This window comes from Phoenix dactylifera, chromosome 6 (assembly GCF_051530095.1).
Source record: "Phoenix dactylifera cultivar Ajwa chromosome 6, Ajwa_hap1_PhDact_Kaust_v1.1, whole genome shotgun sequence".
In the NCBI taxonomy this organism is placed as follows: Eukaryota; Viridiplantae; Streptophyta; class Magnoliopsida; order Arecales; family Arecaceae; genus Phoenix; species Phoenix dactylifera.
Window position 1 is genome coordinate 2,477,118 of NC_143195.1, and position 143,528 is coordinate 2,620,645.

The 143,528-nt window shown below is 43.1% G+C and overlaps 7 protein-coding genes and 2 pseudogenes across 12 annotated transcripts; 3 read left to right on the plus strand and 6 right to left on the minus strand.

The window, feature by feature from the left end:
• Window positions 1-1,110: 1,110 nt before the first annotated feature.
• Window positions 1,111-7,854, plus strand: LOC120106036 (Ankyrin repeat family protein). 2 transcript variants are annotated; one of them, XM_039118878.3, is made up of 3 exons: window positions 1,111-1,337; window positions 4,769-5,389; window positions 7,118-7,854. In XM_039118878.3, exons 1-2 carry the CDS (start codon window positions 1,183-1,185, stop codon window positions 5,376-5,378), a joined length of 765 nt encoding a protein of 254 aa, XP_038974806.2. In that variant the 5' UTR covers window positions 1,111-1,182; the 3' UTR covers window positions 5,379-5,389; window positions 7,118-7,854. The 2 variants fall into 2 exon arrangements, 1 of the variants encoding a protein (XP_038974806.2); XR_005508268.3 differs by having other exon boundaries at window positions 1,112-1,337; window positions 4,769-5,622.
• An 8,930-nt stretch (window positions 7,855-16,784) lies between these two features.
• Window positions 16,785-18,206, minus strand: LOC103703847 (flavonol sulfotransferase-like pseudogene; annotated as a pseudogene). Its single transcript, XR_015987791.2, has one exon. The product of XR_015987791.2 is annotated as a flavonol sulfotransferase-like pseudogene (transcript).
• A 12,766-nt stretch (window positions 18,207-30,972) lies between these two features.
• LOC120108002 (uncharacterized) lies at window positions 30,973-31,878 on the plus strand. The gene has a single exon (XM_039121529.1). It carries the CDS (start codon window positions 30,973-30,975, stop codon window positions 31,876-31,878), a length of 906 nt encoding a protein of 301 aa, XP_038977457.1.
• Window positions 31,879-44,617: 12,739 nt separating this feature from the next.
• On the minus strand, window positions 44,618-67,672 carry LOC113462167 (flavonol 4'-sulfotransferase-like). Its single transcript, XM_088724189.2, has 4 exons — window positions 67,195-67,672; window positions 58,037-59,042; window positions 51,300-51,315; window positions 44,618-45,067 (listed from the first exon to the last, which is right to left on the minus strand). The coding sequence occupies exons 1-4, from the start codon at window positions 67,594-67,596 to the stop codon at window positions 44,890-44,892; spliced, it is 1,602 nt and encodes a 533-aa protein (XP_088580315.2). The 5' UTR covers window positions 67,597-67,672; the 3' UTR covers window positions 44,618-44,889.
• On the plus strand, window positions 45,331-46,076 carry LOC148703058 (uncharacterized). The gene has a single exon (XM_088724170.2). The coding sequence runs from the start codon at window positions 45,447-45,449 to the stop codon at window positions 46,074-46,076; it is 630 nt and encodes a 209-aa protein (XP_088580296.2). The 5' UTR covers window positions 45,331-45,446.
• Window positions 46,499-48,452, minus strand: LOC148703059 (uncharacterized). The gene is made up of 6 exons (XM_088723128.2): window positions 48,410-48,452; window positions 47,980-48,328; window positions 47,755-47,878; window positions 47,335-47,658; window positions 47,118-47,225; window positions 46,499-47,011 (listed from the first exon to the last, which is right to left on the minus strand). Exons 1-6 carry the CDS (start codon window positions 48,435-48,437, stop codon window positions 46,649-46,651), a joined length of 1,296 nt encoding a protein of 431 aa, XP_088579254.2. The 5' UTR covers window positions 48,438-48,452; the 3' UTR covers window positions 46,499-46,648.
• LOC148703060 (uncharacterized) lies at window positions 48,779-56,367 on the minus strand. Its single transcript, XM_088723129.2, has 3 exons — window positions 49,895-56,367; window positions 49,502-49,813; window positions 48,779-49,416 (listed from the first exon to the last, which is right to left on the minus strand). Exons 1-3 carry the CDS (start codon window positions 50,491-50,493, stop codon window positions 49,305-49,307), a joined length of 1,023 nt encoding a protein of 340 aa, XP_088579255.1. The 5' UTR covers window positions 50,494-56,367; the 3' UTR covers window positions 48,779-49,304.
• A 34,493-nt stretch (window positions 67,673-102,165) lies between the features above and the next one.
• Window positions 102,166-107,704, minus strand: LOC148703061 (uncharacterized). 3 transcript variants are annotated; one of them, XM_088723133.2, is made up of 9 exons: window positions 106,969-107,704; window positions 105,420-105,507; window positions 103,974-104,150; window positions 103,650-103,894; window positions 103,330-103,533; window positions 103,135-103,227; window positions 102,944-103,045; window positions 102,448-102,840; window positions 102,166-102,339 (listed from the first exon to the last, which is right to left on the minus strand). In XM_088723133.2, the coding sequence occupies exons 3-9, from the start codon at window positions 104,140-104,142 to the stop codon at window positions 102,292-102,294; spliced, it is 1,254 nt and encodes a 417-aa protein (XP_088579259.1). In that variant the 5' UTR covers window positions 104,143-104,150; window positions 105,420-105,507; window positions 106,969-107,704; the 3' UTR covers window positions 102,166-102,291. The 3 variants fall into 3 exon arrangements, with proteins under 3 accessions (XP_088579259.1, XP_088579258.1, XP_088579260.1); XM_088723132.2 differs by lacking the exon at window positions 106,969-107,704 and adding an exon at window positions 106,235-106,374; XM_088723134.2 differs by lacking the exon at window positions 105,420-105,507.
• Window positions 107,705-107,854: 150 nt separating this feature from the next.
• LOC103703807 (flavonol 4'-sulfotransferase pseudogene) lies at window positions 107,855-109,137 on the minus strand (annotated as a pseudogene). The gene has a single exon (XR_015987792.1). The product of XR_015987792.1 is annotated as a flavonol 4'-sulfotransferase pseudogene (transcript).
• Between the last annotated feature and the right edge of the window lie 34,391 nt (window positions 109,138-143,528).

Below are 143,528 nucleotides of genomic sequence, written 5' to 3' on the forward strand. Positions count from 1 at the left end.
ATCCAAAGGGAAAATCTAGGTAAGCTTTGAGGCAAGAAATTTAGCATTTTTTTTTTCAGTTAATAACATCATATATAGCAGAACTAATACATATGGTACTATACACGATTTTAGCCATCACCACAACAAAATTTACAAGATTGATAAAGAAGGGCTCGTGCTGCAAAACAAATGAAAATGTTCCAATTTTACACTCAGAAAAAATATTGACCTGGCGGTAAAAACTAAATACTTTTAACATGAATCTCAAAGATATTTATTCATTCTTGGATAAATGATTCAAATTGAATATATAGTAAAATGTGAGAGGCAATAAGTTGAACGAATGAGATTTAAAGGTAAAGAATAATAGACTCGATAGATATTGAATACTTGTACAGGATTAAGGAACCTAAATAACACTTTTCAGCTAGCCATTTTGGGTGAAATCCTGAATTGTTACAAATGGTACCAGAGTGGATCAGGGCCATATAGACTAGGAGACAATGCAGCACATATTCGTGGAGGTCGATTAGAAGCTGATCGTGTTGCTTTTGATTGTATTTGAATGGATTTGGACTCAGCCCGACAAGAACGCTAGGGCTTAAACAAGAGGAGGATGTGAGGACTCATGTGAGTATGTGTTTAGACTCACATTAGCTATGCACTAGATAAATCTTAGATATTTGTAACAGACCAAGGAACCTACTTTTCGACTAGCCGTTTTGGATGAGGTTCTAGATTGTTATAAAATGGTATCAAAGCGGATCCCATTCCAGCCCATATGAACTAGGAGACACTACAACATAGGTTTAGATGGATTTGAATGGATTTAGATTTTTAGTCTGGTGAGAACACTAGAGCTTAAATGGAGAGAGTATGTGAGGACTATGCGAGCGTGTGTTTTAGCTTTCATTTAAGCTTGAATTAATTTGATTTAATTTTGAGCTAATTTCAGCTTGATTTAGGATTGGCTTGTTTGAAATAAAATAATAATAAATAAATTAAGCTTGACCTTAAATTTGGAGGTGGAGATTTAATTAGTAATCAAGTTTGATCAGACCCAAGCTTGGTTGGCTTGGTTACACCGATAGATGTCGGTGCTTCAAAGATTAGCTAAAAGAAGCGTACGCCCAGAATTCGCCTCGCAAGTTCGCGTTCCGGAGCTTGTCCTGAAGTCTCGAACTTGTTGGTGTCGAGGAGATGGGAAACCCTCGGGGGCCCTCGAAGAAGAACCAAGGAGGTGGCGAATCCGATCTCCACGCCGCCGCGAGGTCCGGCGACCTCCGCAATGTCGAATCCATCTGCAACTCCAATCCCCTTGCCATCAATTCCAGAGACCGCCATTCCCGAACGCCGTATCCTTCTTTTCTTGGATCGTTTAATCTTAAAAATATTCTCCATAAGGTCTCATCTCCATGTCTCTAGATTTCAGTGCTGAATGGAATTAGAGTAAACTGCTCCTTGCCCCATGGTAATTTGGTAGACTGCTATCATTCTTTTAGGGTTAGGTTTTATTCATCTTTCGTGTTTTTTTTTCTTTCTTTTTTTGATGTTTTTATCTTGCAGTTGATTTTATGGATTCCTATTGGCAAGAATTATCAAAAAGATACTTTTTTTTTGGAGCAGTGAACAGGAATAGAGATTTATGCTCAAGGCAAAGGCTCTGAACATTTTCCCCCTTTTTAGCTGGTAGGCTAATGTTGGTGAATGTCTATCAATCTAGGGGAATTATGGCATTGTTATCCATGAGGTGGTTTTTAAAATTTTGTTTTTTGGTGGAAATCTGTTTAAAGATCTTTGTTTTAGTAGACATATTAAAAAGATGCATCTTGTTGCCATGATTATTTTTTGGAAATCGAGGCCGGAGATGCTAATGTATTCATTTCAGAAGCTAATTACCGGTGAAAAAATAGCAGTGTACGGTCTACTTATGTATAGTGGATTCCCAGGAGATTTGGTAGAGTCCCATGTGTCTCTGATAGGGAAAGTTATATAGCTCCAGTGGTGTTTTTCTGAGTGGGAATGTTAGGGTAAGATTATGAAGAAGATTATTAGACACAAGGAGTGAATATAATGAGGCGTGTGTGCGGTAAGTTTAGGATTACAGAGTTAGAAATGAGTACACCGAAAAACCTATTAGAAATGAGAAAAGACAAAGTTAAGGAGTTGCACTTATATGAGTTATAGTGATTTAGAGCTGAATAAGATGGATTCACCTTATTTACTGTAGAGAAGAATCACACAAAAGTGATAGTATAATCAAGGAATGGGACAGACACATGACATATTCACCATTAGGTAAAAGCATAGGCCATGGTATTTGTGGGTACAAGTTTGATATTTCAGGGAATTATTTTAAGAAGAAAACATGAACCATTTATGTTCTAGTTGCTTTCGTATGGTTTTCTATAGTGTTTTCTACGCATCATGTTTTTGAGAAATTCAAAATAATCTATTCCAGGACATGTTTCTATGGAATATAATGGGACATCAGAAACTTGTGAGATAAATACCATGAGATCATGCATGGAAAAAAGACTGCAGCAGGTCCTTGCAAGGAGAACTTATTGGATTTATGTGTAAAGGTCAAGAAAGAGGGCCATATCTCAGAAAACTTTGTTGGATATAGGTTTTAAAATTTTCTTGGTTTGAATTAGGATGACAAAGAACTAATGGAGGCAGTCCAAACATATGGCATCAGGCTAATTAGTTACGGAGGAAACCCATGTGCATGTAGGATATGGTTCCTGTAGATATATAAGAAGTAAGAACAATAATTACTAGCTGAGTAGTACAGTATAAAACACTAGAAAAAAATAATTCCTATTTGAGCAACATGACTTCTATAGGTATTGGGAACTGATATTCCCATCTCCAGGAATATAGACAACTAATGGTTTCAGTCATTGTAGTTATCTTCTGACAAATCAGGATAAGGAGTGGGCTATCATAAAAGGATGTGAGAGATAAATCTGTGGTATTTATAAAAAAAAATGAGTGGAAGTTAACCTTCTCATTCTTGATTAACTGGATTAAATTTTATTCTCAAATATAGTATGGCAGTACCCGGGCAGATTCTGCTTTTGTTATCAAATTAATTCTGTTCTATTTTTTTTCTTGGCTTGGAGGAGAGGGAAAATATTCTTAGTAAGAATTGAAGGAAATTGCAAGTTGATATTAGAAATCTTTTCTCAAGTAACATATAAAGCCTGATATAGTAGACTTAAGAGAAGCTAAGCAAGAAAAGGAATGATAAGTTTTGCGAAGTGAGGGGTGTGAAAGATGAAGGAAATATCTTGAACAAAGTTAGTTCCAGAAATTACAATAAACCTTTGCTCTTTCAAAAATTACTTTGCTTTCTTCTGCAATGGCAATATCCATAGATATGCCACAACAATTTTTCTATTTTTTATTATTTTAAAAAGTGAGGGAATGGATAGCAAGTTGCAAAAATCATCTTCTAGATTCTCAGGGGTATATAATGCACACTCTTAATGGTTATGTAGGACATTTTTCTACTGTTATGAGCTGGAAATATTAGCCAGCAGATCGCCCTATAGTCAGCCAATGTCACTTGATTGGTCTGTTTCGTGAGTTTGAAGATTACATATTTGGATGACAAGTCAGTGGGTAGTTAGATGGGCATGTTGCTACAAAAGAATATATTTGTTATCATATTAACTGCGTTCCCTTAAGAAAAAATATGATTATTTTGGAAGATTGTAAATTTGGTTTGAGGGTCAATTAATTGTTAGTTTTATGTCTATTTGTGCTAAAGCATTTTTATGGAGTTATGTACTTTCTATAAAATGGAAGTCTAGTATTGGAACCAATGAATTTAAAGAACAATTCAATCAAATGTGTTTTGGTCATTTTTCCTCTTATATGCATGCTCTACATGTTTTTCCTGAAAAACATTTTGCTCCCAAACCATATTGCACTTATCAGATGATGGTAGGAATGCCTAAATAAGCTAATCAAAAGTAATTTATAAACTAAAGCAAACAAAAGGGTGATGGACTGCTCGATTTTTGTTCTCAGTATTTGTAATTGTATAACCAGAATTGTTGCCTAAGGTTTTGAATAATGTGGTCTTGCGACTGATTGCTGATATCGACAATTTTCTTTTTTTTTTCCTTTATGACTTCAAAGTCTTATTTTTGCATCTAAAGAATATTGAGAATATCTTATGTTTTATGTAAAAGAATATTGAAGACTTTCATTTGGTTGAAGTCATGACTGGTTAAATTGTTTATGATTCAGAATGTAAATGGTTTAATTTGCGGATCATTCAACTGCTATCTCTTCTTTTACAAACACAATACACTTTTTGCTTCTCTTGACAACTTGGAAATGCTTCTTATGATTTAATTATCCTATTCCTGCTAACTCTTGTGAACAACTGATTTTTTAATTTACCTTAAACCAACTTACCAGACCACATAAGGTGGTAGACTATTCATTTACTTTTTGTTTCGGATATTGAAACTCTGTAACTGTAAGTGACTTTTAATGGTTTGAAATGCTTGACTGTTATTTGATTACACAATTTCTGTACTGATACTTATTTTAATTAATGATCTTTCTTTCTTTCTTTTTCTTTCCCCAATTGTTTGGTCCTTTTGTTGATCATTTTGTTTGCAATGCAAACTTGCAATAAATGTAGTTTTTAGGGTATTAAACAAAACTTTTCCTTCTTACATGCTCTCTACATATTATAATGTTTCTCTTCATCTTGGCCATTATCTATAGTATGTTTCCCTGACATTAATGATCTGAAATTGAGACTGCATCTAGCTGCATGGTCTGGGCAGACAGATGTGGTGAGGTTTCTCTGCAAGAACAAGGCTGATGTTGGAGCTGCTGCGATGGATGACACAGCTGCGATCCATTTTGCTTCTCAGAAAGGTCATCTAGAAATAGTTCGTATTCTTTTGGCTTCCGGAGTCTCCGTAAAAGCTGCTAACAGGAAAGGGCTGACTCCTCTGCACTATGCTGCTCAGGGATCCCATCTAGAGCTCATTAAGTATCTAATTAAGAAAGGTGCGAGCCTTACTGCCAAAACAAAATCTGGGCAAACCCCTCTAGATTCTGCACCTACTAAGGAGGTCCGCTCTTTTCTGCTGGAGTGTGAAAAGTCATTAACCAAAGGGGACCAATCGACCACAAGCAAGATGGGTAAAGAATCAGAGTTAGCTCAGTCTGTCAATGAAACCAACACAGGTTCTGATGCTAATGATACAGTTAATGAAGTTGATGATGAAGACAGTGATGCAAGAGAGAAGCGAAAAGCAGAAGAAGCCGATGACGAAAGCTTGCCAAAGCCCAAGAAGGCTAAGGTTTCTCTGGAACACCTCCTAACGGAAGATGATGCACAAGAGGAGGTGGAAGAATGAAACCTGTGAAGGTAGGAGGAACATAACTGGTATCTTCTAGTCTAAAGTGGAGTTAAGAAATGCATTTTTTTTTGGGTTAATCTAGCACCAAAACAGTTGTGAGCAACATTGATGGAAAATTTATGGACAAGATTCGCAACTTTGGAGAGTACTAATCTCGAGATTGAATGCTTGCCACTGTAGAAGCTTCCCCATGATGATTTCTGTGTTTCTAATGGAAGATCTTCGCGGGGATAGGAATGAGGTTAGACATAAAAATGATGTTTTCATAATTCTTGTACTTTGTTTTGAAGAAGAGATCAACATCATTTGTCCTCATAGCAGGGTCTTTTTTTTTTGTCAGAGTTACTATGTATTAATGAGCTGTTGCCTTGGTGTTCTGTTTCTGGTTACAATTTTAGATACTCTTAACTTGTTTGGTCCAGTGGCATGGAAGCAAATCATGCTCTGTTTGAATTTATATAAAGCTTCCCCTTTCTTCTAGTAAGTGCTTCCTGTTGCATTAGCTGATGATGTGTGATGTTCTGTTTGAATTTCTATAAATATTCTTCATGCCTATTATATTTATTGGCCTTTATATTGGCTGAAAAGAATATAAATTTATTGATAAAAATCATCTGAAAATCATGACTTCCTATGCTTCTCATATTTATTTGTTTAGATTATTTATTATTAAATTAATTATACAATTAGTCTAAAGTTCATGTAAAATGAAATCTCACACTTTTGTGATGGCGCACATGCATTTTAACTTTGGACAACTCTATTTGTCAAGCATGAGAATGAGAAAGACATTGAACTTTAGTGTATGGTACATCAAAATATTTACTACTTATCCCCTCACAAGTAACACATCACTTTAATGTGTAGCACAATTATTTAAGACTTACATTGCAACCCAATCTACTATATATAATAAGAAAGTCTTAAAGAGTCAAGAAGTGGGAGCTTGCTCTCGAAGGCCTTAAAAATGTTACATGTGTTACCAACATGGCTTCTTTAACTTTTTTTTTTAACTTTTTTAAACTCCTCAAAGTCTCAATAGCATGATCTGTCCTTTTTGTATCCATCTTTTCTCTTCCCCCTTTAATCATGGCCTCTTCTTTTCCTCCATTTAAGTAGGTCCATCCATCAAATACTCTCTCTATGAACCCACACGCATTTTAGGTGCCAAGTTTTAGTCCTCAAATAATAATTAACCTATCGGCTTGCGCTTTTTTGAAATCAATAGATATTCTTTGCTCTCCTTGCAGATCATTGCTGATATTTGTCATAGAGATTCTTTGCTCTGCAGGCAGATCATTGTCGATATTTGTCATATTAGTACTCTTAGGTGTACTTTACTCGAAGAAAAAAAGAGTACTATTAGATGTACCCCAGTGTGTATCCAGGATGAGCCCCAAACTCGGTTTACTGCCGCATACATGGAGGGGCTTTAATGCCCATTTCATTCTCAGAGGTCCATGATAAACCCTTCCAAGACATGCATTGCTGCATCTGCACCTAGCTGGATTTTAGATTCAGGAGCCTCCCACCATATGACAGCTGATATCTTCATCATGGATCATCCATTATCACTTCATACTCTTGAAATATTGATTGCCAAGGGCTCTACTTTATCTGTTACACACCAGATATCTCATGTTTTATATGTTCCTAAACTTGCCATGAATATTTTTTCTGTCAGCTTGCAGGTCACCACAAACTATTACATTGTCTCTTCATCTTGTTGAGTGCAGGATGTCATACCAGGTGGTTGATTGGCCCAGGTCATAGGCAAGGGGTGAAGGCTTGGCATGCGGCATGAGATCGGATGGAGGAGGTGTCGGAGGTTAGCCATCGGAAGTACTTGCATTCAAGTCTGACACTGTTGGTAGGCTGAGGATGATTTCAGGTATCATGTTGTCTGATGGAAGGCTACTGTTCTTCTTGTCTTTGGACCAAGAGCATGTTTTCACCTCCTTCACTGCAGCAGCCAGACTATGTTCATATTGGTTGTAGGGAATTGATGGCGGCTATGAGGGGAGGAATCTAAATTGGTGACCGATGTTTTCACCTCTGAATATGGATTGGAAATCCAAATAAATTCTGTGATGAGTGGCTAGAACAGAGCAAGTAAAGCGTATGTCACCAGTGCTTGAAACCTTTATATGGTTGAATTAATTATATTGGAGGATCCTACTTCCACTGTACATATAAAAGGACATATGCCCACCAGAAGGAATCTAAATCAATTCCCCCTCCCCAATCTAATAATCAATCAAAAGCAAGAAAGAAAAGCTTCCCTACTAGGAAGTTCCTCAAGGTTTTCCATCAAAAAACAAAAAAAACCTCAAGGTTTTTGTTGCCACAAAATCTAATTTGTAGGTCAATGTGCAAACAGGAAAAATCCTGTTATGCCAATTATCATCATGTAAAGCATTTGATGTATGTTGGCACCATGCATGTAGAAGAAGTGTTCCATTAACTATAACAAGGATGATTTGTGAACATGATCTCAACATGATCAGAACCTGGGGAGGATGCCTGCCATTTAGTACAGGAGCCTGCCAACTGAACCAGTGATAACTGTGACTAGGTAGCATAAAAAGATATCTAGTGTTACAGTTTACAATATTCAGCAGGCTTAACCTGAGCCTGATTCTCCATGGTGAAGTTAAAAATTATAATGATAGTTGTAGCAATGTAGATTGTGAAGTGGATTTCAAGCAACACGCATCGTAGATCAGGTCGACCACCAGCCATCTTTAAGGCCTCAGTTTTGGAATAGCCATGAGCCCCATAATGATGAAAGGAGGGATTGAGAAGACACCAAGAAAGACCGCAACCCATCCAACTATGCTCAATCCTCTATAATTCAGTTAACACCACTGTCAAACCAAACACTGAAAACGTTCTCGGTAGTCCACCTCGAACTTCCGGGATATATAACACACTTCAGATAGTCCAAGAAGAGAAGAAAAGTACAGGCTACCACATGGCAAGGATGGGATCTATCGTTAAGAAATTTCAGGATCTTTTGTAATTGAAAGTTTTTTGTTTTTTCATTTTGCTTAAACAGATGTATATATCATACATTACGGATACGGATACAACCAAAAAAATCGAAAATAATAGATCCCGGAGCGTATCTCCAAAGTAATTGGCCATATAGGAGGCCACCCAATCGGTTGTCCCATTGACCTCTTCATACATATGCTTTGCCTGCAGAGCTATTCCATCGCAAACCATAGCCCGAATGTCCCTAAGTAGCGGATGGTAGTCACCCACCCCATCCACGTTCTGCTGGATCCAGTTGATGAATGCTGTTGAATCGCCCTCGAGCAGTACAACTCTAGCCTGCAGCACCCGCCGAGCATAATTCAAGCCAGCGGGTAATTGGAAGCCTTCAGATTTCTTTAATATTCTTCATAAAATCCTCTACTTCTTTTTAGTGCGATATAAATTATGTTTAGCTAAATCTTCTCAAAGTCATAAGGCCCTTTTTATCAGATTGTTTTCCCTTCTCTACTTACTTTTCATTTCTTCTCTCTTATATTCTCTTATAAAATATCACTGTAACTTTTTAATGCTTTTATAATAAATTCGAGGAAGTTTCTCACTTCCTCGACTTTCCATTCAAAAAGAAAAAAAAAGAAATGGGAAATATCTTTCCCTACAAACATGCAATTTTCTCATGTTATAAGAACCAAATTACTTCATATACAATTATTTAATATAGAAATAGTCATAATAGAGCTCAGGTGCTCTGATTTAGCAGCAGAATAAACGTACTTCAGAATCCAAGATGAGACGATCCACTAGAGTCTCATGACTTAAAATGTGCACACATGGGCCATGCACAATTTAGACCAACCTTTTGCAATAAATCGACACCATTGTAATAAATATGTCAAATAAATTAATTATATCATGCAGCTGAAGATTCATGCTATCATTTCAAACAAGCGAGACAAATATACTTTCCACTGCCTCGTTACTTCACCTACAAGTGCTGATGACAAGCTCTCGAAGGTTACCCTTGCATCCCCATTCCCATTATTTCAACCCCATTGTAAACACACACCCCTTTGCTCACCTAGGAAGCAACCAAGTACCATGTGAAACACTTCTTTTTTTCTTTTTTTTGATGATGAAGAGTGGCTAAAGGGAGCCATCCAGCTTTTATTAATAAAGATAAAAGGATTTACATCTTGGAAGAGAGAACAAGAGATTAGTTAGAGAGATAAAGGGATGAATAATAAGAACTCCAATAAAAATCAAACAATAGGAAGAGTGTAAGAGATATTCTTGATGATTTTGTTCCAAATTCTCATGAAAGCCGATAGCTTTTTTTGATTGCATAGCATAGACCACTCATTGAAATTTTGAAGACCAGCATAAGCAATAGAAAGTGATGGAGGATTGCTTGTTAAGAAAAACCCGAGGGTTTCTCCTCTTTCAAACAGCCCAGATTATTGCCATGAACAACATGAGAATAATAGGCTGAAATTGCTTTGAGAAATTTCTGAGTCTCCATTCCATAAAAAAAATTTTTAAAGGAGGTTTAAGGGTAAAGAACTCCAAGGAGAGTAGCCAAATGGTAGAGAGAAGAGGGCAGAAAGAGAACAAGTGATCCACTAATTCCTGCGTTTGATGACATAAAACCCAATTTGTCAAACACTTCTTCGTGGCTTTGCAGACTTGGATCTCATTGTTTTTCTGAATTAGCTTGTTGATGACCTCTCTTCAATGCGAAGAGTTTGGAGGATCATGCCCCTACAAGAATCCATGACCTCTATTTATCTGCAGCAAAAAGGATGAAGAAATCGCTCAACAAGAATCAATTGGGTTTCAGCAAGCACTTTACTTTATACAATGAGCCATAGAAGCGTCAGCGAGGGTTTATTAGTAGTCCAAGACAGGGTTGGGTGGAGAAAGTTTGGAAGTTTGGGTTGAAGCGTTGACTTGATGGTCTCCTCGGTCTGTCTAAACACCAGTAGATAACGAAAAGAGGGCATATGGTGAGCGGGCGTGGGAGGATGGTGAGCGGGCGTGAGCGGGCGGATGCTTTGAGATCTGTGCTTCGGCGGGGGATCTTTGGGGCATTTGGTCGAACAGTGTGGTAGGGTGTCATGGCCGAGGTTGGGGGAGGTTCGTCGGCGCCGGCGGAGACGACGGAGGCAAGGGAGCAGAACCGCACCCTCCCTAGGAAGGCGGCTAGGAGGCCTTCGTGGGCGGAGGTGGCGAGAGGTGCGCCGAGGCAGCCGGCGTGGACTAGCTATCGGATGTCCGGCCGCGATCTGGAAAAGCTGCAGCAGAGCTTCTCGGAGGTGGTCGACATTGCGGAGGAGGAACTGGAAGAAGCGCGGTCGGAGTGGAGAACCTCCACCGTCCTTGTGAGGAGTGTGGGGAGGACAGTTCCGGCGGAGTGGATGGCAAAGGAGATGCGGCGAGTTCTGAAGCTTAGCTACGACGTCGAATCCTTCTCACTGGCGGATGGTGTAGTCGCTATTCGATTCGCCAGTGGAGAGGATCGAGAGGAGGCGTTGAGGTCTGGCCCGTGGACAGTTGCGGGACAGCTCCTCGCGATGGAGCGGTGGCGCCCGAACTTTTCCGGGGGGGCCGGCGGTGTTGGGCGGGCGGTCGTATGGCTTCGTCTCCCGGGACTTCCGTTGGACTTCTGGAAGAAGAATACGATTTTCAAGGTGGCGGCGAGAGCTGGCAATCCCTTGGGGTTGGATAGCTTCACGGAGGAGCGTCGGAGGTACGGATTTGCGAGGGTGAAGGTCGAAGTGAATGCCCTTGCGCCTCTCGTGCCGGGGACCTGGGTGTTGGGGCGAACGGCAGATGGAGCTTCGAAGTTCTGGCAAAGCTTCGTATACGAAAACCTGCCAGCACCGTGCTCCTTGTGTGGGCGGGTGGGTCATTGGCCGGCGGTGTGTGACTTTGGATCTCCGGTGATGGAGGGTAAGAAGCCGGCGGAGACGGAAGCAGGGCCTGAGAAGGTGAACAAAGGGAAAGCCGCGATGGAGGACTCCAGGCAAGCCGGGGGAGGGGAAGACCGGTCCCGGGTGGAGGGTGCCTTCGGACCGTGGCTAGTGTCTAATCGGATAAGAACGACCTCGTCGGCGGCTAGGAAGAAGGAGAAGCTCGGTCCGGATGCCAGGAAGGGGGTGACGCCTGCGACGCCTGGCCCTGGTCCGAGCAGGACGGAGGAAGGGTCGACCTCCACTCTTTCTCCGATCGATCTGGACGGGTGGCAGAAGCCGACCAAGGTGGCGCGCCGGAGGACGCCCGAAAAGGACGTCTCGGAGGCGGGGGCTAGCTTGCTGGTGGGTGAATCGAGCAGACCCGGTCCGGGTTCTGAGTCGGGGGCTGAGGCGACTCAGTGCGTGGATCGGTCGCTGCCGAATTTGGGCCGGCTTGACGTTCGGCCCAAGTCCAGTGGAGGCCTTCGACCGAGCGGACCGGGTTCGAGTCCGTTGAAGCGGTTCAGGAGCCCGCCCGGTTTTGAACCGGTTGTTGACCGCTCCATGGGGGATTCTTCGTCTCAAGCTGGGCGGAAGGAGGCGGCCCGAGCGAAGGTGCGGCGGCCGGCGGCTGGATTTCGTGGGAGGAGCCGGAGCTCACCTCCGCCGTTAGCTCCGGTGCGAGGTCGACCTCCCTTGGTGTCGGAGCTTTCCACGGGGGTTGAAGGAGTTCAGTGGTGCGAGCCAACCGTGAGCACCGCGAGCACGGGGAAACTGATCCGGTCGTTATCGGCGGAGGTGGGCGTGCCGGAGTCCGGCAGCGCGCTGGTGCTTGATGTCCAACCGGGTGAGAAGCTGGCGGGGCAGGCTGGTGGGGCGGATGGCAGTGGTGGTGACTCAGAGCAGGGGGAGTGGCCGACTGTGACGCCGACGGGTAGTGAGTTGCAGAAGGTTCATCTGGGCCAAATGGCGCATGGGAGCAGTGCTTGTGACCCTGTGATAAAGGAAATTGGTGTCAATGTGATGGGGGAGGATTCTTCAAGTTGTGGTGGGATAAGGCTGAGCATGGCACGGGCACATCGGTGAGTTCGTGCCATATGTCACAAGTGAATAGTGGTGGTCAGCACCTTCAAGTTTTGCTTCAATTAATGGCCTCGGCAAAGGGAATTAGTCCTAGTCCTCATTCTCTTAGAGGTGCTGGTTGTATGGATGTGGATGCAGGGGATAGCAACAGCTCCGGAGGTGTGGGCTGTTCGGGATTGAAGGGTGATTTATGAAGATCTTACTGTGGAACTGTCGTGGCGCGGGGAAACCATCGTTTGCCCCGGCATTTCGCAGGTTAGTGCAACAACACAACCCGGATGTTTGCATTCTTCTTGAGACCCGGTTGCGTGGTGGCAGTGTACAGAAGGCAAGAAGGGCGGTTCCGAGATCATGGGGGTTCTATGCTGTGGACTCTCAAGATTTGTCGGGTGGTATAATAGTTATGTGGAGTTTGGGGAGCTACACTTTGGATTGTTTCAATGTCAGCAATCAAGAGGTGATCATGGTGATTTCGGAGGGTGACAGAAGACCTTGGGTTCTTTCAGCTGTTTATGCTAGCACTGACTACAGAGTCAGGAGGGCCCTGTGGGAGGAGGCCTCTCAGATGATTAGTCATGGCCATCCCTTGTTGATGGCTGGTGATTTCAACTGCATTGTGGACTCTCAGGAGAAGATGGGGGGGAATCCATTTTTCCTCAATAGGAAGATCAAGGAATTTCAGGACTTCATCTCAAGCAATGGTTTGATTGATTTGGGCTTCTCCGGACCTAGGTATACATGGTGCAATAATCAGCAGGGGCGGGCACGTGTTTGGGAGAGATTGGACAGAGCTTGTGCCACAGCTGGGTGGGTTCAGTGCTTTCCAGATTATCATGTCAGACACCTGCCGAGGATTGCGTCGGACCATTGTCCATTGCTGGTGAGTACCGAGGCACTTATTCCAGTATGCTCCCCTTTCAGGTTTGAAAAAATTTGGCTCAGCTATCCTAGGTCTTGGGAGATGGTGAGGGAGGCATGGAGATCCCCGGTTAGGGGTGACGCCATGTATCGGGTGTCCCGCAGGCTAGAGTTGACCAGGAGGAGGTTGAGAAGGTGGAATCGTGAGGAAGTGGGGAATATATTCAGGAGGACAGAGGAGGAGGAGGAGGCCATTTCCATACTACAGGCCCGGGAGGCACAGGGGGGGGGGCTATCTGAGGTGGAGGTGGGGGTCTTGAGATCTCATTTGGCGTTACATGATGGCCTTCTTAGACAGCAGGAGACACTATGGAGACAGAAGTCCAGAGTACAGTGGATAGTAGAGGGGGATCGAAATACAAAATTCTTTCATCAGGCTACGGTGATCAGGAGGAACCAGAACAGGATTAGATCTATCAGGAGTGAGGATGGCCAGATGTCAGATGATCCTGCTATGGTCCGGAGGATTGTGGAGAGTTTTTTCAGAGCGAGGTGGACAGAGTCGACTGGAGAGGGGGGCCGGGGGGAGATGGTGATGCCGGCGACGAGGGTGTCAGAGGAGGAGACTGCAGCTTTGATCAGGCCGGTTTCGGCTGAGGAGATTCGGGAGGCGATTTGGTCCCTTGAGGGGGACAAGGCGCCAGGGCCGGATGGATTTCCACCCTTATTCTTTCGGAGGTACTGGTTGATAGTGGGACAGGATGTGACGGCGGCCATACAGCAGTACTTTACCACAGCGATGATGTCAGCGGACTGGCAGCGTACTTTCATTACCCTCATTCCGAAGCGGCGGGATGCTTCTGAGCCAGGGCACTTTCGCCCGATTAGCCTGTGCACCACTATGTACAAGGCTACGGCAAAGATTCTTGCCATTAGGATGCGGGGTATTCTACCGAGGCTGATTAGTCCGGAGCAGGGAGCTTTTATAGGAGGTCGGAGTATATCCGACAATATCATGATTGCTCAGGAGTTCATGTTTGACTTGGAGAGAGCCCCGATGAGGAGGAGCTTGATGGGAGTCAAGCTGGATATGGAGCGGGCCTATGATAGGATACGGTGGGAGTTTGTTCATCAGTCACTGCAGGGGTTTGGCTTTCCTGAGGGGTGGATTCGGTGGATCATGGGCTGTGTTAGGTCTCCATCCTTTGCCATTCTGGTGAACGGTACGCCCTCTCGCTATTTTGTGTCTGTGGGAGGACTACGACAGGGATGCCCCCTATCTCCCTTATTATTTATTATCTGCGCGGATGCACTATCCAGAGCGTTGCGTCAGTCAGTGGTTACTCAGGAGTTGGGGGCTTATAGGCCTGTGGTGGTGGGCCCATCGATCTCCCACTTGCTTTTTGCGGATGACTGTTTGTTGCTAGCTCGTGCGACATGTCGTGATGCTCGGGTGTTGGGTAGGATTCTACTGGATTATTGTGCCATGTCTGGGCAACGGGTTAACTTCTCGAAATCCGCAGCTTGCTTCAGCCCGTCTACCAGGCAGGAGGTGAGACACTCTATCAGTGAGATATTAGGGGTGGGTGAGCATGGAGGTGTGATGAGATACTTGGGGGTCCCGCTCTCAGGCCGGCGTCTGCGAGGGAGCGACTGCTCTTTCCTGGAGGCCACAGTTAGGCAGAGGCTGGAGGGCTGGCAGATGCACTCACTATCCATGATGGGGAGGGTCACTTTGGCTCGGTCGGTACTCTCTTCGATTCCCATTTATTTGGTTTCACATGCTTTTATTCCAGTGTCAGTTTTGAGGTCCATTGAGCAGCTGGTTAGGAATTTCATCTGGGGGAGGCAGGATGGCAGGGGTGGTATCCATTTGTTGGCCTGGGAGGTGGTGTGCCAGCCCACTAGAGATGGAGGTTTGGGGGTGCAGTCACTATTGGTACGGAGGGAGGCTTTATTGGCTCGTCACGTAGCGAGGTATGTTTTGGAGCCTGATTGTATGTGGTCCTCTCTGCTGAGGGCCAAGTATGGGGCCTTGGTTGCTGATGCGAGAGCTGGCCGTCGCCATTCGGTGGTATGGCGGGAGATGTGCGCCAGAGCACGGAGGGTTCTACCGGAGATCAGATGGGTTATAGGTGATGGTCGCTCCGTTGATGTCCTGGAGGATTGCTGGGTGACTGATGTGCCGATTAGCCGTATGCCGACATTGGTGGACTCGGTGCGTCTTGCGGGTCGGAGGGTCAGCGACTTGTTGGATCCAGACGTGGGCAGTTGGAGGGTGGGGCTTGTTCGAGAGGTGTTTGGGGCGCAGTTGGCTGAGATGATTTTGGGTCTTCCGGTGCCTTCCCAGGGGGAGTCTGACAGGTTGGTATGGGTGCCGACGGGGCGATCACAGGTGCGAGCGAGGGATTTGGTCGCCCTCTTCAGTAGAGAGTCACCTAGACGGATGGAGGGAGGCTGGATCTGGAGGATGCGGATACACCCACGGGTGGCGCTATTCATCTGGAAGGTAGCCTGGGGCTGCCTTCCCACCAGGAGTCAGCTAGTCAGGCGGGGCATGAGGGTTCCTCAGGAGTGCGAGGTGTGTCCGGCCAGTGAGGAGACCATTCAGCACGTGCTTTTGCAGTGCCCTAGGGCTCGAGAGATATGGAGGTCGTCTTCAGCACCTATTCCCCACTTCGTCGGGACGACACAGGATTTCATACAGTTATTGCGGGCTTCGGTTCGGAGTCCTAGGCTGGTGGAGGTGGGCATTACTAGGGCATACCTGGCCTACCATATCTGGTTGGACCGGAATGCTCGTATGTTCGAGGGCAGGAGGTTCTCGGCGAGGATGGTCGCAGAGAGAGCTGTGCTTCAGGCTGGGGAGGTTATCTCTTGCTTTGGCGAGTCTTCACTTGGGATGACTAGGGACATCTGGGGTACCCGCAGTGCTATTTTAGCGCCCAGGTTTGCCATTGTGTCCTGGGTACCCCCACCCCCTGGTTATCTTAAAGTGAATTTTGATGGCAGTGTGATGACGGACAGGAGGTCGGGAGGGGCTGGATTTGTTATACGGGACCATTTTGGGAGTCTGGTCGCAGCAGGAGGCTGGGGCACGACGGGGCTCACGGTCGTTGGGGCAGAGCTGTGGGCTGCCTGGGCGGGTATTTCCTATGCGCGGCGGGTGCTCGGGGCTGGCCGGCTGTATCTTGAGGGGGACTCCTCCGTAGTCATAGACTAGATCCGGGGTGCTGATAGATATGGGGATGGACATCCGCTCATTCGGGAGACCCGCAGACTGGCGATGGAGATGGACGAGTTTATGGCAGTGCACATTTTCCGGGAGGCAAACAGGGCTGCTGACTGGGTTGCCTCCCATGTTGCACGACATTCTGGGGAGATCCATTGGACTTCCACGGTGGAGTTACCGCCACAGCTGTATTATTTACTTTCTTCTGATTTGGCAGGATGTACTCACGTTAGAGCTATATGAATTGCCGTTTTGACCAAAAAAAAAAAAAAAAAAAAAAAAAAAAAAAAAAAAAAAAAAAAAAAAAAAAAAAAAAAAAAAAGGGGCATATCCCTCCCGTTTCATTGAGATAATGAAACATTTACATCGGGATCTAAACTCTCATCTTTAGATCTTATTTCAATCTAGACAAAGTTTCACTGCAGCTGCAAAGATGGTTGCAAGCACCATTTGAACATCTAAAAGCGGAAGAGAACAGCGAAAAGCAGCACAAATTACTGGCCATGAGCTGAGGCATCGTCGCCGGAGGCTGCTTCTACGCCCACACTCTCGAGAGTCAGACCGGACTCGAACAGCTTATGCTGCGTGATGGCGTCCAGCCTTCGAGCCATCTCCGGACTCATATGATTCTTCCAATCTCCCCCACCTCCTTTCCTGAAGAAAGAATCATTCGTCACAACGAAGCCAGGACCTCCTTGGGTTCCCATCTTGTTTGCTTCCAAGCTCTTCAGTTTCTCAAAGCTACAAAGCTCTACAATGTCCTCCACCACCCCTCCCTTCTCTTCCTCTTCGGTGAAGGGGCAGCTCAGGAACTCCGCCAACCTCCTCGCGTTCCCCACCGGCTCATCCATCATCTCCTCATACTTCAAGAACAAGACCCTCTCAGGGCTCCTCAAGCTCGCCCTCCAGTACTCCAAAGCATGGTCCCACATCGGCCCAACGGGGCTGGTCCCCTCACAGAACGCCTCGAAGGCTTCGGCGAACGGAGTAGGCTCCACGGTCTTCGGCCTCGACTTCTCTCTGAAGTGCCACATGGAGACCAGTGTGTCCTTCGGGTCACGGCAGATGTATACGAACCGGCAGCTGGAGCTCGTCATCGAGTCCGGCAACAGTGAGTAAGGCATGTGGATGGCGAGGATTCTCGGGGAGGGCAAGGCTTCCATCTTGGAAATCAGGCCTTCGTGGAAGTATTGCTCCACGTACAAGACACAGTCGTGAGGGTTGAAGCTAAGAAGAGGGTGGTGAGCTAGAGGATACTGGGTTCTGGTCATGGTGGCAAAGGTGAGAGCTTTAAGCCAGGTGGTTCCGGACTTTGGGTAACTCACGACGAAGAGGTCGTCGGGGCGAGCCTTGAAGTTTTTCTGGATGGCCATTACGCTAGGGAGAAAGATCTCAGGGACCCAAAACCCTTGGTATTTTCGGGTGCGGATCGGTCCCCAACCCCCTTTCGGCAGGGTAGAGATGAAGTCGCTGCAGTCTTGAGGAGGTCTGGGGGTTTGATCCTCCTCCTCTTCCTCTTCCTCTTCCTCTTCCTCTTCTTGTGCCTTGCGTGGAAGGAGGCTGCTGGGGAGAGAGGGAAGCATGGCCATGAGGGAATTAAAGAAAGTAACACTACGCTCCTCCCTTGGGTTACTCCTAGGTCCTAGCGAGGATCTGATCGATGAGGTGTTCTTATAGAACACCATACTCCCGGCTGTGGGCTATCATCTATCAATTGTTTTAATTACATGGACGCTGGTGTCAGACGTGGGCTCCGAATGGTTCCACGGAGGTCGACAATTATGCGTTGGAGCACTAAGCTTTTGGTCTGATGCAATATTGGCTGCATGCTCAGCGACCGCTGTCATGCATTATTTGCTATATAAAAATATATATACACCGGCTTTATGAGACCGTCCAAAGGTTTATTTCCTGTTTCCATTATATAAAAGTATTCCACAGTCTACCTACCACCGGACTATGTCGCTATCCCAATGCGGCCATCTAAAGGTTTCCAACAGGACCTCTCTTGCCAACTACCACCTTGGCGGATGCCTTTTACAAACTACTGTAAACTAGATCAGGGACATGCGTGATGAGAGAGAGAGAGAGAGAGAGGGGGAGAGAGAGTAGCTATGAATCTTTTATCAAGTTATGTGAGAACTTGAGCCGGAGTTGGCGGGCATAATAGACGGCTTTCGTTAAAAAAAAAAAAAAAAAAAAGAAAAAGGAGAAAGAAGGCTGATATAGCGCCCAGGCTTATCTTTTGAGTGCCCTCACCTTTTGTTTCAATGACGATCCTTAGTAACTTTTAAACCTATGCTCTGATACTAAAATTACACTATTGCATAAACACCAAATTTGACGCAATCTAAATGGTGCGAAAAAAATAGCGTTGGGGTCTTCAAATGAAACTTGCTCTAACGGCCACTCTCTTTCTCTAACGTGTCACACCTCGAGCTTCGAGCGCAACAGACGCCGCACACATGCACGGTAAACCGTACAGGCATGCAAGGCGTCAAATTATATCAAAACAATGATAAATTCCTAATTTTTTTAAATCAATAATTCATCTCAAAGCAATCTTCCAAAGTTTTAGAATAACAAATGAGAATATAAATCAATTACTCCAACTAGTCTAACTAAAATACCAATAATCGAATAAAATCTTCAGAATCTAGCGCACTCTCCAAGTCCCGTGAGATCACGTATCTGAATATGGAAAACAAAAAAAATATAATAATGGCTATACTAGCCCAGTAAGTAACATAATACCCAGAGTGAGGTCAGAGTATACCAGATATTTAATCAAAACACAAAATAATGACTAAAAAATAAATAACAAATAACATATTTTTCTTCTTAAAACTTATTATCATTTTCATAAAAACTCTAATACCATAATTCCAACATCAATAGGCTATGGGCATGTAACCCAGTGGCATGGATCGCACAAAGTGCCAAAAACCACTATTGTTAACCACCGGTGGCAACAGTGTCCAAAAAGCACTATTCTAATCACCGGTGGCAACAGTGTCCAAAAAGCACTATTCTAATCACCGGTGGCAACAGTGTCCAAAAACTATCATTCTAATCACCGGTGGCAACAGTGTCCAAAAACTACCATTCTAATCACCGGTGGCAACGGTGTCGAACTAGTTTCTCACATATACAAGTCGACAGGGCCAACGAATAATCCCTATTAGCAGGGCTAAAATAAATCATAGCTATACTGAGAATATATACATATAAAAACAGATTTCATCAGGTGCCCAGTCATATTTTACAGATTTAATAGCATATAACATAATTTTCAAATAATATTTAACATGTCTGGCCTATTTTACTAAGTACAAAAATTTAATCCATTAATAGTTAATTCATCAAATAATTTAGAAAACACACTTTGAAGTATCAAGTTACTTACCTTTTTTCGCTTTAAATCCCACTTCAGGCAAATATGTCAGATACACCTATTTAATATCATTAAAATATTATCAATTTTCGCATAATTTTTGAAGCCAAAATTAAATACTATAGTCTCATGCCTATAAATTAATTCAGTTCGAGCAAGAAGGGTTCAACGGGTCAAGGTGAAGATCGAAAGTGGCCAAATCTAGCTGGAGCTGAAGAAATGACCGGTCTACCGCCCGAGTACCAATGTGGTTCGGAGTTTCCAAATTGGGTTAACATGGATCCGAGCTACAAGAAGGACATGGCTTACACTAAGATCCCCAAGCTTGTCTAGAAGGAGAAAAAGGAGAAGAGAGGATCTCAGCTCGAATATGGATTTGATCTGATCTTAGTCTTGGCCTTAGCCCAAATGGTTCGGATCGACCATCAGAAAAAAGGTCTAGATCTAATTAGAGCATGGGCTTGCTTAGAGAGAGAAAGAGATACACGATCTAAGGCTAGTTGAGCTTTTGAGCTTGATCCACTTAGTTAGGTCCAATTAGAGGCTTGGCCTATTCAGTCCGGTTCGACCAAAATCGAAAAAGAGACATCTGGCCTAGGTCGACCTAGATCAATCAATGTATTTGATCCATAATGAATGGAATTGGCCCACAATAGATGAATAGGGCCCAAAAAGAATATGACCAACAAGTGATGAGCAAGGCCCAAAATGAGTGATCATGGCCAAAAATAAACATGGCCCACAATGGACAAACAAGGCCCAAAATGAATACGACCCACAATGGACACAAACTCAACATAGTGAACAGAGCCTGAACTCAGCCCATAAAGGACACGGTTCGATAGGGTAAACATGGTCCAAAAGGTATGCGGCCCACAATAGACACAACCCAACAAGATGAACAAGACCCAAACACAGCCCACAATGGACACGACCCAATAGGGCCCAAACTTGGCCCACAATGGCACATCCCAGCAGGGCCCAAATTTGGCCACAAAGGGCATGGCCTAATAGGGCCTAAGATTGCTGAACTGGGCCAAGTTTGGAACACAATGGGCATAGCCCAACAGGGCCCAAACTCAGCCCACGATGGGGGTTCTTCTTCCCATGAATGAAGAAACAGGGAGTTCATCCCACTAAGAAAACAGGGAGGAAGGAGGAGAGGGAAGAGAGGTTGGAAGGAGAGGAAGGGGTGGCCGACCTGGGTGCCCAACGGCCAGCCGTTGATGGCAGTAGCGGCCGGCGGCGGCTGCTGCGACAGCCGGTGAGAAGAGAAAAAAACTGAGTCCTCGGTTTGGATCCAGAACAGGGAACAGTGGCTCAATTTCGGGTCGGAAGAGGGAAATAGAGACAATGAGACTTACAGACGAGCGACAGAGTGGATAGATCTCAGCCGGAGGTAGCTGGTCCGGTGGCCAAGTGGCGGATCTCGCGGCGGTAGCGACGACAGCTTGAAACGAGTATTGGAACAAAGGAAACCAAACAAATCCAAAAAAAAAGAGACCCGAGGTGGTGCGCGAGGCCACCGAAGGAGGAGAAGGAGGGAGTTGAGGGAGGAGAGGCTCGATGGTGGAGCAATCATAGAGGAGGAGAGATTTAAAGGGGATCCAAACAGCTCACTGCCCCAATTCTCGCAGCGGTTGAGCGAGATCGGCAGCCGTAAAATGGTCACGGGGCGGCCGCAAAATGGCCATGGTTTCTCTATGTCCATCGTGCCCGAAGAAGCCGAAGAGGATCATGATCGCGACCCTCTATTCTGGCTCTTTCAAAAGGGCCTTGGGCTGCAGTTGGCTGGGGCTGCCAGCTTCAGCCCATTATCTCACATTTTTCCCCTCTTATGAAAATTTTATACTTAAAATTTGAAGAATCTAGACCTTTCAAATTTAGAGATGCTCAACCCATTGAGTAACATAAATCTAAGATCTCATTCTCCTCGATCAAAATCAGTGTGATAGATAACTTTGAATCAATTATAAACTATCGTATTAGAACTAAAGAAGTGACTAACTAAAATCTAAGATTGAAATTATCATCTTGATGTAAGTTAACGCTAGATCGGATTGGGATCCATTCACAACAAGATCATTTAAAACTAATTGTATCTGAGATAGAACTTGAAATAAAATGGATTCGATAAACTTATTATGATAGGGTGCTGATCCACAAAAGATACTTACTAACCTTAAGGTTAAATCATTATATGGTTTGGAATGTGATTCACAAAGTGAACATATAAAGAAGGGCTTTAGAAAACAATGGTCTATCTTAAAAAAATGATTGATATCAAATCACAAGAGCAAGTCTGAGAGGGCAAAGTATTGACAGCATGATTCAATATGTCACAAAGTTTTTAACTTAAACTTATAAATCATAAGGTGAGAGCGAAGAATGCATAGTTTATTCAGATACTTAACAAATTAGACTGTATTTAATCAACAATCAACCAACCCTAATCATGATATACTCAAAAATTTTTCTTAGCATATCAATAATAGAAAGATCATTCAGAGAGATAACATAGTCACATCATGATTAACCTGAGAATCAGCAGTATTCGCCTTTCCTTATTAACAAGAGCCTTTTTCATTAAAAAATCTAGTCTTCCATTATAACATATTACAAAGCACAACCAATATTTTTGACCAATTTAAAATGATTCAGTCCACCATACTTTCGCTGCGCAACTCTGATTATTATTCTCCAAAATTTCTTAATGATCCTAGATCATCATCATTTTTTTATAATAATATCCAAGAAAAAAATTTTATCCTTACTTCCCAAACATACTAGATCAAGATTAACCCTCGAGATACTTGCTGTATTTGTAACATTGTATGATCAAGTAATGATATTCTAGATCCAATTTGAACTAAGCCAACTTTAGATTCTCTTGACAATAAACAATTTTCTATTGACTTCACTTTTAAGAATATCAATTCTATGCTCCGATGAATTAAAAGATTTCAATTTAACCTATCCATAAGCATATTCAACCATCTTGAATCTTTTCTTTTATGTTAAACTTATTTGAGCCTCTCATGAAATCCCACTAGCATTTCTCCTATGGTGATACAAAATCCATAATCAATTCATGGCCTTTATTTATAATATTTTTTTTCCAAAAAATCTACTAATCTGGTTCAAAGATTTACAAAAAATTCCACCAAGACAAAATCTCTATTATTTTACGTTAAGATCAATTCCTCAAATAAGTAAAATTTTTTTATTTGTAAGACTGCAAACATTTTAGGATCTTGTAAATCTACTAGTCTTCGAGAATCTTCTAAAAACACCATAAACTCATTAGTTGTTTCATCGTTTGAGTAATAGCCCCTCTATTTTTTTATTTTTTATTTTTTATTTACCTCAAGCACATCCATCTAGAATGACTCTTGAGTCAATGGATACATTCAAAATCCTTATATAGGCTGCTCCACCAAGTTAAAAGACCTTAAATCAACACAAATGAGTAAAACCGACTCCATCATCTCTCCTAGAGTTTTCTTCACTGAAATCTTTAGCATTTATTAAAAATCTTCTATCATAACCATGTTAACCTCCAAAATTTATATTCTTTATGCAAATCTAGATTTCATCAACAACCTCAATAATATTGACAAAAGATCCTAGATCAACTTATAAATCCACACTTTGAATTGAAGTTTCATATACATCACAGTCTCTGATAGAGATGAATAAGATTTATTATTTAGATCCAAAGATAATAATTAAAATTATTAATAATTTCACCAAGATGAATACTTTACAATCTTCAATAAAATCAATTATTCAAGTTTGATATTTATTCTTGAATTCTTTTGAAAGCATAAACTATAAATTTAAAACCAAAGAGATCTATACTAAAACATTCTAAATCCAAAATCTGCTACTGTAGGAACCAACATTTCAATAATCCTAGACTTGAGATGTTAGATTTTGTTTTATTTTTTTTATGCAATAGATAGAAGAACCTAATAACACAATAATATCCATATCAGTCAAAATCAAAAATATTATACTTTCCAACAAAATTTTTTTCTTAATAAGAAAAACTATCAAAACTTTTCCAAATCAAAGAGATTCTATTTTTGACATGCCCAAAAATATTTCAATCTGCTAATATTTTCAGGATTTACTAATTGACTTTCCATCAAAATACCAATCTTAACTGTAAACTAAAAAGATATGAAATTTCAAGTCCCAAGTAGAGCCAAAGAAGAACTCTTGAGTCTCATCCCCAAATATATTTTATTTATATATAACAATTTTATGTTCGATCCACTTACAGATTTTAACCTCGAAGAATCCTTTTTTTTTTTCCTAGTTCAAACATTAGACAACTTCTTATGAGCGAACCTTAACTTGTCACCAAAATAATTATCTTTAAATTAGAAATAATATCTATAGTACTCGATATCAAGTTAAACTTCCAAAATTAACTAATAAATAAATAATTATATTTATGATAACGTTTCATAACTAATAATCTTTCACTTAATTTAGTCAAAATCCAACTAATAATCATAGATGAAATATAAATTGCACCACCAAGAAAACTCCAAAATAGCTTATTCATACTTTGGCTACGTGCATAGTTAGATTGTATTATAATTTCAGCATTTCAAAATTCATATAAGCTAACACAATTTATCACTAACAAAATCAAAAAATATTTGTCTCTTTGCCTAATTTCTACCCATCTCTCAAACTTTCCAACGAATCATAAGGATCCTAAAACTTAGGCTCAAATATGATTATTTCAATTACGATCCATAGTGATCTTAAACCTAAGCTTTGATACCACTAAATTTGTCATGCCCCGAGCCCAGAGCGCGACAGACATTGCACACCTACACGGCGGACCGTACAGACATGCAAGGCTATAGATCATATCAAAATAATGATAAATTTCTGAATTTTCTTTTTTTTAATCAATAACTTATCTTAAAGCAATCTTCCAAAGTTTCAGAATAACAAATGACAACATAAATCAATTACTCTAACTAGTCTAACTAAAATACCAATAATCGAATAAAATCTTCAGAATCTAGCACAGTCACTAAGTCTCGTGAGATCACGTATCTGAATCTGAAAAATAGAAAAAATATGATAATGAGCTATACTAGCCCAGTAAGCAACATAATATCCCAGAATGGGGTCAAAGCGTACCAGATATTTAATCAAAACATAAAATAATGACTGAAAAATAAATCACAAATAACATATTTTTCTTTTCGAAACTTATTATCATTTTTATTAAAATTCTAATACCAAAATCCCAACATCAATAGGCTATGGCCGCGTAAACTAGTGACATGGGTCGCACAAAGTGCCAAAAACTACTATTGTTAACCACCGATGGCAACGGTGTTCAAAAATACTATTCTAATCACCGGTGGCAACTGTGTCCAAAAACTACTATTCTAATTACCGATGGTAACAGTGTCCAAAAACTACTATTCTAATCACCGGTGGCAATGGTGTCGAAATTAGTTTCTCACAGATACAAATCGACAGGACCAACGAATAATCCTCATTGGTGGAGCTAGAACAAATCATAGCCATACTGAGAATGCACACATATAAAAATAATTTTTATAAGTTGCCCAGTCATATTTTACAGATTTAATAGCATACAACATAATTTTCAAATGATATTTAACATGTCTGACCCATTTTACTAAGTACAAAACATATCTCAAAATTTAATCCACTAATATTTAATTTATCAAATAATTTAGAAAGCACACTTTGAAGTATTAAGTTACTTACCTCTTTTCGCTTTAAATCCCACTTCAGGCAAACATATCAGATACACCTGTTTAATATTATTAAAATATTATTAATTTTTACATAATTTTTGAAGTCAAAATTAAATACTACGGTCTTATGCCCTCATATTAGTTCAGTCTAAGCAAGGAGGGTTCAACGGGTCAGAGGTGAAGATCGAAAGTGGCCAAATCTAGCTGGGGCTGAAGAAATAGTCGGTGTCTACTACCCAAGCACTGAGGTGGTTCAGGGTTTCCAAACTGGGTCAACTTGGATCCAAGCTACAAGAAGGACAAGGCTTACACTAGGATCCCTGAGCTTGTCTAGAGAGAGAAAAAGGATGAGAGAGAATCTCAGCTTGGGTCTAGATTTGATCTGATCTTGGTCTTGGGCTTGGTCCGAATGGTTCGGATTAAACGGAGGAAGAGGGGAGAGCGGAGGTGAGCGGGTGTGAGCGGGTGCTCCAAAAGTCGTGTGCCCGGTGTGGCATTTCCCCAAACAGCTGGGAGGGGTGGAGTATGGACACTAGGGGGAAAAAGGCAAGGGGAAGGAGACGGAGGGTTCGGAGACCCCTAAGGGTGCTGGGAAGCGCCATGGCCCGGGGAAGGTTGGGTCCTTGCGGTCCTGATCGGAGGTAGCTAGGGGCTCGGCCCGACCACCCATGTGGACCAACCACGAGATCCCAGCTGAGGAGTTAGAGGAGGTCCAGAGGAGGTTCCCGAAGGTGTTGAAGCTGACGCCGGAGTGGGTGGAGAAGGAGAGGGAGGCCTGGAGCTCCACGACGGTGATTGCGAGGAGCTTGGGAAGGAGAATCCCGACAGAGTGGGCTGCCCGGGAGATGAAAGCAAAAGAAAAGCTGGACTACGAGGTTGAAGCTTTCTCCATGGCCGCCGGGTACTTCGTCCTACGCTTCCGGAATGTGGAGGACAGGGAGGCGATGCTGGTAAGAGGTTCGTGGATAATAGCTGGCCAGTTATTGGCAGTGGAGAGGTGGCAGCCTGATTTCATCCCTGAGAGGAAGGAGGTCAATAGGGTGGTGGTTTGGCTACGCCTCCCGGGGTTGCCACTCGAGTATTGGCGTAAGGAGTCCATCTGGGAGATTGCTACGGAGGCCGGCGTCCCAATCGAAGCAGATGGCTTCACAATGGATCGCTGTCGCATGGGGTATGCGAGGATCAAGTTTGAGGTGGACGCCAGTTTACCTGTGCGGCCGGGGGTGTTCATTAGGAGGAAGGAAGGGAAGCTCTGGCAGACTTTCCTGTATGAGTGTATGCCGCTGGTTTGCTACCAATATGGCCAGCTCGGCCATGGAGGGAACGAGTGCCAGTCCGCTACCCCGGGGTCGCCTACCGGGAGTGGGGGGTCGGGGGCCAAAGCGACCGTGGGGGAGAAGGTTGGCTACGATTCCAGTGGCCAGTCGGAATCAGTAGGGGACGGAAAGTGTGGCTGCCGAGTCAATGGCCCATGGCTAGCCACGCACAGAGTGCCACCGGTGCTGACGAGTGCCGGTGCTGACCCAACACAGGTGCATCAGGCCGTCGAGTCCGAGCCGAGCCCCTCTCACGTGGTGCCGATCTCCCCAGAGTCGCCCGCGGATACTGATGGGTGGCAAAAGCCAACCAAGGTGGCCAGGCGGCGGTTGCCGGAGACGGGGGTGGTCGGCGACTCGGTGGCACTGGATACCGAGGCAACTCAACTTGGTTCGGGGGCCGGTCTAAACTCGGAGTCCACTGGGATTTTGGGTGAGCCGGGCCAGGCGGAGTTGGGGCGGGCCGGGCTGGTTGGGCTAGTGCCAAGCCCGGCAGCCCGAGGTGGGTTGGGCTAGGCAGAGTCGGACCAGGCCTTTGCAACCGGGCTGTCATTGGGCCAGGGCCCAAGCCTGATGAAGCGGGCTAGAAGCCCGGCGAAGTTGACTCGGGCCTCCGAAGCAGGACGAGGTGCGACTGGGTCGACTCTCCCCAGATCGTCCTCATCCACTTCCTTTGATGATTTGACGTCTTGCCGGAGGGGGGAAGGGAGGAGACACTTCCGGAGCGCCTCCCTGCCCCCGGCAAGGGACCCTAATTGACCTCTACCGGCGGGTGATGCTACCGGTGGAGCGCTGGCGGAGAAGGCACCGACGGAGGAAGGCATCCCCGTGCCGAGCGGGATGCGAGTGGCGGAGAAGGCACCACCGCCGCGGATAGCAGCGAGGAGAGGCGGCGGGAAGGCTCCGGCTGACGGACGGGGGCTGGAAGGTGGTGCGGCGGCTGAGGAGACGGATGAGACTCCGATACGATGCTTTGATGTGCGTTCAGCTGGGAGTACCCAAAAAGGAATCGGTTCTTCTCCTATGCCAATAGGGAAGGGGAGGCCTGAGAAGGGGCACACTGTAGCGTCGAAGGGCTCCAACCCAGGGGTGGTGTGGCTGCCATCGCCATCAGGGGCAGTGGTGAGGAGAGGTATGTCAGGTGGCTCGGGATAGGGATCATCTTCATCGATTTTGGAGCATAGGAAGGTGGTGGACTTGCTGAGAGCTGCGATCCAGGGAGATGTTTTGGCATCAATGGAAGGAGGAGAGACTGTTGCACCAGGAGTGGTTGGCCCAGGGCGAGAGGGCTAAAATTCTTCTCACAGGTTTTGAAAGAAGGTACTTGCTTGGAACTGTAGGGGGGCGGCCAAGCCATCCTTCTCATCGACTTTTAAGAGATTAATTCAGATTCATTGCCCGGATATCTGCTTAATTTGCGAAACTTGGGTGACGGGAGATGGGTTACGCCGTGTGCAGCGGCGCTTGGCAGTTGACTGGGAATCTTTTGCAGTTGAGTCTCGAGGCTTATCTGGGGGCATCCTGGTGTTATAGAAGCAGGGGATAGCTTCTGTAGATATCATCTGCAATTGTTCTCAGCAGGTAGTGATGGTAATTTCGAAACCAAATGACCCTCCATGGGTTTTGTGTGGGGTTTATGGGACTCAGAGAGTCCTTTAGGATGAACTGACAAGTCTGTTGGCCCAAGGAGTACCGACTATGGTGGTCGGTGACTTTAATTGCATTTTAAGCCCCAGTGAGAAAAGAGGAGGCAGGGCCTACTCAGATTCTGTGGACAGAAGGAAGTTTTGGGAGGTTTTTGAGAGGAATGGACTGGTGGGAACGGATTTACCTGGTGCAACAATCAGCTTGGGCAGGCTAGAGTGTGGGAGCGGATTGACAGGATAATTGCATCTCCGGACTGGTTCAACGGTTTCCATCCTATCAGGTTAGTCATCTGGCTCGGATTGCATCTGATCATTGTCCTCTTTTGATCTCCACAATGTCGGGGTCCACACATTATAGCTCTTTCCGGTTCAAGAAGCTATGGTTGTCATACTTCCAGTCTTGGGATGTGGTCAGGAAGGCTTGGGGCATGCCTGTATGGGTGATGCTATGCAGAGGGTGTCGCGCAGGCTGGAACTCACCAAGCGGCGTCTTCGTCGATGGAATCGTGAGGTCGTCGGCAATATTTTTCAGAGATTAGAGGAGGTGGAGGCTTTGATATTGGATTTCCAAGGAGAGGAGCTTACGGAGGCGGATATGGTGGATTTACGGCAATCACTAGCTACCCATCATTCATTGCTTCGCCAACAGGAGATCTTTTGGAGACAGAAGTCCAGAGTTCAGGGGGTTAAGGATGGTGACCGGAATACCAGCTTCTTCCATCGATCGACTGTTATTAGGAGGCAGAGGAACATGATTCGCTCTTTGAGGGTTGGGGCAAGTCAACGGGTGGAGGAGGACGTTGCTGTGAGACGGGTGTTATTGGAGTTCTTCAGATCTAGGTGGACGGAGGATGGTGGAACACATGTTACAGGTCATCTCCCCAGGACGTCGGTCAGAATTGAGGAGACAGATAATGCAGCTTTGATTCGGCCAGTGTCAGAGATGGAGGTGCAGGAGGCGGTTTGGAGTCTTGCCGAGGATAAGGCCCCAGGACCGGACGGATTTCCACCCTTTTTCTTTCGAAGGTATTGGTGCATTATTTGGAGGGAAGTGGTGGAGGCAGTGCAGCTTTACTTTAGTCGGGCAGTAATGGCAGATGATTGGAAAGCCACTTTTATAACATTGATACCGAAGCATCTGGATGCTTCGGAACCGAGTCACTATAGACCCATTAGATTATGCACTACTATGGACAAGGTGGTCGCGAAGATCATGATGGGGAGGATGAAAGATATATTGCTGAGGATTATTAGCCAGGAGCAGGGAGCTTTTGTGGGGGGGAGGAGTATCTCTGATAACATTTTGCTAGCTCTAGAGAGGATGGGGGACCTACTGTGCGCCTCGAGGAGGTGATGCTTGATGGCAGTAAAGCTGGACATGGAGCGCGCCTACAACCGGATACGGTGGAATTTTCTTTGGCGAGCGCTAGAGAGCTTCGGGTTCCACCAGATTTGGATTGACTGGATATTGGGATGTGTGCACAGGCCTAGCTTTTCCATTTTGATCAATGGCACGCCATCGCCATTCTTTCGAGCCACTATGGGTCTTCGTCAGGGACGTCCTTTTTTCCCATATCTATTTATCATTTGCTCTGATGTACTCTCACGTGCCTTGCATGTTGCTTGTGGAAACTGGGAGTTGGTAGCCTATAGTCTAGCCCTGGGCGCCTGCCCCATTTCTCACTTACTTTTTGCAGACGACTGCCTCTTGCTCACAGGACGAGAGAGACTGTCCGGGCAGAGAATCAACCTCCAAAAATCAGCCATACACTTCAGTTCGAGCACGGAGCGGAGGACACGATGGGAGGTCCGGGCGATTCTGGGGATGCAGGAGGAGGAGGGGGCCCTGGTTTACCTAGGGGTCCCCCTTACAGGGAGGAGACTGCGGGTGGCGGAGTGCTCCACCTTGTTGGAGAGGGTGCAGAGCAGGCTAGAGGGTTGGAGAGCATCATCACTCTCTATGATGGGCAGATTGACGCTGATCAGGACAATTGTATGTTCTATGCCCATTTATCTGATGGCACATACTGTTATGCCGAAGAGGGTCCTGGAGGAGATTGAGACGCTCATGAGGAGTTTCCTATGGGGCTCTCGTGGGGGGGTCATGAAGTACATCTGGTGGCCTGGAAGAGAGTATGCTTGCCTCTGCGTAAGGGTGGTTTAGGGGTGCAGTCACTCCTGGCGCGGCGCGAGGCCCTTCTGGCACGGCGGGCAGTGCAGGTTGTTCTGGAGCCACATGGATTTTGGAGCCAGATCATGACAGCTAGATATGGTCGAGGCAGAGTTACTGTGCAGGCGGTTGGCAGCCGGAGGGTTTCTTTTATGTGGTGAGAGATCGGGAGGTACTTGCCGATGGCCTTGGCGCATTCCAGATGGTTGATCGGCGACGGATGGAGCATTGATGTGATAGAGGATCCGTGGGTGGATGCACTCCCATTGAGATTATGGCCGACGATGTTTAGTGGTGAGGGGGCAGAGGGGCTTCGAGTTTCTGACCTTCTCAGGCCGAGGACGGCGGAGTGGGATGGTGATAGACTAGGCCAGTTGTTTGGAGAGCATTTGGTAGAGCGGGTTCGGGCGCTCCCCATTCCGGGATCTGCAGGCCCAGATGTCAGGGTTTGGAGCACTACTTGCAGAGCGAGTGTCGGGGTCGGTGATGTGTCTCGAGCTATTCAGCGGATGTCAGCGCCGGGCTTGGACTGTGGCTGGGTGTGGAGGTTTGGGCTACATCAGAGGGTCGCTCTCTTCATCTGGAAGGTGGCCTGGGAGCGTCTGCCGATGTGCTTAGTGTTGAGTAGACGAGGAGTGAGTCTTTCCCCCCTATGCCTGTATTGTGGGATGGATGAGTCGGTGGATCATGTGCTCTTCCAGTGCGACTGGGTGCGGGGTGCTTGGAGTCTAACTGGGATTCCGGAGGATGCTTGGAGCCGGAGGGATTGCTTTTTGGAGGTGGTTTGGCGATGGGCTGGTATCCCTCAGATGCACAGCTTGGCTATTCGGGCGTCCTGTACAGCTTACCAGGTATGGCTGGCTAGGAATGCCCGGATTTTTTGTGAGGGCAGGCCATCACCGCGGTTCGTAATGGAGCGGGCTCGAGCTCAGGCAGCAGAGATCATACATGTAGATCTAGCCCATAGACCTTTGACAGCTCGGGACATCTGGGGGCCCCATACTCATCAAGAATCTTGCATGATAGTAATGCTACTTGGTGGAAAATTATTCAAAGAGCTTACTACCAAAGGAAAAAACTTGGGATGAGGGTGAGGAAAAGCATCAAGAATCTCTCACCGATCTGGAAGGATACTAACAAACATCAAGAAACACTCATCGATCAAGAAACTGCTGTCTTTTAAGCTGGGAAATGGCATGTCAATCTATTTCTAGGAAGACTGCAGATTGGGGCCCTTGAAACTCTCTTACCTATTTGATAACCTCTATGACAGTGCAGCAAGGTAGGACTACACCGTTGCCTCACAATAGTCTTGGAGAACTCTCTGTTGGAGGATTAGATTAAGAGGGCCCCTAAGCAAACAGCAGCTTGATCAATTGCATTTCCTCAATGAAGTTCTCTCTTACGTAAGAGCGTCTAGAGTTGGTGACCCATTCAAGGGGAAGCTCTCTCACTATGGTGGGTTCACGATTAGTTCTTTCTACAACTTTCTCAATAATAGAGGCCTCCTTGTTCCCTTCTTCAAGAGTATTTGGAAGATGGCTCTCTCTGAGAAGGTAAGAATTTTTGCTTGGCTGGCACTTCAAAATCAATTGCAGACAAGCAAAATTCTTGCTAAGAATGGTTGGCAGATTAGTGATGGTTGTGTGCTCTACAGAGGAAGATCTGAAACAATATCATATTTGCTGATCAAATGCCCATTTGCCCGTAGTTTATGAACTGCCATAAAGGTGCAATTGAACCTTAGAGGATGGCCAAACAACATTGCTGATCTTTGGGCCACTTGGAGAAACAAGAAATTTCAGCAACCTTTGAGAAAAGTGGCTAATCAGTTAATTGTTGCTATATGTTGGAAAATCTGGAAGGAGCGAAACGCGCAATTTTTTTTTAAAGAAATCAAGGTCAGTTTAGTGTGTTTAGCAAAAAAATTCTATCAACTTTCTTCAGTTGGAGACTTTTTCTTTTCTTGCAAAGATGTTGGTATCACACCTCAAATTAAGCAGCAATCTTGCATCCTTGTCGCCTCACTTTGTAGCTGGATCTCGTTTTGTAGCAGTACAAGCTGATACAAGCATTGTGTGATAGTGGAGGACTATCTATTTCCATACTTGGGTAGATGGCTGATTCTCTCAGCACTGAAGAACTCTATCGTTACGTCTTGATGTTGATGTTTGAAGGATGATCCCAACTTGTTTTGCTAGATTCTTGGTGGAATATCATGTTTGCCTATTTATTTTAAGATAGCTGCCTGTATTCTGTTCCCCTCTTATAATCCAATCTACTTGTAAATTAACTCTGTGAACTTTCTTACTTCAATAAAAGATGGATGGCTTTGCCTCCCTTTTCATCAAAATAATAATAATAGGATTCTAACACTACAGAAAAAGCTAGATTTCCCGACGCTTTTCTCCCGACGCTAGGAGAAGCATCGGGAAATCTTTGTTCGGCGCCGAACTTTGCCGACGCTACTAAAAAGCGTCGGTAAAGCTACACCTAAGACGACGCTTAAAAGCGTCGCCGAAGGTCTGGACCTAAGACGACGCTTATAAGCGTCGTCGGAGGCCAAATCCCTTCACAATCTCAATTGATGCCCTAGCTACACCCTGCGCCGATCCAATCCCTTAAAATCTCTCCTCTCCTCTCCTCCTCTCAGCGCCGACCTCAATCCCTTAAAATCTCTCCTCTCCTCTCCTCCTCTCATCGTTAGATCTCTTCCCTCTCAGTCCCAGCCGCCATGCCCGACTCCTCCCTCCTCAAGCTCTCCCTCTTCGTCGCTGGCATCCCCGCCGACCCTCCGGCCGCCCGCTCCCCCCGGAGCTTCGCCGACGGCGCCGTCGGCTTCGGCAACTCCGTCAGGAAGAGGGCGTACTTCGGCGATGGCTCCGATGTCGTCACTGGGGCCGTCCACAAGGTTTTCTCGGTTTTATATCGCTTGAATAATTCTTGATCCTTCTCTGGATCTCTGAGCAATCAAAGATCCTATCTGCTCCATGCCCTAATTAGTTTTGGAGGCCCTTCTCCTTGCAGTTTGATGATCTGCACCTGGCACTACTTCGAGATTTCTTGGTTCTTTAGAAAGATCGCTCATCTTCTTGAACAACATTATACATAGGTCAACTCCGCGGTGAAATTGGTAGTCTGAATCAAAATGCCTCCCGGAGAAGATACTGCGAGCCTTGACGTCGACATGGGTGAGGAATTCTGACTTGTTTCGTTCTTTCTTTCCTTCTTTCCTCCCTTTCTTTTCTTTTTTTTGTATAACTATAGGGGTGAAGAGAATCTTCTTTCTTTTGGGTTCCTCAGCTAAAAAGCGATCAGAAGTAATAGATTGGCTCCAGATGCATCGGAGGAAGAATTGAGAGCAAAGCTGTTCGATGGTGCTGTGTTTTGTGCTATTTTGAGGAGACTGGGTCCCGGTCACATAGAGGAGGTTGAATCATTGGCGACTTGAAGCTCCTCTGATATCTGAATCAGATAGAGGATTTCGATCTAATTTTGATGTGGTTTTACGCTGCAGACAAAGAGTGGTGCTCTTCGAGATGCCGCCGTCACTGGGGCCTTCCTCCTTTTGGGTGAGCAACCTGTTCTTGTTCTTCGTTCTAGATTCTTATAATAGTATTTGGAAAGAAGATTCATCTTTCCCATTAACAGGCCTCTTTCCCTTCCCAGCCTTCTTTGAGCAGAGAAACACCTTCGGTTGCTTCAAAAATGCTTTTTTGGTTTGCTCGGCCATGATTGAATCGGGCGGAGGAGGGCCTTTGAGCGCGGGAAGGAGACGCGAGCAGCGGCGGTGGCTGTAGTGGGAGGGATCGAGCTCCGGCAGTGGCGGTGGCTGTAGCGGCGGTGGCCTCTCGAGTAACCCATTTTCTTAGCTTCGACGCCGAGGTTAGGGCAGCCGCTAAGGGATCGAGCTTCGGCTCGTCTTCGTCCTCACCGGCGGCTCATCTTCGTCCTCGTCGGTGGCTCGTCTTCTGAAGCAAATTATTTTTTAAAAAAAAATTGAGGCTTTTAGCGACGCTTTTAAGCGTCGCTAGAAAGCGTCACTAAAAACCAATTTTTTATAACGCTTTCCCAAAGCGTCGGAAAAAACTTTTCCCACTCAGGTATCGCCGACGCTTCGGCGACGCTTTTGTTAGCGTCGGACGGACCTTTACCGACACTTATAAGCGTCGAGAAAGACCTTAAAAAGCGTCACTAATTCCTCTTTTTCTTGTAGTGTAAGAAGCAAATAGGTGGGGTTTTCTGATGAATGATGAATATACTACAATAGTTGATAATGAAAAAAGTTGTTGCAGGCTATAGAAGGCAAATCGTAGGTAATTCTAAGACAAAAAAAATAGAAAAATATCCGACTAATAATTCTATCAAAAATAAAATAAAAATAATTCTACCATTTGATACTATTCTGTTATTTATTATTTTGACCTTTTGTCTGAATTCAAAATTCTAGAATTTAATTATGGGTTTCTTTTATATTGAAATGAACTTTCAAATAGTTTTATAGTATGTGAATTGAATAGTTTTTGTATTATGTTTTTTGATTTATGTCTTCTGCCATTGGATATGGTTAGCTTAAAAATGACTTTCAAGTCATTCACTCTACTTTGAAAAGAGCACTTGACTTGAAATGACCTGTGGAGACCAAAAATTTTTATCAACATGCTGAAAATATTCCGAACATTTAGAAATTTATAAATTAGAAAATAAACTATCATAAATAATGATGTTTAGAAAATATCGGTTCATTGTTTTCATTTATTATTTCAAAAAAATCTTTAATTTCGATGTCAAAATCCCACCTTAGTTCAATGAGCATAAAAGAAATATGTAATAGAAATTTGGATATTAAAACATTTTTATTTGTTATAATTTGTTACATTACCACATTATATTTCAAGAAAAATTAGAAAAAAAGGGAAAACCCGTCTAGCAAAGAATAGGAATACATTTTTATTTGGTTATAACAATTACAAAATACAAAACCTAATGTCATCATTGAGCCACCTTTCATTGATATTATTATGTTCGTCAAAAACTATATAATAGTCCGTATTTCATAAAGTTGAATTTGGATATGATGGTAATGCATAACTATAATATTATTTAGAGTAAATTATAAAGATCTTCTCGAGGTTTATGTTTATTACACTTATGCCCATAGTTTGTAAAACCTACACTTATATCTAGTTAAATTAACAATATTAGTGAATCTATTTACCTCATGTAAAAAGTCAAAATTGCCCTAAGTGATGAGTAAATTACAAAACCTTCTAAGTTTAGAGATAAATTATACTTACATCCAATAGTTTGAAAAACCTACGCTTATCTTTCTAAGATTAATTTTTATCCAACACTTTAATTCATAACTTTACATCATGTTAACCAAATAGTTAACTTAAATCGGACCTAAATTCCATGTCAAAAAAAATTAAAAAATAACCAAACTAGCCTTAAGTGATATAACCTACATCCAAGAAGGAAAATAGCTATGAGGCGCTATAGGTCTGGAGTTTGATTTTTATGAATTATCAGAAAACAACCATGTGTGAAGAAAAAACAATCTACATCTCTCAAACAAATAAATGCCTCTAAAATTTTTTGCTGTAGAAAACTAGCGTCAAGAGTTTTGTCGCTAGTGCTAGCCTATCAATGGTCTAAGCGAGGCCATAGAACCACAACTAATGCACCATTTAAAAAGAAGAGTTCTCGTGCATATACTAATTTAGATTTTTTTAATGACAGACTGTCAGAGCTATCATAATTCCATATGTAGATATAGAAATCCTCATCTACAATAGCAATATTAAAAAATCATGTCTACAGTATTGGTCAAGTAAAACTCAAAATTAACAATTAATATACTGACATTTCCAATCTCTATGACATGGTAGGTGGAAAAGTGAAAACAAAATCTATTCAGAAAGGATGCTTGTTAGTGGATGTTGGTCGGAAAGAATGCTTATCCTCGGACGTCGATGAGAAGAAAGCTTGTTGTCGGCCGCTTGTTTGAAAGGGATGCGCATGATGGAGTGGCGATGCGAGAAAAAAATTCTAGTCGCTCAATCTTGAGGAGAGAAAGACTCTTGAAGCTAGAAGACTTCGAAGGGATCTAGGAGTCAAAAAAATAAAAGAGGAGGCTTATTTTCTTATAGAGGCAATTTTAACTTTTTATAATAGATAAATAATTTTACTAATGTTATTTTTTCAATTTAACTGGGTGTAAGTGTAGGTTTTATAAAATATTAGATGTAAGTGTAATGAATGTAAACCTTAGGAGGATTTTTAATTATATGGTTATTTTGGTCATTTTAAAAAATTTCTAATATAGCATTTGGATCTCATAAAAAGTTAATGGCTTAACTAACATTCTATTACATTAGGAGTTAAATATTTGGATAAAAATAAACCTCAAGGGGATAAGTGTAGGTTTTTCATACCATTGGGTATAAATATAATTTACTCCTATTCTTAGAGAGAGTTTTGTAATTTACTCTATTATTTATAATACAATATATCATAATAAATTATAGTATAATAATATGATATTATGAATATAATATAATATAATGTAATATAAATAATATATGAAAATACATCAGGTGCTTTGATGAAAATTCAACGCCTCGAATTGCTTTTGTTATTCGATGTCCCATTCCTAGCTCCCACAAAAATTCCTAGCTAACGTACAACCCATCCGCATAAAAAGTAATGTAAATGTTAATGGCAAAAAGCTACATATGTCAGTTATTCTTTAACATTTATTTGGATGATATACCGCAATAAAATTCCAAATTAACCAGAGCTATTAATACCCATTAATATGGTATCGATATAGCGAATGGAGGACTATGCATTAGCTAAGCCTCTATTTTAGATAGTTATAATATAAGAGGCTCTTTGTTATTTACAACTTTTCAACTTGTACCACAAACTTGAGGAGGCCTCCTTAATGATGTTGCACATCACCTTATCACCTAAAAACATTTAGATCATAATCAAACCTTCTCAATAAGCTCCTTTCAATATTCTTAATTACTCATTATTGATGCTTTGTGATTTTTTCACAGCACCGCCTTTTGGAGGCCTTCTTGAACTATAATAGCCTTCTCCCATCTCGAAATTTCTCTATCAAGAAGTCATAATCTTAGAATGAGTGGATCAGTCGTGCATGTTTAATTATTCGATGCAAGTGGGTGATGTGACGTAGTGGATTAAAAAATCACATTTATGTTGCTAAGTGGTTTGGAGTGGTGTACCCAGCATACTGGATGTGATAATACATTAGTGACATAATTGTGACTAAAGGTGGGTGAATATATGAAAAAACTAATCAAAAAATATTATTTGAATTTTTTGGCCCATAAAAATATTTTGCATAATTAATGTGGGATTAAATACAGTTCATATAGATCCTCACATATTTTCTCCATTTAAGTCCTAACATCCTTACTAAGGTAAGGATCCAAATTCATTTAAATCTAACTATAAGTACGGAAAATCCAATCTAAACTCGTGTTGCAGTATCCACTAGTCTAGATGTGTTATGGATCGAGTTCACTCTGATACTATTTTATAATAATTCAGGATCATATTAAAAAAAAAGCTAATCGAAAAATATTATTTGGATTCTTTTACTTTGATAAGTACTCAAGGTCTGCCTACTATATAACCGATGTGGGACTAAACATATGCCCACATAGGTTCTCACATTGAAGATAAATTATATTGGATAATTGGTAATGTCAGTTAATAATGCCGTGTAAATTAGTGTTTGGAACTGAGGACCGTGCTGTTTTTCGCCTTCAAATTCGCCGGGGCTGTCCGCCTTCAAAATGTTCATGGCAAGAGAAACACTCCAATTTTTCTTAACAAGCAATCCTCCATCACTTCTATTGCTTATGCTGGCCTTCAAAATTTCAATGAGTGGTCTATATATTCTATGCAATCAAAAAAAGCTATCAGCTTTCGAGAGAATTTGGTACAAAATCAAGAATATCTCTTACTCTCTTCCTATTGCTTGAATCCACTTTATTCATACAATGTTATGCATGGATGCCTTCAAGCTCGTGTTATTTAAATCACATTTCAGCCGATAATAAATCCAATTTATTCATTCAAGGGTCACATTTATCGCAACCCGTTGCATGTTACATTTGAAGTAGAAGCTGTTGAGAAAATGTGCCTCGAAACTCGAAACGACTGCAAATTGAATTCGGCTCAAGTTTGCTTGAAAAATTCTGTGCCAACTGAATGGAGTCGACCCCTAGCATCTAGGAGTCGACTCATGTGAAGCTTGAGTCGACCCCAGGGATGAGAGGGTCGACTCGCATCTGCCACAGTGAAGAAACAGAGAGCAGTTTTTTGGGTTGCTTGCAGGAGTCGACTCCAGTCCTGCAGGAGTCGACTCCAGCTCTGCAGGAGTCGACTCTCTCAGGAAGACAGAGCGTGCCAGTTTCGGTGCTGATACTTGGAGTCGACCCGAGGATGTCCGAGTCGACTCGAACTTATCAGGAGTCAACCCCTGAAAGTGAAGAGTCGACTCCTGATCACGGGATTGATTGAAACGATGGCAAGATGGGTTTTTTGACTTAGGGTTTTCGTAGGGAAGTTTCCTTATGTGTTGAAAATCTATAAATAGGATTTTTTGGTGAACCCTAGGTGAGATGAGAGCGGCTGTAGTGAGTTTCTTTTGGAGTCCTATCTCTCTTGTAAGCCCTAGGTGTGCAATCTCCAACAGGAAGAGAGATCATTGTAACCCTTGCTGAATATATTGAATCTGTGCGTGTGGCCTCCGTGGACGTAACCCGTATTGGGGTGAACCACGTAAAATTGTTGTCTTTGTGATTGTTTGATTTTATTCTCTACTTCTTCTTCTTCTCGATTCGTCTTTCCGCAGTTTGGATCCAGAAAGGGAATAGTACGATAGAAGGGTGAGTGCTTTCATCTCGCAACAACTGGTATCAGAGCAACGTTCCCTGTGTTCCAATGGCTGACGAAGGAAGATTGAGGATAGAGAAATTCAACGGACAGAACTTTGGCGTGTGGAAGATGCAGATGGAAGATTACTTGCTCTCAAAGGATCTGGATCTACCACTGGGCGGAGAAGAAGCGAAGCCGACAGACATGCCGTCGGAGAAGTGGGAGCGTCTTGATAAGAAGGCGCTCGCCGCTATCCGTTTGTCCTTGGCATCGGAGATACTCGCCAATATATCCAAAGTAAAGACTGCAAAAGATTTGATGGACACACTGGCTTCCATGTATGATGAGCCAACAGGAGCGAACAAGGTATTCCTGATTCGACGATTATTCACTTTGAAGATGAGAGACAGTGGGAGTGTTCATTCACATTTGAGTGAATTCAATACCCTATGTGCCCAATTGGAATCTGTGAAGATCACGTTCACTGATGAGGTGAAGGCGTGGGCTCTTCTAGGTCAGATGCCTGAAAGTTGGGAAGGCTTTATCACGGCTGTTAGTAATTCTTCGGAAAAGACTACAGCGAGGTTTGATGAAGTGGTAGCTCTTATTCTGAGTGAAGAGGCTCGAAGGAAAACTCTGGATCCATCAGCAAGTTCATCTGGGAACGCGCTGGCTTTTGAAGAACGTGGAAGGACTTCAAAGAAGGGAGACAGAAATAGGGGTGGATGATCCAAGTCTAGAAACAAGTCTAGACCTCTTGGAAAGTGCTGGAATTGTGGGCAGAAGGGTCACTTGAGAAAAGACTGCAAAGTGTCGAAGAACAATGGTGGTTCTGACACTAAAGCAAGTGCTAATTTAGCCGAAACTGCAAGTGAAGATGATGCCCTGATACTTTCCTGTGATATTCATCCGGAGTCGTGGATAGTCGACTCAGGTGCCTCGTTCCATGCTACTGGGAACAAGGCAATCATCTCAAACTATGTTGCAGGTGATCATGGCAAGGTGTATCTTGGTGATGGAAATAGTTGCAACATCGTAGGAAAGGGAGATGCTCAGATAAAGACATCAAGTGGGATGACTTTAACTCTGAAAGATGTGCGACATGTACCCAAACTGGCTCGAAATCTGATTTCGGTAAGTCAGTTGTCGGATTTGGGGTTTGTGACCACCTTCAATGATGATGCTTGGAAGATCACTAAGGGAGCCTTGGTGATTGCTCGAGGTGTAAGGTCAGGAACACTATACATGACAGCTGATACTGATTCCACCGTCAGTGCTGCAAATCCGACTGTTGATGCAAGGACATGGCATATGAGACTCGGCCACATGAGTCAGAAAGGGATGAAGGTGATGATGTCCAAAAGAAAATTGGGAGACCTAAAATCTATGGATTTGGAATTCTGTGAAGATTGTGTACTGTCAAAACAGAAGAAGGTCAGTTTTTCAAAAGGAGGTAGTACCAAGAAAAATTCTAAGTTGGAACTCGTACATACTGACGTATGGGACCAACTCAAGTGGCTTCTCATGGAGGAGCAAGGTACTATGTCACGTTCATCGACGACGCTACCCGAAAGCTATGGGTCTACTTCTTGAAGCACAAATCCGATGTATTTGAGAAGTTCAAGAGGTGGAAGGCTTTAGTGGAGAATGAGACAGGTCAGAGATTGAAGTGTCTCAAGTCTGACAATGGGGGCGAATACTGCAGTGATGAGTTTGAGGCTTATTGTGCCTCAGCTGGAATTCGAAGACTAAAGACGGTTCCAGGAACGCCACAGCAAAATGGTGTTGCAGAACGCATGAACCGCACCATAAATGAGCGGGCACGATGCATGAGGCTTCATGCAGGGTTGCCGAAGATTTTTTGGGCGGAAGCGGTCAGTACAGCAGTGTATCTGATCAACAGAGGGCCTTCAGTTGTATTGGAGCTTGGACTGCCGGAGGAAGCATGGACTGGGAAAGAGGTGAAACTATCTCACTTGCGTACTTTTGGTTGCATCTCTTACGTGCTCGATACTGCAGACAATCGAACCAAGCTGGATGCAAAGTCAAAGAAGTGCACATTCATTGGGTACGGTGGTGATGATTTTGGATACCGACTCTGGGATGCGACAGATCGGAAAGTCATCAGGAGCAGAAATGTTGTATTCAATGAAGAGGTTCTGTACAAGGACCTGCAGCAACAGACGAGCCAAGGCGTCAAAGCTGTAAAATCGGAATATGCAGAGCTGGATGATGAAACAATGTCTCGAGACGATGAAGAAGTTGCTGAGCCAGTGGGAGAAGCACAGCAAGAAGAAGAACCTCCAGCTGATATCCCGATTGCTTTACGCAAGTGTAAAAGAAATAGAAAAACTCCGTCTAGGTATGCTGACTCCCTACAATACCTGTTGCTTACGGATGGTGGTGAACCAGAAAGCTACAAGGAGGCTTTGCAGGTTGAAGCCAGTGACAAGTGGAAGCTTGCCATGGATGATGAAATGGATTCCCTATCATCCAACAGGACGTAGGACTTGGTTCCACTTCCGAAGGGGAAGAGAGCTTTGCACAACAAGTGGGTATGCAGACTAAAGCTTGAACCAGATGGTTCTGAGAGGTTCAAAGCGAGACTTGTTGTCAAGGGTTTTCAGCAGAAGGAGGGCATTGATTTTGACGAGATCTTTTCTCCAGTTGTGAAGATGTCTACTATCCGGATGGTGTTGAGTATAGTGGCAGCCAAAGACTTACATCTTGAGCAGCTTGACATCAAGACTGCATTTTTACATGGCGACCTTGAAGAGGAAATCTACATGAAGCAGCCAGAAGGATATGTAGTGAAGGGGAAGAAAGATTGGGTGTGCCGACTTCAGAAAAGTTTGTACGGGTTGAAACAAGCACCTCGTCAGTGGTACTTAAAGTTTGATCAGTTTATGCTGAAGAATAAGTTTCAGAGGTGTAATGGTGATCATTGCTGCTACTTTAAGGGATTGAAAAGCTCATATATCATTCTACTTCTGTATGTAGATGATATGTTGGTGGCAAGTGCCAACATGGGAGAGATTGTGAAACTGAAGAAACAATTATCCCAGGAGTTTTCAATGAAGGACTTGGGTGAAGCCAAGAAAGTCCTTGGGATGCGTATCAGCAGGGACAGGAAGCTTAAAACGTTGAAGTTGTCTCAAGCAGAGTACATTGATAAGGTGCTGAAGCGGTTCAATATGGACGGGGCTAAAGCTGTGAGTACTCCGCTGGGCGCACACTTCAAGTTATCTAAGCAGGAGTGTCCGACTACGCAGGATGATCGAGATGAGATGAAGTATGTACCCTACTCATCAGCGGTCGGAAGCCTTATGTATGCCATGGTTTGCACGAGACCGGATATTGCCCATGCAGTGGGAGTGGTGAGCAGATACATGAGCGATCCAGGCCAGGAGCATTGGAGAGCTGTGAAGTGGATATTGCGGTATCTGAAAGGAACCAAAGACTTAGGACTATGCTATGGTGGTCCTGATGTTTGCCTACATGGTTTCGTGGATTCTGACATGGCTGGAGACATTGATGGCAGAAAGAGTACTACTGGGTATGTGTTCACGCTGGGAAGTGCTGCAGTTTCATAGGTTTTGAAACTGCAGAAGATTGTAGCATTGTCTACGACCGAGGCCGAATACGTTGCTCTTACTGAAGCGAGCAAGGAGATGGTTTGGTTACAAGGTTTGATGAAAGAGCTTGGCATGGAGCAAGGCGATGCAAAGTTGTATAGCGACAGCCAGAGTGCTATACATTTGGCAAAGAATGCTGCTTTTTACTCAAGGACCAAACACATTGATATCAGATATCACTTTATTCGATCACTCCTCGAAGAAGATTTTTTCCGGCTAGAGAAGATACATACAATGGACAACCCAGCAGATATGTTGACAAAGGTGGTTATTCTTGAGAAGTTGCACATATGTGCATCTTCTGTTGGTCTTCACAGCTAGAAGTGAAGACAGAGGTTCACACACATAGAGGATGATTTGGAGATCATGTTGCTGATGGGGTTAAGGTTATTTCAGGCTTGTTTCTCGGCAAGTGGGAGATTGTTGAGAAAATGTGCCTCGAAACTCGAAACGACTGCAAATTGAATTCGGCTCAAGTTTGCTTGAAAAATTCTGTGCTAACTGAATGGAGTCGACCCCTAGCATCTAGGAGTCGACTCATATGAAGCTTGAGTCGACCCCAGGGATGAGAGGGTCGACTCGCATCTGCCACAATGAAGAAATAGAGAGCAGTTTTTTGGGTTGCTTGCAGGAGTCGACTCCAGTCCTGCAGGAGTCGACTCCAGCCCTGCAGGAGTCGACTCCAGCCCTGCAGGAGTCGACTCCAGCCCTGCAGGAGTCGACTCCAGCCCTGCAGGAGTCGACTCCAGCTCTGCAGGAAGACAGAGCGTGCCAGTTTCGGTGCTGATACTTGGAGTCGACCCGAGGATGTCCGAGTCGACTCGAACTTATCAGGAGTCGACCCCTGAAAGTGAAGAGTCGACTCCTGATCACGGGATTGATTGAAACGATGGCAAGATGGGTTTTTTGACTTAGGGTTTTCGTAGGGAAGTTTTCTTATGTGTTGAAAACCTATAAATAGGATTTTTTGGTGAACCCTAGGTGAGATGAGAGCGGCTGTAGTGAGTTTCTTTTGGAGTCTTATCTCTCTTGTAAGCCCTAGGTGTGCAATCTCCAACAGGAAGAGAGATCATTGTAACCCTTGCTGAATATATTGAATCTGTGCGTGTGGCCTCCGTGGACGTAACCCGTATTGGGGTGAACCACGTAAAATTGTTGTCTTTGTGATTGTTTGATTTTATTCTCTACTTCTTCTTCTTCTCGATTCGTCTTTCTGCAGTTTGGATCCAGAAAGGGAATAGTACGATAGAAGGGTGAGTGCTTTCATCTCGCAACAGAAGCGTCAGCGAGGGTTTATCAGTAGTCCAAGACAGGGTTGGGTGGAGAAAGTTTGGAAGTTCGGGTTGAAGCATTGACTTGATGGTCTGCTCAGTCTGTCTAAACACCAGTAGATAATGAAAACAATGAAACATTTACATCGGGATCTAAACTCTCATCTTTGGATCTTATTTCAATCTAGACAAAGTTTCACTGCAGCTGCGAAGATGGTTGCAACCACCATTTGAACATCTAAAAGCGGAAGAGAACAGCAAAAAGCAGTACAAATTACTGGCCATGAGCTGAGGCATCGTCGCCGGAGGATGCTTCTACGCCCACACTCCCGAGAGTCAGACCGGACTCGAACAGCTTATGCTGCGTGATGGCGTCCAGCCTTCGAGCCATCTCCGGACTCATATGATTCTTCCAATCTCCCGCACCTCCTTTCCTGAAGAAAGAATCATTCGTTATAACGAAGCCAGTGTTGGTTACTAAACTTAGTTTTTAATATTTAGTAACTTATGGTTTTATTTCAATAATTGCATATTAGTATGGTGAGGAGTTACATGTCTTTTGGTTTTTTGGTCATGTCGGAGTTACATGGAGTTATAAGAAATTTATTTAGAGAGAGTTATTTGAGATTTATTTGGGGTTATGAATGGTGTAATGACTAATTCAATTAGGGAGGTTAAAAGACCATCTAAAATCCCTATAAATATCCATGTACTCTAATTGTGTTTGGATGTGAGTTAAATAAAAGTTATTTTTCTTCCAAACTTTCTTCTTGAGTGTTCTTCCTCATATTTTTTTATCTAACAAAGTGGTATCAGAGCTAGATTGATCCAATGGCCAACAATACGATGGCATTCTCGGTTCCTCAACTCACCAAAGACAACTACGAAAATTGGTGCATCAAAATGAAGGCACTTCTTGGCTCGCAAGATGCATGGGAGATGGTTGAAAAAGGCTATGTGGAGCCTGAAGATGAGGCGACTTTGACGGAGAATCAAAGGCAATCGCTAAGGGAGTCAAGGAAGAAGGACAAGAAAGCTCTTTTCTTGATTTATCAAGGATTAGATGAAGCCACCTTTGAGATTGTTGGAGCTGCTACAACATCAAGACAAGCTTGGGAATTTCTTCAAAAAGCATACAAGGGTATTGATAAGGTAAAGAAGATTCGTCTTCAAAGCCTTAGAAGTGATTTTGAGTCTTTACAAATGAAAGATTCAGAATCTATTGCTGATTATTTTACAAGAGTCACTACCAGAAAACACGCGTATAGTGACGGAGATTCCCGTCACTATACCGTGTTTCCGGTTACTAATATGGAATTGGTGACCGGAGCTCCCGTCACTGATTTGGTTACAAAAACACGCGTCACTAAATTATCAGTGACGGCGGAGATTCCCGTCACTAACTCCCGTGACAGAATCGCCGTCACTAAGCCGTTACAAATTCAAGAATTAAAAATTTAAGAAATTATGTATTTTCCGTCACTATCTAGTTGCGGAGTTAGTGACGAAGGTAACTTGGTCACTGATTTTGTCACAGAATGCGGTCACAAGTTTGGTCACTGATCTGTCACAACCTTTAGTGACAGATTTAGTCGTCACAGACATGGTCACACATTTTGTCACTACATTTGTCATTAATCCCGTCACTGACCTAGTGATAAGTTTACCGTCACTAATTGGTTACAAACGCGCTGAGCAAAATCAATTTTTATTAACCAAAATCCTGTCACTAAGTTTATGACTGCTCGTCACAATACTTGGTAAACAATTTAGTAACCAAAATTTGGTCACCGATCACAATCTAATAACCTGGTACATTTGGTACATTGATTGGCTCATAATAATAATAATAATAATATCATTAATAGCAAAGGCATTCAACATTACGCAAAAGTCATTTTAAATGTCATTCAAAATTGGCATCAACATGTCCTGAATCCATCAAAATCAAAGTCTAAAAATATGTCATAAAGATCAACAGAGATTTCATTCCTCCTAAGAATGCAAGGACCTATCATCTAAGGCAAAAACAATCATAATGAAGCATGATCAGTAGAACCAGAATCACCATTACACCCCCGATCTGCATGCCTTGTTCCAAAGCCAATCTCTTCTCTCATCTTTTGAAGAACCTCCTCTTGCCATTTTTTCTTTTCCTGCTCAAGAATACGTAGAAGGTCTTCATGAGTGTACAGCTCTGGAGCTTGACTTGTAGAGGTGGAAGAGGATGATGATTGCCCAATAATTCTAGTGAGATCCTCTAGGGGACTAAAGCCATAGACATGGCCATGAGTTGGGACACCAGTTGCCTCAAACCACAAGTCATAATCACGTGGAGGAGCATCTGAGGTGGAGGCATCACCATATTTTTTGGAGTATTCAGCTGAATACTTTGCCTGCCAGTTGATTTAAAAGAAGAGAAAAACATTATGGTGGATCAAACAAGAGATAAACATGAGCAAGCTCAATAATATTTATGAATCATAAAAAAATTATACTTACCATGACAGCTTCACTTCTCTTATCTACATATCCTCCCATGCCTTGCTTTGTCTTATGCGTCCGATTAAAAGATTCAACTATTGTTGGCTCCCTACCTAACTTTAATTTCTACAAAAGAGAAAAGAAAAAAATCATTAACATATAATGGGCTAATTTAAGATGATTGAACAATAATATAAAAATTATTATAGAAATCTAATTGAATAAAGATATGTACCAGTCGTTCGTCATGATTGACAAATGCGATTGATCCTCCACAGTGTTTAGAGATGCTACCATTCTTCATGGTGTTTCTATTATTTTTGTTGGCTTCTGATTTCTTCTTCCATTTTGGGGAGATCCAAATATCAATTAGCTTATTCCAATTTTCTCTAGAGATCCAATTAGGGGGTTTATCACGGGCTTTATTTAAATCTCCTTTTGCTTCCAAAAGCTTTTGGCTTCTGACCCTCCCTAATGAGGTTGTCAACCGTCGCTGACAATGCTTGTCCCAAACTTGATGCACATGATGCAATTGTCCTGGAAGAATTATGTGTATCTCCTAACAAAAAAAAGGTCGCAAGTAATCAGACTTATTAATTGGCATGTGTAACAAGGGCAAAAGTTAATGATAAGAAATATAACTTAATTACATCACCTCAAATTTGTTCCACATTCCAACTTTAGCATGTGTAGGGACCTCCCTCCATGACAACCACGGACCATTGAAAAATTGGCGCATGATAGCAACAGCTTTGTGACTGACCTCATAATCAAGAAACCTGCAATTTAAAAAATATTCATTAGAAAATAAATTAAATACTTTAAATGCAACAAACACATAAATTCAAATTAGTGATATAAGAAAGTGATATTTTCATACATTCCTCTTGTGCACCTAACAATCACTTTTCCATTTGCATCAACAGGGGCTTTAAGGGTTGGTTCTCGGCCATTGCTTTGTCGTGGATCAATCCCAAGTTCATCATTCATCTGATCCTCATTCATTATATCCTCATGATTTTGCACTGCACCATTCATTTCTTCATCGTTTATTTCTTCATTTGTATCCACCTCTTCAATCATGTCCCCATCAGGAATGTAATCATCATCATCATGACAATCCTCGACATGCTCAGGCAACCTAGAAGGTTGAGAAGGAACTTGAGTAGCAGCCAGTATTAAAGCTGCTTTTCCATTACCTCTTGGTTTCCCTTTTTTCTTGGCCATAACTGCACAACAATAAAAAGTTGTAGTTAGTTCACAATGTAAATGTCAACAAATCCAATCAAAGTAAAGAACAATCAGTGGACCTGTTGCTTTCCCTTTGCTCTTTCTCATGTCTACACAATTATAATTTATAAGTCTAAAATTAGTTATATTAGCATTCACAAAGTTGCATGTTGTATTTTAATCTTCCTCAGCCTCATGCTCCTCTTCCTCGGTTTGTTCATCTTCAAAATCTTCTTCTTCATCCTCAAAGTCCTCTTCCATTTGGTTAGTTGTCAACTCAATTTCTGCTGCATCAATATCTTCTGCATCTCTGTTAACACCAACCAAAATGTCTGGATCATCAAGCTCATCTGTCATCGAGATTAGGGTAGGAATCCTGTGGTTTTCTTCTTGATAAAAATCAAGAAAATTTTCTTCTGGCACACTAGGAGTGAACCTACCTCTAGCTTTTGTCTTAATTACTGCCCACCACAATCTTCGACTCTTCTTCTTACCTGGGTAACCAGTATAGAACACCTGATGTGCTTGTTGAGCTAATACAAAAGGATCATTGGTTGGAAGTCTTAGTTTGTAATTGATCTCAACGAGGCCATGTTGAGGGTGCACTTTCATACCCTTGTCTCTATCATACCAGTCACATTTGAATAACACTACTTTATTACCAACCCCAAAATAGTCTAACTCGATAATGTCAACCAACATCCCATAATAGTCACTCTCAAAGTCATTGTAACTGCTTCCCTTAATGCACACACCACTGTTGAAGGTTCTTTTATCCTTTCCATATTCTTTAGTGTGAAATCTGTACCCATTCACAAAGTAGCCTTTATAACATTTAACTTTATTTCCAGGGCCATATGATAGGTCCTTTAAGCGCCCATCAACATGATTTTTGCTGTCATTAACCTAGCATGATAAAAATAATATCGTAAGAATAAATCAAGAGAAAGTCTAATTTATTATTATATTTATGAATTATGTACTCACATATGACCTAAACCAAGCTGGAAACTCCATTTCGCGTCGTCTTTCCAAATCTATTTGGCTTATATTTGGACAAGATTGCCGGATATAATCATCAAAATACCTACAACACAAAAGCTAGAATCACATATATTGTACTCCATATGCATTTTTAAGGATGATTATAATTAAGTACTTGTGTAACTTACTTTCCAAAAGGTTGAACCTCCTCACAATTCAGAAGAACATATAATTCAGCAGCATTAAACTCCTGAGTAGTTAAATGCCTTCCAAAAGGTTTCCCAAAAGGCCGACCTTGATGAGCAAAAATTGATAGACGATCCACGAGATCAAACTCCCCTTCATCTTCATTACGGAGAACTTGATTTAACCTCGTTTGTATAGAAGGCTCAAAATAATGCGAACAGAAAGTTGATATTTCTTCTATGATGTAAGCCTCGACAATAGAACCTTCAATCGATGCTCGATTCTTTACCTTCTGCTTTATATCATGCATAAGCCTATAAATAAGATTAATATGTTAATTTCTCAAATTTAATAGATACAAAAAAACTATTTAATAAAATTATAGAAATTGTTACCTTTCAAAGGGGTACATCCATCTGTACTGCACGGGCCCCCCAACTTTAGCTTCATAAGCTAAATGAACAGGTAAGTGCTCCATTGAGTCAAAAAATGCAGGAGGAAATATCTTCTCAAGTTTGCAGAGAGTTACCACAATATTTTTCTCAAGAACCTCCATATCTTGGACACGCAAAGTTGTGTTGCATAAATCTCTAAAGTAACAGCTTAATTCTGTCAATGCATCCCACACTGGTGCTGGCAATACTTCACGGAATGCAATTGGAAGCAATCTCAGCATGAAAACATGACAATCGTGACTTTTTAACCCGTAAAACTTATAATCATCCAGGTTAACACACTTCGATATGTTTGAAGCATATCCATCAGGGAGTCTTAACCCTTTCACCCACTCGCAGACCTCCATTGCTTGGTCTTTGGACAATACATAGGAAGCTGGAGGCTTAACTAGCTTTCCATTAACAAATTGAATCCTCAACTTGGGACGCTTGCAATACAGCTCTAAATCTTGCCTTGCTTTCACATTATCTTTAGTCTTCCCTTTTACATCCATACAAGTGTAAAATATATTGAGAAACACATTTCGAACAATATGCATGACATCTAAATTGTGTCGAATAAGTAGTGTATGACATTTCCAACCCCAACTTCCGAAGCATCTTCTTTGATTGATAGAAATCAAGGGGCAGCTTCTCACTTTCCGGCAACATATTCTTCACTATTTTCATGATTCGATCATAGCAAGATATACTCATATTAAATTCAGACTTGCAATTTAATAATTGAGTAATAGCAGATAACTTAGAGTGTTTTTTACACCCTTCCCATAAAGGTACTTCTGCATCTTTCAACAAAGAATAAAAATCTGCAGCATCCTTATTTGGCTCTTCCTCATGATTAACTTCAAGTGCACTACTCAAATGGAGTTCCTCTTCTGGACCCATAGCTTCCATCACCATGGTTCTATATTGCTGACCATGTTCACAACCAACATCCATTGATGTGGATGCTTCTACTGCACTTGTACTTACAGGAGCAACTGCACCAAGTAACTCCCCATGTGCAAACCATGTTGAATACCCCGGTGTAAACCCCTTTCTCAACAAATGAACATTGACCATATCACGGTTAAGAAATTTCTGGTTGTCACATCTCATACAAGGGCATCTAATCTTATCACCACTACAATACTCTAACTGAGTAAATGCAAACTCAAGGAACCCTTTAACTCCATCACAGAACTCAGCTCTTATATAACCATTTTCACTAAGTCGGTGGTACATCCAATTACGATCAACTGACATAGTTCCTCTAGAAATCAAAAAAATAAAACAACATTAGAAAGCCTAGAAAATATTAAAAATCGGGCCATTAAAAAACACGAAAGGCAAGATCATAAAAAATGTAAAAGAAACAAAAACTGGTATGATATTTATGAAGATGAGAAGTTATCATAAGAATGACAAAAATAAGTCATTCAATCTTGTCGTAGCATCATTGACATTAAAAAAGCATTCAATCTTTATAAAAAGCTGAACATAACGAATTAATCTTTACAAGTTATCTCTTCATTCATCTAATACCAGCAATATTCAAAAAGCATTTAATCTTTACAAAGACAAGGAATACAAGTCAAATCATCCAAATTTACATATGGAATACTATCTGCTTCACATAGAACAAATGTCAATATACATGATCGCCTCTGATGCTAGGAAAGCATGGCACTTCTTAGCAAGCTTTTTTGACCACCTTCTTGATTGCACACTAGAAATAAGTCACAACCATGAAGCAACACTATTTTCCACCACTTTCCATTTTTTCTTGCAGATGAACAATGATTGTAGAAATGAATAACATGACGAAGAAATTAAAATCCATAAACTTTACAGAGTCAAGTTAAAGTTTTGAGAAAATTTTCAAAAATGTAAACCAATGTCATAAGAAGCATGACTGGCATGCTTTGAAGTACTATTCAACAATTATGAAAATAAATTTTGCAAGTTGATGAAGAATCAATAATTGATACTCTTTTTTAAGTATTAGATCTCTAATGGGCCCAAGTTTGGTGCTTGACGAATGATATTCATAGGAAAGCTCAAATATATCACAATATACAAAGATTAGATTTCCTACAAGGGTCCAAGTAAATAAAATACATTCAATTATATTACATTAAATTAGAGGTTACTGTAGATTCAGATTTAGGAGGAAAAAAAATTGCACCAATGATACACAACTCTTCCCTTAATATTTTCACATGAACAATAAAAAAATGGAGATTAATCATTGAGAGCTAATAGTATCGGACCATTGGAACCACAATATCTGATGTTGAAACTCTTGAAACAAAGTACTACTATAATCCTTGGCAGCTGGAAACACAAGCCTTTAGTCAATGATTTCATCAGTTTTTCAGTTGAAGTTGTTTCAAAGAGTGAGATCTGTTTATTTAGAAGAACCCCCAAGAACATATATTCTCTAAATCCTGGCTGCTTCATATTTCTCAAAAAGAAAAAAGGGAAGAAAAAAAAAAGAAATAGTTGCTGCTCCATGTCACAACATGAGATTTTGCGGTTCCAAACTTAACAGACACTATTAATCAAAAAATTCGTCTGCTAAAACGAAACATCAACAGGGAATTAAGGGAAACAAACCCTGCTTCACCACAGCATCTCAAAAACCCTGCTTCACCACAGCATCTCAAAAACCCTGCTTCACCACAGCATCTCAGAAAGGAGATTAAAATGTATACATTTACATCCACATTTGGAATCTTGGATCATGTATATAATGACTAGATGAAGATGAACACAAAGAGATGTAAACACAGGATCATGTATATAATCGAAAGGCACGGCGATCAAGCGCGGCGCCGGATCCACAGGGGGAGACCCTCGGTAGGTTCCTTCCCCCTTCCTCTTCCTCTTCTTCGTTTCTTTTATTTTGTTATCATGGGGTAAAAGGAAATGGGGTTAGGGTTTACCTCCGGGAAGAACCGGTTCTGAAAACCCTAGCCGACGAGCAAGAAACAGGGGAGCGTCGACGGGGTGACGTAGCCGCGATGATCTCGTCCCGGGCGAGAAGGAGATGAACACAGGCGCCGAGCAAAGAGACAATGAAACCCTCGGTAGGTTAGGGTTTAACTCCGGGAAGAGATCCTAGCCGACGAGCAAGAAGGAGGGGGCGTCGACGAGGTGATGTAGCCGCAATCGGGAGGCGTGATGTTGCCGTGGTCGCCGTCGGCAAGGGGGAGCCGGAGAGGAGAGGCCGGAGGTGGAGGGGAGGAGAGGAGATAGGAAGCCGCGATGCCAAATCCCTAACCACGCCAATCTTTTAATCGAGACCAAATGCTTCGAGTCCCAGGCTCACCCTGTCACCCAGCTCCAAATCGGGACGGGACTGCAAGCCAAATTTCATATTGAATTATTTTTGGACTAAGTCGGTGTGCAAGCCAAATTTCATATTGAACTATTTTTTATCTATAAGGTTGATTGGAAGAAGGCTGATTGGACGGAACTTGCTGGAAAAAATATTTTTGAACTATAAAGCATGGTAAAAAAAATTCGAGACCTTCTTCCAAAATCCAATCCCATTGCAGGAAAGTTGCAATAGGGGTACAAATGGGTCATGGCCAACACCATGAGATTTGAAAATGAGAAGAAATTTGAGTTTTCTGGAGAGCGTTTGGAATTTGAGTTATCGAAGAAATTTGGGCGAAACGGCGGGCATACTTAGTTTCATATTGGATTTTCCTCCTTTTATCTTTTTTAATTTAGATTTACTCAAAAATAATATTTTTAATATTTATGGAATTAAAAATTAAATTTGGTGACGGAAATTTTTGTCAATAACCTGTCACCGCCAAAAATAATCTTTTAAAAATTTATAAATACTTGGGTTACGATATTTGTGACGGCTGAATTTGTCACTGCGGGGTTGCAATTTTGGTTATCATTTTGCTGACAGATATCCCGTCACTATGATGGTTACTAAGGTTTGGCGCCCATCCTACCCGCGCATTCTGTGACCGGTCTGTCACTAATCGGTCACTAAGTTTACACCACGGTGACCAAATTTCTGGCGGTCACTAATCAGTCACAAATAGTGACTGATAACGGTCCGTCACTAATTTCCCGTCACTATACGCGTGTTTTCTGGTAGTGAGTTATGGTGATTGTTAATCAATTAAGGAGGAATGGTGAAACTCTAACCAATGTTCGAGTGGTGGAAAAGGTGTTGCGGTCTTTGGACCCGAAATTTGATTTTGTTGTTGCAGCCATAGAAGAATCCAAAGATTTGGAGGAAGTGACAATTGAAGAAATTATGGGCTCTTTGCAAGTTCATGAGAAAAAGCTTAACAAAAGAAAGGAAGAAAAGCCATTGGAGCAAGTTCTACAAACGAAGCTTACTACAAAAGAAGATTATGGGAGAACTCAAGAAAGAGCCCGAGGACGAGGTCGTGGCCGTGGCCGAGGACGAGGAAGAGGAAGAATCAATCGTGGCTCATCAAGCAATGAAGAGAAGGAGCAAGGTTCAAATCCTATAAGAGGAAGAGGACGTGGTAGAGGAAGGCCATATGAAAGAAGGTGGTATGATAAATCTAATATTCAATGTTATAATTGCAAGAAGTTTGGGCACTACTCTTCAAATTGTTGGAGTGCTACTAATCAAGTTGATGAGAATGTTAATTATGGTGAAAAGAGAAATGAAGAAGAAGAGCCATTTCTATTATTAGCATATAAAGGAGAAGAAAGCAACAAAGAGGAAGCATGGTATCTTGATACTGGAGCGAGCAATCACATGTGTGGCAAAAGAAGCTTATTTGCGGAGCTTGATGAATCAGTCGGTGGTCAAGTTACTTTTGGAGATTCTTCTAAAATTCCGGTAAGGGGCAAAGGCACTATTTTGATTCGTTTGAAGAATGGCACTCATACATTTATTTCTAATGTTTTCTATGTGCCAAATATGAAGAATAATATTTTAAGTCTGGGGCAACTTTTGGAAAAAGGTTACAATATTCAAATGCAAAATCGTACTCTTTCTATAAGAGATTCAAGAAATAGATTGATTGCAAATATTGAAATGACAAAGAATAGAATGTTTCTTCTAAACATTCAAAGTGAAGTTGCTATGTCTTTGAAGGCATGTTTTAAAGATTCATCATGGCTTTGGCATTTGAGATATGGTCATCTTAACTTTAGTGCTTTAAAGCTTTTATCTAAGCATGATTTGGTGAAGGGATTGCCATTCATAGAAGATCCAAAGCAGCTTTGTGAAGGTTGTCTTCTCGGCAAGCATCATAGAAGGAGCTTTCCAAATGAAGCAATATATCGAGCACGGGAGCCACTAGAACTTGTGCACACAGATGTTTGTGGGCCAATTGTTCCTACCTCTTTTGGTGAGCACAAATATTTTCTCACTTTTACTGATGATTTCAGTAGAAAAATATGGATTTATTTCTTGAAAAACAAATCTGAAGCTTTTAGTACTTTCAAAAGATTCAAGATATATGTTGAGAAAGAAAGTGGTTATACTATTAAATCCTTGAGATCCGATAGAGGTGGAGAATTTACTTCTAAAGAATTTGAAGCTTATTGTGAAGAGAATGGAATTCGTAGACCTTTGACGGTTCCATACTCTCCACAACAAAATGGAGTTGCAGAAAGAACAAATAGAACTATTCTTGATATGGTGAGATGCATGTTGAAAAGCAAAGGTATGCCAAAGCAATTTTGGGCCGAAGCAGCAAATTGTGCCGTTTACCTCTTAAATAGATGCCCCACAAAAGGCTTGCGGAATATCACACCACAAGAAGCATGGTCCGGTAAGAAGCCTATTGTTTCTCATTTAAAAGTTTTTGGAAGTATTGCTTATGCTCATATACCGGCAGAAAAGAGAACTAAACTTGATGATAGAAGTACTAAATATGTTTTCATTGGTTATGATGCTCGCTCAAAGGGGTATAAATTATATAATCCATGTAATGAAAAAGTTGTTGTTAGTAGAGATGTTGAATTTGATGAAGAAGGCATATGGGATTGGAGTTCTCAAGAAAAAAAAAGGCAATCCGGCACATTTATTGAAGAAGAGCTAGCAACCAAGAAATGAAGAGTTACAAGCACCTACACCATCTTCATCTTCATTCCCAGCAGAACCAAGTTCAAGGCCAAGCAAAATGAGAATACTAAGTGAAATATATGAGGTAACAGAGAATGAAAATAATCTAACTCTTGTTTGTCTTCTTGCCAATTGTGAGCCTATAGATTTTGAAGAAGCCATTAAAGATCACAAATGGAAGAAGGCTATGGATGAAGAAATCAAGGCTATTGAGAAAAATGACACATGGAAGTTAGCTACTTTACCAGATGGGCACAAGGCAATTGGAGTAAAATGGGTATACAAGATGAAGAAGAATGCACAAAGTGATGTAGAAAAGTACAAAGCAAGGTTGGTGGCCAAAGGATATAGTCAAAGGTATGGTATTGATTATGAAGAGGTATTTGCTCCCGTTGCTCGTATGGAAACAATTAGATTGATAATTTCTTTGGCGGCTCAATTTAAATGGCAAATATTTCAAATGGATGTAAAATCGGCATTTTTGAATGGTTTTCTTGATGAAGAAATATATGTTAAACAACCACAAGGTTATATCAAAAAAGGAGAAGAGGAGAAAGTTCTCAAGCTAAATAAGGCTTTATATGGCTTAAAGCAAGCTCCAAGGGCGTGGAACCGAAGAATTGATTCTTTCTTTCTTGAAAATAATTTTATGAAGTGTCCTTATGAGCATGCACTCTATAGTAAGGTGAATAAAAATGGAGATATATTTCTTGTTTGCTTGTATGTTGATGACTTGTTCTTCACAGGAAGCAATCCAAACATGTTTATGCAATTCAAGAAATCTATGATTCGGGAGTTTGAAATGACAGACATTGGCTTTATGTCCTACTTTTTGGGCATAGAAGTGAAGCAAACTGAAAATGGCATTTTCATTTTACAAGAAGGATATGCAAAGGCAATATTAAAGAAGTTCAAGATGGAAGATTGTAATCCAGCAAACACTCCAGTGGAATGTGGCACAAAATTAACGAAGTATGGTGATACAGAAAAGATTGATCCTACTATGTTCAAGAGCCTAGTTGGAAGTCTTCGTTACTTGACATGCACAAGGCCGGATATATTATATGGAGTTGGACTTGTGAGTCGTTATATGGAGGAGCCAAAATCATATCACTTGAAGGCCGCTAAAAGAATCCTTCGGTACATCAAAGGTACTATTGGACAAGGCTTATTTTATTCTTCTTCCAAAGATTTTTGTCTTGTAGGTTACTCGGATAGCGATTGGGGAGGAGACTTGGATGATAGAAAAAGTACTTCCGGCTATGTATTTTACTTGGGAGACACTGCATTCACATGGTGTTCGAAGAAGCAGCCAATTGTTACTCTTTCTACATGTGAAGCCGAATATGTAGCTGCCTCCTCCGGTGTTTGTCATGCAATTTGGCTAAGGAAGCTACTAAAGGAGATACAATGTCCACAAAAACAACCTATAAGATTGTTCATTGACAACAAATCTGCCATATCACTAGCCAAGAATCCCATCTATCATGAAAGAAGCAAGCACATTGATACTCGATATCATTTTATAAGAGAGCACGTGAAGGACAAGGAGATCGAGCTTGTACATGTCAAATCTCAAGATCAAGTAGCAGATATATTCACTAAGACCCTCAAGAGTGAAACTTTTTGCAAGTTAAGGAGTTTGCTTGGAGTTGCAAAACCAAGTTTAAGGGGGGGTGTTGGTTACTAAACTTAGTTTTTAATATTTAGTAACTTATGGTTTTATTTCAATAATTACATATTAGTATGGTGAGGAGTTACATGTCTTTTGGTTTTTTGGTCATGTCGGAGTTACATGGAGTTATAAGAAATTTATTTAGAGAGAGTTATTTGAGATTTATTTGGGGTTATGAATGGTGTAATGACTAATTCAATTAGGAAGGTTAAAAGACCATCTAAAGTCCCTATAAATATCCATGTACTCTAATTGTGTTTGGATGTGAGTTAAATGAAAATTATTTTTCTTCCAAACTTTCTTCTTGAGTGTTCTTCCTCATATTTTTTTATCTAACAGCCAGGACCTCCTTGGGTTCCCACCTTGTTTACTTCCAAGTTTTTCAGGTTCTCAAAGCCACAAAGCTTTACAATCTCCTCCACCACCCCTCCCTTCTCCTCCTCTTCGGTGAAGGGGCAACCCATGAACTCCGCCAACCTCCTCACGTTCCCGACCGGCTCATCCATCATCTCCTCATACTTCAAGAACAAGACCTTCTCAGGGCTCCTCAAGCTCGCCCTCCAGTACTCCAAAGCATGGTCCCACATCGGCCCAACGGGGCTGGTCCCCTCACAGAACGCCTCGAAGGCTTCGGCGAACGGAGTAGGCTCCATGGTCTTCGGCCTCGTCTTCTCTCTGAAGTGCCACATGGAGACCAGTGTGTCCTTCGGGTCACGGCAGATGTATACGAACCGGCAGCTGGAGCTCGTCATCGAGTCCGGCAACAGTGAGTAAGGCATGTGGATGGCGAGGATTCTCGGGGAGGGCAAGGCTTCTGTTGCTGGTTGGTCCAAACCGAGAACGATGGGCACTGCGGTGTGAACGGGGTTCCGTCTGAGTTGTCTTGGTTGGTGTTGGTTGCGCTCCACCTTCCGCCAAGAAACCTGCAAACAAGCCTTGCACCACCACCAGGGTGGTGATGGCCCTCCGACGGTCAAGTCAGAGGAGATTGGAGGAGGAGGAGAGGTGATAATCGCAAGTAAGAGAGTGCTCTGGGAGATATTGCTCACCTCCCCCCTTTCTCCCCCCAGCCGCATATATACCTGGCTGGGGGGTCTCTCAGGGGGGTTCGTTATCGTGGGGCACGATGGTGTGGCCACTGACATGGCCGTTACAGGGCGTCGTGGAGCAGCACCGGGTACGGCCACGTCAGGGCATAGTGGGGCTCCGCTTTGTACGGCTGATGCAGGAGATCGTGGAGCAGCAGCGGATACAGCCGTTGCAGGGAGTAGCGGAGCAGGAGGCCGCGGCGTGCCTTTGGGGAATAGCCTGTCGTTATCAAGAGATCTCCGACTCGGGGTCGGAGCGCTGGATCAAGGGGCAGCCGACTCGGGGTCGGGCTGCGGAGCCGAGGATATCCGACTCGGGGTCGGATTGCTGGATCAAAGGGCAGCCGACTCGGGGTCGGGCTGCGGAGCCGAGGACGTCCGACTCGGGGTCGGAGCGCTGGATCAAAGGGCAGCCGTAGTCTTCCTGGGCGCGCGTGCCGGTCACGTGGGGTATGGCGGCTTAGTTCCCCCGTAACAGTAGCCCCCCACTTCCGAGCCTGGAACCAGAAGGGGAACAGGTGAAGGGAGTGATGTTTCGGGATTGCCGCCGTTCCTCGGAGAGGCGCGCGCGCTTCGAGCTCCCCGCCCTTTTTATGGCGTATGGCGGTTATTGCTGACCTGGCAGTCTGAGGATTTCGGCGGACATCCTTCCCTAATGGTGTCGATTCGCCTTTGGGGCGCGAGCGACCCTTCGGCAGCCAGGCGTCCTCTGGCGTCATCGAGGCGTCACTTGCCTTTCCGCCTATTTAATCGGGGGCCTTTCCCCGTCCGTCTTCTTCTTTACAGATATTTTCAAGTTTCCCCTTTGCGCTGCTGTTGCTGCCGTCGGACTGTTCACTTGTTTCTCCTTTGGCGCTCTCGGAGCCGTTCTTACCTCTTTTCCGGTGAGTTTTCCCCATTCTTCTACTTAGGGCTCTCCATACTTTCCCCTCTTATACTAGTGTACTCCAGTCGCTCCGGTCTTTCCCCCCTTCCTGTCCCCGTCCTGACCGTAGGTTTATTGGCCATTAGGAATGGGCGAAGTGAGAGCAGACCAAATTAAGTCGGAGCTGGTCGCCACAGACTTAGACAGACTCGTGGCTCGGTACCACCTTCCCGAGGCCTGCAACGCCACGCTCCCGAGGCCTGAGGAGAGGATGTCCCATCCTCCTCCAGGGAAGATCGCCATCAATGAGGGCATTCTCCAGGCCGGATTCCGCTTTCCCCCTTCGGACTTGGTCATGCAGGTGCTACGGGGTTTAAGAGTGGCACCGACGCAACTGGTGCCGAACTCGTGGCGGGCCCTGACGGTCTTCCAGGTTCTCTGCCGTATGCACGAGATCCCCGCCACCCTGAATGTTTTTTGGGAGTTCTACAGCCTGAGCGGCCACCCCCAGGACAAAGGGTGGTGGTGCTTCGCAGCGCGGCGAGGATGCGGCCTTGTCAAGGAGGCTCCTACCTCCATTCACAAATGGAAGGAGCGCTTCTTTTTTGTTGATGCAGATCCCTCTTGGGAAATCAGGGCGACCTGGGAGACCCCGATGAAGTCTCCGATCGGCCTATCGAGACTGTCAAGGGAGGAGTCCGATGGCTTGGCCGCCTTGAAGGGGTTGGTTGCCGAGGGCCAGCTCCCCCCGGTGGCCCGCCTTATTTCCGAGGATACTTTGGTGAATGTCGGTCTGAGCTCGGTCCCCACCGACCGTGAGTCCGCCACCGATTCTTTCTTGACTTTTTCCCTTCTTTCGTCCCGTTCTTTCCTTTGGTTTCTCCGTCTCCGACTATCCCGTCCTTTTTGCAGAGATCGACGACGTCATGCGGTCGGTGAAGACAAAGGCTGTTGGTAGGGCGTCCCTGCTGGAAGCAGCCCAGAGGAGGAAACGAGCTCTTCCGAGCGGGGCCCCACCGGCGAAGAAGTCCCGTAAGGAGGTGCCTCCGACGCCGACCGACGAGTCCGGGCCCACCGATCAGGGAGACGTCGTGGGCACGGACCGGCAGCTGACGCTGTATCAGCCCTCCGGTGGTAAGATTGCCGCTACTCCGGAGGTATCATCCGAGCCTGCCCGAGACGGACGGGTCGGACGTGATCGGTCCCCGACCCGGCCTTCGACTCGGTCGGCTCCTGATGACTCGAGGAGGGACGCGCCGAGGCCCCGACCGAGCGGGACCCTATCAATTCCTGGGGTGACCCCCGCCCCGAGCGCGATCGGCCGGACTCTTCCCCAGGCGATGGATAGGGGTAAGGCTGCAGAACCACCGTCCGGCTCTGGGGAGAAATCGGGGTCTGCCTTCACTACCGATGGCGCCCGAAATCTCATCGAAACAGTGCTGCTGGAGAAGGACCGTCGGCGGGTCCGGGAGTTGGAGGTCTCTGACGTTGGGGCTGCCAGCTGTGTCTGTCTCATGTCGGTGAGTGTTCTTCTGGCCGCTTTTCACCATTTATTGGCTCTGTTGTTCTCCGCCTGACTCCCTTATTTTTCCTATTTCTTAGCTCGCCCAGTACATGATCCGTCTGGAGGAGTGCTACAAGGAACAGGCGGGGCTTCTGGCGAAGGCCGAGGACCGGCTGAAAGCAGTGGAAAAGGGAGGCCAGGCTGTGGCAGGCAGGACGACCGGGGACTTCGAGGCGAGGCTCCGGGAGGCCGAAGAGCGGGCACTCGGCTTTGCTGCCCTCGAGAAGCAACTGTTGGAGGCTCAGGAGCAGCTCAAGGTTGCCTCGGGTCTCGAGGGCGAGGTCAAGAAGGCGGATGAGCGGGCCGAGAAGCAGTCCCGGAAGGCTGCCGACTACCGGGAGAGGTGGGAGAAGGCCCAGCGGTCAGCCGACAACGCCCGCAACCGAATCCGGTCTCTTGAAGCTAAGCTGGGCGAATTGGAGTCGGCCTTGGAGAAGTCCCGTGCGAGCGATCAGGAGCTTCATTCGCGCCTGACGGAGGCTGAGGCTGCTCGCATTGCTGCCGAAGCGAAGCACAAGGAGGCTCGGGCTGAGCTGCTGAGGGTCTCCACCGAGGCGGAAGGCCGGATTGTGGCGAAGGTCTTGGAGGCGAAAGCCCAGATTATGGAGCGGGCAGAGGCGGCGCTGGCAGGCGTCGCATTTCCGTACGTGATCCTTTGAGTCTTCCAATAAGGTCGGCCAATAGTAGCCTTGCCTCATGATCTTATGTGCCAGGGACCTAGCCCCCAGGTGCGATCCGCAGATGCCTTCGTGGACTTCGCTGAGGGCGTAAGCCGCTTCCGAAGGGCGGAGGCACCTTAAGAGGGGGGCGGTGAACGAGGTCCGATACAGCCTCCCTTCGTAGAGTACGTAGTGGGCGGACTTCATAACAAGTCGCCGAGCTTGATCTTCATCTTCGGGGAGGATCCCTTCGGCGAGGTAAGCTACAAGCGGGTCCATCCAAGATGGTTCCGGATCAATTGCCATTACCGCTTCAGCCTCGCCGATGCTCGGAGCATCTAGGGTCTCCAGGTATATCGCCCTTGACAAGTTGTGTGCCTCAGCGCCCACCAAGCGGGACAACCTGTCGGCCCTAGCATTTTCGCTCCTTGGGACCTGCTGAATATCAATACTGCCGAGGTCGGGAATGAGTGCTTGCACCTTCCGGACGTAGCTCTGCATGGTCGGGCTCCGTGCCTCGAACTCTCCTCGAACCTGCCCGACCACCAGCTGGGAGTCGGTGAAGACCTTCAGACGCCGGATGCCGAGCTCCTTGGCGAGTTTGAGTCCCGTGACTAGGGCCTCGTACTCCGCCTCATTGTTGGTCACTGGAAATCCGAACCTCAAGGCATACTCGGCTATCACTCCATCGGGATTGGTAAGGACCAGCCCAGCCCCTCCACCTTCAGAGTTCGACGACCCGTCAATGTGGAGCGTCCAGATCGGGAGATCGAGGCTGGGTGTTTCCGGCGGCCTAGGTTCCGTCTCCTGCACAGTGCACTCAGCGAGAAAGTCCGCGAGCACCTGGGCCTTGATGGCGGGCCGGGGCTGGTAGCGGATGTCGAACTCACCAAGTTCTACTGCCCACTTCACCAGCCGTCCCGCATTCTCAGGATTGCTGAGGATCTGCCGCAGTGGTTGATCGGTCAAAAGGGTGACAGAATGAGCCTGGAAATAGGGGCGAAGCCTCCTGGTCGCAGTCAGCAGCGCGAAGGCGATCTTTTCAGCCTTCGTGTACCGCGTCTCGGCATCCCGGAGGACTCGGCTGGTGTAGTACACGGGCTTCTGAAGTTTTGCCTCTTCCCGAACCAGTACTGCGCTGACTGCGGTTGGGGAGACCGCCAGGTAAAGGTAGAGCATCTCCCCCTCTTGCGGCTTGGACAGCAGGGGAGGAGACGCCATGTACTCCTTGAGCTGGTCGAACGCCACTTGACATTCAGCCGTCCAGAGGAAGTCTTTCGGGCGCTTCAACACCTTGAAGAACGGTTGGCAGCGTTCGGCCGATTTTGCCACAAATCGTCCGAGCGCGGCGACCCTCCCAGCGAGCTCCTGAACCTCCTTCACTTTGGTCGGAGGGGACATATCTTGGATGGCCTTGATTTTGTCCGGGTTGGCCTCGATCCCCCGCTGGTTGACAATGAAGCCGAGGAACCTCCCGGCCGAAGCACCAAAGGCGCACTTCGCTGGGTTTAGCTTCATACGAAACTTCCGCAAGGTGGCGAAGGTCTCCTCCAGATCCGCAATGTGCTGATCCGCATGGCGGCTCTTTACCAGCATATCGTCCACGTACACCTCCATGTTCCGGCCGATCTGCTCCTTGAAGATTTTATTGACGAGGCGCTGGTAAGTAGCGCCAGCGTTCTTCAGACCGAAAGGCATTACCTTGTAACAGTACAGCCCCCTGTCTGTTATGAAGGCCGTTTTCTCCTCGTCCTGTGGAGCCATCATTATTTGGTTGTAGCCGGAGAAGGCGTCCATGAAAGACAGCAGCTGATATCCGGAAGTCGCGTCGACCAGTTGGTCTATTCGCGGAAGCGGAAAGCTATCCTTGGGGCACGCCTTGTTCAGGTCGGTGTAGTCGACGCACATCCTCCACTTCCCGCTCGCCTTCCGGACAAGTACGACGTTTGCCAGCCACTCGGGGTAGTTCACTTCCCTTATGAAACCTGCCTCCAAGAGTTTGTCTACCTCCTGGCCGACCACCCGGATCCGATCCGGGGCACAGTGTCTCTTCTTTTGCTTTACTGGTCGGTGGGTCGGGTCGACGTTGAGGGCGTGAGAAATGACCTCCGGGTCGATCCCAGGTACATCGGCCGCCGACCAGGCAAACACATCAGCATTGGCTCGGAGGAATTCCACTAACCGGAGCCGAGCTTCCAAGTCGAGGTTGGCACCGACCCGGACCGTGCGGTCCGGGCGGCCTTCTTTGAGGGGAACTTCGATTACGCCCTCGGCAGGCTCCCCGTGCCGCAAGGCCACTTCGTCTCTGGCGTCAAGGGACTCGACGCTTAGGGCCTCCATGGGCTTCTTCCCTTTGAGAGTTGCTAGGAAACACTGCCGTGCGGTTGGTTGGTCACCTCGGACCTCTCCAATCCCGGCCGCCGTGGGGAACCGCATGAGCAAATGGTAGGTAGAAACCACCGCGCGAAGGGCGTTCAGTCCGGGTCGTCCGAGGATAGCGTTGTAGGCCGAGGGGACACGGACGACCAAGAACCCGAGTCGCACCGTGGCTTCTGCGGGTGCAACGCCCGCAGTCACAGGCAGCTCAATGACACCTTCGGCCGAGATAGCGTCTCCAGTGAATCCTATGAGGGGGGTGGATGTTTTGTGCAACAATTGTCGGGACAAGCTCATCTTTTGGAAGGCCTCGTAATACAAAATATCAGCTGAGCTTCCACTATCCACAAGAACGCGCCTTACATCATAGTTCGCCATAGTGAGAGAGATCACCATGGCGTCATCGTGGGGAGTCTGAACCCCCTTTACATCTTCATCACAAAAAGTGATTACATTTCCGACCCGCTGCCTCTTCGCGACGGCCACTCCTGATGCTCCCGCCGAGCCCCCTGCGTTCCTCACGGGCCGAGAGCAGCCCCCAGTGATGGTGTGGATCACTCCCGCAACGGGTCGATTCTGTTCCCGAGGCTCCTGAGGGGCCGGGTCGGCCGGACGCGGGTCTGCCGGGGGACGTCGGTCGTTTACATATCGACCGAGACGCCCTCGGCGAATGAGAGCCTCGATCTCGTCCCGAAGCTGGAAGCAGTCTTCGGTATCGTGGCCGTGGTCTCGGTGGTACTCACAGTACGCCCGAGAAGGCCTCCTCCCAGGGATCTTCTTCATCTGCCTCGGGACCGGGAGGTCCTCCCGCCCCTTGACCTCCATGAGGATCTGGGCCCGGGGGGCCAGGAGTGGGGTGTACCGGTTGAAGCGTCGGTGCGGAGAACGAGGGCGTGTGGCGCCGTGGTTCCTTGCTGGTGACGGGCTTCTGCGCCGGCGTTGAGGCGTCGGGCTCCTCCTCTGGGGTGCCTCTTTTCGCCTTTTCTTCCCGGGCTTTAGAGGGGCCTCGGCGGCCTCCTTGTTCCGGTGGGATGCTGCCTCCTCGGCGTCTGCATACTGGTTTGCCCGAGATAACAGCTCCGGGAAGCTCCGCGGCAGGCGTTTGTCCAGGGAGAAGGTGAGTCTGCCCTTCCGGAAGCCACGCTTCAGGGCTGAGAGAGCCACTTCCTGGCTCAGGTTCCGGACCTCCAGTGTAGCCTTGTTGAAGCGGGTGAGATAATCCCGCAGGCTTTCTCCCTCGTTTTGCCGGACATCAAAGAGGGAGTCGGAGACCAGTCGCCGCCTGCTACTGACGGCGAAATGGCTGATGAAGAAGCGGGTGAACTGGTCGAAGGACTGGATGGAGTTAGCCTCCAGGCCGGCGAACCATGCCCTTGCCGGGCCACGGAGGGTCGCCGGGAAGGCCTTGCAGAGGAGCGGATCCGATGCTCCATGGAGGAGCATAAGAGTCCTGAAACTCTCCACGTGGTCCCGCGGGTCCGCCGCCCCGTCGTAGGGTTCGATCGCCGGCATTTTGAACCCCGGCGGGTTCGGGGTCCGCAGGATCCTCGAGGCAAGCGCCGGCTGGGAGGAGATCTCCAAGTCAGCGAAGGGATCTTTGGAGTGGCCCTTCAGGACCTGGAGTTGTCTGTGGAGATCGTCCACCCGCCGGTCCAGGGAGCGCGACCGGTGGGTGGGGGACAAGGAGCGGCGCGAGGGGGACCGACTGGAGTGCGGGCCCCTCGAGGACTGGGGTGTCTGAGAACGCGCCCGGGTCCGCCTCTCGTACCCCGCACAGCTCCGATGAGAAGGTCCTGGCAGAATGGACCGCACTCGAGAATCCTCCTCGCGCCGGCGCTCCTCTCCATGGGAGAGGAAGGAGCGCGGGTTGTGAGGAAGAGGCGAGTGCTCGGGGGGCAGCGGCTCCTGAGCCCGTTGCGGCACCCGAGAGATCACGCCCTGCAGATTCTGCACTGCCTCCGCGAGGGTGCGAACCTGCTGGGCTAGCTGGTCGAACTGGGCAGCTTCGACCGTCTGAATGGGAGAAGGGGCGGTGGAGTGTTGCTGAGAGTGCGTTGGGGACGCAGCAGCCTCTCGGCCGGAGGCGCGAGAGGCTCCGCGACCGGAAGCATTGGAAGCTCCACGACCACCTCGCCGTGCCATTACGATCGTTCTAAGATTCGGGCCCTCCTTCTAGCGCCAACTGTTGCTGGTTGGTCCAAACCGAGAACGATGGGCACTGCGGTGTGAACGGGGTTCCGTCTGAGTTGTCTTGGTTGGTGTTGGTTGCGCTCCACCTTCCGCCAAGAAACCTGCAAACAAGCCTTGCACCACCACCAGGGTGGTGATGGCCCTCCGACGGTCAAGTCAGAGGAGATTGGAGGAGGAGGAGAGGTGATAATCGCAAGTAAGAGAGTGCTCTGGGAGATATTGCTCACCTCCCCCCTTTCTCCCCCCAGCCGCATATATACCTGGCTGGGGGGTCTCTCAGGGGGGTTCGTTATCGTGGGGCACGATGGTGTGGCCACTGACATGGCCGTTACAGGGCGTCGTGGAGCAGTACCGGGTACGGCCACGTCAAGGCATAGTGGGGCTCCGCTTTGTACGGCTGATGCAGGAGATCGTGGAGCAGCAGCGGATACAGCCGTTGCAGGGAGTAGCGGAGCAGGAGGCCGCGGCGTGCCTTTGGGGAATAGCCTGTCGTTATCAAGAGATCTCCGACTCGGGGTCGGAGCGCTGGATCAAGGGGCAGCCGACTCGGGGTCGGGCTGCGGAGCCGAGGATATCCGACTCGGGGTCGGATTGCTGGATCAAAGGGCAGCCGACTCGGGGTCGGGCTGCGGAGCCGAGGACGTCCGACTCGGGGTCGGAGCGCTGGATCAAAGGGCAGCCGTAGTCTTCCTGGGCGCGCGTGCCGGTCACGTGGGGCATGACGGCTTAGTTCCCCCGTAACAGCTTCCATCTTGGCAATTAAATCAGGCTTCTGTGGAAGCATTCCTCCACGTACAAGACACACTCGTGAGGGTTGAAGCTAAGAAGAGGGTGGCGAGCTAGAGGGTACTGGGTTCTGGTCATGATGGCAAAGGTGAGAGCTTTAAGCCAGATTATTCCGGACTTTGGGTAACTCATGACGAAGAGGTCGTCGGGGCGAGCCTTGAAGTTTTTCTGGATGGCCATCATGCTAGGGAGAACGTCCTCACGGACCCAAAACCCTTGGTATTTTCGGGTGCGGATCGGTCCCCAACCCCCCTTCGGCAGGGTAGAGATGAAGTCGCTGCAGTCTTGAGGAGGTCTGGGGGTTTGATCCTCCTCCTCCTCCTCTTCTTGTGCCTTGTGTGGAAGGGGGCTGCCGGGGAGAGAGGGAAGCATGGCCATGAGGGAATTAAAGAAAGTAACACTATACTCCTCTCTTGGGTTACTCCTAGCGAGGATCTGATAAGGTGTTCTTATAGAACACTATACTCCCGGCTGTGGGCTATCATCCATCAATTGTTTTAATTACATGGAGGTTGGTGGTGGGTGAGACAACGTGTGCTCCGAATGGTTCCACGGAGGTCGACAATTATGAGTCGGAGCGCCAAAGCATTATTTGGTGCTCAGCGACCGCTGTCATGCATTATTTGCTATATAAAAATATACCCCGCCTTTATGAGACCGTCCAAAGGTTTCTTTCCTGTTTCCATTATATAAAAATATTCTGCAGTCTACCTACCCCCGTACTTTGTCACTACCCCAATGGGGCGATTTAAAGATTTCCGACAGGACCTCTCTTGCCAACTAACACCTTGGCGGATGCGTTTTACGAACTACCGTAAACTAGATCAGTGATGACCGGGAGAGCGTGAATAGCTATAATTCTTTTATCAAGTTATGTGAGAACCAGCCGTTTTGAGCCGGAGTTGGCGGGCATAATAGACGGCTTTCGTTTGAAAGTAAACAAAAAAAGAAAAAGAAAAAGAAAAGAAGGCTGATAGGGCGCTCAGACTTGCTCTTACCTTTTAAATATTCTCATCTCCTATTTCAATTACATTCTCTAATTATCTTAAATCTAAGCTCTGATTACTTCTAAATCTATCACGTCCGAGCTCTGAGCGCGACAGATGCTGCACACCTGCATGGTGGACCATACAGATATGCAAGGCTGCAGATCATATCAAAACAATGACAAATTTTTGAATCTTTTTCTTTAATCAATAATTTATCTCAAAGCAATCTTCCAAAGTTTTAGAATAACAAATGAGAATATAAATCAATTACTCTAACTAGTCTAACTAAAATACTAATAATCAAATAAAATCTTCAGAATCTAGCGGACTCTCCAAGTCCCGTGAAACCACGTATCTGAATCTGAAAAACAAAAAAAATATAATAATGAGCTATACTAGCCTAGTAAGCAACATAATACCCTAGAGTGGGGGTCAGAGCATACTATATATTTAATCAAAACACAAAATAATGACTGAAAAATAAATTATAAATAACATATTTTTCTTTTTAAAACTTATTATCATTTTCATAAAAACTCTAATACCATAATCCCAACATCAATAGGCTATGGCCACGTAACCGAGTGACATAAGTCGCACAAAGTGCCAAAAATTACTATTGTTAACTACCAGTAGCAACGGTGTCCAAAAATCACTATTCTAATCACTGGTGGCAACGGTGTCAAAAAAGCACTATTCTAATCACCGGTGGCAACGGTATCCAAAAACTACTATTCTAATCACCGGTAGTAATAGTGTCGAAACTAGTTTCTCATAGATATAAGTTGACAGGGTCAACGAATAATCTCCATTGGCGTAGCCAAAACAAATCATAGCCATGCTGAGAATACATACATATAAAAAAAGATTTCATCTGTTGCCCCATCATATTTTACAGATTTAATAGCATTTAATATAATTTTTAAATAATATTTAACATGCCTGACCCATTTTACTAAGTACAAAACATATCTCAAAATTTAATCCGCTAATAGTTAATTTATCAAATAATTTAGAAAATACACTTTGAAATATTAAGTTACTTACCTCTTTTCGCTTTAAATTCCACTTCAGACAAATATGTCAGACACACCTATTTAATATCATTAAAATATTATTAATTTTCTCATAATTTTTGAAGCCAAAAATAAATACTATAGTCTCATGCCCCCAGATTAGTTCGATCCAAGCAAGAAGAGTTCAACGGGTCAGAGGTGAAGATCGAAAGTGGCCAAATCTAGCTGAGGCTGAAGAAATGACCGGTCTACCGCCCGAGTACATTATGGTACGGGATTTCCAAACTGGGTCAATATGGATCCGAGCTACAAGAAGGACAGGGCTTATACTAAGATCCCGAGCTTTTCTAGAGGAAGAAAAGGAGGAGAGAGAATCTCAGCTCGGATCTGGAGATTTGATCTAATCTTGGTCTTGGGCTTAGTTCGAATGGTTCGGATCAACCATCAGAGAAAAGGTCTTGATCTAATTAGAGTGTGGGCTTGCTTAGAGAGAGAAAGAGATACATGATCTAAGGATAGTTGAGCTTTTGAGCTTGATCCACTTAGTTAGGTCCAATCAGAGGCTTGGCCTATTCAGTCCGGTTTGACTAAATCGAAAAAGAGATATCTAGCCTAGGTCGACCTTAATCAATCAATGTATTTGATTCATAATGAACGGAATTGGCCCACAATAGATGAATAGGGCCCAAAAAGAATACAATAGATAGAAGAACCTAATAACACAATAACATCCATATTTTTTTCTTAATAAGAAAAATACTATACTTTCCAACAAATTTTTTTTCTTAATAAGAAAAACCATCAAAACTTTTCCAAATCAAAGAGATTCTATTTTTGACCAGCCCAAAAATATTTTAATCTGCTAATATTCTCAGGATTTACTAATTGACTTTCCATCAAAATACCAATCTTAATTGTAAACTAAAAAGATATAAAATTTTAAGTCCCAAGTAGAGCCAAAAAAGAACTTTTGAGTCTTATCCCCAAATATATTTTATTTATATATAACAATTTCATGTTCGATCCACCTACAAGTTTTAACCTCGAAGAATCCTGTTTTTTTTCCTAGTTCAAACATTAGACAACTTCTTATGAACAAACCTTAACTTGTCACCAAAATAATTATCTTTAAATTAGAAGTAATATCTACAGTACCCAACATCAAGTTAAACTTCCAAAATTAACTAATAAATAAATAATTATATTTAGATAATGTTCCATAACTAATAATCTTTCACTTAATTTAATCAAAATCCAACTAATCATAAATGAAATATAAATTGCACCATCAAGAAAACTCCAAAATAGTTTATTCATACTTTGGCTACGTGCATAGTCAGATTGTATTATAATTTCAGCATTTCAAAATTCATATAAGCTTACACAATTTATCACTAACAAAGGCAAAAAATATTTGTCTCCTTGCCTAATTTCTACCTATCTCTCAAACTTTCCGACGAATCCTAAGGATCCTAAAACTTAGGCTCAAATATGACTGTTTCAATTACGATCCCTAGTGTTCTTAAACCTAAGCTCTGATACCACTAAATTTGTCACACCCTGAGCCCAGAACGCGACAGACGCTGCATGGCGGACCGTACAGGCATGCAAAGTTGCATATCATATCAAAAAAATGACAAATTTCTGTTTTTAATCAACAACTTATCTTAAAGCAATCTTCCAAAGTTTCAGAATAACAAATGACAACATAAATCAATTACTCTAACTAGTCTAACTAAAATATCAATAATCGAATAAAATCTTCAGAATCTAGCACACTCTCCAAGTCCCATGAGATCACGTATCTGAATATGAAAAATAGAAAAATCTGAGATCACGTATCTGATAATACGCTATATTAGCCCAGTAAGCAACATAATACCCCAGAGTGGGATCAAAGCATACTAGATATTTAATAAAACACAAAATAATAACTAAAAAATTAATCACAAATAACATATTTTTTTTTCAAAACTTATTATCATTTTCATAAAAATTCTAATGCCAAAATTCCAACATCAATAGGCTATGGCCACATAACCCTGTGGCATGGGTCACACAAAGTGCCAAAAACTACTATTGTTAACCACCGGTGGCAACGATGTTCAAAAACTACTATTCTAATCACTGGTGGTAATGGTGTCCAGAAACTACTATTCTAATTATCGGTGGTAACAGTGTCCAAAAACTACTATTCTAATCACCGGTGGCAATGGTGTCGAAATTAGTTTCTCACAGATATAAATCGACAGAGCCAACGAATAATCCGCATTAGTGAAGCTAGAACAAATCATAACCATACTGAGAATACACACATATAAAAATAATTTTCATAAGTTGCCCTGTCATATTTTACAGATTTAATAGCATATAACATAATTTTCAAATGATATTTAACATGCGTGACTCATTTTACTAAGTACGAAACATATCTTAAAATTTAATCTACTAATAATTAATTTATCAAATAATTTAGAAAACACACTTTAAAGTATTAAGTTACTTACCTCTTTTTGCTTTAAATTCCACTTCGGGTAAATATGTCAGATACACCTGTTTAATATCATTAAAATATTATTAATTTTTACATAATTTTTGAATTCAAAATTAAATACTACAGTCTCATGCCCCCAGATTAGTTCAGTCCGAGCAAGGAGGGTTCAACGGGTCAGAGGTGAAGATCGAAAATGGCCAAATCTAGCTGGGGCTGAAGAAATGGCCGGTCTACCGCCCAAGCATCGAGGTGGTTCGGGGTTTCTAAACTGGGTTAACTTGGATCCGACCTACAAGAAGGACAAGGCTTACACTAGGATCCCTGAGCTTGTCTAGAGGGAGAAAAAGGAGGAGAGAGAATCTCAAATTGGGTCTGAATTTGATCTGATCTTGGTCTTGGGCTTGGTCCGAATGGTTCGGATTGACCATCAGAGAAAGATCTAGATCTAATCAGAATGTGGGCTTACTTAGAGAGAGAAAGAGATACACAATCCAAGGCTAGTTGAACTTTTGGGCTTGATCCACTTAGTTAGATCCAATCAAAGGCTTGGCCTATTCAGTCCGGTTTGATCAATATCGGAAAAGAGATATTTGGCCTAGGTCGACCTACATCAATCAATGTATTTGATCCATAATGAACGGACTTGACCTACAATAGATGAACATGGCTCAAAAGGAATACGACCAACAATAGATGAGCAGGGCCCAAAATGAGTGATCACGGCCAAAAATGAACATGGCCCAATGGACGAACAGGGCACAAGATGAATATAGCCCACAATGGACATGGAGAGGATGGATCTTAGCCGGAGATAGCTAGTCCGGTGGCCAAGCGGCGGCGGCTGCAGCTTGAAACGAGTCTTGGAACAAAGGAAACTAAGCAAATCTAAAAAAGAGAGACCCAGGGTGGCGAGCTTGGCCGGGGTGGCGCGCGAGGCCACCAAAGTAGGAGAAGGAGGGAGTTGAGGGAGGAGAGGCTCGGTGGTGGAGCAATCACAGAGGAGGAGGGATTTAAAGGGAGATCCAAATGGCTCACTGCCGCGATTCCCGCGGTGGTTGAGCGAGATTTGCGGTCGCTCAAGCGGCCGCGGGATAGCTGTAAAATGGCCGCGGGGCGGCCACGAAATAGCCACGGTTTCTCCGCGTCCATCATGCCTGAAGAAGCCGGAGAGGATCACGATCGCGATCATCTATTCTGGCTCTTCCAAAAGGGTCTTAGGTTGAAGTCGGTTGGGCATTATCTCACACCAATATTCTCTAAATATCAATGCTTATGATAATTTATTTACTAATTTCTCCAAATCTATACAACATTTTCAGCAGGCTACTAAATTCTTCCTTGTTTATTTTGGCTACTCATGTCTTGGCTAGATTGCTCAAACAGGGGAGTGCTACCGAGCTAGTGGAAGGAATGGATGCCTTCTATGATTTTAGAAGCCTACAATTTGCCAATGATACACTATTATTCTGTGCCGCAAATATGCAAAGCATAGTGGCAATTAAAGCCATCCTCGTTGCTTTTGAAGGTGCTTCAGACTTGAGAATCAACTCCCACAAAAGTTTCATCATTGGCCTCAACATGCAGGAGGAAGAAACTAATGTAATGGTAGCTTTGATGAATTGCAAGAAGGTTTGTTGCCTTTTGCTTACCTCGGCCTGCGACTTTTCGACAAAAGGCTTCCAGGACAATGTTGGCTTCCACTGTTAGAGAAGACACACAAAAGATCAGCAACATGGAAAGAGAGATTTCTTTCTTGGGGTGGAAGGCTCACACTCATCAATGCCGTGATGTTTGCTCTCCCATCATATTATATGTCAGTGGTGGCCAAAATGGATCCTGAAAAGGATCAATCAGCTGCGTTGTGCCTTTCTTTGGAAGGGAGATGATAAATTTAGTGGCTTTCATTTCTTGGTGAACTGGGATGTGGTTGGTAGATCTAAAGAGCAAGGGAGATTGGGTATTAAAAATGTTGAGCAAATGAATCTTGCTTTCCTTGCAAAACGGGCATAGAAGTTCTTGCATGATAGTAATGCTACTTGGTGGAAAATTATTCAAAGAGCTTACCACCAAAGGAAAAAACTTGGGATGAGGGTGAGGAAAAGCATCAAGAAACTCTCACCGATCTGGAAGGATACTAACAAACATCAAGAAACACTCATCGATCAAGAAACTGCTGTCTTTTAAGCTGGGAAATGGCATGTCAATCTATTTGTAGGAAGACTGCAGATTGGGGCCCTTGAAACTATCTTACCTATTTGATAACCTCTATGATAGTGCAGCAAGGCACGACTACACCGTTGCCTCACAATCTCAATTGGAGGATTAGATTAAGTGGGCCCCTAAGCAAACAACAGCTTGTTCAACTGCATTTTCTCAATGAAGTTCTCTCTTATGTAAGACTATCTAGAGTTGGTGACATCCTCAAGGGGAAGCTCTCTCACTGTGGTGGGTGCACGATTAGTTCTTTCTACAACTTTCTCAATAATGGAGGCCCCCCTTCTTCAGGAGTTTTTGGAAGATGGCTCTCCCTGAAAAGGTAAGAATTTTTGTTTGGCTGGCACTTCAAAATCACTTGCAGACAAGCAAAATTCTTCCTAAGAAAGGTTGGTGGATTAGTGATGGTTGTGTGCTCTACAGAGAAAGATCTGAAACAATATCATATTTTGTCACGCCCCCGCATGCGTGGGGCACCTAGTGTCCACGTGGGGGCCATATGAGGGGGGAAACACGGAGCTCTCCTGCCAGATATTATCCGGTTCCGGAGCTTCACGCAAGCGTCCTTCACCCCTTCCCAGTTTTGTTTTCCTCCCAAAATGCGTCAATAAGATTTGAAGACACCCGCCTCATATGCTCAAGCTTTGGAACGAGTCTTTTCAATGTGAGACTATTGGGCCTCACACCCTTCCCACCATCGGACAAAAGTCGTCCTCGGCTCTGATACCAAGCATGGGCCCTGTCCCCTGTGGGCCCAACTTGGGCCAGTTCAGTCGTGGTGGGCCAGATGGGTCGTACCCATTATGGGCCCAACTTGGGCCCACTTCAGCCGTATTGGGTCCAGTTGGGCTGTACCTTTGTGGGCCCAACGAGGCCCAGTTCAGGCCCGAAATCCGATTTGTTTGGCCAATAAAATGAAATTTTGCAGTTAAGCCATTGACAGTATATTATTTTTCAAAAAGGGTCTTCTGTAATTTATGTTTGATCACTATAAGAAAGGTTTATTACATAAAGGTCCTCAAATATATTTGTTTGGTCCCTTTACTCAAGTTTTATCATGGAACAGTACTCTGTAATTAGGTATTAGTCCCTGCAATGAATTTTATTGCATAAATGATCCATTTAGAGGCCAACTTTGGGGGCCTTGTTGGGTCGGGTTTATGCGGGCCCATTGGGCCGTATCTGATATGGCCCTTATCGGGCCATGCCTATTGTGGGCCAACTCTGAGCCTTGCTGGGCCGTGTCCAATAGTATTATTTTTGGTTTTGTCTAGCTCTAAAATTAACAAACGAATTAATTAAATTTAAACAGGTGAACCTGATCCACCTACCTGAAGTAGGAGTTAAGCGAGAAGAGGTAAGTAACTTAATACTTCAGGTGCATTTTTCAAATTATTTGATAAATTAACTAAATTTTGAGGTATGTTTTGTACTTAGTAAAATGGGTCAAGCAAATTAAATATAATTTGAAAATTCTGTTGTATGTTCTGAAATCTGTAAAATATGACTGGGCAACTTATAAAATCTATATATATATATATATATATATATATGTATTCTCAGCATGGCTATGATCTGTTTTGTTCTGTTCTGGCCCCACCAATGGGGATTATTCGTTGGACCTGTCGACTTATAATCTGTGAGGAACCGGTTTCGACACCATACTACCGGTGATTAGAATAGTGGTATTTGGATACCGAACTACCGGTACTTAATAATAGTAGTGTTTGGCACTTTGTGCAACTCATGCCACTGGGTTATGTGGCCATAGCCTATTTGTGTTGGGATTCTGATATCAGAGTTTTTGTAAAAATGATAATAAGTTTTTAAAAAAAATGCTTATTTGTGATTTAATTTCCAATCATTATTTGTGGTTTGATTAATCATCTGATATGCTTTGACCCTACTCTGGGGTATTATGTTGCTTACTGGTCTAGTATAGCTCATTATTATATTTTCTCTATTTTTCAGATCCAGAGGCATGACTGTATGGGATTGGGGAGTGTGTTAGATTTTTCGATGATTCCTTCAGTTATTAACATTTTAGTTAGATTAGCTTGGACATTTGAATTATGTTGGCATATGCTATTTTGAAATTTTGTAAGACTGCTTTTGAATAACTTAAATAATTACGCCAATTTTAAGCATCTGTGATTGATTTGATATGATCAGCTATTTTGCATGCATGTGCGGTCCGCCATGCGGGCGTGCGGCGTCTGTTGCGCTCCAGGCTCGGGGCAGACAGATTTGGTGGTATCAGAGCCGAGGACGGCTCTTGTCCGATAGTGGAAAGGGTGTGAGGCCTAATAGTCTCACATCGGAAAGACTCGTTCCAGAGCCTGAGCATATGAGGTGGGTGTCTCCAAATCCTGCAGATGCGTTTTGGATGGAAAACAAAATTGGGAAGGGGTCTGAGCGGTGCATGCGGCGCGCATGCGGGCTCCGAAATTGGACAATATCTGGCAGGGGAGCCCCGTGTTCCCGCCTCATGTGGCCCCCATGTGGGCACGGGGTGCCGCACGTGCCCCGCAGAGGCGGGGGCGTGACATATTTGCTGATCAAATGCCCATTTGCTCGTAGTTTATGGATTGCCGTAAAGGTGCAATTGAACCTCAGAGGGTGGCCAAACAAGAAATTTCAGCAACCTTTGTGAAAATTGGCTAATCAATTAATTGCTGCTATCTATTAAAAAATCTGGAAGGAGCGAAATGCTCGATTTTTCATAAAGAAATCAAGCTCAGTTTACTGTGTTCTGCAAAAAAATCTATCAACTTTCTTCAGTTGGAAATATTGTTTTTCTACATAGATATTGGAATCATACCTCAAATTAAGCAGCAATCTTGCATCCTTGGCGCCTCACTTTGTAGCTGGATTCCATTTAGTAGCAGTACGAGCTGATACAAGCATTGTGTGATAGTGGAGGACCATCTATTTCCATACTTGGGTAGATGGCTGGTCCTCTCAGCACTGAAGAACTCTATTGTTACGACTTGATGTTGATGTTTGAAGGATGATCCCAACTTGTTTTGCTAGATTCTTGGTGGAATATCATGTTTGCCGGTTTATTTTAAGATAGCTGCCTGTATTCTGTTCCCCTCTTGTAATCCAATCTACTTGTAAATTAACTCTGTAAACTTTCTTACTAGAATAAAAGATGGATGGCTTTGCCTCTCTTTTCATCAAAAAAATAATAATAGGATTCTAATAAGCAAATAAGTGGGGGTGTTCTGATGAATGATGAATATACCTAGAACAGTTGATAATGAAAAAAGTTGTTGCATGCTATAGAAGTCAGATCGCAGGTAATTCTAAGACAAAGAAATATAGAAAAATATCCAACTACTAATTCTATCAAAAATAAAATAAAAATAATTCTACCATTTTATACTCTTCTGTTATTTCACTATTTTGATTTTTTGTCTGAATTCAAAATTCTAGAATTTAATTATGGGCTGCTTTTATATTGAAATGAACTTTCTAATAGTTTTATAGTATGTGAATTGAATAGTTTTTGTTTTATGTTTTTTGATTTATGTCTTCTGCCATTGGATATGGGATAGCTTAAAAATGACTTTCAAGGCATTCACTCTACTTTGAAAAGAGCACTTGAATCCAAATGACCTGTATTTATATGGAGACCAAAAAATTTTAGCAACATGCTGAAAATATTCTGAGCATTTAGAAATTTATAAATTAGTAAATAAACTATCATAAATAATGATGTTTAGAAAATATTGGTTCGTTGTTTTCATTTATTATTTCAAAATCAATATTTAATTAATAATTCCCACCTTAGTTCAATGAGCATAAAAGAAATATGTAATAGAAATTTAGGTATTGGAATTTTTTTATTTGTTATAATTTGTTACATCAGCACATTGTAGTTCAAGAAAAATTAGAAAGAAAGGAAAAAACCATCTAGCAAAGAATAGGAATACATTTTGATGACCCAAAGATTGATTTTGATGATCACAAAACCTTGAAGTATAAATACTAATGTTTATGTTGCAAGGAGAAAGATATTTATTTTGCAAGGAACATAGCAAGTTGGAAGAAGGCCTCCAAAGCTCTCAAGTTGGAAGAAAGCTACAATTTATTGGCCCAAGCTTAAAGTTCAAAGGATTCAATTTGGAAGAGTAAAATCAAAAGAAAAATTCAAAAGAACAGTCTTCGAGTCGACTCCAGTGGAATTCGAGTCGACTCCGGAGAAGTATGAGTCGACTCCTAGGAGTCACAGGCAGAAAAGTCAGAGAGCAGTTTTCGGGTCTGAGATTCGAGTCGACTCCAGTGGAACGCGAGTCGACTCCGATGGTTGGTAGGTCGACTCCAAAGAAAGCAAGAGTCGACTCTCGGCGGAACACAAGGAAAAAGTCAGAGAGCATTTTTGGGACTCTGAGATTCGAGTCGACTCCCGCATTGCATGAGTTGACTCCGAGACTCCGCGACCATCAACAGACAGAAAACCAAGTTACTGCCTCTGAGATTCGAGTCGACTCCCAGACAGCTCGAGTCGACTCCAAGGCAGCTTCACATCAAAAAGGCAGAAGACCAAGTTTCGCAAACTGAGAGCCGAGTCGACTCCGAGGAAGTTCGAGTCGACTCCAAGACTGGACGAGCCAAAAGACAGAGGATCGGGAGTTCGGGCTCTGAGATTCGAGTCGACTCCCAGGACAGTCGAGTCGACTCGAGAGGACAAAATTCAAAATTGGATCCACGGACTTCAGTGGATGAGTCGACTCCGAAATTGCCAAGTCAGCTCCAGATGTTGGCGAGTCGACTCCGGGTTAAGTCGAGTCGACTCCCAGTCAAGGCATGCACTTTAATTCAAATTTGGAACAGTGGCCGAGTCGTCTCCAGTAAAGCACGAGCCGACTCCTGCAACAGGCGAGTCGACTCCTGATCGCGCGAGTCGACTTCGATCCCAACGGTAATATTGTCAGGAAGTGCAGACTGTGTCCAACGGCTCTATTTTTGTCTCTAACGGCTAGATTCTTGTTTCCACGCCATCAAAAGCTATAAAAACAAGAGGAGAGCTAGGGGAGAAAGTATGGAAGTGGGAGAAAACATTTAGGAAAGAGATTACAAGGGAAATCTCCCATAAGCACAAAAAGGGCCATCCAAAGAGAAATAGAGAGAAGAAGAGCTTCCAAGTGAATCCCAAAGCTTCCTCTCCATCAGTGTGCTGCCTCGGTGATCCTCTACTTCGTGCCAAATCAGAAGAGGGTCAAGTAAAGAAGAAGTCGAGCTCCTTCATCTTCAAAACTCGTTTGAGGACTTCACTTTACTCTATTTGTTTATATTGTTACATTTGCTTGTTTAAGAAGCTTTGATTTGTTTTAAACTTTGTTTTATTATCTTGTAACTTGATTCAATCACGGGATTGAATCAAGGGGTTAAGGTTTGTTGGTGAGCCAAAGGGAAAACCAACGGTGTAAGGTTTGTTGGTGAGCCAAAGGGAAAACCAACGGTGTAAGGTTTGTTGGTGAGCCAAAGGGAAAACCAACGGAGATAGGTTTGTTGGTGAGCCGAGGGTAAAACCAACGTGTAAGGGTTTGATTGTGATCCCGGGAAAACAATCGGAGTGGTTCTAGTCGGTGAGCCTGGGAAAACCGACCGAGTTCGTTGTGACCTCGTAAAACAACAAGTTGGGTTGTGAGCTTGTAAAACAACCGGCTGTAATCTGTAGGATTATAGTGAAATTCCCAAGAAGTCTTGGGGAGTGGATGTAGGTGCTGGGGTGCACCGAACCACTATATGTTTGTTTGTGTTTGTAATGCTTCTGCTTATTGTCTAACCAACTCACTCACTTACTTAGATAAACTGCTTGCTTAACTCTTATCTGCACATCCTTTAGTTGCAAGCATATTTAATCAAGTCACATTCTATACATCGAACTGTTGCTAAGTTTAACTTTCACTGCGCATATTTACAACTTAGCATAATTAATCAAAAAGTACTAGAAGTAGCTTAAAAGTTTTAAAAGACCCAATTCACCCCCCCCTCTTGGGTTGTATCTACTGGGCAACAAGTGGTATCAGAGCAGGTGCTCTAAGTTTAATTATTGATCTCACGATCAAGAGCCAAAGATCATGACAACTCAAATAGATAGTTTTCTAGGAGAAGGACAGTTAATTAATAGGCCTCCACTGTTTAATGGCATAGACTACACATATTGAAAAGCACGCATGCGCATTTTTATTCAATCACAAAACTATTATTTATGGAAAATCATAATAAATGACCTTCATACACTCTCTAAAACTATTAATGAAAAGGACTTAGCACAATTGAATGCTAATGCTATGAACATATTATATTGTGCTATTCATGAAACGAAGTTTAATGAAATTTCTGCATGCTTATCTGCTAAGGAGATCTGGAATACTTTAGAAACTATTTATGATAAATCTCAGATTAGCTCACATGTGCTTCAATTGCGTACTAACAATGAGATTGCAGAATCCTCCCCAGTAGCCGAGTCGACTCCCAGTTTGTCCGAGTCGACTCCTACAGAAGAACAGTCTGAAAGGCAGAGACACAGTCTTGAAGACCCTGTGAACGAGTCGACTCCAAGTAGTTCCGAGTCGACTCCCAAGCTAGCCGAGTCGACTCCAATAAGGTCCGAGTCGACTCCGAGGCAAATCAGCTTCCTAAAGACAAGGAAAAAGAGGAAGCAAGAAGAAAGGAAGAAAGAGATAAAAAGGAAGAAAGCCTTGACCAAGAAAGAGTCAAGCCAAAAAATAAAGGTTAGGAGCAACAATGATGATATTAGCTCCAAGAAACTACAAGAGGTAACTGACTTGTGCTTTATGGCACAAGAAGACAAGGTAAAATCTGAATCTACTCTTACCTCAAATGATTTTCAAGAAGAATTCTCTTATGATGAATTATTAAATGCTTTTCATGAGTTGTATAGTGAATGTAGAAAATTAACTGTAAAGAATAAAAATCTTAAGAAACTAAATTCTGAAAATGAAAGCTTAAGGTCATTTTCAGAAGAATTGATTCAGAAAAATCATAGCTTAATTAAAGAAAATCAAAACTTAAGTAAAGAAATTAATCAATTAAAATCTTTTATTAACAAATTCACCGTAAGTTCAGAACGATTAAAAATGATGTTTGAAAGCCAATATGTTACTTATGATAAATCAAAACTTGGCTTGACTTCTTTACTTAACAATAAATCTCTAGAGAAAAAGGTTATTAATTCACCAAACAAACCATTAAATAAGATAACTTATTTCAAAAACGAAAAGAATGGGCATAACAACTTTACCTATCGTTCTAACACAATTAAATCAAATGGTAAAGTTATTAATATTAAACAGATATGGGTTCCAAAAGGAACCATATGTCCTAACTCTCAAGGACCCAAGCAAGCTTGGGTACCCAAAATGAGAAAATGAGGATGAACACATAGGTGTACCAAGATACCCATGGAACAAAAGAAACTTAAAATATATTTATGAAAAGTTATTAACAAAAATCAGTAATCCTTGCATTTCATCATTATTTTTGCTTAGTATTTGATATAAAAATTGCTAGTAGTGATCAATTTTGTGATATAGAAAATACTTTTGGAAATATAATCAAATCATTTCATTTATAGTATACTTTACTCACTATTGGATAAGTTGCTAAATGATTAATCAATTTATTAAGAATAACTCTATGAATTCTCTATATGCTTGATTGATAGTTATTATCCATGGCATTATTGTTTATTGATCATAGATATGATAATGTGTACTTGGTATGCTTTTGAATATATGCACTATGAATACCAAGATTAAAGAAACCATATTTGGCATATGAAATCAGCTCATGCTAGTATGTACTTAATCTCAAAAGACCTTGCCATAGGCTTACTTAGATTATCCTCTTAAAGGTCAAAGTTTTACTATGCATGCTAACTAAGGAAACAAACAAAAATAATTTCTAAATCTAGAGATGTTGTTTCCATCACTAAGTTTTCACAAGCTTACATTGGATTTGTTTTTGGCAAGTAAAATTAAAGTATTTTCTACATTTGCTAAATCTTGTGAAAGGGATCAAATGAAAAAGGTTTGCAAACTATGAAAGTAAAAGAAGTATCATGGCATAGTGATTGAAAACCAATTTTGTGTTAAGCTGTGCACAGAAAAATAATATTTTCAGCACCAAGGACACCTTAAGTAAAATAGGATTAATAGAATTCTTGAAGAAATGAAAAAGACAATTGTGTATGATAGTCATCTACTTAAATAACTTTTTTTAAAAAAAAACTATCATCACTGCTTGTCATACATATGATTTCTATTAGATCTATTTTTGATGAAAACTCCTTTTGATCTTTTAAAAAATGGAAAATGAACCATTGCATATCTTTCATATTTTTTCAGTCGTATATGTTATGCTTGATATGTTCTCTTGAAAAATAATGCCAAATCTAATAAAGATATTTCTATCCTTGGATATCATTCATCAAGCAATGCATATAGAACATTCATGAAAAATTCTAGCTGTAGAAGTATCAATTCATTTTATTCTTTATGAGACTAATGATCTATTATCAAAATACTAAAATCAAATTATATGGTTAAATCTTTGACATATAACAATCTGAAAAACTTGTTAATTAGAACCAAATTGGATTTTTCAGATATACACTTAATGATGACTACTAGAAGATTAAATCAAGAAAAGATGAAATAGATCTTGATAAGATTCTGGCATGATTAGAAGTAAAAATCATCTTTATCATTTGTTTGCTTTATAAACGTTATATCCTATCAAATGAGTGTGTAGAATGGACTCCTATGTGCTTACTTTATATATGTTAGATAACCACCATATTTGAAAACACTCATTACATATATGATAAAGCAATATGTGATTTGGAACAAGCATCAAAAGCATGATATATAAAAGCTTAAGTAACCTTTTTGATAGAAAGTATTAGTGATAAATCTATACATCAAAAAGAAGGACTTGTGGCATCTTATTTGCTCAAAGTATGCATTGATGACATCATTTTTGGTTCTACTAATGAAGAGTTATATGAAGATTTTACTTAGCTCATGTAAGGTGAGTTTGAAATATATATGATGAATGAATTAACATCTTCTCTCAAACTCCAAATTAAGACAAACAAGAAAAGGGGGATCTTCATTGACCAAAGTTAGTCCACAAGAAAAACTCTTATAGAAGATTGGCATGAAGAAGGTATATCTATGACCCCATCTTGTAGAATTTGAAAAGGATGAGCAAAGTAGATCTATTGTTTAAAGCTGTATTGAAGCATGATAGAATAATTATTTTATCATACAGCTAGTAAACCAGAATGTATGCTTATTATGTGCCCTTATGCAAGACTTCAATCCAACTTTAATGAATCATATTTCATTGATACCAAATAAATCATAGAAACAACCGTTTAAGATAAATTGATTAAAACTTAGCTAACATATCTTATTGATAATTATCCTAAGCAAATAGAATCTAAACTAAATTGATTTTGGAAATAAGAAATTGATTTGACATTGATAAATCTCTCTATTGCCTCACATGCTTGCTCTTGAACTATCTTGGTTAATGAAACTATCTCTTTAGTTCAAGTGATATATGCTTGCTTATATTTAGGCAATCTCTTGAGTAAAGTTACTCAATATTCAACTATTGTCTTATCTTATATTGAGTCATCTAGTTAGAAAAGTGTTAGATGAATGGTTTGTATATTAAAGAAACTAAAGACTTTCCTTCAAGAAAAAAAAGGAGTTTGTTAATAATGCAGAATCCTTGAGCAAGAAAATGAGTGAATTCAACTTGAAGGACACCTCCACATAAGATACAACAAACAATCACATGCAAACAAAAGAGAGGATCTTCTTCAGCCAAAAGTTCACACGTAAGAAATCTAGTAGATATTTGCTGAAGAATTCAGAATGAATTGGTAATTCTAGATACTTCTCTCATAAATTAATTGAGCAAAGTCAATAACTTAAATCCTATTATGGCATGATTAAGGTCTTTAATTATTAATTTTTGATATCATGTCTCTATATATATTGATTGACTTATGCTCTTAGAAATTGTTTCATGGTTTGCACAAACTAAAATATATCTTTGACTATATCATAACCATGAAATACACAAGTATATGCTTAAAATTTTGATGTAAAATAACTTGTGAGAAGTTATGAATCCATGAGCATAATGAAAATGTTGTTTGCATGATATACATCTATATGATACATAAGATTATTTCTTTATTCTGCTCTTTCACGTAAATTACTTGGGAATAACAAAAAGAGAGAGAGATAAAGAAAAGAAAGTGGACATTATTCAAGAGATGAAAAATCTAAGCAAGGCAAGTACTCCAATCTTAAGGAAAAGCAAAACAAACATAATATATTCGGCACACTTATGAGACTTGGGTGAGCACTCTTTTGGAAGGGATAAAATCCATAATTAATTACACTTAAACAGGGAGAGTTTGAAGTAAACATTTTAAACTTTCTATATTGCTCATCATAGGGATGGTGCCAACGGGGAGACTAGTGGTAGTACCCGGCACTATTTGACCCAACTATTCGGTGTAGGGCATATTAGGTGAGGATGATAGTGTTATTTTGATGATTAACAAGCAATTATCTAGAGTATGCTATAAGTTAAATTGATACTTCATTTATAAGTTCATTACTCTCAGTATATTTGGTTAATTGAAAATAGATACATGACCTTGTTTATTTGAATGAATCTAACCTTGAGAATGCAGCAAAGTGTGGATTGAGTCGACCCAAAGGTTGATTGGGTCGACCCCGGCACATCAAGAAATCATTTGGCACACTCCTGCAAAAATGGCACAAATGAACAGTGAGTTGGGTCGACCCAAGGTAAGCATGAGTCGACCCAACCTTGAAGAACCTCAAAAACACAACTGAAGAATGCTCTCTGGATTTACTGAGAGGGTCGACCCAAACAGTGGTTGAGTCGACCCAAGCTTGAGTCGACCCAAACCCTGAGAGGGTCGACCCAAAGGCAAGACAGAAAGACAGACAGAAATTGGTTCTCTAGAATTACTGAGAGGGTCGACCCAAGAAGAAGTTGAGTCGACCCAAGTGGACTTTGAGTCGACCCAAAGAATGGTTGGGTCGACCCATGGGAAGGAAGGCTGAAATTAAAGTTTCTGTGGTTTCTGAGAGGGTCGACCCAAGGAATGTTTGAGTCGACCCAAGGCAAAGTTGGGTCGACCCAAGGACAGGTTGAGCCGACCCAAACACGGGCTGAACAGTAACGGCTAGTTCTGCAACTGTACTTTTTGTCCTTCCCAAGGTGAGTAACGGCTAGTTTTTCGAATCTAACCATTGGGACTTGTCCTAAGAAGGTGGGAAGCTATTTAAAGGGGCACTATTCATCAGAGAGAACAACTTTTGAGTGGAATATCAAAGAGTACCCAAGAATACAAAAGTGCCCTAATCTTCTTCATCAAGAGCTTCATTCAAGAATCAAAGAAAGGGATTGAGCAGATTCAAAGAGGCATCAAGAGCTCCATCCCCCTTAAAGAGTGAAGCATCCTTGACAAAGAAGAGCAAAGCGACTTCAAAGCGATAAATACTTTCTAACTCTTCCTTGTAGCTTATATTGTTTCATATGCTCATTTAGGAGTTTGAATCTTTCCTTTTGTTTATTAAACACTTTGTAAAGGTTCGTTGGTGAGCCCGCAAAACCAACAAAGGTTTTTGGTGAACCCGGAAAACCAAAGTGTAAAGGTTAGTTGGTGAGCCCGCAAAACCAACAAAGGTTTTTGGTGAACCCGAAAAACCAAAGTGTATAGGTTCGTTGGTGAGCCCGTAAAACCAACAAAGGTTTTTGGATTGTGAGCCCGGAAAACAATCCAACTGTAATCCGCGAGATTATAGTGAATTTCCAAGGGGACGCTTGGGGAGTGGACGTAGGTGCTAAGGAGAGCACCGAGCCACTATATATTGTTGTGTTTGTGTTGTGCTTGTGTTTTTCATTTACTCTTGCATCATCTTCTACTCTTGCGTTAGTTTAACTCACTCAAATAGCTTAAGAAAGCATCCACCGCACTTAATTAAGAAAACGTTTAAAGCATCAAAATTTAAAAGAAACCAATTCACCCCCCCCCCCCCCCTCTTGGCTTGTCACCTTGGGCAACAAGTGGTATCAGAGCGAGGTGCTCTAATAGTGCTCATTGATCTAACAATCAAGAGTTAAAGATCATGACAACCCAAGTGGGATGTGCAATGAGTGAGGGGCAATCCACAAATAGACCACCTCTATTTAATGGCACAAACTACACATATTGGAAAGCTAGAATGAGGATATTCATTCAAGCTTCGGACTATGAACTGTGGCAAATCATCACTAGAGGACCTCACATACCCACACTTAACATAGATGGCACTATCATACCCAAACCAGAAATGGATTGGAATGAAAGTGATAGAAGATTAGCACAGTTAAATGCAAAAGCTGTAAATACACTTTACTGCTCTTTAGATGTAAATGAATTTAATAGAATATCCACTTGCACCACCGCCAAAGAAATTTGGGATAGACTTGAGGTCACACATGAAGGGACCAATCAAGTTAAGGAGTCCAAGATAAACATATTAGTACACAAGTATGAACTGTTTAAAATGGAATCTACTGAGTCCATAACTGATATATTTACTCGTTTTACTGATATTATAAATGGGCTTAAAAGTTTAGGAAAGTCTTATTCTAACTCTGATTTGGTGCGTAAAATTCTCAGGTCTCTACCAAAGAATTGGGAGGCCAAGGTAACCGCTATTCAAGAGGCAAAGGACCTCAACACACTGCAGTTAGAGGAGCTCCTAGGATCTCTCATGACCCATGAGTTGACAATGAGGCAAAATTCAGAAGATGAGGTCAAGAGAAGAAAACCCATTGCCCTAAAGACTACCACCCCTAGACAACAAACTGAATCGGAAGATTCAGATGATGATGAAGATATTGATGAAGAAGGGATGGCAGTGCTTGGGAGAAAATTCAGAAGATTCATGAGAGGTAAGAATAAGTTCCATAAAAAGAAACCCTTTCTTAAAGGTAACTCAAGCAAAGAAAAGGTTAAGGATAAGGAAAAAGAAAAGGAGACTCCCATTTGCTATGAGTGTAACAAACCCGGGCATTATAAGATAGATTGCCCAGATTTGAAGAGGATGGCAAGAAAGTTGAAAAAGAAGAATTTTATGGCCGATTGGAGTGAAAGTGAGGAATCAAGTTCGGAGGACGAAGATCATCAAGACACGGCCCAAATATGTCATATGGCCAATGACGATGAGGTAGATTCTGAACTTGACTGTGATTTTACTATTGATGAATTGCATGATGCATTCTTAGAACTCATGGAAGAACATAAGAAAGTAATTAATAAAAATAAAGCTCTAAAAGAAGAAAATCAATCTCTCATTAAAGATAAGATAAAACTGTCTCATAACTATGAAACATTAAGTAGGAAACTTGAAAATGAAACTAAAAATCTAATTGCTGAAAATGTCAAGCTAAAAGAAGATGCTGAAAAATATAAATCTTTGTAGATAGATTTACTCTTAGTTCTACCAAATTAAACTTGATTCTTGATAGCCAAAAAGCTGTATATGATAAGGCCGGTTTAGGGTATAGAACAAATAGGAAACAAAAACTCTTAAAGAATATTTTTGTAAAAGCTAAAAGAAAAAATATTACTTGTTATTGTTGTAATAAGATAGGACATAGAGCATATGAATGTAATTTTAGAAAGTCTAGTCAAAACAGATCAAGTAATAATCAAAAGATAAAATTTAAGAAAGTTTGGGTTCCAAAAGGAACATGGAGTACTAACCCTAAAGGACCCAACTTAGCTTGGGTACCTAAAGGTTCTTCTTGATCTTGATTGCAGGTGTGTCTTGCAGCTGATAAAATGGAAAAACGATGGTATCTAGATAGTGGCTGTTCAAGACACATGACCGGTGACGAAGATCAATTTGTCACCTTGGAACCAAAGAAAGGTGGAGTAGTGACCTATGGAGACAATGGTAAAGGGTATATCATTGGAAAGGGTAAAATTTTCATTGCTCCATCTATTTTTATAGAAAATATTTTATTAGTTAAGGGTTTGAAACATAACCTTCTTAGCATAAGTCAATTTTGTGATAAAGGATTTAAAGTTACATTTGAAGCATCTGTATGCATAATCACAAATCCTAAAGATAATAGCATTGTACTTGTAGGACAAAGGCAAAGAAATATTTACTTAGTAGATCTTCATGAGTTAGGCAAGAAAAATGGTTTATGCTTAATTACTAATGAAGAAAAGAAAATTGAAACTAGTTGGCTTTGGCATCGAAGATTAGGACATGCTAGTATGGAATTAATATCAAAACTAGTTAAGAAGGAATTAATAAAGGATGTGCCAAAATTGATTTTTGAAAAGGACAAAATATGTGGACCATGTTCATTGGGAAAACAAACTAAGTCATCTTTCAAATCGAAAAACGTAGTATCAACAACTAGACCATTTGAACTCATACACATGGATTTATTTGGACCTACTAGAACTACAAGTCTAGGAGGAAAGAAATATGGACTAGTTATTGTTGATGATTTTTCAAGGTATACATGGGTTTCATTTTTGGCACATAAGAATGAAGCATTTTCAGAATTTTTGAAACTATATAATAAAATCATAAATGAAAAGAAACTCACCTTAGTAGCCATTCGAAGTGATCATGGTACTGAATTTGAAAATCAACACTTCGAGGAATTTTGCACTAAAAATGGAATATCACATCAATTTTCAGCACCTAGAACGCCTCAACAAAATGGGGTTGTTGAAAGAAAAAATAGGACATTGGCAGAAATGGCACGCACAATGTTGTGCGAGTCAAATCTTCCAAAGTACTTTTGGGCTGAAGCTATAAACACCTCTTGCCATATTCTACATCGAGTTTTAATACGACCTATAACTAAGAAAACTCCTTATGAACTTTGGAAGAATAAGAAACCAACTGCAAAATATTTTAAAGTGTTTGGATGTAGATGTTTTATCTTAAATAATGGCAAGGAGGACTTAAGTAAATTTGATGCCAAGTCAGATGAAGGTATCTTCTTAGGATACTCCACATCTAGCAAGGCATACAGAGTATTCAACAAAAGAACCTTAGTAGTAGAAGAGTCAGTCAATATTATATTTGATGAGTCTGATAGTGAGTCTGCTAGGAAAGAAAATACTATTGATGATGATACAGAAATTATCGACTTTGAAAAGTTGAAAATTGATGACGTGCCAAATCAAGATAAGGGAGATGATTGCGTGCCACCACAACCCCAAGACGTGCCAAAAGAATGGAGGTATGCACATGGACATCCTAAAGATTTAATCATTGGTGATCCATCTCAAGGGGTAAGAACTCGATCATCTCTTAGAAATTTAAATGATTATCTTGCTTTCGTTTCACAATTAGAACCTAAAACTTATGAAGAGGCTGAAAAAGATACTAACTGGATAAATGCCATGCAAGAGGAATTAAATCAATTTAAAAGAAGTAATGTATGGACATTAACTGAAAGACCAAAGCATAATTCAGTAATTGGAACAAAATGGGTATTTAGAAATAAATTAGATGAAAATGGATTAGTTATAAGGAATAAGGCTAGACTTGTAGCTAAGGGATACAATCAAGAAGAAGGAATAGATTTTGATGAGACATTTGCTCCTGTAGCTAGATTAGAGGCTATTAGATTGCTTCTAGCATTTGCATGTTTCATGAATTTTAAATTATATCAAATGGATGTGAAGAGTGCATTCTTAAATGGTATTATTAAGGAGGAAGTATATGTAGAACAACCTCCAGGATTTGAAAATCATGAATTGCCAAATCATGTGTTTAAACTACATAAGGCATTATATGGATTAAAGCAAGCACCTAGGGCTTGGTATGATCGACTAAGTAAATTTCTGCTTGAAAATGATTTTTGTAGAGGAAATGTAGATAAAACTTTATTCATCAAAAGAAAGGACAAAAATCTATTAGTGGTGCAAATATATGTAGATGACATAATCTTTGGTGCCACTAATGATACTCTATGCAAAGAATTCGCTGATTTAATGCATGGAGAATTTGAGATGAGTTTGATGGGAGAACTAAGCTTCTTTCTAGGATTACAAATCAAACAAACCAAAGAAGGCATTTTCATTCATCAAACTAAGTATACAAAAGAAATACTGAAGAAGTTTGGGAATGAAAATCATAAGGGAATTGGCACTCCAATGAATCCTACTAGTAAGCTAGACAAAGATGAAAAAGGGAAAAGTGTTGATATTAAGCTCTATAGAGGACTAATTGGATCCTTGCTCTATCTTACTGCTAGTAGACCCGACATTGTATTTAGTGTAGGGATATGTGCTAGATACCAATCGGATCCTAAGGAGTCACATTTAAGTGCTGTTAAGAGAATCCTTAGATACTTAAGAGGAACTACCACCATTGGATTATGGTACTCGAGAGACTCCTGTCTAGATTTGCTTGCATATTCAGATGCTGACTTTGCTGGATGCAAGTTAGATAGGAAGAGCACAAGTGGCACATGTCAATTCTTAGGAAATAACTTAGTATCATGGTTTAGTAAGAAGCAGAACTCAGTGGCACTATCCACAGCTGAAGCTGAATACATAGCTGCTGGTAGTTGTTGTGCTCAAGTATTATGGCTCAAGCAACAACTAGAGGACTATGGAGTCAAACTAGATAATATTCCTATTAAGTGTGATAATACTAGTGCTATCAATCTCACTAAAAATTCAGTTCAGCACTCTAAAGCCAAACACATAGAAATAAGGTACCATTTTATTAGGGATCATGTGCAAAATGGAAATGTATGTATTGAGCATATATGCACGGAAAAACAATTGGCTGACATATTTACCAAACCATTGAGTGAAGATAGATTCTGTATGCTCAGGAGGAAATTAGGCATATGTGATCCTTTTTATTAAAGAAATATAAAAGAGAGATAGTAGTCTCATGATACATTTCTCTAATTTCAAAAATCCCATGAAACATGAGTCAAATTTGTTATCTATAGATTTCTTACTCATGTATCATTGTTCCATAAAGAGTTTATAAGGATTGGAAGCAAGGAAAACTTTTTAGAAGCAAAAAGGAAGAGAAAAGAAAATTTCTGCACTTGGGTCGACCCAACCCAGAACATGGGTCGACCCAACGTTGAGTCGACCCAAGAAAATCTTGAGTCGACCCAACGTCGGGACCCCACTGTTAAAAGGGGGCCTGAGAGCACATCTAGGGCACTGTTTGCCCTTTGTCTTCTTCCGAAAAACCTACTCCCCACTCTCCAATCTCCACTAAACTCCTCCAAACAGTAGATTTTCTAAAGATCTTGGAGAAATGGGACCCAAACGAGCCGTGGCCAAGAGATCCGGAAGAGTGACTCGGATCCAACGGGAGGAAAGGCAACCTACCGAGCCATCTCCCGTGTCTCCACGACGTGAGGCACGTGCGGAGGCCCCTCCTCCTCCTTCCCCCTCAGTGATTCTTGCTAGATTTGCGGGGAGGCCGGTTACATCGGGGAGAAGGATCCATTCCGAGTTTTTCAATCAAGAAGGGTTTCGGATTTGGGAATGGATCCAAAGACAAGGTTGGGAGTATCTTTGCTCCCTAGATGTGGTAATCTACCCCGGTTTGGTACAAGAGTTCTATGCCTTCCTCAAGACTGGTATGGGAGGGCTTGTGTCGGAAGTTCGAGGGGTTCGGATCCGTGTATCCGAGGAGAGCTTGAGTGAGTTACTACACCTACCCTGCATAGGAGCCACTCCGGAGAGGCCAGAAGACAAAATGAGAGCTCTACAATTGATCATGGAAAATGAGAACTTCGATTTCTCCACGAAGGTAATAGCTAGTTCTCTTTCCGCTGAAATGAGATTACTGCTCAATATGATCAATAGGATTTTGTTTCCAAAGACCGGGAGATTCGATCTCATCACTGAGCGAGATCTAGCAGTGATGGAGTGTATGATTCGAGGGACTCCCCTAAATCTTCCGGCTATGATATTGAGACAGATGAGGAAGGTAATGTGCAGCAACAGGGTATCACTACCTTATAGTATGATACTCACTTTGATATTTAGACAGCACGGTTTACCTCTCGAGGAGGAGGCATCCAAGAGTCTGCATCACACTGACACGTACACTGCACGGACACTTATACGCATGGGATATGAGAAAGTGAACGGGCAGTGGATTCACACAGGTGCAGGCATTCAGGGTGAGGCACCAGAGGGAGATGCACCAGAGGATGAGGATGAGGAGCCTATGGATCATCCTACTGTACCCTCAGAGGCTGGACCATCGTCATCCGCTCCTCCGACAGATACGGATGACTTCTGGAGCAGGATGACAGAGCTCATGACAGCTCAGGCGAGGACTATTACTGACGGGCTCACGAGCCGATTAGACGCCCGGTTGGATGTCATGTCTGCTGAGATCAGTGATCTGAGGCAGCAGATAGGAGCACTCCGGAGAGAGAGAGACACATGGACCATCTGTGCCACAGGCTGCTGAGTCAGAAATATCGGCACAGAGTCATCCCGCTCGTCGTGCTCCACGCCAGACACAGTCTCACCAGGCTCGACCTCCCCTCGCCACGTATGCTAGGAGGATGAGGACTAGATCCCAGCCATTAGATTCCCCCCAGGCTGATCTTAGTGTCTATGTTTAGAGCCTAGGCTAGATATCTAGTTCTCACATGTATCTTGCTTTTCTCCTAAGTATCTTGCTTTTATCTTATGTATCTTTAAATCTTGATTAAGGAACATTGTATCTGTCTTTGTTTTTGACATGAATGTATGAAAATGTTCCTATTTTGATCAATGAAGTTTGAAGCTTATTATTTATTGCATCTTTTCCCATATATATATTTTTGATGATAACAAAAAGGGGGAGAAGAAAAGAAAGAGTATTTAAGAAAAGAAAGAGTATTTAAGAAAAGAAAGAGTATTTAAGAAAAGAAAGAGTATTAAGAAAAGAAAGAGTATTCAATTTAAGTAAAGAAAGAGTATTTTATTTAACAAGTAAAGAAAGAGTATTAATTTTGGGAGAAGTAAAGAAATATAACAAAAAGGGGAGAAATAAAGATAAAAGTTATGTAAAGAAAAGAGAAATAAATGGGCAAACAAATTGAAAATCATATAAGAAAGCTTATACATCTAAGGGGGAGCAATTTGTAACAATGAAATTGACTAAATCAAAAATTTCCATCAAAGTTCAGAATTTGGCACATATAAATTCAGAATTTGGCACGCACCTCTCGCACCCCGATACATAACCTGAAACTCAGAGTTTATCTCCAATTTTTGAAGTTTCATTGCTAATGAATTATAAATGAAAGGGGGAGCAATTCAAAAAGTCAAATTGGCAACATTTGAATGATATAGGGGGAGATTTCACAAGTATATATGAAAAGCTGAAATTCAGCAATTTAATCCCTTTTATAAACTGACTTTAAAGACAAGTATCAATAGACTTATACTCTTTATTTTGTAATCATCAAAAAGGGGGAGATTGAGGATGATAGTGTTATTTTGATGATTAACAAGCAATTATCTAGAGTATGCTATAAGTTAAATTGATACTTCATTTATAAGTTCATTACTCTCAGTATATTTGGTTAATTGAAAATAGATACATGACCTTGTTCATTTGAATGAATCTAACCTTGAGAATGCAGCAAAGTGTGGATTGAGTCGACCCAAAGGTTGATTGGGTCGACCCCGGCACATCAAGAAATCATTTGGCACACTCCTGCAAAAATGGCACAAATAAACAGTGAGTTGGGTCGACCCAAGGTAAGCATGAGTCGACCCAACCTTGAAGAACCTCAAAAATACAACTGAAGAATGCTCTCTGGATTTACTGAGAGGGTCGACCCAAACAGTGGTTGAGTCGACCCAAGCTTGAGTCGACCCAAACCCTGAGAGGGTCGACCCAAAGGCAAGACAGAAAGACAGACAGAAATTGGTTCTCTGGAATTACTGAGAGGGTCGACCCAAGAAGAAGTTGAGTCGACCCAAGTGGACTTTGAGTCGACCCAAAGAATGGTTGGGTCGACCCATGGGAAGGAAGGCTGAAATTGAAGTTTCTGTGGTTTCTGAGAGGGTCGACCCAAGGAATGTTTGAGTCGACCCAAGGACAGGTTGAGCCGACCCAAACACGGGCTGAACAGTAACGGCTAGTTCTGCAACTGTACTTTTTGTCCTTCCCAAGGTGAGTAACGGCTAGTTTTTCGAATCTAACCATTGGGACTTGTCCTAAGAAGGTGGGAAGCTATTTAAAGGGGCACTATTCATCAGAGAGAACAACTTTTGAGTGGAATATCAAAGAGTACCCAAGAATACAAAAGTGCCCTAATCTTCTTCATCAAGAGCTTCATTCAAGAATCAAAGAAAGGGATTGAGCAGATTCAAAGAGGCATCAAGAGCTCCATCCCCCTTAAAGAGTGAAGCATCCTTGACAAAGAAGAGCAAAGCGACTTCAAAGCGATAAATACTTTCTAACTCTTCCTTGTAGCTTATATTGTTTCATATGCTCATTTAGGAGTTTGAATCTTTCCTTTTGTTTATTAAACACTTTGTAAAGGTTCGTTGGTGAGCCCGCAAAACCAACAAAGGTTTTTGGTGAACCCGGAAAACCAAAGTGTAAAGGTTAGTTGGTGAGCCCGCAAAACCAACAAAGGTTTTTGGTGAACCCGGAAAACCAAAGTGTATAGGTTCGTTGGTGAGCCCGTAAAACCAACAAAGGTTTTTGGATTGTGAGCCCGGAAAACAATCCAACTGTAATCCGCGAGATTATAGTGAATTCCCAAAGGGACGCTTGGAGAGTGGACGTAGGTGCTAAGGAGAGCACCGAACCACTATATATTGTTGTGTTTGTGTTGTGCTTGTGTTTTTCATTTACTCTTGCATCATCTTCTACTCTTGCGTTAGTTTAACTCACTCAAATAGCTTAAGAAAGCATCCACCGCACTTAATTAAGAAAACGTTTAAAGCATCAAAATTTAAAAGAAACCAATTCACCCCCCCCTCTTGGCTTGTCACCTTGGGCAACATTAGGGACGGCACAAGAGGGAGGCTAGTGGTAGTACCTCGTGCCCCTTCCCAACTCCACCGGATAGGGAGCAAGTAGAGTATAGAACATAGGAAAGTTAAAAATGAAAGACAAAGTAAATGAAAGTATATAAGAAGAATCAAGTCAATTTTTTAATCACTTGAAAACACACTTTAAGGATGAAATCAGTGCAAAATTATATTTAAATAGGGGGAGTTTATTTGAAAAGAATTGATTTTGATCCTTGACATGCGTGTTCTTATTATTTTAATGCATGACTTAACACATAATATATTTTGCATATGGTATGATGTCTTGATTTATGGGTTCTCAATATTTTGTAATGCTCCATGCTTGGACAACTTGATTGAATGTTTGGAATATTACATAAAATTTTTGTTTGGCATTATTGAAAAGAAATTTTCAGATTGGTTGTTAACAATCATCATTAAAACATGAAAGTTGAATAAAGGAGAAGAGAAGGATATCTCTATTTAGGAAAAATAAATTGATTCTGTTCTATCCTTCAACTTGCCTAAATTTGGTATATAATGTTCAAATTTGTACCAAAACTCAACATTTAATACAAAGATTCTGAATATGCTCTTATATGTTTGAAATATGTATTTTCAATCGTAATGATTTAAGATGAGCTATAATGTGAAAGATACATATCTCAAATTATGATTTTGAAAGCCTCAATTGAAAATCCTATGTAATTCAGAATCTGATTTTGTATACAAGCTTAAACTCAATATGATTTCTAAATAAAATCATAATGTAAGAAAAACAGAATTAATTCTGATGCCTTTGGTTGATTGCTCCGATACGCATCCGAAACATATCATTTCTTATCTTCAAAGTGTACTAATATTGGTCCAAATGATGTGTCTTTCGATGATCTTGATTGCAAACAAAAATTTCTAAATATATGATTTTATTTTGATATTAAAAAGATTTATTATGTTTCATGAATACATTGGTGAAAAACTATGATTAAGAAATTGAGTTCTATAAATATATATACCTCAATGATCATCTATATGTTTTTCTTTCCTACATTCTTAAAGATTTCCATCAGAATATCAATAGAGTGAATGATCTTAAAACTAGAAATATTTCAGTTCACTCAAATGACTCTAAAAGAAAGAAAATGTAAATGCTTTTGAAAGAAATTGAGCTTCAATTGAATCATTTTCTGATTAATACTTTTATACATTTTCTCTAAGATTAGGAGAAAGCATAACTTGTTCTTAAAGGATTAGAAAGAGTGATTACTATAAATTCTGAATAATTCTAGCTCACTCTACATTCTTGATATTACAGAATTTCAGTGTTATTCACGTTTATCACTAAAATCTGAAATTCAACAATTTAAAATGATTAAAGAAGAATGCATCTTTTGAGGGGGAGCTTTAGATATTCAGTATCCTATCCCAAAGACACTTTATTTTGATGCATACCTTGGTTTTATGGATTGATTTTGATGAACCTCCTTATGTTACAATACTTGCTTTAATTATAAGTTTATACCTTGAGATGAGTTCTATAAAGGTTGTCTTGTCTCAAACCTTGAGTCTTATGAAAATAAGCTGAAATATATTTTTGAGATTGACAATCTTATTGAACATTATCTTAGGATTCTAAACTCTTAAATGGAATGATCAATTGAGAGGGAGAAAGAAAATTTCAGAAGGAGAGGTCTTATGGAACTTAATTACATAAATCTATAGGAGAGGGAAAGAATACTAAATGAAAAGTGATCCTAATACTCTCCAATATGTATCATCTGAAATTTAAATCTGAAAATCTTTATGATACACCTTGAGGCATGTTATTTGGTTAATATATCTTATGCATCACTCATGAACCAAATTACAAATCTTAAGAGCCTCTAATTTAATGAAACAGGGGGAGAACAATGTATTAAATTTTCTTGAGTATCTCTTAGAAAATCTATTTTGAACCTCACTAATGAGTCCTAATTGGCTTGCTCTTTGGAACTTCAATTTTGTGCAAATTTATTATTTTATGTATCAAATTGTGCTTATTTTCTAAAGAAATAAAAGAAAGTCTTTAAAAGAGCTCTAAGATGTATCAAAAATTGCATGAATGTATATTTTGATATTTGTGCCCCAATGCTCCTATTATCATAAAAGAACTTTGAAGTCATTAAGAAAATTAATTAAATTGCTCTCATGGTTGATAAAATACTTAATAGATTGGGCAAAAGGTCCTAAATGAACAAGCTTTCATACTTATTATTGAAGAGAGGTTAGATTTCCATTCGTGTGGTACTTCTTGAATTAACTTAAGAAAGATTCCACCTACACTTGCTTAGAAAACTATCTGTGGTATCACATTCGATGTGTTCTGCTCTGAAATTATCTTAATTGGCTCTGATCTATGCTCATTAATCTGATTCTAATATTATTGCCTTGAGTTATATGATTCATATCCTTGCAATAATTTGACTTGCAAATCAGAGTACAATAAGGAAAAGAAATATATGAGCATTCTGATCTTTGTGCTTAATGTTTCACTATCTTTTTGATGTTGTCAAAAAGGGGGAGAAATATCTAAGTATATGCTCATAATGCTGATTATGTTAAGTTGATTAAATCTAAAGCATTATCATGAAGTATGTTTTAAATATACATGTCTTCTACTTCATGCAACTCAGCTATGTATTACTTCTAGAAAACAATATCTTTTATATTGCATATACTCCAAGTTTTGTCATCATCAAAAAGGGGGAGATTGATGACCCAAAGATTGATTTTGATGATCACAAAACCTTGAAGTATAAATACTAATGTTTATGTTGCAAGGAGAAAGATATTTATTTTGCAAGGAACATAGCAAGTTGGAAGAAGGCCTCCAAAGCTCTCAAGTTGGAAGAAAGCTACAATTTATTGGCCCAAGCTTAAAGTTCAAAGGATTCAATTTGGAAGAGTAAAATCAAAAGAAAAATTCAAAAGAACAGTCTTCGAGTCGACTCCAGTGGAATTCGAGTCGACTCCGGAGAAGTATGAGTCGACTCCGGAGAAGTATGAGTCAACTCCTAGGAGTCACAGGCAGAAAAGTCAGAGAGCAGTTTTTGGGTCTGAGATTCGAGTCGACTCCAGTGGAACGCGAGTCGACTCCGATGGTTGGTAGGTCGACTCCAAAGAAAGCAAGAGTCGACTCTCAGCGGAACACAAGGAAAAAGTCAGAGAGCATTTTTGGGACTCTGAGATTCGAGTCGACTCCCGCATTGCACGAGTCGACTCCGAGACTCCGCGACCATCAACAGACAGAAAACCAAGTTACTGCCTCTGAGATTCGAGTCAACTCCCAGACAGCTCGAGTCGACTCCAAGGCAGCTTCACATCAAAAAGGCAGAAGACCAAGTTTCGCAAACTGAGAGCCGAGTCGACTCCGAGGAAGTTCGAGTCGACTCCAAGACTGGACGAGCCAAAAGACAGAGGATCGGGAGTTCGGGCTCTGAGATTCGAGTCGACTCCCAGGACAGTTGAGTCGACTCGAGAGGACAAAATTCAAAATTGGATCCACGGACTTCAGTGGATGAGTCGACTCCGAAATTGCCAAGTCAGCTCCAGATGTTGGCGAGTCGACTCCGGGTTAAGTCGAGTCGACTCCCAGTCAAGGCATGCACTTTAATTCAAATTTGGAACAGTGGCCGAGTCGTCTCCAGTAAAGCACGAGCCGACTCCTGCAACAGGCGAGTCGACTCCTGATCGCGCGAGTCGACTCCGATCCCAACGGTAATATTGTCAGGAAGTGCAGACTGTGTCCAACGGCTCTATTTTTGTCTCTAACGGCTAGATTCTTGTTTCCACGCCATCAAAAGCTATAAAAACAAGAGGAGAGCTAGGGGAGAAAGTATGGAAGTGGGAGAAAACATTTAGGAAAGAGATTACAAGGGAAATCTCCCATAAGCACAAAAAGGGCCATCCAAAGAGAAATAGAGAGAAGAAGAGCTTCCAAGTGAATCCCAAAGCTTCCTCTCCATCAGTGTGCTGCCTCGGTGATCCTCTACTTCGTGCCAAATTAGAAGAGGGTCAAGTAAAGAAGAAGTCGAGCTCCTTCATCTTCAAAACTCGTTTGAGGACTTCACTTTACTCTATTTGTTTATATTGTTACATTTGCTTGTTTAAGAAGCTTTGATTTGTTTTAAACTTTGTTTTATTATCTTGTAACTTGATTCAATCACGGGATTGAATCAAGGGGTTAAGATTTGTTGGTGAGCCAAAGGGAAAACCAACGGTGTAAGGTTTATTGGTGAGCCAAAGGGAAAACCAACGGTGTAAGGTTTGTTGGTGAGCCCAAGGAAAAACCAACGGAGATAGGTTTGTTGGTGAGCCGAGGGTAAAACCAACGTGTAAGGGTTTGATTGTGATCCCGGGAAAACAATCGGAGTGGTTCTAGTCGGTGAGCCTGGAAAAACCGACCGAGTTTGTTGTGACCTCGTAAAACAACAAGTTGGGTTGTGAGCTTGTAAAACAACCGGCTGTAATCTGTAGGATTATAGTGAAATTCCCAAGAAGTCTTGGGGAGTGGATGTAGGTGCTGGGTTGCACCGAACCACTATATGTTTGTTTGTGTTTGTAATGCTTCTGCTTATTGTCTAACCAACTCACTCACTTACTTAGATAAACTGCTTGCTTAACTCTTATCTGCACATCCTTTAGTTGCAAGCATATTTAATCAAGTCACATTCTATACATCAAACTGTTGCTAAGTTTAACTTTCACTGCGCATATTTACAACTTAGCATAATTAATCAAAAAGTACTAGAAGTAGCTTAAAAGTTTTAAAAGACCCAATTCACCCCCCCCCCCTCTTGGGTTGTATCTACTGGGCAACACATTTTTATTTGGTTATAACAATTACAAAATACTAAACCTAATGTCATCATTGAGCCACCTTCCATTGATATTATTATGTATGTCAAAAACTATATAATAGTCAATATTTCATAAGGTTGAATTCCACATGATGGTAATGCATAACTATAATATTATTTAGAATAAATTATAAAAATCTCCTTGAGGTTTATGTTTATTATACTTACACCTAACAATTTGTAAAATCTACACTTGCACCCAGTTAAATTAACAGCATTAGTGAATCCGTTTACCTTATATAAAAAGTCAAAATTGCTCCTGAGTAATGAGTAAATTATAAAAATCTCCTGAGATTAGGGGTAAATTATACTTACATCCAATAGTTTGAAAAACCTATGCTTATCCTCTAGAGATTTATTTTCATCCAACATTTTAATTCATAACTTAACATAATGTTAGCCAAACAATTAACTTAAATGGGACCTAAATGTCATGTCAGAAAATATTTAAAAAATAACCAAACTAGCCTTAAGTGATATAACCTATATCCAAGGAGGAGAATAGCCGTGAGGTGCCATGGGTCTGGAGCTTGATCATAATAAATTATCAGAAAACAACCATGTGCCAAGAAAAAAACAATCTACATCTCTCAGACAAATGAATGCCTCTAAATTTCTACTGTAGAAAACTAGTATCAAGAGTTTTGTCGCTTGAGCCAGTCTATCCATGGTCTAAGAGAGGCCATGGAACCGTAACTGATGCATTATTCAAAAAGAAGAGTTCTCATGCATGCACTAATATGGATCTTTTTGATGACATGCTGCCAGAGCTATTATAATTCCATATATAGATATAGGAATCTCCATCCATAGCAACAATGTTAAGGAATCATACCAACAATATTGGACAAGTAGAACTCAAAATCAACCAATAATATAATGACATTCTCGATCTCTCTGATGTGGTATGCGGAAAAGCAAGAACAAAATCTGATCAGAAAGAATGCTCTTTACCAGATGCTGGTCAGGAAGAATGTTCGTCCTCGGATGCCGGTTGGAAAGGAAGTTTATCGTCGGTCGCTTGTTGAAAAGGAACACTCATGGTGGGGTGGTGAAGCGAGAAAAAAAATTTTAATCGCTCAATCTCAAAGAGAAGAAAACTTTTGAAGCTGGAAAGCTTCGAAGAGATCTGGGAGTCGAAAAAATGAAAAAGAAGACTTAAGATAATTTTGACTTTTTACAATATATAAATGATTTTACTAATGCTATTTTTTCAATTTAATTGGGTGTAAGTATAGATGTTACAAAATATTGGGTATAAGCGTAATGAATGTAAACCTTAGGAGGATTTTTGTAATGTTATCTTGGTCATTTTCAGAAAATTTTCTGATATAGCATTTGGATCCAATTAAAAGTTCATAGTTGACTAATATTATGTTAAATTAGGAGTTAAATATTTGGATAAAAATAAACTTCAAGGAGATAAGTATAGGTTTTTTATAGTATTAGGTGTAAATATAATTTACCTCTATTCTTAGAGAGATTTTTATAATTTACTCTATTATTTATCATAAATATATCATAATATATTATAATATAATATATAATAATAAAGTATAGTATAATAATTTATAATACAACCTGTCAAACACTTCTTCGTGGCTTTGCAGACTTGGATCTCATTCTCACTACAAAAGAAGGAATAACTCCCGGCGCTTTTTTTTTGTCTCTACCGACGCTTATAAGCGTCGGCGAATTCCCAGCCCACGCTTCGCAAAGCGTGGGTCAGACGTCGGGCAGGTGGGCGTGGGTCGGGTTTAACCCGACGCGTCAAAAAAGCGTCGTTGGTCTATGCCGACGCTTTTAAGCGTCGTTCCTTTTATCAGCCTCCGACGCTCATAAGCGTCGGCGAGAAGGGTTGGTTGCTATGGTTTTAGGCCGACGCTTAAAAGCGTCGTTAAAGGTGTGCCAGTTTACGTTCCTGTTGCTTTTTCCGACGCTTTTAAGCGTCGTTTTTTTTATCAGACTCCGACGCTTATAAGCGTCGGCGAGAAGGGTTGGTTACTACGGTTTTAGGCCGACGCTTAAAAGCGTCGTTAAAGGCGTGCTATTAGGTTTACGTTCCTGTTGCTTTTCCCGACGCTTATAAGCGTCGGCATTAAATTTTTTTTAAAAAAAATTTTGTAAAAGTAATTTTTAAATACTCTGTGTACATTAAATTCTTACAAAACAATAGAAACAAATACACTGAATCACATATATAACAAAATACGAGTCACAAACAAGAACTTTGATTACATTCATATTATCATATTTGATTACATTGTACTTCAAAAACATTCTAAAAACATACAAGTCAAATTCCTAAGTATACAATCTACAATATGTATCAAGGGTCGGCATCATCATCTCTACGAGTAGATGAAGTATCATCAACCTACAAGAAAAAAAAATATTTTTAGAAACTAAAAATACGAAAGTCATCACGCTCATACAAGAATACATTATAATTACATAAAATATTCAAATAGATTTAGTTATGTACTGGAGGAGCAAATCTCTGCAAAAAGGATGAAATATGGTCAAGCTGGTCCTGCAAAGATTGTATCTTCAACTCTTGGCTTTGCTTCAACTCCGCCATATCAGTCATATGACTCTGCCTCATCTCCTCTATCCTTGTCTCATATGACTGCTTTATCTGTGCCATCTCTGTCTTCAAACTACAAACCTCTGCAGTGCTAGTACCTTGTCTGGCATCTTGGGTATATCGGCTCACTGCAGACAGCTGAGTGGGGGTAACTCCGATACCGTAACCCCTCACGCGACCATAACGTTCTGGGCCCATCAATTCGGCATAGACCTGAGCCTCGACGCGACTGGCCGTGTCGGATGATGATGACTCCCCGATGCGCTCTGAAATAAGATTTGTAGCTCTTTCCTATATCTCTCTCAAAAAAACAAACAGTCACATTAATAATTTAAAAGAAGTAAAATTAATTAAAAAATTATGATAAAATAAAAAATGAATACATAATACATACAACTATATCTCTCGACTCGTCCCGGACAAAGCTGCCATCTCGGTGAGTGTGGGTCATCTTATAAAACTCCACCTCACCAGGCTCCCTTCCATGCTCTACTATCTACACATACGGAAAGTATATGGGCAAACTATATATCATGATATGTGCTATATGTTAGTAGAGCTTCAAATAGTTTCAAAAGAACTTACGAATTTATTTCTACGTCTCGCATAACTCTTCGAGCCTGAAGTATGAGGAACTGCTTGAGATGCTCGTGCAGCTCTACCAATATTAGAATATGTCTGCCAAAATAAAAGCACACAGTATAATATGATTCAATGTATATATTTGCAATCTATATTAGTAATAAAGATAATAGAAGATATTGAAACAATATACATGACCTGTCCTCTTTCAGAAAACCAGTAGTGAACAAGCTCCCTCCACTGCTGAGGGTATACATCAGGAGGAGTCACACGAGCAACCTCCTCCTCTGTCATACCCTCGCGCTTGAAGTCCGTCTTCAATTTTGCTTTATATTCTTTCCATTTGCGGTTGAGGGACTTTAGCACCCAATCATGGCTCTCTGGAGGGAGTACAAACTTACCCTACAACAAGGTACAGAATGTTATAATAATATTAAACCTCTAAAATAAAATTATGGTACAAAGCAAATTAACATACAGAAGGTGTCGAATTAAAAAGAATAAATTCAATTCATTACCTCTATAAGTTTAAGAAGCTCAACCTTATACGAAGGAAGCATGTCATTCCACTTCGTATAGTTGAGCGGACACAGCTGACCTTTGCGTGCAACCGATCCTAAAAAGCTTGATAGTAGACTTCCAGCTCTATTGATGGGCTGCCCCAATTCGTTGCATCGGATGATGATCTTCTCACCCGGAGGAAGCTTCCACACATCCTTTGCTTGAGTGGGTCCCCGTCTCGTCCTCACCGTCCCTTGTCCATCTATTAAAATTAAATAAAATATGTCTTAAAAAGTTGAAGACAAATATGAACATAAAATATGAACTTTAAATCGAATTACCCTGGATCCGGAGCTCATCCTCCGGGCAATCAGCAGGAGGCTCGCGCTGAGATCCTGACTCGTGCTGCTGATGCTCACATGGCTGCTGGGACTGTAGGGATTGATCAGAAGTAGATCCCACCTGAGAATGCTGGAACTCCACATCTCTAAATCGTCTCCCTCGGGGCATATTGTTACCTGGTATGCACAAAAAAGAATCAATATTTGGTTAAATGATAAATTTATACTAAATAAAGTTCCATTGCCATGGAGGCATCATCATCTTGCTAGAAATTTTAATGCTTTCATGGTCGTAAACATATTACTGCATGGTTGTAAGACTTGAAAAGAATGACATCAACTTTTGGTTGTTAGACTTGAAAAGAATGAACCAAATTGGACACGACATGCTACATTATAGATGTTCTTTTTGCTCTGAAAGAGACCACCAAGCTCAATTAATTGACACCACAGTTGGAGAGCATACAGAAATGATATCTGTATTCAAGATGAAGGATATATGTAAATGCAAGTGGGCAACACATACTATGCTATTTTAGATTTCCAGAAAGAGAGAAAGGGGCATTTTAGCTAGCCTAGTTAACAACTTTACCTGGATTAGTCCAAGGTACTAGCATTATACATGTATGTCAAATACTATCAATTGTTCCATGGAACGAATCTTGATTTTGTAAAATAAAGAGAGAACACATCTCAGACTTGTCCCAACAAAATGCATAAGAATCCAAAAGCTTCTTACATACTGTTGCTGCTTCTATCCCAATAGACATCAATATCTTGAATTATCTTATCGTACTGGATACATTGAAGCAGGAAAGTGGGCAGGTGATTGGTTCCACTAAGATCCAACTTGAGCTCTCAAGTGGAATGAGGGTCCAAGTAAATCATCTCCATGGTTGATTCCATCAGACAGAGAGCACTGAGATCAAAATGCTTTTCTGGCTTTTGAGCTGTTTCATATGGTGGAGGTGTTACTTGAGAGGCAGCCTTTGGTTTCATGGCTTAGCACGTTTCGATGGTCGAAATGGGGGGCATTATCACTGCCTCCGATCGGTTCCTGGTCTATCCCAATAGTTTGATTTGAAATGACTCTGTAACGATCAAGTATCGTAGTAGAAATGGCCACTGGAATTGAGTGGTGCAATACCTAACTGCCACTTCAGTTATCATCTGAAGGATGGGTAGTTTAGGTGCTAATTTATGTGATTTATAATTTAGACCATCCATTTTAATCTGGCCATCATCACCTAACCTTTTTAGTGTGTGTGAGTGTTCAGCATAGGGAGTAGGAAAGAACAGGAAGACTGTTCAGCATCGGATTCAAATGAAGCCATAAACCACCTTCCAAAGCAGCAATAGATGAATCATCATTTAAACAATATAATTGCATAATTGGCGCTTCAAACCAATGTTAACTCTCAACTGATTCAAGGAACAGATGCCTACCAATTAGCTAAAGATATTGATTCACTAAAGATATTGCCAACCCAGATCGTCCAGCACGTACAGTTCTGCCCACACGATGGATATAATCCTGTTTTGCAACAGGACACAAGAGGCAATGAGTAAGTGATTACAAGAAAAAGAAAAGCCAACGTTCAGAAATCATCTTTAGAACAATTGACAGAGATGAGAGGTGCACAAAAGTAGGCCTTCTGTTTATTTGGGAAATTTTTTCATTCGAGAGTCCAAGAAGCATAAAAAATGATATCAGGATCAGGAAAATATGATACAAGTAATCACTAGATTTTTAATCAGTATAAACTAACATTTAATGCACTATGAACTACAACAAAGAAAGCTGATTTTTTAAGCATAAAAATACAGACATGTAACACATTGCTTGACAACAATATGGTCTATGATTAATTAGTTAAAAGTAGAAATGACAAAGTCAAAAGAAACTGTCATCGTTATCACAATATTCACTCAAATGTAACTAAAATTAGCAATTACAGAAGACTGTAGAAATTACAACTGTGCATCACCCAAGCTGAAAATGTGTCAACCCAGTCTACACAAAAATAATCCGACTAAATCTATACTTCATAACTACTGAAGATACAGAGTAATCAGAATTTTTTCAACATTAAAAGGTGCACCATCTTTTACAACACTGGAAAGCTTAGTCTACCTAAGCATGTGGTCTAAAGTCAAAATGCAGCACATTGACCCTCTCAATGCATAACTTCCTGATTAAAAGAAGATCTAAAGTTTGTTCTCAAAACCAAGCTCCAATGACCAAATTGAGTGATACAAACCTTAGAATTGCTTGGAATATCATAATTGATAACCACATCCACCGAAGGGATATCAAGACCTCTACTAGCCACATCCGTGCATATAAGAATGTTACATTCTCCAGCCTTGAACTTGTTCAAAGCTCCCAATCTCTTGGCCTATCAGAAACAGCAATTGAAAAGAGTGTCAATGATGATTCATCTTACAGTTGCTCCCAAATGCAATGTAAGGTGGCATCTACATCAACTTCACATTCCATATCAGGATCCTATCCTTCATTGCTACCGTCCTTTCTTGGCAACAAATCACTAGCAGTTGGAACATACAACAAATTATTCATTTTAACCAAGCTTTTCCTCGTTACAACAAGTTCAAATGGTACACTGCTAGAAAATCTTGAAATTCTATACAAGCTTCAAACAATTTACTTAGCCTAGCTACTGGCTTGCCGCTGAACCTTTAATTCATAACAAATTTCTAAGGTAGGTAGCTCTTGGCTGAAACTATCTACCACAAAACCTAAATTGACAGAGAGAGCACGGAAGGAGACCTAATCATATTTTGTAAATTGTCCCGCAGTTTATGCCCATGGCGAATAAAGATCTGATCCTAAACAATAGGAAGAAGACTAAATGAACGTGACCACAGTTTAAACCCATGCTTCAAATCCTCAGACTTTAATATATTACATACCAGAGAGGAAAATCGCAAGGCTTAAAATAAATACATGGTTGAGGATACTAGGATCACTTACCTCAGATGACGGCGAGGTCGACGGTGGCCGAGTAGCTAGGGCTCGGGATGGAGGATTGATGTCGGCGCGCAGCTAGGGCATCGACCGAGAGAGGATGGGCAGCAGGAGGAGGAGGAGGAGGAGGACGAGCAGCAGCAGCAGGAGGAGGAGGAGGAGGACGAGCAGCAGGAGGAGGAGGAGGAGGAGGAGGAGGAGGCTTACCTCAGAGGAGAAGGAGGAAGACGGCAGCGGGGAAGCACCGGCTCGCGATGGAGGTGGGAAGTCGGCGCGCGCACAAGTAGGGCATCGACCGATAGAAAATGGAGGAGAGGGGGCTGGGCGAATGGAAGGAGGAAGACGGCAGCGGGGAAGCACCGGCTCTCGATGGAGGTGGGAAGTCGGCGCGCGCACAGGTGGGCATCGACCGATAGAAAATGGAGGAGAGGGGGCTGGGCGAACGGTTGGGGGGTTTGATGTTTTCTAACGACGCTTTTATGCGTCGTCGTCTCTAAATCTTTTACCAATGCTTTTAAGCGTCGTTGTATCTATACCTTTACCGACGCCAGGAGAAAGCGTCGGCAAAGGTTGGCGCTGAGCCAAACTTTCCCGACGCTTTCCCCTAGCGTCGGGAAAAAAGAGTCGGCAAAACTCATATTTGTTGTAGTGTCTCGAGCTTCTTGTTTTTCTGAATTAGCTTGTTGATGACCTCTCTTCAATGCGAAGAGTTTGGAGGATCATGCCCCTGCAAGAATCCATGACCACTATTTATCTGCAGCGAAAAGGATGAAGAAATCAGTCAACAAGAATCAATTGGGTGTCAGCGAGGGATTATCAGTAGTCCAAGACAGGGTTGGGTGGAGAAAGTTTGGAAGTTCGGGTTGAAGCATTGACTTGATGGTCTGCTGTGTCTGTCTAAACACCAGTAGATAACGAAAAGAGGGCATATCCCTCCCGTTTCATTGAGATAATGAAACATTTACATCGGGATCTAAAAAAACTCTCATCTTTAGATCTTATTTCAATCTAGACAAAGTTTCACTGCAGCTGCAAAGATGGTTGCAAGCACCATTTGAACATCTAAAAGCGGAAGAGAACAGCGAAAAGCAGCACAAATTACTGGCCATGAGCTGAGGCATCGTCGCTGGAGGCTGCTTCTACGCTCACAGTCCCGAGAGTCAGACCGGACTCGAACAGCTTTTGCTGCGTGATGGCGTCCAGCCTTCGAGCCATCTCCGGACTCATATGATTCTTCCAATCTCCCCCACCTCCTTTCCTGAAGAAAGAATCATTCGTTACAACGAAGCCAGGACCTCCTTGGGTTCCCACCTTGTTTGCTTCCAAGCTCTTCAGTTTCTCAAAGCTACAAAGCTTTACAATCTCCTCCACCACCCCTCCCTTCTCCTCCTCTTCGGTGAAGGGGCAGCCCATGAACTCCGCCAACCTCCTCACGTTCCCCACCGGCTCATCCATCATCTCCTCATACTTCAAGAACAGGACCCTCTCAGGGCTCCTCAAGCTCGCCCTCCAGTACTCCAAAACATGGTCCCACATCGCCCCAAAGGCGCTGGTCCCCTCACAGAACGCCTCGAAGGCTTCGGCGAACGGAGTAGGCTCCACGGTCTTCGGCCTCGACTTCTCTCTGAAGTGCCACATGGAGACCAGTGTGTCCTTCGGGTCACGGCAGATGTATACGAACCGGCAGCTGGAGCTCGTCATCGAGTCAGGCAACAGTGAGTGAGGCATGTGGATGGCGAGGATTCTCGGGGAGGGCAAGGCTTCTATCTTGGAAATCAGGCCTTTTTGGAAGCATTCCTCCACGAGCAAGACACAGTCGTGTGGGTTGAAGCTAAGAAGAGGGTGGTGAGCCAGAGGGTACTGGGTTCTGGTCATGGTGGCAAAGCTGAGAGCTTTAAGCCAGGTGGTTCCGGACTTTGGGTAACTCACGACGAAGATGTCGTCGGGGCGAGCCTTGAAGTTTTTCTGGATGGCCATTACGCTGGGGAGACCGATCTCAGGGACCCAAAACCCTTGGTATTTTCGGGTGCAAATCGGTCCCCAGCCCCCCTTGGGCAGGGTAGAGATGAAGTCGCTGCAGTCTTGAGGAGGTCGGGCCGGGGTTTGATCCTCCTCCTCCTCTTCTCGTTCCTTGTGTGGAAGGGCGCCGCTGGGGAGAGAGGGAAGCATGGCCATGAGGGAATTAAAGAAAGTATCACCTTACTCCTCTCTTGGGTTACTCCTAGCGAGGATATCTGATAAGGTGTTCTTATAGAAAACTATACTCCCAGTGGTGTTAGGTGATACAACCTGTGGTCCGAATGGTTAGAATTATGTGTTGGAAAAGTCCTCACGCTCATTTAAGAATTCATTTCAAAAAATATTTTTAAATTAAAAAACAAAAGGGACCGTGACAATTGTACGCATAGGTTGTGCCCACCGCTTGAGCTCTTTGGTAGGTTGGCTGCATGCTCCATTGGACTGGCAGGCTATCCAACCCGGGAGCATGTGAAACGTTTGCTTGGCTATCGCTGTCTTGCATTCTTTAATTTCTTGTCTGTTATGGGCCCAGACGCATTCACCTGCAGGAGAAACCAATTTAAAAGATGATGGAAAATATCTCCTCAGCTCCTTTCCCCAGTCTAGTCTAGCTAACCCAATGAAACCGTCCAAAGGTTTCCTTCCTGTTTCCATTATATAAGTGTATTCCCAGTTTACCTACCAACGTTTCCACCACCCTCAGCAACCCCTCGCCCTCTCACAGCTCCTTTGGTCGAAGAAGCTACCACCCATACAGCTCGGGATGCTATCTGCCCTTTTCTCCTCCTTTTTATATTCTTTATGCACACGGTCGGAGTACCGCTGCACAGTAAAGGCTGCAGTCACCTCGCCGTGAACCCACGCTGCTGCCTAAGGCCCTGTTTGGGAGAGCTTTTGGAGGGCCAAAAAGTACCAAAATTACTTTTAGATAAAAAATGGTGTTTGGTAAAATTTTCAAAAAGCTGTTTTAGCTTTTGCGGGAAGCTGAAAACAGTTTTTAGGGAGAAGCTCCAATTTGGAGCTTTCCGAAAACGTTGTTTTCAGGTTTGTCGGAAAGCTGTTTTTTGGACCAAAATACCTCATTTAAATCATACTTTTTTTCCTCAAAATTCTCATCCCGACTCTTCCTCTCTCACCCATCCTCTCTCCCTCTCTATCTTTTTCTTCCTCTCAACGCCGCCACCTCTGTTCCTTCTTCCTCTTCTTTTTTTTTCTTTTTTCTTTTTGTTTTGCGAGCTCGTGGCTGCCTACGGTGGCAGCCACCATGCCGGCCACCACCTATGGCCGACGACCCCTCTATATTTCAATGAAATAAAATAATAAATAAATAAATAAAATAAAATAAAAAAAATAATGAGTGAGTGGCAAATAATCTGGTCTAAATAAATAAATAAATAAAAATATTAGTAATTATTTAACCAATTTTATCACCTAGCTAGAAAATTTGTTAGAGAGATAAATGATCATTAGAAGGATGAAAAATTAATTTACACTAATAATTATAATATTTTATATATTTATTATTGTATTATACTATAAATATAATATAATATTACATTATAACACAATACATTGATATGTTATATTAAATAATTTAATATTATATTAAATTATTATTCTATAATACATAATGTTATAGTACTATATTATAATAATATTATATTACATTATATTAATATTATACTTGTTGCTGGTGGTCCAAACCGTAAACGATTGGCACTGCGGTGTGAACGGGGTTCCGTCTGAGTTGTCTTGGTTGGTGTTGGTTGCGCTCCACCTTCCGCCAAGAAACCTGCAAACAAGCCTTGCACCACCACCAGGGTGGTGATGGCCCTCCGACGGTCAAGTCAGAGGAGATTGGAGGAGGAGGAGAGGTGATAATCGCAAGTAAGAGAGTGCTCTGGGAGATATTGCTCACCCCCCCCCTTTCTCCCCCCAGCCGCATATATACCTGGCTGGGGGGTCTCTCAGGGGGGTTCGTTATCGTGGGGCACGATGGTGTGGCCACTGACATGGCCGTTACAGGGCGTCGTGGAGCAGCACCGGGTACGGCCACGTCAGGGCATAGTGGGGCTCTGCTTTGTACGGCTGATGCAGGAGATCGTGGAGCAGCATCGGGTACAGCCGTTGCAGGGAGTAGTGGAGCAGGAGGCCGCGGCGTGCCTCTGGGGAATAGCCTGTCGTTATCAAGAGATCTCCGACTCGGGGTCGGAGCGCTGGATCAAGGGGCAGCCGACTCGGGGTCGGGCTGCGGAGCCGAGGATCTCCGACTCGGGGTCGGAGCGCTGGATCAAGGGGCAGCCGACTCGGGGTCGGGCTGCGGAGCCGAGGATGTCCGACTCGGGGTCGGAGCGCTGGATCAAGGGGCAGCCGACTCGGGGTCGGGCTGCGGAGCCGAGGATGTCCGACTCGGGGTCGGATTGCTGGATCAAAGGGCAGCCGTAGTCTTCCTGGGCGCGCGTGCCGGTCACGTGGGGCATGGCGGCTTATTTCCCCCGTAACAGTAGCCCCCCACTTCCGAGCCTGGAACCAGAAGGGGAACAGGTGAAGGGAGTGATGTTTCGGGATTGCCGCCGTTCCTCGGAGAGGCGTGCGCGCTTCGAGCTCCCCGCCCTTATTATGGCGTATGGCGGTTATTGCCGACCTGGCAGTCTGAGGATTTCGGCGGACATCCTTCCTTAATGGTGTCGATTCGCCTTTGGGGCGCGAGCGACCCTTCGGCAGCCAGGCGTCCTCTGGCGTCATCGAGGCGTCACTTGCCTTTCCGCCTATTTAATCGGGGGCCTTTCCCCGTCCGTCTTCTTCTTTACAGATATTTTCAAGTTTCCCCTTTGCGCTGCTGTTGCTGCCGTCGGACTGTTCACTTGTTTCTCCTTTGGCGCTCTCGGAGCCGTTCTCACCTCTTTTCCGGTGAGTTTTCCCCATTCTTCTACTTAGGGCTCTCCATACTTTCCCCTCTTATACTAGTGTACTCCAGTCGCTCCGGTCTTTCCCCCCTTCCTGTCCCCGTCCTGACCGTAGGTTTATTGGCCATTAGGAATGGGCGAAGTGAGAGCAGACCAAATTAAGTCGGAGCTGGTCGCCACAGACTTAGACAGACTCGTGGCTCGGTACCACCTTCCCGAGGCCTGCAACGCCACGCTCCCGGGGCCTGAGGAGAGGATGTCCCATCCTCCTCCAGGGAAGATCGCCATCAATGAGGGCATTCTCCAGGCCGGGTTCCGCTTTCCCCCTTCGGACTTGGTCATGCAGGTGCTACGGGGTTTAAGAGTGGCACCGACGCAACTGGTGCCGAACTCGTGGCGGGCCCTGACGGTCTTCCAGGTTCTCTGCCGTATGCACGAGATCCCCGCCACCCTGAATGTTTTTTGGGAGTTCTACAGCCTGAGCGGCCACCCCCAGGACAAAGAGTGGTGGTGCTTCGCAGCGCGGCGAGGATGCGGCCTTGTCAAGGAGGCTCCTACCTCCATTCACAAATGGAAGGAGCGCTTCTTTTTTGTTGATGCAGATCCCTCTTGGGAAATCAGGGCGACCTGGGAGACCCCGATGAAGTCTCCGATCGGCCTATCGAGACTGTCAAGGGAGGAGTCCGATGGCTTGGCCGCCTTGAAGGGGTTGGTTGCCGAGGGCCAGCTCCCCCCGGTGGCCCGCCTTATTTCCGAGGATACTTTGGTGAATGTCGGTCTGAGCTCGATCCCCACCGACCGTGAGTCCGCCACCGATTCTTTCTTGACTTTTTCCCTTCTTTCGTCCCGTTCTTTCCTTTGGTTTCTCCGTCTCCGACTATCCCGTCCTTTTTGCAGAGATCGACGACGTCATGCGGTCGGTGAAGACAAAGGCTGTTGGTAGGGCGTCCCTGCTGGAAGCAGCCCAGAGGAGGAAACGAGCTCTTCCGAGCGGGGCCCCACCGGCGAAGAAGTCCCGTAAGGAGGTGCCTCCGACGCCGACCGACGAGTCCGGGCCCACCGATCAGGGAGACGTCGTGGGCACGGACCGGCAGCTGACGCTGTATCAGCCCTCCGGTGGTAAGATTGCCGCTACTCCGGAGGTATCATCCGAGCCTGCCCGAGACGGACGGGTCGGACGTGATCGGTCCCCGACCCGGCCTTCGACTCGGTCGGCTCCTGATGACTCGAGGAGGGATGCGCCGAGGCCCCGACCGAGCGGGACCCTATCAATTCCTGGGGTGACCCCCGCCCCGAGCGCGATCGGCCGGACTCTTCCCCCGGCGATGGATAGGGGTAAGGCTGCAGAACCACCGTCCGGCTCTGGGGAGAAATCGGGGTCTGCCTTCACTACCGATGGCGCCCGAAATCTCATCGAAACAGTGCTGCTGGAGAAGGACCGTCGGCGGGTCCGGGAGTTGGAGGTCTCTGACGTTGGGGCTGCCAGCTGTGTCTGTCTCATGTCGGTGAGTGTTCTTCTGGCCTCTTTTCACCATTTATTGGCTCTGTTGTTCTCCGCCTGACTCCCTTATTTTTTCTATTTCTTAGCTCGCCCAGTACATGATCCGTCTGGAGGAGTGCTACAAGGAACAGGCGGGGCTTCTGGCGAAGGCCGAGGACCGGCTGAAAGCAGTGGAAAAGGGAGGCCAGGCTGTGGCAGGCAGGACGACCGGGGACTTCGAGGCGAGGCTCCGGGAGGCCGAAGAGCGGGCACTCGGCTTTGCTGCCCTCGAGAAGCAACTGTTGGAGGCTCAGGAGCAGCTCAAGGTTGCCTCGGGTCTCGAGGGCGAGGTCAAGAAGGCGGATGAGCGGGCCGAGAAGCAGTCCCGGAAGGCTGCCGACTACCGGGAGAGGTGGGAGAAGGCCCAGCGGTCAGCCGACAACGCCCGCAACCGAATCCGGTCTCTTGAAGCTAAGCTGGGCGAATTGGAGTCGGCCTTGGAGAAGTCCCGTGCGAGCGATCAGGAGCTTCATTCGCGCCTGACGGAGGCTGAGGCTGCTCGCATTGCTGCCGAAGCGAAGCACAAGGAGGCTCGGGCTGAGCTGCTGAGGGTCTCCACCGAGGCGGAAGGCCGGATTGTGGCGAAGGTCTTGGAGGCGAAAGCCCAGATTATGGAGCGGGCAGAGGTGGCGCTGGCCGAGAGGAGTGCGGAAATCGGGCGTCAGGCGGTAGAGGCTTATCGCCAGTCCGCCGAGTTCGCTCATGATATGTCGGAGGCAGTACAGACCTATCGTCAGTCCGACGAGTTTGTCCGTGACGCGTCGGACGCGGGGGCCGAAGCCTTTATCTTAGGCTTCGAGGAGGGCCTGGCAAGGGTGTCGGCTAAGTACCCCGAAGTTGACCTGAGCGAGATTTCCCTTCTCGACTCCTCTCCGGCGCCCTTGCCTGCTGGTTCTCCTGCTGCTTCCCTACCTCCTGCGGACGAGCCCGACGTTCCCGACCCGGGAGTTCCTCCAAGCTGACCTCTTGTACCTTTCGTTGTCTTCTCTTTTTTTTGTATACCGGGGTTTTGCCAAATTGTATGGGCCTCGGCCCTGAAACAATGAAAATTAATGCAAGTTGAATGTTTCTTCATCTCGCCTTCGTCCTTCTTTTTCTTTTAACTCTCGGTAGCGTCTTGCTGACTCCTGGCTCCCGAAATTCTTCCGGCGCTAGGCCAGGCATCCGAGGGTTAGGCCTCAGGAAATTCTTCCGGCGCTAAGCCAGGCATCCGAGGGTTAGGCCTCAGGAAATTCTTCCGGCGCTAAGCCAGGCATCCGAGGGTTAGGCCTCAGGAAACTCTTCCGGCGCTAAGCCAGGCATCCGAGGGTTGGGCCTCAGGAAATTCTTCCGGCGCTAAGCCAGGCATCCGAGGGTTAGGCCTCGGGAAATTCTTCCGGCGCTAAGCCAGGCATCCGAGGGTTAGGCCTCAGGAAATTCTTCCGGCGCCAAGCCAGGCATCCGAGGGTTAGGCCTCAGGAAATTTCACTCGTTGGTCGACCAAGGCTGGCGCATGCCGAGGCAACTGGTCGGGGCTTCAGGCTAGTCTGCTCCCGGGATGATCGTCGGGTTAGCCTGGCATCCGAGGGTTGTCAAGCCTCGGAACATTCCGCTCGTTGGTCGGCCAAGGCTGGCGCAAGCCGAGGCGACCGGTCGGGGCTTCCGGCTAGTCTGCTCCCGGGATGATCATCGGGCTAGCCAGGCATCCGAGGGCCGAGCCTCGGGACATTCCACTCGTTGGTCGGCCAAGGCTGGCGCAAGCCGAGGCGACCGGTCGGGGCTTCAGGCTAGTCTGCTCCCGGGATGATCGTCGGGTTAGCCTGGCATCCGAGGGTTGTCAAGCCTCAGAAAATTCCGCTCGTTGGTCGGCCAAGGCTGGCGCAAGCCGAGGCGACCGGTCGGGGCTTCAGGCTAGTCTGCTCCCGGGATGATCGTCGGGTTAGCCTGGCATCCGAGGGTTGTCAAGCCTCGGGACATTCCGCTCGTTGGTCGGCCAAGGCTGGCGCAAGCCGAGGCGACCGGTCGGGGCTTCCGGCTAGTCTGCTCCCGGGATGATCATCGGGCTAGCCAGGCATCCGAGGGCCGAGCCTCGGGACATTCCACTCGTTGGTCGGCCAAGGCTGGCGCAAGCCGAGGCGACCGGTCGGGGCTTCAGGCTAGTCTGCTCCCGGGATGATCGTCGGGTTAGCCTGGCATCCGAGGGCCGTCAAGCCTCAGGAAATTCCGCTCGTTGGTCGGCCAAGGCTGGCGCAAGCCGAGGCGACCGGTCGGGGCTTCAGGCTAGTCTGCTCCCGGGATGATCGTCGGGTTAGCCTGGCATCCGAGGGTTGTCAAGCCTCGGGACATTCCGCTCGTTGGTCGGCCAAGGCTGGCGCAAGCCGAGGCGACCGGTCGGGGCTTCCGGCTAGTCTGCTCCCGGGATGATCATCGGGCTAGCCAGGCATCCGAGGGCCGAGCCTCGGGACATTCCACTCGTTGGTCGGCCAAGGCTGGCGCAAGCCGAGGCGACCGGTCGGGGCTTCCGGCTAGTCTGCTCCCGGGATGATCATCGGGCTAGCCAGGCATCCGAGGGCCGAGCCTCGGGACATTCCACTCGTTGGTCGGCCAAGGCTGGCGCAAGCCGAGGCGACCGGTCGGGGCTTCCGGCTAGTCTGCTCCCGGGATGATCATCGGGCTAGCCAGGCATCCGAGGGCCGAGCCTCGGGAAATTCCGCTCGCTGGTCGTGCGCTTGTCGCTCGCTGCCCGACGGGGTTTCTCCGTGGCCAGCCGCGATCATGTTTCTCCTTTTCTCTAAGCGTTGCTTGGGGGAACACGAGAAGGGCATTAAACGCTAATTAATGCGTTACCTGGGAAATCGGATCGCCAGCTGCTGCTTGCGAGGAGTGTTGGTTGAGCGGCCGCGATACGCGGGTTCTTCGAGAAGGATACGGCCTGGGCGCGAGCGGAGATATGTGGACCTAGGGGTACACGACACCCGGATTGTCCTGCGCAAAGAATGCGGTTTAAGGAGAATGACGCTTAGGAAATCGCGGGGAGATACGCCTCGGGAGCCGGAACGGCTCCGGTTTCAATGCGCCTGCATTTATTGGAGCCACCCGCATCGGAACGACCAGGGGGCCGCAGTTTGGCTATAAATACAGGTGCAGGTACGATGGAGTTTGCCAAGCCGGAGCTGTTCAGGTTGCCATGGATCGCGGACCTCCTCCTTGGCATATGACTGAGAGACTCCTGTTGAAGGAAAGGGGAGACGCTCCCCTTGCGACCTCAGCCAACTAGCTGTTTCATCTGGGATCAACAAGGAGGGTCTTCCCGGCGGAACTCCGCTCTAGGCGTTTCATCCGGGATCACATCTCCCCTCCTTGAAGTTCAGCCTCCCGATCGAGCTCTGCACCAGACGCTCAGTCCGGGACCGCGCCTCCATATGCTCTTCCCCCTCGTATTCCTTCTCTTTCCTACCACTGGGGAGGATGGGAATATCCTTTGGAGGCGGCGTTCCCCTGGGGGCAGCGGGAGCTTCTTCTGCGGCGGCTCCTCGTCTTTTTGGTGAGGTGCTGGATGGCGCCTCCGGTTAGAAGCACCCACTTCCGGTGGGATTGCAGCTGCTTTGGGTTGAGGGTTTGGGATCCTCGGTCCTCAGCTCCACGGATTCTCCACCTCTTCTTTGCTTTCTTTACTCCCTAATTCCCCTCTGGGAATTCCTTGTAATCACACGAGCACGCCATTGTAACCAGAAATTATTGAAATGAAAAGTGTTGCACCTTTTCAAATTGTCTTTCTGGCCTTGTTGTTCTACTGGTAATACATCCGCAGGTTAGCGGAATTCCAGCCCCTTGGAATTTCTCGGCCATCTAGGGCTTCCAACTGGTAGGAGCCAGGTCGGTTTACCCAACGAACTTTATACGGGCCTTCCCAATTCGGCGCTAGCTTCCCACCTTCCGTAGGTTGAGATGCCTTAGCTCGCCTCAGCACCAGATCTCCAATTCTGAAAAGCTTCGGTCGGACTTTGGAGTTGTAATATCGGGCCACCCTCCGCTGATACATTGCCATCCGAACCTGCGCCATTTTCCTTGCTTCTTCCAAGAGATCCAGGTTCCCTCGAAGTTGCTCCGAGTTGGCCTCGGGTCGGTGTGCGGCTACCCGAGGTGAGGGAAGTCCGAGCTCTACGGGGACAACGGCTTCCGTGCCATAGGTTAGGCTGAAAGGCGTCTCCCCGGTAGGAGTCCGATGCGTGGTCCGATACGCCCAAAGGACATTCTCGAGTTCCTCGACCCAAGCTTGCCCCGTCCGTCCGATCCGCGCTTTGATACCTTGGAGGATTGTCCGATTTGTGACCTCGGCCTCGCCGTTGGTTTGGGGATGCGACACGGACGTGAACCGATGTTCGATCCCGAACTCCTCGCAAAAGTCTCGGAAATGCTTGTTATCAAACTGTCGACCGTTATCCGAGATGAGGACCCGAGGTACCCCAAATCGGACAATGATGTTCTTCTTTACGAACTTCCGGACTTGCGCCTCCGTGATGGTGGCCAGTGGCTCTGCCTCCACCCACTTGGTGAAGTAGTCGATGGCGACAATCAAAAATTTCCGCTGGGCCGAAGCGATGGGGAATGGTCCGAGGATATCCATTCCCCACTGTGCAAAGGGCCAGGGGGCGGTGATTGGCGCCAAGGGAACAGAGGGGACTCTCTGGATGTTGGCGTGGCGCTGGCAGGCGTCGCATTTCCGTACGTGATCCTTTGAGTCTTCCAATAAGGTCGGCCAATAGTAGCCTTGCCTCATGATCTTATGTGCCAGGGACCTAGCCCCCAGGTGCGATCCGCAGATGCCTTCGTGGACTTCGCCGAGGGCGTAAGCCGCTTCCGAAGGGCGGAGGCACCTTAAGAGGGGGGCGGTGAACGAGGTCCGGTACAGCCTCCCTTCGTAGAGTACGTAGTGGGCGGACTTCATAACAAGTCGCCGAGCTTGATCTTCATCCTCGGGGAGGATCCCTTCGGCGAGGTAAGCTACAAGCGGGTCCATCCAAGATGGTTCCGGATCAATTGCCATTACCGCTTCAGCTTCGCCGATGCTCGGGGCATCTAGGATCTCCAGGTATATCGCCCTTGACAAGTTGTGTGCCTCAGCGCCCACCAAGCGGGACAACCTGTCGGCCCTAGCATTTTCGCTCCTTGGGACCTGCTGAATGTCAATACTGCCGAGGTCGGGAATGAGTGCTTGCACCTTCCGGACGTAGCTCTGCATGGTCGGGCTCCGTGCCTCGAACTCCCCTCGAACCTGCCCGACCACCAGCTGGGAGTCGGTGAAGACCTTCAGACGCCGGATGCCGAGCTCCTTGGCGAGTTTGAGTCCCGTGACTAGGGCCTCGTACTCCGCCTCATTGTTGGTCACTGGAAATCCGAACCTCAAGGCATACTCGGCTATCACTCCATCGGGATTGGTAAGGACCAGCCCAGCCCCTCCACCTTCAGGGTTCGACGACCCGTCAATGTGGAGCGTCCAGATCGGGAGATCGAGGCTGGGTGTTTCCGGCGGCCTAGGTTCCGCCTCCTGCACAGTGCACTCAGCGAGAAAGTCCGCGAGCACCTGGGCCTTGATGGCGGGCCGGGGCTGGTAGCGGATGTCGAACTCACCAAGTTCTACTGCCCACTTCACCAGCCGTCCCGCATTCTCAGGATTGCTGAGGATATGCCGCAGTGGTTGATCGGTCAAAAGGGTGACAGAATGAGCCTGAAAATAGGGGCGAAGCCTCCTGGTCGCAGTCAGCAGCGCGAAGGCGATCTTTTCAGCCTTCGTGTACCGCGTCTCGGCATCCCGGAGGACTCGGCTGGTGTAGTACACGGGCTTCTGAAGTTTTGCCTCTTCCCGAACCAGTACTGCGCTGACTGCGGTTGGGGAGACCGCCAGGTAAAGGTAGAGCATCTCCCCCTCTTGCGGCTTGGACAGCAGGGGAGGAGACGCCATGTACTCCTTGAGCTGGTCGAACGCCACTTGACATTCAGCCGTCCAGAGGAAGTCTTTCGGGCGCTTCAACACCTTGAAGAACGGTTGGCAGCGTTCGGCCGATTTTGCCACAAATCGTCCGAGCGCGGCGACCCTCCCAGCGAGCTCCTGAACCTCCTTCACTTTGGTCGGAGGGGACATATCTTGGATGGCCTTGATTTTGTCCGGGTTGGCCTCGATCCCCCGCTGGTTGACAATGAAGCCGAGGAACCTCCCGGCCGAAGCACCAAAGGCGCACTTCGCTGGGTTTAGCTTCATACGAAACTTCCGCAAGGTGGCGAAGGTCTCCTCCAGATCCGCAATGTGCTGATCCGCATGGCGGCTCTTTACCAGCATATCGTCCACGTACACCTCCATGTTCCGGCCGATCTGCTCCTTGAAGATTTTATTGACGAGGCGCTGGTAAGTAGCGCCAGCGTTCTTCAGACCGAAGGGCATTACCTTGTAACAGTACAGCCCCCTGTCTGTTATGAAGGCCGTTTTCTCCTCGTCCTGTGGAGCCATCATTATTTGGTTGTAGCCGGAGAAGGCGTCCATGAAAGACAGCAGCTGATATCCGGAAGTCGCGTCGACCAGTTGGTCTATTCGCGGAAGCGGAAAGCTATCCTTGGGGCACGCCTTGTTCAGGTCGGTGTAGTCGACGCACATCCTCCACTTCCCGCTCGCCTTCCGGACAAGTACGACGTTTGCCAGCCACTCGGGGTAGCTCACTTCCCTTATGAAACCTGCCTCCAAGAGTTTGTCTACCTCCTGGTCGACCACCCGGATCCGATCCGGGGCACAGTGTCTCTTCTTTTGCTTTACTGGTCGGTGGGTCGGGTCGACGTTGAGGGCGTGAGAAATGACCTCAGGGTCGATCCCAGGTACATCGGCCGCCGACCAGGCAAAGACATCAGCATTGGCTCGGAGGAATTCCACTAATCGGAGCCGAGCTTCCAAGTCGAGGTTGGCACCGACTCGGACCGTGCGGTCCGGGCGGCCTTCTTCGAGGGGAACTTCGATTACGCCCTCGGCCGGCTCCCCGTGCCGCAAGGCCACTTCGTCTCTGGCGTCAAGGGACTCGACGCTTAGGGCCTCTATGGGCTTCTTCCCTTTGAGAGTTGCTAGGAAACACTGCCGTGCGGTTGGTTGGTCACCTCGGACCTCTCCAATCCCGGCCGCCGTGGGGAACCGCATGAGCAAATGGTAGGTAGAAACCACCGCGCGAAGGGCGTTCAGTCCGGGTCGTCCGAGGATAGCGTTGTAGGCCGAGGGGACACGGACGACCAAGAACCCGAGTCGCACCGTGGCTTCTGCGGGTGCAACGCCCGCAGTCACGGGCAGCTCAATGACACCTTCGGCCGAGATAGCGTCTCCAGTGAATCCTATGAGGGGGGTGGATGTTTTGTGCAACAATTGTCGGGACAAGCTCATCTTTTGGAAGGCCTCGTAATACAAAATATCAGCTGAGCTTCCACTATCCACAAGAACACGCCTTACATCATAGTTCGCCATAGTGAGAGAGATCACCATGGCGTCATCGTGGGGAGTCTGAACCCCCTTTACATCTTCATCACAAAAAGTGATTACATTTCCGACCCGCTGCCTCTTCGCGACGGCCACTCCTGATGCTTCCGCCGAGCCCCCTGCGTTCCTCACGGGCCGAGAGCAGCCCCCAGTGATGGTGTGGATCACTCCCGCAACGGGTCGATTCTGCTCCCGAGGCTCCTGAGGGGCCGGGTCGACCGGACGCGGGTCTGCCGGGGGACGTCGGTCGTTTACATATCGACCGAGACGCCCTCGGCGAATGAGAGCCTCGATCTCGTCCCGAAGCTGGAAGCAGTCTTCGGTATCGTGGCCGTGGTCTCGGTGGTACTCACAGTACGCCCGAGAAGGCCTCCTCCCAGGGATCTTCTTCATCTGCCTCGGGACCGGGAGGTCCTCCCGCCCCTTGACCTCCATGAGGATCTGGGCCCGGGGGGCCAAGAGTGGGGTGTACCGGTTGAAGCGTCGGTGCGGAGAACGAGGGCGTGTGGCGCCGTGGTTCCTTGCTGGTGACGGGCTTCTGCGCCGACGTTGAGGCGTCGGGCTCCTCCTCTGGGGTGCCTCTTTTCGCCTTTTCTTCCCGGGCTTTAGAGGGGCCTCGGCGGCCTCCTTGTTCCGGTGGGAGGCTGCCTCCTCGGCGTCTGCATACTGGTTTGCCCGAGATAACAGCTCCGGGAAGCTCCGCGGCAGGCGTTTGTCCAGGGAGAAGGTGAGTCTGCCCTTCCGGAAGCCACGCTTCAGGGCTGAGAGAGCCACTTCCTGGCTCAGGTTCCGGACCTCCAGTGTAGCCTTGTTGAAGCGGGTGAGATAATCCCGCAGGCTTTCTCCCTCGTTTTGCCGGACATCAAAGAGGGAGTCGGAGACCAGTCGCCGCCTGCTACTGACGGCGAAATGGCTGATGAAGAAGCGGGTGAACTGGTCGAAGGACTGGATGGAGTTAGCCTCCAGGCCGGCGAACCATGCCCTTGCCGGGCCACGGAGGGTCGCCGGGAAGGCCTTGCAGAGGAGCGGATCCGATGCTCCATGGAGGAGCATAAGAGTCCTGAAACTCTCCACGTGGTCCCGCGGGTCCGCCGCCCCGTCGTAGGGTTCGATCGCCGGCATTTTGAACCCCGGCGGGTTCGGGGTCCGCAGGATCCTCGAGGCAAGCGCCGGCTGGGAGGAGATCTCCAAGTCAGCGAAGGGATCTTTGGAGTGGCCCTTCAGGACCTGGAGTTGTCTGTGGAGATCGTCCACCCGCCGGTCCAGGGAGCGCGACCGGTGGGTGGGGGACAAGGAGCGGCGCGAGGGGGACCGACTGGAGTGCGGGCCCCTCGAGGACTGGGGTGTCTGAGAACGCGCCCGGGTCCGCCTCTCGTACCCCGCACAGCTCCGATGAGAAGGTCATGGCAGAATGGACCGCACTCGAGAATCCTCCTCGCGCCGGCGCTCCTCTCCATGGGAGAGGAAGGAGCGCGGGTTGTGAGGAAGAGGCGAGTGCTCGGGGGGCAGCGGCTCCTGAGCCCGTTGCGGCACCCGAGAGATCACGCCCTGCAGATTCTGCACTGCCTCCGCGAGGGTGCGAACCTGCTGGGCTAGCTGGTCGAACTGGGCAGCTTCGACCGTCTGAATGGGAGAAGGGGCGGTGGAGTGCTGCTGAGAGTGCGTTGGGGACGCAGCAGCCTCTCGGCCGGAGGCGCGAGAGGCTCCGCGACCGGAAGCATTGGAAGCTCCACGACCACCTCGCCGTGCCATTACGATCGTTCTAAGATTCGGTCCCTTCCTCTAGCGCCAACTGTTGCTGGTGGTCCAAACCGTGAACGATTGGCACTGCGGTGTGAACGGGGTTCCGTCTGAGTTGTCTTGGTTGGTGTTGGTTGCGCTCCACCTTCCGCCAAGAAACCTGCAAACAAGCCTTGCACCACCACCAGGGTGGTGATGGCCCTCCGACGGTCAAGTCAGAGGAGATTGGAGGAGGAGGAGAGGTGATAATCGCAAGTAAGAGAGTGCTCTGGGAGATATTGCTCACCCCCCCCTTTCTCCCCCCAGCCGCATATATACCTGGCTGGGGGGTCTCTCAGGGGGGTTCGTTATCGTGGGGCACGATGGTGTGGCCACTGACATGGCCGTTACAGGGCGTCGTGGAGCAGCACCGGGTACGGCCACGTCAGGGCATAGTGGGGCTCCGCTTTGTACGGCTGATGCAGGAGATCGTGGAGCAGCATCGGGTACAGCCGTTGCAGGGAGTAGTGGAGCAGGAGGCCGCGGCGTGCCTATGGGGAATAGCCTGTCGTTATCAAGAGATCTCCGACTCGGGGTCGGAGCGCTGGATCAAGGGGCAGCCGACTCGGGGTCGGGCTGCGGAGCCGAGGATCTCCGACTTGGGGTCGGAGCGCTGGATCAAGGGGCAGCCGACTCGGGGTCGGGCTGCGGAGCCGAGGATGTCCGACTCGGGGTCGGAGCGCTGGATCAAGGGGCAGCCGACTCGGGGTCGGGCTGCGGAGCCGAGGATGTCCGACTCGGGGTCGGATTGCTGGATCAAAGGGCAGCCGTAGTCTTCCTGGGCGCGCGTGCCGGTCACGTGGGGCATGGCGGCTTATTTCCCCCGTAACAATACTATATCATATATTTATGTATTAATACATATTATATTTTATTATGCTCTGTTGTATAATACTGGTAATGTCCTTTTTGGTCATTTTGTCACACAAAAGTACTTTCTCAGTTTGTTTACCAAATACATGTTAAAGTGCCACAGCACTTTAGAGTTGTAGTTACCAAACTAAACAGCTTTTTATAAACGTTCTGCTTCAGACAGCTCTACTTCCAACAGCTCTACTTCCAACAGCTCTATTACTAACAGCTCCTCCAAACAGGGCCTAAATCTCTCTCTCTCTCTCTCTTTTTTAATGACAAAAATATCATGGTTTTGTTTAAGTTTTAATTTAAAAAAATAATTTTTTATTTTTTAATCTTTAGTTGTTTTTAATGTTTTAAAATATTTTTTGGTGAGACGTCTCTTTTAGAAGAATTGTTACTCTTTAGAAATACGATATTTTCAAAACAATACGTATCTCTTCGGTTTTCGGATATAGTTTATAAATAAACTCCTTTAGAATTAATCTCACTAGTACTCTGTCTTTCAGAAGTTTCTTCTACAGATAGAATTATTTCATTTTTCAACTTTCTGCTTTCTATTTTTTTATCATTTCTGGGCAACTGAAAAAGTCGGTCGAGTCAAGTCTCCATAGTGATCGTGCTTCTTAGAGGAGGATCGGGCTGAGCCGGATTGTTGTACATTAGGGACGAGATCACTGCAAACTTGCATGTAGGAGGCAAATCACATTCTTAGGATAGTATACATTACACGCATCAATTCAGGAAATCTCTTTTCAATCTTCTAAATTTATTTTAGCGAATTATTCTTTTATAATACTATTATAAAATAATGATATAGCAATTTCTAGACAATAATTATTTCCAATAAGTTTTGTATGCTTACGATCACCCAGTTACAACCCTAAGCCATTTTAAGATGCATAATTATATGTGATCGCGTATGATCCTGTATCATTAGACATGTTCGTGCATCTGATCAAAGCATGATCATGGAGTCCTGCATGTGTGAAAGATTATAACGGTCTTTCGCATGAAAGACTTGACCTGGACCCCATCTTGGCCATACTAAGAGGCTGCAGAACTAGCAAAACCATGCCCCAACCTAAACTAGCCGAGCTCAAATGCACCCACGAAGCCAATTCAAAAGGTAAAAGTCATTCACCAACATCTCTCTTCTGTGCCTGCTCCCATTTAACTAGACTATTAAAGTGAATTCAAGCTGGTCCTAAATTCTGACTCCAAAGACCATCATGGCCATGCAATCTATGTAAGGGCCATATCTCCTGTCCGTACTGTTTGACCCTAAGCAACATTAAAGGAATGCATGTTTCAACTTCATGCCGTGAGAATTATTATGATGAATTTCAACTAAACTGTATCTTGTGAACAGCAACTTGTCTTTGTTCCTCTTGTAGAAGTCAAATTGAATTCATGTTTCAAACCATCAAAATCTAGTTTAAAAGGAGCTATATGGTCGTGCAAGTTATATGAAATCAGTAGCACCTGGGTTGGGTTGGCTCAGCTTAGAGGCTTAAAGAAAGGAAAACTGGAGTTGTGGAAAAATTCTCTCTTTCAATCTATTTTGGTGAGGAGGTCTACATATTCTTTTATAGTGTATTTGTACAACTACTTACAATGGTAAACCAGTGAGTACACCTTATGAGCATGGTTTGAACTTGAAGTGCAATAAAGGTGATCCAGTGGCCCAAGAAAAATATGCTCAAATTATTGGGACACTGATGTATGTTACAAATACAAGTAGACCTGACATTTCTTATGCTATAGGAAAGCTTAGTAGGTTTAATAGTTGCCCTAGTCTTAGTCACTGGGAAGCACTGGATAGAGTACTTAGATACTTGAGAGGTACAATGTATTATGGTTTACATTACTCAAGATTTCCCACTGTACTTGAAAGATACAGTGATGCTAGTTGGACCACTGATTCAGTGAATCGAAAAGGAACTAGTGGATACATATTCATGTTGGGTGGTGCAGCTGTTGCTTGGAGATCATCCAAACAAACTGTGATCACAAGATCCACTATGGAGGCTGAGATTGTAGCCTTAGATTCAGCAAGTCAAGAAGCAGAATGGTTTAAAAATCTTATGTCTGAAATACCTATTATGGAAAAGCCTATATCTGCTATCTCTTTGTTATGTGATAATGAAGCTGCAATTAATACTTGTAGAAATACTGAGTATAACAAGAGAAACAGAAGACACATTAGTGTGAGACATAAGACTATTAGATACCTAATTAAAAATGGTATCATAACTTTGGAATTTGTTGGATCTAAAGATAACCTAGCAGATCCTTTAACTAAAGGACTGGCTAGAAGCAAAGTCATAGAAACATCAAAGGGGATGGGACTGAAACCCATAAGGAATCATTGACAATGGCAACCCAACCTATTCTGACTGGAGATCCCAAGACGAAAGGTTCAACGGGAAAAACAAGTTGTTTAATGATTAGTTAGCACTATTATAAAATGACTTTATGTCATTTGGTCTCTCCCTGTGATGTGAGTGCTAAATACAGCAGAGGTATACAGAAGAGTTTAAAACTCTGAATGAGTCCGAGTCTATGGCAAGGTGCTGTGCTGCGAGCACCCTTGGAGGACTCACCTATGTGAGTGTGACTGTGTGGCCGCAGTCTATGGGGATAAGGGTTTAACCCCTAGAGCACTCATGAAACTGAGATATTGGTGCATAAGGCCAGAAAAAGCACCACCTATGATGAACCCAGTATTTGCATTTGTCATGGGTGAAGTATATAGAAATCTAAACCAAAGGATTTGGTTCAAAGCTTTTTAGCTACCACTATACCTTTCAGATGAAAATATACTTTCACTAGGTAAAGGTTCAAAGCCGCAAGCTACCTTTATTGAAGTCGTGACATAAACAAGCCCGGTTTGACTATTTTCTGATTTTATAAAGTTTTGAAAACATTTTAATCAGGTGGGGGAATGTTAGATTTTTTTTTTGGTTAAATTAATGATTAAAAGTTTTCATACTTAAAATATATATGTTATACATATATGTTAACAAGGGAGTATGGCTTGGTGGTTGGTGCGTTGTTTGGGTGGGGATGAGATAACAAGTTCGATTCCCTATTCCCTCCTTTTTATTTCTATTACGTAAAGCTCGGTTCTCTTGTGCTCGCTGTGCCTGTGCTTGTCCGACCCGAGGTTCTCTGCAGCCGAGCTGTGCCTGTGCTTGTCCGAGCCGAGGTTCTTTGCGCATGTGCTTGTGCTCGCTGGGCCCTGCCCCTGCTCGTCCGAGGCTCTTTGCGCCTGTGCCTGAATGAAATACAACCTCGGCTCTTCGCGCTCGGATGAGGAGGTAGGTCGGACGAGCACATGCGCAAAGAACCTCGGACGAGCAGGGCCGAGCGAGCACAGGCACAGGCGCAAAGAGCCTCGGACGAGCAGGGGCAGGGCCCAGCGAGCACAAGCACATGCGCAAAGAACCTCGGGTCGGACAAGCACAGGCCCAGCTCGGCTGCAGAGAACCTCGGGTCGGACAAGCACAGGCCCAGCGAGCACAAGAGAACCGAGCTTTACGTAATAGAAATAAAAAGGAGGGAATGGGGAATCGAACCTATTATCTCATCCCCACCCAAACAACGCACCAACCACCAAGCCATACTCCCTTGTTAACATATATGTATAACATATATATTTTAAGTATGAAAACTTTTAATCATTAATTTAACCAAAAAAAAAAAATCTAACATTCCCCCACCTGATTAAAATGTTTTCAAAACTTTATAAAATCAGAAAATAGTCAAACCGGGCTTGTTTATGTCACGACTTCAATAAAGGTTGCTTGCGGCTTTGAACCTTTACCTAGTGAAAGTATATTTTCATCTGAAAGGTATAGTGGTAGCTAAAAAGCTTTGAACCAAATTCTTTGGTTCAGATTTATATATACTTCACCCATGACAAATGCAAATACTGGGTTCATCATAGGTGGTGCTTTTTCTGGCCTTATGCACCAATATCTCAGTTTCATGAGTGCTCTAGAGGTTAAACCCTTATCCCCATAGACTGCGGCCACACAGTCACACTCACATAGGTGAGTCCTCCAAGGGTGTTCGCAGCACAGCACCTTGCCATAGACTCGGACTCATTCAGAGTTTTAAACTCTTCCGTATACCTCTGCTGTATTTAGCACTCACATCACAGGGAGAGACCAAATGACATAAAGTCATTTTATAATAGTGCTAACTAATCATTAAACAACTTGTTTTTTCCGTTGAACCTTTCGTCTTGGGATCTCCAGTCAGAATAGGTTGGGTTCCCATTGTCAATGATTCCTTATGGATTTCAGTCCCATCCCCTTTGATGTTTCTATGACTTTGCTTCTAGCCAGTCCTTTAGTTAAAGGATCTGCTAGGTTATCTTTAGATCCAACAAATTCCAAAGTTATGATACCATTTTTAATTAGGTATCTCATAGTCTTATGTCTCACACTAATGTGTCTTCTGTTTCTCTTGTTATACTCAGTATTTCTACAAGTATTAATTGCAGCTTTATTATCACATAACAAAGAGATAGCAGATATAGGCTTTTTCATAATAGGTATTTCAGACATAAGATTTTTAAACCATTCTACTTCTTGACTTGCAGAATCTAAGGCTACAATCTCAGCCTCCATAGTGGATCTTGTGATCACAGTTTGTTTGGATGATCTCCAAGCAACAGCTGCACTACCCAACATGAATATGTATCCACTAGTTCCTTTTCGATTCACTGAATCAGTGATCCAACTAGCATCACTGTATCTTTCAAGTACAGTGGGAAATCTTGAGTAATGTAAACCATAATACATTGTACCTCTCAAGTATCTAAGTACTCTATCCAGTGCTTCCCAGTGACTAAGACTAGGGCAACTATTAAACCTACTAAGCTTTCCTATAGCATAAGAAATGTCAGGTCTACTTGTATTTGCAACATACATCAGTGTCTCAATAATTTGAGCATATTTCTCTTGGGCCACTGGATCACCTTTATTGCACTTCAAGTTCAAACCATGCTCATAAGGTGTACTCACTGGTTTACAGTTGTACTTATCAAATTTCTTCAATATTTTCTCAATATATTGTGATTGGTCAAAGATTATACCAATAGGTGTTCTGGTAATCCTGTTACCAAGAATTACCTCTGCCTGACCTAAATTTTTTCATATCAAAATTATTTGACAAGAAAGTTTTGATATCAGTCACCATATTTATATCAGTACCAAAAATTAAAATATCATCAACATATAAACACAAGATAATACATGAATCATTTTCTAACTTAGAATATAAGCACTTATCTGATTCATTTGCTTTAAAGCCATAAGAAACAATTATTTTATCAAATTTCCTATGCCATTGCTTAGGAGCTTGTTTTAAACCATAGAGGGATTTGACTAACCTACAAACTTTTCTTTCCTGTCCTTGAGCCACATATCCCTCTGGTTGATCCATATAGATCTCTTCCTCTAAATCACCATAAAGGAAGGCAGTCTTGACATCCATTTGATGAATTATCAAATTATGGATTGAAGCCAGTGCAATTAAAGTACGAATTGTGGTTATCCTAGTTACAGGAGAATATGTATCAAAGTAGTCAATACCCTCTTTCTGAGAAAAACCCTTAGCAACTAATCTTGCTTTGTATTTTTCAATAGAACCATCAGGTCTTAATTTCTTCTTAAATATCCATTTACAACCTATAGCCTTACTACCAGGTGGTAAGTCAGTTAAAAACCATGTTTTATTAGTCATAAGTGAATTCATTTCACTATTAATAGCTTCCTTCCAAAACATAGAATCTAATGAGTTCATAGCATCTTTATAAGTTTTAGGATCATCTTCAACCATAAAAGTATAGAAATCAGATCCAAAATCTTTCTTTTTCCTAATTCTTTTTCCTTTACCAAGTTCATTAATATCATTAAGTTCATTTTCATTTTCATTATTAGGAATAATTAGAGAATTAGATGGCGAACTACAAGATGCATCATTAGATCTATCTATTACATGCTTTTCTATTTTATCCTTAAATGGAAAAATGTCTTCAAAGAAAGAAGCATCTTTAGATTCAATTATAGTATTCTTATCTATGCCATTAATATCAGAACTAATGACTAAGAACCTATAAGTAACACTATTAAGAGAATAACCAAGAAACACAGCATCAAAAGTATTAGGTCCTAATTTTCTTTTCTTGATTAAAGGAATATTAACCTTAGCCAAACAACCCCAAACTTTTACAAAGTTTAGGTTAGGTTTTCTTCCTTTCCAAAGTTCATAAGGAGATTTATTAGAACCTTTAAATGGAACCCTATTAAGCAGGAAACATGCAGTAAGCATTGCTTCCCCCCACCAGACCTCAGGTAAACCTGAGTTGGCAAGCAAAGATCTTACCATATCTTGCAAAGTCCTATTTTTCCTTTCAGCCACTCCATTAGACTGAGGTGAATAGGGAGGTGTAACTTCATGTAGAATTCCATTAACTCTACAGAATTCATTCAAGTCATTAGAGGTGTATTCTCCTCCTCTATCTGACCTGAGAATCTTTATTCTCTTGTCAAGTTGATTTTCTACCAAAGATTTGTAAGTCTTAAACATCTCAAATGCTTCATCTTTAGATTTTATTAAATAAACTTGACAATACTTAGAATAATCATCTATGAAGGTAATGAAATACCTTCTACCCCCTTTAGTCAAAGTTCCATTTAAATCACATACATCTGAATGTATTAATTCTAATAAAGTTGAATTTCTATTTACTATTTTAAATGGTTTTCTAGGTTGTTTAGATTGAACACAAATTTGGCACCTTTCCTTTTCATTTAATGAAACATTAGGCAATAAACCAGAGCTAATCATTCTTTTAATAGTATTATTATTCACATGTCCTAATCTAGCATGCCAAAGAGATGAAGAACATATTGAAAGCACAATTTTATTATTGTTATCAGAAGAAAAATCCAAAGATACATTATTTATTACATACAAGCCATCACACTCATAGTCTTTGCCTACAAATATTCCATTCTTTGTTATAATCACTTTCTTAGATTGAAATAACAAAGAATAACCACTCCTATTTAGAAGAGATCCACTGATCAGATTCCTCCTTCCATCGGGCACATGGTACACATTAAATAGTGTAAGCACATTCCCGGACGTAAGCCTTAGAAGTACTTTTCCAGTTCCAAGCACTCGTGCCGAGGTAGAGTTTTCCATAGTTACTGTTAGGCCGCTCCGGACCTGATAAGTAGTAAAAAGGGTATGATCAGTACACATATGAACATTTGCACCTGTATCCACTAACCAATCGGTAGAGCAAATTGCCAAATTTAATTCTGGACTTAAAGTTACATACCGATCATCAGTACTAGTAGGACCAGTACTGGATAGCACCATGTTGGTTTGTGGATTTGCAGGTTGAGAAGGCGCATGTTCATAGTTCTGATACTTCTTTCTCTTCATCCGGCATACTCGAGCCATATGACCGAGTTTTCCACAATTGTAGCAAATCGGCTTCCGATCATTCTTATTGATATGGTGTTTTGGCTTCATAGGTTTTCTTTTGTTTCTAGGTCCACCCTTTTCAAATTTGGAGTTCTTGAACTCATGGGTCTTATTCTGACCTTCTACAAAGTTCACCTTGGTTAGAAGCTCAGGATTCATGAGTTGCTCATTATCTTTCTCAGGGTGTTGTTCTTGGATCCTAATGGCAGACAATAGAGTTTTCATTGTCATATTCTCGGTTTTATGTTTCAGGGATAACCCAAAGTCTTTCCAAGAAGGTGGGAGCTTGTCAATAGTACAAGCAACTTGAAGGCTCTCAGTTATACCCATTCCCCTTAAGCCTAATTCATGATAAATCACTGTTAACTCATAGGCTTGATCAACTACGGGCTTGGTGTCAACCATCTTATAAGACAGGAATTGACTAGCAGCATACTTGTCCATTCCGGCATCTTGGATACCATATTTCTTATTAAGATCATCCCAAATTTCCTTAGAGGTTTTAAAAGTGCAGTAGATATCAAAAAGGGGATCAGTAAGATAGGATAGAATCCTTCCCCTACACAGGTAGTCTTTTTTCTTAAATTCCTCTAAATTACAAGTTCTAGCTGGTTCATTCTCTTCCTCATTTGGAGGAGAGTCAAAGATTATGGAAAATAACCCAAGTGTGGTTAAGAAGATTTCCATCTTCTGTCTCCAACGCTTAAAGTTATTTCCATTAAATTTTTCAGAAGGAACCGGATCACTTGCATTGGCCATTGGGGTAACTCTAAGTACTAGTCCATAGAGAAAGTGGAAAAATGGAACCCGAGATGCTGAGGCGTGGTATGTTGGTCACTTTTCTTGAAGTAGATTTCGCTGCCTTACAGTGTACTAGGCTTAGATGACGTTCTACTCCTGAGATACAACAGCCTCTCGCACTGTTCCTTCTGCCTCAATGATTTGCACGGATCAAAGAAGCCTTCGAACCCAGAATCAGTATGCAGCAAGCCCGTTGATTGAAAGAAAAATAGCAAACAGGGAGAATAGAAGTTCTCTATTTTCAATTATATATCCTGTCTAATCCGAAGAGGTCTATTTATAGACTTCTTCGGGACAGACGCGACCCAAAACCGATCCAACGGTCGAAACCGGTAAGAAAGTTTGAAAAAATACTGGGAGTAGGACCAGCGGATGCGAGGTCGGTTGCGAAGAGGTGCTAACGAGGAAGCGACGTGGCTCCTCGTGCTATGGGTGCGAAGCACGACTCACATACCTCTTGGCTCATCGCACCTGTTGTCCGACCTCGGCTCCTTGGGCTCATTACACCTATCCGACCTCGGCCTCGACTCCTCTTGGAGGAGCACGAATGAAATACAGCCTCGGCTCTTCGCGCTTCGGATGAGGAGGTAGGTCGGACGAGCACATGCGCAAAGAACCTCAGACAAGCAGGGCCGAGCGAGCACAGGCACAGGCGCAAAGAGCCTCGGACGAGCAGGGGCAGGGCCCAGCGAGCACAAACACATGCGCAAAGAACCTCGGCTCGGACAAGCACAGGCACAGCTCGGCTACGGAGAACCTCGGGTCGGACAAGCACAGGCACAGAGAACCTCGGCTCGGACAAGCACACGCCCAGCGAGCACAAGAGAACCGAGCTTTACGTAATAGAAATAAAAAGGAGGAAATGGGGAATCGAACCTGTTATCTCATCCCCACCCAAACAACGCACCAACCACCAAGCCATACTCCCTTATTAACATATATGTATAACATATATATTTTAAGTATGAAAACTTTTAATCATTAATTTAACCAAAAAAAAAAAAAATCTAACAGTAGATACAAGAATAAAAATGTGCAACAATAGATTCCAAAAATATGCTCTAGAATCCTACATGATCTTGAACATTCTACAAATATACTGTGGTAAATTTTTGAATATTCTTTGGTGGTCTTTTGAATATTTATATGATTAACAATTGGGCTAATACCCCCTCAAGTAAATGGGGCACAGGCTGCACATTGAGCTTAAACTTGAGAGTAGAAAAGCAATGACAACTGAGACCTTTGGTTAGTACATCAACAATTTGCTCTTGGGAGGAGATGAATCTTAAATGTAGTTGATTGCGAGCTAACCATTCGTGAACAAAATAAAAATTAATTTCAATATATTTGGTACAAGCATAAAAAAATGGGATTGACTGCCAAATAAATTGCACTAAGGTTGTCATACCAAAGTGTAGGAGGAGAGAAAAAAATACACCCAACTCATGCAATAATTATTGAATCTATATAAGCTCGGCCATAACATTAGCCAATCCTTTATATTCAGACTCTGTGCTAAAGCGGGTTACAGTGTGATGCTACCATAAAGAAAAGAAAAAATTCAGTTGTATAGAAATTCTCTCTTAACATATTTGGTGACGAGGTCTATATTCTTTTACAGTATTTTTATATAACTGCTTACAATGGTAATAGATACAAGGATGAAAATGTATAGATCCCAAAAATATGCTATGTTAATTTCTTAATAGAAAATATACAATAATAGACTCTAGGAATATATTTTGATAATTCTTTTAATATTCGTTGGCGAGATTGCATGATCTTGGAGATTTCTTAAAGATTTATATGGTCAACAATTGGGCTAATACCCCCTTAAGCAAATAGGGCATAGGTTGTACATTGAGCTTGGACCTGAGAGTAGAAAATTAATGGCAGGAGAGACATTTGGTTACTATATCAGCGATTAGCTCTTGGGAGAAGATAAATATTAAATGTAGTTGATTGTGAGCTATCACTTCGCAAAGAAAATAAAAGTCTATTTTAATACATTTGGTATGAGCATGAAAAATAGAATTGATTGTCAAATAAATTGCACTTAGGTTGTCACACTAAAGTAAAGGAGGAGAGGAAAGAAATACACCCAACTCATGTAATAACTATTGAATCCATATAAGCTCAACCGTAGCATTAGCCAATCTTTTATATTCAGACTTTGTGCTGGAACGGGCCATGGTGTCTTGCTACTATTAAAAAAGAAAGTTAGAGGTGTTGAGAAATTCTCTCTTAATTCTTTTATAGTATTTCTATATAACTGCTGACAATGGTAATAGATAGAAGGATGAAAATGTACAACAAATGTATGCTCCATACTCTAGGAATCCTACTGGATCTTGAAGATTCTATGAATATCTCAAAAATATGCTATGATAATCTCTTAATAAAAATATAAGATAATAGATTCTAGGAATATACTTTGGTAATTCACTAAACATTCTTTTGGGTGCAGGATATTGGAGATTACTTGAAGATTTATACTGTCAAAAATTGGGCTAATAGAGGCTAATCCAAAATCAACTTTTTCCTGTCTATTTCTAATTATTGGAACCAAAGTTTTCTAATCATCATTGGAAACAGCCCAACCTAATCCAATCAAGATTGGGTTAGTTTAGATAGGTTAAGAAAATACCCAAAAGTTAAACAAAAAGATTAGTAACAAATTATTAATTTTATTCGAGAAAAAATAAATTAACAATAAGAGGTGAATTACAAAATGTAATATGTAATATGCTAAGATGAATCTTACTACAACTTAACTTTACATGTATACATTTTATATATGTATATGTGTGTGTATATATATATGGATTGGGTTTGTTCAAGTCTTATTTGCCCTATCCCTTAATCCAGATCCAAATTGATTTGATTGAGTTTCTAAATTTTGGAGACTGACCCAATTTTGTTTTGAACTTGAACCAAACAAATTCAATGAGATCGATATTATTTAGTTATTGAATTGATCTAAACCTGCACCCAATCAAGTCCTCCGTAATTGCATCCGTCACTCTATCATTTAATATATACAAAGTATTCTCAAGTTAGTCAGAATCATTATCGACCTCCATCTTCTTCTAGAAGGAAATCATTATGCTAATTGGCCAATTGGAAAAGTTCCTAAACCATAGTATGCTATACTATATTGATTTAATATTGATATAAATACAAATGATATACTGACACTAAATACATCGAACAAGCCTCTATATCGAGCATATCGACGTGATAACAATATGACACTGGTACAAAGTTCGTTACCGAGACGACATATTTTGTCTTCAACAAAAGTAGAATGCAATGACATCTAATTTTCTTCAATTTGACTTATATAAATAAATAAATTATATTTATTTATTATTTGGCAGAAGAAGTCTATAAATAATAAGCTACACATATACGAGTAGATTAATACAGCTGGCCCTACATCAAGGAAGCATTTGTTTAAGAGAAATACAACAAATCCGACGGCCGGGATGGATGGAACCACTTCCCTACTCCGTACAAGACGGTTTGACGAAGAAGCCGCTGTTCGTTGCACGACACTCCGTAACCCCTTTAAAATCCCAACTAATAAAAATTATAAAATTACCACCGAGAAGGAGGAAGAGATTGGAAAGCAAGGATAAATAATAAGAAAAAATCTCTCCTCTGTTCTTCGCTTCGATCAATCTCCCGAAGTCGTCGTCAACAAAGGGTCGGTGAATTTCTCGTCCAAATTTTTTGATCGAAATTTATCAGTTCTTGATTAATATCTGATATTTGTTTCCGACTTTGAACCGATTGTATTACGATTTGGTTTTCCTCGTTTATTTTGCATTTCTTTTTGTTTGGTTTGATGTAATTGTATCTCGATTTTTGGCTGGTTATAAGTTTCGTTTTACCGAGAAATTTTATGTGGGTTAGGGTTTGAGCGATTGTTAGGGTTTTGAAGAGTGTGATTGTTTGTAATTCTTGCGATCATCTGCAGTAATAGACCTTGATTTTTGAATTAGGGTTTTATATTTTCTCGGTCGATGCTGCATTCTATCATATAGTATAGTATGATGTTTTGACCGATTCTGGGTCGGTGGAATTTTGATTATATGTCATCAGTTTTGCACTGCTTCTGTTCTCTTCAATCGATTTTTTGATTTTCCCTTTACTACCCGATATTTATGTTTATTTTTTTTCTTTTTAATTTATTTTGGTTGTGATTGGCGTCGGTTGATGTTATCTGTTCTTCTGCATCTTCTGCATTATGCTTGTTACGGTTTAGTACTAGTTTTCGTTGCTGTTCTCTACCTTTTTGGTTTTTCCTAAAATTTTCCTTTGACTCCGTATGGATAATCTTCAATTGGATTCTCCTTGATTTGATTGTAAGGTAATCAATGTTGTATTTAAGGGTTTTCTTGAATTGCTCCAATGTTGGTCTCATTTGTGATCTTTTTATCCCATCAGGATTTAGAAATTTGGGTTTTGAAAGTACTGCACCAATGAGATTCAAGAAGGGGAGTAAGGTGGAGGTCTTGAGCAAGAGGGAGGTGCCCTCAGGCTCCTGGTGGTGTGCCGAGATCATATCGGGGAATGGTCGTACATACGGTGTGAAGTACGATGGTTATTTGCCTGATATGGATGGGGCTGTGGAAAGAGTACCAAGAAAGGCCATCAGACCGTGCCCTCCTCCTGTTAAGTGCCCAAGGAATTGGGTTCCTGGTGACATCGTGGAGATCTTTGAGCATAACTCATGGAAGCTCGGAGAAGTGTCGAGAGTTGTTGGTGGGAATTACTTTTTGGTCAGACTCCTTGGTTCCTCCATGCAATTTAGAGCTCATGTGTCTGACATTAGGTTGCGACAGTCTTGGCACGACAACAAGTGGGTTGTGATCCAGAAGGTAACATGATCAGGTCTTGTTCTTTGTAGATTATTTTTCAGCGGCTGAATTGCCTTTCCCCCCTTATCATGCTGCAAGAACACACATTTTAGTTCCCTTCCTTTATAGAGTTTGTTAGAACCATGTCCTTAAAACTGATCTTGTTTGAATTGCTTTCAATTTTGTTAAAGTCATTTTGAATTATTAATGTTTAAGCTGGCTATCTAGCTTAGTGTCTTGTCCCTTTATGATGTCTGATGGGTTTGTCACTTGTTTGCAGAATTCCGAAAGATGCAATGATGCCCTTGTGAACAGCCAAACAAAAACCGGAAAGTTCAGTACTCAGTTACTCCAGTCATGCATAGAGTTGGAAAAATATGGGGGAGATGGCCATGCTGATGCTGAAAAAAATTACAGATCTAAGGAACCTACCCCAAGAAGCATGAGGAAAAGGCTACACTTCTGCTTGTCCCCTAATGACACATGCACTGGTGCCAGGAGAAAGATGAGAGCAGTTGAGAAAGTTGGATGGTGCGAGGGAGTGACTGCAGAGCGTCCGTCCCAATTACTGGAAAAGGTACATGCTGTTGCTTCACCATGTCAAGTGCTTGGTGAAAAACACATGCATGCTTTCTTAAACAACAAAGTTTGTGAAACGGGCATGGACAATCAAAAACCACATGCTGGTGTTGGCTATCATTTTATAGAAAGTATAGATCCTAATGATGCCGAGAGTGTTTCATCCTCTGTTGGTAGTTGCAGTCCTAGCAATCGTCCATATAGGTCCTTCCTTTATCCTGTAACCAGCCCAACCCATGATTTGGATAGTAATCATGATGATGCTGAATCTCCTTGTGCATCAGGAACAGAGCTTTCTCTTCATACAGAAGAGGCACATGAAGCAGAAATTCATCACTTAGAGTTACATGCCTATCGTTCCACCTTGTTGGCATTGTATTCATCTGGGCCCTTAAGTTGGGAGAAAGAAGTATTGCTAACTAATCTTCGTCTTATGCTACGCATATCAAATGATGAGCATATACTAGAGCTAAGGCATTTAGCATCTGCCAAAACAAGTATTATTCAAAGTTTTCAGGACACAGTTTAGCTCATTGTAGGGCTCCCTGTACTTTACTTTCTTCTTCATTAGCTTTAATTTTTCCATTGCACTGAAGTCAGTCACTGGATTTGTACCTTGTGGTTATTCATTTTTTGAGGATAAGACATTGAATTGCTGTGGCAAGATTTTTTGTATGATAACACTTATCCATAAATCAATGAGATTTCCTAGCCTTGAAGGCTTCAGTTTTAGCCTTTTGTTCTTGTCATTCAATTATTGTACTGGCAGATTCAAAGAAGCAATGAGGGTATTTTGAACTCCCATTATGTGAATATGTGCCTAACACTATATGATTCATGCTCGCAGGTTTAGGAGGCCATGTTCAGGGTTGCAATTTTAATCTGTTTTTTTACTTTTGTTTTCTCAATTCTATTGAAGTCCTTTCCTTTAATGAATATGAAATCCCTTGCATACGAACCACTTTCCTGTGCTCCATAAATATCAATGATATCCATAGTTGAGCACTTTGATGTCATCCACAGAATCTGGCATTGTAAAAGCATCCTGTGCTGAGGATATATTTGATACTGCCCATGCATTTTTCAGGGCCAAGATGATGATGAGGTTTGCCACAGGGCTAAGATGACAAAATAAGTCAGAATATGATGATTAGTTGGTATCTTCTATATCTTTTGTGACTTCCATTTGAGTTTAGCTGTGCGCCTATGATAAATGATCTATAGGTGGAAATTGGTATAAAACTGTAATATTCTATAAATTAGTCCCATGATATGTAGATCTTCCAAGGTCTTATTTCCAAAACCTTCTCCTTAGCTACCTTTCGTTTTCTTTTCTTTTGAGGTTACTCCTTAGCTACTTATATTTTCAGATTTCATAACTTGCTTGTACTGGCTGTAAGTGTGCATGTAACAGGCACCAAGAAACCAAGGCAAATGCTGATTGGTTTTTGGGCTTATGGTTGTTAACAAATCTAATGCTTATTTTGGTTTGCTTACGCTTGATTAATAGGAATACACGGACTTTAAAAAGGATGCACGTGTGTAGATCCATCAGAAGTTTCTGAGAAGCTTTTGAAGCAAGGAATGTTGATGCAGAATACTTCGAATAGAACTTAGAAGGTCAGAGCTATGAGTGGGAATGACATGAAAATGTGCATAACAGACTTAAAGACATTTCCTTTTCCTTATATATTTCTTAGGTTGTTGAATATCTGATGAGAAAAGTATGTTTTGTGGTGCTGGAAGAGAAGATCAGAAGCAATACAAATGATTTCATGCGTATGCTTGAAAGTTTGATAACAAAGAAATTGCTTAAGTAGGACCAAGCGGAATACATGGAATAAAGTTTTAGTAAAATTTGAAATAGAGATGAAAGTAGAGTAAAAATTGATGATCACAAGTTTTTAAGAGTGATCATTTTTGGTATTTAGGATCAATTATTCATATGGGGGGATTGAAGAGGATGTTATCCATAGGCTTAGAGCTGGTTAGATGAAAAAGAGAAGTGCAACTGGGATATTATGTGATCATAAGATACCCACCAAGTTGAAGAAAAAATTTTATAGAACAACCATACAACTAGCTATTCTTTATAGTACAAAATATGGGATAGTTAGAAAACAACAAATGCACATGATGAGTGTGTCCAAAATAAGAATATTGAGATTGATATATAGTAATACAAGAAAAGATAGGATAAGTATTAAAGGCATTTGTAAAATGATAGAGGTGGCACCAATTGAGGACAAATTGGGAGGACGACTTTGATGGTTTGAACAAATGCAGGATAAACCAAGGGAAGTATCTATATGAAAGAGTAATTTGGTACAGGTAGAAGGAATGAAGAAGGGCGGAGGTAAACTGAAAATTATGTGAGGTGAAGTAGCAAGGAAAGACTTGATATCTCAATGTCTTGCAGAAGGTATGACCTTAGACCAAACGGCTAGAGGAAATAGATTTATATAGCCAACCCCAACTAGTTTGGGATTAAGGATTAGTTTAGTTGAGTTGAGGGGGGTGGGGTTAGGATTTGGGCTATCATGGAGCAACCAGCTACCACTGTTCTCTTCAGCTGACGTCAAGAGAACAAGATATAGAAATCTGAATGTATGGTCGGTAAACTATAACAGATCTATACAATCGAATGAAATTCATGATGAATCATTTATATCTATTTACTTAGAGATCTTTCTCTTTTGAAAAAGAGGAATTGGAAGCGGAAATTTATTGTATAGAATTACATGCCTAAAATAGATCAAGATACAGAAATCTGAACATGTATAATTGCCAAACCATAACGCTTTTAATACAATTGAGTGAGGATCATGATGGATCAAGTATAGCTCTTTACTAAGAGATCTATCTTCTATACAAAAGAGAAATTGGAAGCAGAAGTTCATTGGACACAGTTACATGCCACCGATTATTCCCCTGTGTTGGCACTTTATGCATCTGGACCCTTTATTTGCAAGCAAGAAGCACTGATGACCAATGTCTGCCTCATGCAACATAGATCGAACGATGAACATCTACTGGAGCTAAGGCATTGTACATCTGCCTGATACCCCTTTTAGTTGTCATGATGTCCTTCCCTCTCCATTGTAGGCTTTTTGTACCTTTGTGTCTATTTTTATTCTCATTCTCCCATAGCACTGTAAGGCATGCATTGAATTTGTATCTTTGTGAGTTTCAGTTTTTTGATATTAAGATAACATTTTTGTCACAGGAAATTTTGTACAATATACTTTTCCATAAAGCAAAGAAACATCCTGGCTTTAAGGAGGTCATTTATTACTCCCCAATTTTGTCAAGATGGACACCCAAATGCATACATTTATCTATTAGCTCTGCTGTGACCCGTGATTTTGCATGCATATGCTTGCTAGCTTGCATGTGTTCTCTAGAAAAAGGGTAAGGTTCCTCTTGATGTTGTCATGGTTATTCAGATAAGAATTTGGGAGGTTTAAAGATGTCCACGGTTGAGGAGAACATTTTGAACTGTCATATGTGAATGTGTGCCTATCATTCTATGAATCATTTTCAGGATAAACTTTTAAGATTTTTCTTTATTTTCTTTGATGCAGTTTTATAGATTAATTCATTTGAAAATCCCTTATGTATGAGCATCTTCTCCATGCTCGGTTATATCAATAGTCTGATTATTGGACCAATTTTAGAGAACTTTGATGTCATCCATGGAATCAGAAACTGTTAAGATTTCATATTGAGGATGTATTTGACAGCCAAAGTTGGAGGCTTGTATTGCTTGCCACAGGTCCAGGACAATTGTGGTTATGTCACCTATTATATACTTCAGACATCGTTGTTGCAGCATTGTGATCCTATTCTGACAAATAAGTGCGCAAATGGTGATTTGTTGGTATCTCCTATATCTTTTATCATTTCTTATATGGGCTAGCTGCATTCTTGTGACTTGTGATCTACAATTGCAACACCGTAAAAGATCTGTAGTTGAATCCTAAGTAATGCAGATCTTGGGATTGTCCATTCTCAACCCTTCTCGTACCTACTCAGTAATATCAAGCAGACTTAAAAGCAAAATTGCAATGGTTTAGATTGAGAAGATTTTAACAAAAGCTGAAGAAGCAATGAGTTCAGCTGTGGAGTATTTTAACATATATAGTTGCGAGGATATGAATGGGAATAGTATGAAAAATTAATGCAATACTTAAGAAGCATTTGAATTATGTTCTTTTTAGATTAATTATTGAGAATCTGACAAAAAAGGTATGCTTAGTATCTGCAGAGAAAAGATTATAAGCAATATAAACCATTTCATTTATCTGTCTGGAAAGTTTATACAGAAATGGTCCAATTTTCATATGTGTATTCAATGACAATGACTTTATATTTTTTCTTGAATAGTGAAATATACATATTTTTTAAGTGAGCGTAACGTCTTCAGGTTTTAAGCAATAAGTGCATAATATTTCTATGAATAAAAGATATGAAAGAAAAATTCTAGTGCGGGAATGCTATTAATAATGGTCTTGATGGAATGGAGTGCACTAACTAGCGAAGTCATGGTAATTCCCCAATATGATTAATTTGAAAGTTTTGAAATTAGTCATCAGGCTAAAGGAAGAGAAGTATGTATGTAATGCATATAATATTGTGTGTTTAAGGGAAAAATAGTTTGGAAAGGGATAGGTGTATTAGTTACTTAGCATGCCATTTTGTTGTGAAGATGATGCCTTTGAAGTTGTGTGCCTTTGTGGTTTAGTTTTTATTCTTATGTTTCATGCTTTTGTGACTTGTAAGACATTTTTTAGTTTTATTAAGCCTTTGTAACTTGGAAAATTTTAAAGCTTTGTATAGGTCTGTTAAAAAGGAATTTATGTATTATACTACCCAACCTGAAATGTTGCGTTTGGTGACTCACGAGGTTGTCAAACTACCTAGGTGAGGCCAAGTAGGGAACCCCTATGTGGCCTGGGTGGGTGTCTTGGTTCTTAGGCTTCCAACCAGGGAGGAAAGCCCTCCAAGCTTTTAGTATGCATATGTTTAGTCATATGCATACATAAGCTTTTAGTATACATAGCTTCCGCCCAGGGAGGAAAGCCCTCCAAGCTTTTAGTATGCATACCTTTAGTCATATGCATACATAAGCATGTTTATGTATGTATGTATGTATATATGTAGGCTGCAAAAAACAGCCAAGCAACCAGCACCTAGCAAGCAGCAGCAGGATGAGGAGGAGGAGGGCAGGAAGCAGCAGCCAGCAAGTTGCAGGCCAAGATGAGCAAGGAGAAGGAGGAGGCAAGCAAAATAAAGGCTAGCAAGAAGAACAAAAGGGAAAAATGGAAGAATGGCTAGATGAAAGAGAGATGGGAATAGAAGAAGGAAAGGAAGAAAAATCAGAGGAAGGAGGAGAAGAGGAATATTGGTCTGAAGAAGATAAGAAAAAATATACACAAATTTGGCATTAGCGCTGGCCACTGCAGCTGTCACAGCCCCTTGTCACTTGCAGCTGACTTGTCGATAGCCATTGATCAGCCCACTGGCTGCTATTAGGTTGTGGTAGCTTTTTTGCCTTCCAACATTCAATTGGGGCTCAAATAGGGGAAGGTATTGTGAGGATGATAGTGTTATTTTGATGATTAACAAGCAATTATCTAGAGCTTGCTATAAGTTAAATTGATACTTCATTTATAAGTTCATTACTCTCAGTATATTTGTTTAATTGAAAATATATATATGGTCTTGTTCATTTGGATGGATCTAATCTTGAGAATGCAGCAAAGTGTGAATTGAGTCGACCCATAGGTTGATTGGGTCGACCCCGGGACTTAAAGGAATCATCTGGCACACTCCTGCAAAAACAGCACAAATGAACAGTGAGTTGGGTCGACCCAAGGTAGGCATGAGTCGACCCAACCTCCAAAGAACCTCAAAATGCAAAGGAAAAATGCTCTCTGGATTTACTGAGAGGGTCGACCCACACAGTGGTTGAGTCGACCCAAGCTTGAGTCGACCCAAACCCTGAGAGGGTCGACCCAAAGGCAAGACAGAAAGACAGACAGAAAATGGTTCTCTGAAATTACTGAGAGGGTCGACCCAAGAAGAAGTTGAGTCGACCCAAGTGAACTTTGAGTCGACCCAAACCCTGAGAGGGTCGACCCAAATGGAAGACAGAAAGACAGACAGAAAATGGCTCTCTGGAATTACTGAGAGGGTCGACCCAAGAAGAAGTTGAGTCG

What these genes read in the sequence shown, in the direction of transcription:
- LOC120108002 (XM_039121529.1), top strand. Translation starts at nt 30,973, where the DNA reads ATGGCCTTGGCGCATTCCAGATGGTTGATCGGCGACGGATGGAGCATT.
- LOC148703058 (XM_088724170.2), top strand. Translation starts at nt 45,447, where the DNA reads ATGGCCAACAATACGATGGCATTCTCGGTTCCTCAACTCACCAAAGAC.
- LOC148703059 (XM_088723128.2), bottom strand. Translation starts at nt 48,437, where the DNA reads ATGAGAAAGAGCAAAGGGAAAGCAACAG. An exon ending in GTTAGGTGCACAAGAGGAAT is followed by an intron (nt 47,879 to 47,979) that starts GTATGAAAATAT and finishes TTTAAATTGCAG; the next exon opens with GTTTCTTGATTATGAGGTCA. An exon ending in TCAATCATGACGAACGACTG is followed by an intron (nt 47,226 to 47,334) that starts GTACATATCTTT and finishes TCTCTTTTGTAG; the next exon opens with AAATTAAAGTTAGGTAGGGA.
- LOC120106036 (XM_039118878.3), top strand. Translation starts at nt 1,183, where the DNA reads ATGGGAAACCCTCGGGGGCCCTCGAAGAAGAACCAAGGAGGTGGCGAA. An exon ending in GACCGCCATTCCCGAACGCC is followed by an intron (nt 1,338 to 4,768) that starts GTATCCTTCTTT and finishes TCTGAAATTGAG; the next exon opens with ACTGCATCTAGCTGCATGGT.
- LOC148703060 (XM_088723129.2), bottom strand. Translation starts at nt 50,493, where the DNA reads ATGCATATTGTTCGAAATGTGTTTCTCAATATATTTTACACTTGTATG. An exon ending in TGGATGTACCCCTTTGAAAG is followed by an intron (nt 49,814 to 49,894) that starts GTAACAATTTCT and finishes TCTTATTTATAG; the next exon opens with GCTTATGCATGATATAAAGC. An exon ending in GAGGTTCAACCTTTTGGAAA is followed by an intron (nt 49,417 to 49,501) that starts GTAAGTTACACA and finishes TTTGTGTTGTAG; the next exon opens with GTATTTTGATGATTATATCC.
- LOC113462167 (XM_088724189.2), bottom strand. Translation starts at nt 67,596, where the DNA reads ATGGCCATGCTTCCCTCTCTCCCCGGCAGCCCCCTTCCACACAAGGCA. An exon ending in GCTTCCACAGAAGCCTGATT is followed by an intron (nt 59,043 to 67,194) that starts TAATTGCCAAGA and finishes GCTGCCCCTTGA; the next exon opens with TCCAGCGCTCCGACCCCGAG.
- LOC148703061 (XM_088723134.2), bottom strand. Translation starts at nt 104,142, where the DNA reads ATGCCCCGAGGGAGACGATTTAGAGATGTGGAGTTCCAGCATTCTCAG. An exon ending in GGTTTTCTGAAAGAGGACAG is followed by an intron (nt 103,228 to 103,329) that starts GTCATGTATATT and finishes TTATTTTGGCAG; the next exon opens with ACATATTCTAATATTGGTAG. An exon ending in ACGAGTCGAGAGATATAGTT is followed by an intron (nt 102,841 to 102,943) that starts GTATGTATTATG and finishes AGAGAGATATAG; the next exon opens with GAAAGAGCTACAAATCTTAT.